General features: G+C 42.9%; 1 protein-coding gene across 1 annotated transcript; it reads right to left on the bottom strand.

Annotated features, from left to right (window-relative positions):
- Positions 1-21,344: 21,344 nt before the first annotated feature.
- On the bottom strand, positions 21,345-93,791 carry LOC135544747 (pro-neuregulin-1, membrane-bound isoform-like). Its single transcript, XM_064972610.1, has 8 exons — positions 92,284-93,791; positions 54,947-55,085; positions 50,975-51,033; positions 36,812-36,914; positions 36,450-36,576; positions 31,613-31,710; positions 29,688-29,888; positions 21,345-27,999 (listed from the first exon to the last, which is right to left on the bottom strand). Exons 1-8 carry the CDS (start codon positions 93,008-93,010, stop codon positions 27,294-27,296), a joined length of 2,160 nt encoding a protein of 719 aa, XP_064828682.1. The 5' UTR covers positions 93,011-93,791; the 3' UTR covers positions 21,345-27,293.
- Between the last annotated feature and the right edge of the window lie 43,744 nt (positions 93,792-137,535).

Here is a 137,535-nt window from a genome sequence, read left to right as displayed (position 1 = left end):
ACGGGGACATATGGAGGAGAGGAAGTCCAATTCCTCTTCGCCTCCGAGGCATCCCGGAAGTCCCTGACGCCTCCGTGGCCGAGAAGACTCAAGGTACTCATCGACTCTGGGGCCGATGAGAATTTTATGGAAGCTACCCTGCAAAACCTGGGCTGGGCATCCCCACTCAGTCCCTCTCCATTCCCATGGACGTTAGAATGCTGGACGGGCGCTCTATAGGCCCGGGTCACCCACAATACCACTCCCATCAACTTAAGAGCGCAGGGAACCACAGCGAGGAAATCCAATTCATGCTAATTAAGTCTCCTCAGGGTCCCGTGGTATTGAGAGTCTCTTGGCTCCAGCGACACAATCCCCTCATAGACTGGACTGCTGGTGCCATCATGGCCTAGAGCTCGTTCGGCCACGGCCATTGCATGAAGTTTGTGCAGCCTGCCCAGGGACTTCTTCTTTTGGGCTCGGAAGTTGCCCCGGACCTGTCTGCCATTCCTGTGGTCCAGGACCTCCGGGAGGTTTTCAGTAAGGCTCGGGTCACTTCACTTCCTCTGCACCAACCCTATGACTGAGGGATCAACCTTCTCCCAGGCAGCATACCGTCCCGGGGACGACTGTACTCTCTGTCGTGTCCGGAGACCAAGGCTATGGAAACTTACATTGAGGATTCCCTAGTTGCAAGGTGTATTTGTCCTTCTGCCTCCCCCGCTGCGCCAGGGCAATCGACTACCAGGGCCTCAATGACATCATTGTGAAGATCCGCTACCAGCTACCACTCATTTCTTCAGCCTTTGAGCTGCTCCAGGGGGCCACCGTTTTATCCAAGTTCGACCTGCGGAATGCCTACCATCTGGTGCGAATAGCGGTCACTATGAATATCTGGTCATGCCATTTGGCCTTACCAATGCCCCAGCTGTGTTCCAGGCCCTGGTTAATGATTTCCTCTGCGACATGTTGAACCAGTTTGTCCTCGCATACATTGACGATATCCAAATTTTCTCCCACTCAGCCCAAGAACACGTGCTTCATATCTGTCAGGTCCTCCAGTGCCTCCTGGAGAACAAGCTTTTTGTGAAAGCGGAGAAATGCGAATTCCATCGCTCCATCATCACATCATCATCATCTTCCTTGGATACATCATCTATGCAGGGAATGTACAGATGGATCCCGGGACGGTGAGAGCGGTGGTGGATTGGCCGCAGCCTACGTCCAGAGTGCAGTTTCCTGGTATTTGACAACTTTTATCGCCACTTTATCTGGGGTTACAGCACCCTGGCTTCTCCCCTGTATGCACTCACCTCCCCCAAGGTTCCATTAATGTGGTCCCCAGCTACTGACCGGGCATTCAAACACTGCTTCCCCATAAGTCCAATATTGGTTCATCCTGACCCATCCCATCAGTTCGTGGTAGAGGCCAACGCTTCGGGTATTGGAGTGGAGGCTGTGCTGTCCCAGCGTTCAGCCCTGGACCTCAAGTTACATCCATGCGCCTTCTCCCATCGCCTCAACACCATGGGGGAATTACAATGTGGGGAATCGTGGAGGGAGTGGAACAGGGGGGGTGGAACATCCATTAATTGTGTGGATGATTCACAAGTACCTGGAATATCTCCGCACTGCCAAGCATCTCAAATCCAGGCAAGCTAGGTGGGCCCTGCTTTTTTTACACAGTTTAACTTCTCCCTCTGCGACGGGATCCAGTAATATCAAGCCGGATGCGCTCTCACGCCGCTTTAGCCCCGTGGCTACACTCTCATACCCTGAAACCATCTTTCCCACCTTGTCCCTGGCGACAGCACTCAGTTGGATAATAGGTCTGTGAGGCGCAGCGTTCCCAGCCGAACTCCAGGGGGGCAGATAACCAGATGTTTGTTCCTGACGCTGTCAACGCTTTTGGTGGCCTACCATGATTCTGGATGTCTCCTTGTTTGTCGCCGCCTGCACGATCATTGCACAGAACAAGACTCCTCAGCAAGCTCTGGCTGGTCTCCTTCAACCACTGCCTGTCCATCACCATCCCTGATCTCACATATCCCTGGACTTCTTCACGGCCCATTTCATTCCTCTCCCCAAGCTACCCTCTGCCAAAGAGATGGCCCAGCTCATGGTGCAGCACGTCTTCCAGATCATGGACTCCCAGTGGACATGGTCTCCGACCGGGGTCCTCAGTTCTCGTCCCGGTTCTGGAAGGTGTTCTGCACACTCATTGGGTCGTCGGCCAGCCTGTGCTACGGGTTCCACCCTCAGTCCAACAGCCAGTTGGAGCGAGCCAATGAAGATCCGTAGATGACTCTTTGCTGCCTTGTCTCCGCTTAACCCCACCACATGGAGCAGGCAAATCGTGTGGGTTCAATATGCCTGCAATACCCTCCCCTGCTCTGTCACGGGTCTCTCACCCTTTGAGTGTTCCCTGGGTTATCAGCCCCCGCTCTTCCCATAGCAAGAGGAAGAGGTCGACAAACCCTCAGTCCAGATGTTTGTCCGCCGCTGTTGCCATACCTGGAAGAGAGCCCAGTTGGCTCTTCTCAAGACTACATCCAGGTATCAAAGAAAAGTGGGCTGCCACCAGACCCTGACTGCCCGGAATCGTCTTGGGCAGAGATATCCTCTGTCCACCCAAGATCTGCCCCTCCGAGTGGAATCCCATAAACATTCCCCCCATTTTATCGGCCCTTTCCCCATCTCCAAGATCATTAGCCCCTCTACTGTTCGTCTTCTGTTGCCCCATAACCTCCATATACATCCTACTTTTCATGTGTCTAGGATTAAACCTATGTCTCACAGCCCTTTGTCTCCTCTTTCCAGGTCCACCCCTCTCCCCTGTCTCATTGATGGCCAACCGGCGTACACGGTGAGGCGCCTCCCGAAGGTTATACCTTGGGGCAGGGGATTCCAGTACCTGGTTGACTGGTAGGGTTATGGTCCAGAGGAGAGGTGCTGTGTCCCTGCTAGGCACATCCCGGACCCAGACCTCATTGCTGAGTTCCAACGCTGGCACCCCGGTCAACCATGTATGGGCCCAAGTAGGATGACAAGTGGCACCCGTAGAGGTGGGGGGAGGTGGGGGGATACTGTCACACCCTGATCTGTTTCACCTGTCTTTGTGCTTGTCTCCAACAACCTCCAGGTGTCGTCCATCTTCCCCATTATCCCCAGTGTATGTTGTCTGTTGCACCAGTTTGTTTAGTGTCATCAAGCCTACCAGTGTTTTTCCTGTGCTTCTGCCTTCCTCTGGTTCCTGTTTTGACCATTCTGCCTGCCCTGACCCTGAGCCTGCCATTCTGTATCTTGCCACACCAGCCTGGATTACTGACCTCTGCCTGCCGTTCTGTATCTTTCGGACTGCTAGAAGGCCAGCATCCCGGAGTCGCCTCTTCACTGTTGACATTGAGACAGGTGTTTTGCAGGTGCTATTTAATGAAGCTGCCAGTTGAGGACTTTTGACACGTCTGTTTCTCAAACTAGACACTCTAATGTACATGTCCTCTTGCTCAGTTGTGCACTGGGGCCTCCCATACCTCTTTCTATTCTGGTTAGAGCCAGCTTGTGCTATTCTGTGAAGGGAGTAGTACACAGCATTGTATGAGATCTTCAGTTTCTTGGCAATATCTTGCATGGAATAGCCTTCATTTCTCAGAACAAGAAGTTTCAGTTTCAGACGAAATGTCATTGTTTCTGGCCATTTTGAGCCTGTAATTGAACCCACAAATGCTGATGCTCCAGATAGTCAACTAATCTAAAGGTTTATTGCTCCTTTAATTAGAACAACAGTTTTCAGCTGTGCTAACAGAATTGCAAAAGGGTTTTCTAATTATCAATTAGCCTTTTAAAATAATAAACTTGGATTAGCTAACATAACGTGCCATTGGAACACAGGAGTGATGGTTGCTGATAATAGGCCTCTGTACGCCTATGTAGATATTCCATTACAAATCTGCCGTTTTCAGCTACAATAGTAATTTACAACACTGTATTTCTGATCAACTTGATGTTTTTTAATGGACCAATTTTTTTGTTGCTTTTCTTTCAAAACCAAGGACATTGACCCCAAACTTTTGAACGGTAGTGTGTATATATATTTCTACCAAATACCTGCCCTCCAGGACACCTACACAACCCGATGGTACAGGAAGGCCATAAAGATCATCAAGGACAACACCCACCCGAGCCACTGCCTGTTCACCCAGCTATCATCCAGAAGGCGAGGTCAGTACAGGTGCATCAAAGCTGGGACCGAGAGACTGAAAAACAGCTTCTATCTCAAGGCCATCAGACTGTTAAACAGCAACCACTAACATTGAGTGGCTGCTGCCAACACACTGACTCAACTCCAGCCACTTTAATAATTGAAATTGATGGGAAATCATGTAAAATATATCACTAGCCACTTTAAACAATGCTACCTAATATGTTTACATACCCTACATTATTCATCTCATATGTATACGTATATACTGTACTCTATATCATCTACTGCATCCTTATGTAATACATGCATCACTAGCCACTTTAACTATGCCACTTTGTTTACATACTCATCTCATATGTATATACTGTACTACTGTATCTTGCCTATGCTGCTCTGCACCATCAATCATTCATATCTTTATGTACATATTCTTTATCCCCTTACACTGTGTATAAGAAATTAGTTTTGGAATTGTTAGTTAGATTACTTGTTGGTTATTACTGCATTGTCGGAACTAGAGGCACAAGCATTTCACTACACTCGCATTAACCTGTTGATGCTCTGGGGGCGCTATTGCATTTTTGGATGAAAAACGTTCCCGTTTTAAACAAGATATTTTGTCACAAAAAGATGCTCGACTATGCATATAATTGATAGCTTTCGAAAGAAAACACTCTGACGTGTCCAGAACTACCAAGATATTTTCTGTGCGTGCCCTAGAACGTGAGCTTCAGGCAAAACCAAGATGAGACGGCATCCAGGAAATGAGCAGGATTTTTGAGGCTCTGTTTTCCATTGTCTCCTTATATGGCTGTGAATGCGAGAGGAATGAGCCTGCCCTTTCTGTCGTTTCCCCAAGGTGTCTGCAGCATTGTGACGTATTTGTAGGCAGATCATTGGAAGATTGACCATAAGAGACCACATTTACCAGGTGTCCGCCCGGTGTCCTGCGCCGAAATTGGTGCGCAAAACTCAGCTGCCAGTATTTTTCCATGGGATACAGAGAGGAAAGCAAGCTTCCACGAACTGCATATCAATGAAGAGATATGTGAAAAAACACCTTGAGGATTGATTCCAAACAACGTTTGCCATGTTTCGGTCGATATTATGTAGTTAATCCGGAAAAAGTTTTACGTTGTAGGTGACTGAATTTTCGGGTCGTTTCGGTAGCCAGACGCAATGTAGAAAACGGAACGATTTCTCCTACACACAGACGCTTTCAGGAAAAACTGCGCATTTGGTATGTAACTGAGAGTCTCCTCATTGAAAACATCAGAAGCTCTTCAAAGGTAAATGATTTTATTTATTTGGTTATCTGGTTTTTGTGAAAATGTTGCGTGCTAAATGCTACTCAAAATGCTAGGCTAGCTTTGCATACTCTTACACAAATTAGTCAATTTCTATGGTTCAAAAGCATATTTTGAAAATCTGAGATGACAGTGTTGTTAAGAAAAGGCTAAGCTTGAGAGCAGACGCATTATTTTCATTTTATTTGCGATTTTCAGAAATCGTTAACGTTGCGTTATGCTAATGAGCCTGAGGCTTTAGTCACGATCCCGGATCCGGGATGGGGAGTTCCAACATCTGCTAACCATGTGTATGTGACAAATAAAATTTGATTTGGTTTGATTTATATTGTGATCACTACATCCTATGGATCTGGATGCTGCTTTAAAGCACATTTTTGCAGCATTAGTAAAGATGTGATCAATACATGTGTAACGGCGTTCTTCGTTTGTTGAATGAGAGTCGGACCGAAATGCAGCGTGGTGGTTACTCATGTCTTTAATGAAGGAAAACGGAACGATACATGAAATAACTAATAAAAACAAAAACAACAAACGGAACGTGAAACCTATTACAGCCTATCTGGTGAACACTACACAGAGACAGGAACAATCACCCACGAAATACACCGTGAAACCCAGGCTACCTAAATACGGTTCCCCATCAGAGACAACAAGAATCACCTGACTCTGATTGAGAACCGCCTCAGGCAGCCAAACCTAAACTAAACACACCCCTAATCAACCACAATCCCAATGCCTACAAAAAAAAACAATACGACAACACAATAACATAAACCCATGTCACACCCTGGCCTGACCAACTAATTAACTAAAAACATAAAATACTAAGACCAAGGCGTGACAACATGTTGATGATTTAATTCCTGTGCTGTCTTTAATTTCCCTTGTAGATTGACTGACAACCTGATCCAGGTTGCAGGCACTGGTTACAGTTAGATTATTTTCCCGTAGTGGGCAGCTTGATGAAAGCCAGTCAATATTTAAGTCGCCCAGAAAATATACTTCTCTGTTGATATGTGGTTCTGAATATAGACCGCAACACCGCCTCAGTTGGCATTTCTGTATTTTCGGTAGATGTTATAACCATGTATTGCTACCACTGTATCATCAAAAGTATTATCTAAGTGAGTTTGAGATAGTCAGAATATGAATGTCATTGTTACAAGCAAGTTATTGACTTCATGGACCTTGTTTCTCAGGCTCATATGTTAATATGGGCTATTTTTTAGCACTTTTCTGGGTTGCTTGATTGTTTTTAATGCTTTCTGGGAAGCTTATCAGAAGTAGACTTACTCATGTTATATATATTGGAACTGCTAGTGCAGGGTGAGCTGCACAAAGTGGTCTTCCTGCAAGGGCACACCTCCTCAGTGCTAACAGTGTAACTCTGGTTCATAGGCTCATGATTACTGCATTCAATAGCTGTAGGATAAACAGAAATATTCGGTGCAATTAGGGGCACATCAATTAAGTTACTAACATTGTGTTTGCCAATGCCCCTAGAATCATGTACATTTGATGCAGCATTATAATGACATTGTCACAATGGTAGGGATTAAACGAGTTGGTCTTAGATCATTAAACAGCAATTGTTTCAACGCAGCGTTGAAATGCGAGGACGGAGTCCAGGAGCCAAGATGATTTCGATGGACTCCGTAATTCCTTTAGAGTATCTTCTGTTTCCAGAAGATGTCAAAGGTATCTATAAAAGTGACGCCAGCAGGGCTACAGTAATATTTTAGCCACATGTGTAATGCCAGCAGTCTGCTGAATCTTTCACAACCGCGGCCCAACGATGATACTGGACCTGAAATTATTGCCATTTTTTTTGTCTTTTAATGCTACAATCAGTTCTTTAAAATCCATCTAAAATTCATATTCATTCATAACATCTGAATCAGGTTGTGTTGTTCTAACTCAAGATATGTTATTGAGACAATCACTACAAAAACGTTTTGCATAATATGTATGGTTTTGGACAGTGGTGGAAAAAGTACGCAATTGTCATATTTGAGTAAAAGTAAAGCTAGAAAATGACTCAAGTCAAAGTGAAAGTCACCCAGTATGTCAGGACCCGGTTGCGAACCCGGGTCTCCGGAGTGAGAAACAGTCACTTAACCAACTGAGCCACGAATAGTCGGCAGAACCCAGAAGATGAGGCAGACACAGCAGTACTTGAGACGGTGTATTTAATAAAGTAAAAAGGGAAGTCCTTCAGGAAAACATGTAACTCCACAACCTCAAAAGGAATTCCACAAGAACAAAGGTAATCCTCCAAGACAAAAAGGTAAATCCACAAGGTGGTAGGTATAGCATAAAAAGCCTCAAAAGATACTCAAAAATAAATAAACAAAAACAGAATTCCACAAGAGCGTCCACCGGGATCAACAAGAGTTCACTGAATACTAGGGCTGGGTGCTAACATACAAACACAGAGCAAAGAACTGAGGAAAACTAAGGGTATAAATACAATCAGGAGAAACGAGGCACAGGTGCAAATAATAATGGGGATCAAGGGAAAACAAAAGGTCAAAAAGCACAATGGGGGCATCTAGTGACCAAAAACCGGAACAACCCTGGCCAAATCCTGACACAGTAAAATACTTCTGTATTAAAAGTCTAAAAGTATTTAGTTTTAAATATACTTAAGTATCAAAAGTACATGTAATTGTTAAAATATACGTAGATACGATAAGTATCGAAAGTAAAGGCATACATCATTTAAATGCTCTAATATTAAGCAAACAAGATGGCGACATTGATTTATTTACAGATAGCCACGGGCACACCCCAACACTCAGACATCATTTACAAATGAATCATGTTGTCACGTTCTGATCTTTATTTCTGTTGTTTTTGTCATTATTTAGTATGGTCAGGGCGTGAGTTGGGGTGGGCAGTCTATGTTTGTTTTTCTATGATTTTGGGATTTCTATGTTTCGGCCTAGTATGGTTCTCAATCAGAGGCAGGTGTCATTAGTTGTCTCTGATTGAGAATCATATTTAGGTAGCCTGGGTTTCACTGTTTGTTTGTGGGTGATTGTCTATGTTGATTGCTTGTGTCTGCACAGTTCTCATTAGCGTCACGGTCGTTAGTTTGTTTATTGTTTTTGTATAGTGTTTCAGTGTTCAGTGTTTTCTTTATTAAAATTCATGATGAAAACATACCACGCCGCATTTTGGTCCTCCGATCCTTCTCGCCTCTCCTCTTCAGATGAAGAGGAGGACGACCGTGACACGTGTGCTTAGTGAGTGTCGTGCAAGTTCTAAAGAATCAGGAGAGACTTGGATAATTCTTCAAGCAATCATACTTTAACGTCAATTAATTATTGCAATAATGGAGCTGGTCAACGTCCACCCGTATGAGAGCCTGACAATACAGGAAGTGCTGAGGTCTTATACAGTGGATCTAGAGATGCTTAGTCATGGCTGGTTCCACCCCTCCCCAGCAGATCAGGACATCATAAGCTACCTTGTTTCCTTCTTGTGTATCGGGTCATAGCGCACAAACAACTGATAATGTTAGTTCCGTTACTCCCCTCTGTTCAAGCCAGCCTCTGTTCTCTTCATATCTCCACAGAACTGTGCCCTTGGAAAATAGTAAAAGACAGGATAGACTGAAAAACTGTGGTCACTCTCAGAGGCTCTTTTCTTGACCGTGTGACTAAGTTGAACAGAGGTAGAGTGGAAAAATGCCAGCTCCTTCTTACAAGACCTTCAAACAGACAGGGGACATCTACAGGTTTACAGTGGCTTGCGAAAGTATTCAACCCCCTTGGCATTTTTCCTATTTTGTTGCCTTAAATCCTGGAATTAAAATATATATTTTTTGGGGGGGGTTGTATCATTTGATTTACACAGCATGCCTACCACTTTGATGATGCAAAATATTTTTTATAGTGAAACAAACAAGAAATAAAACAAAAAAACTGAAACTGGAGCTTGCATAACTATTCACTCCCCCAATGTAAATACTGTGTAGAGCCACGTTTTGCAGCAATTACAGCTGCAAATCTCTTGGGGTTTGTCTCTATAAGCTTTGCACATCTAGCCACTGGGATTCTTGCCCATTATTCAAGGCAAAACTCCTCCCGCTCCTTCAAGTTGGATGGTTTCTGTTGTTGTACAGAAATCTTTAACTTCTTATGGCTGGGGGCAGTATTGAGTAGCTTGGATGAAAAAGGTGCCCAGAGTAAACTGCCTGCTACTCAGTCCCAGTTGCTAATATATGCATAGTATTAGTATATTTGGATAGAAAACACTCTGAAGTTTCTAAAACTGTTTGAATGATGTCTGTGAGTATAACATAACTCATATGGCTGTCATGCTCTGACCTTAGATATCTGTTTTCTTTATATTTTGGTTGGGTCAGGGTGTGATGAGAGTGGGTATGCTAGTTTTTGTATTGTCTGGGGGTTTGGTATGTCTAGGGGTCTGTATGTCTATGGTGGCCTGAAATGGTTCCCAATCAGAGACAGCTGTTTATCATATTTAGGTAGCCATTTTCCCTTTTGTGTTCGTGGGTTCTTGTCTATGTGTAATTCCCTGTCAGCACTCATTTGTATAGCTTCACGTGACGTTTTGTTATTTTGGTTAGTTTGTTCAGTGTTTATTCTTAATATAATAAAGTATGTACGCATACCACTCTGTGCCTTGGTCCGATTCATACGACGAACATGACAATGGCAGGCAAAAACCTGAGAAAAAATCCAACAGGAAGTGGGAAATCTGAGGTTGCTCGATTTTCAACTCATTCCCTATTGAAGATACAGTGGGATATTGGTCATGTTGCACTTCCTAAGGCTTCCACGAGATGTCAACCGTCCTTAGAAACTTGTTTGAGGCTTCTACTGTAAAGGAGGGGCTCATAAGGGCTCTTTGAGTCAGTGGTCAGGTAGCTCTCGTTCCATTGCTTTTCTACAGACAAAGGCATTCTCCAGTTGGAACATTATTGAAGATATATGTTAAACACATCCTAAAGATTGATTCTATACATCGTTGACATGTTTCTACGGACCGTAACGGAACTTTTTTACATTTCGTCTGCAACTAGTGAATGCGCTTCGTGACTTTGGATTTGTTTACAAAACTAGCTAACAAAAGTAGCTATTTGGACATAAAGGATGGTCATTATCGAACAAAATAAACATTTATTGTGGAACTGGGATTCCTGGGAGTGCATTATCAAAGGTAAGTCAATATTTATAATGTTATTTCTGACTTCTGTTGACTGCACAATATGGCGGATATATTTTTGGCTTGTTGGGTCTCTGAGCGCCGTACACAAATTATTACATGGTTTGCTTTTTCCGTAAAGCTTTTTTGAAATCTTACACAGCGGTTGCATTAAGGAGAAGTTTATCTAAAGTTCCATGTGCCACACTTGCATTTATAATGAGTATTTCTGTAAATTGATGTGGCTCTCTGCAAAATCACTGGATGTTTTTGGAACTACTGAATATAACGCACCAATGTATACTGATTTTTTTATATAAATATGAACTTTATCGAACATAACATACATGTGTCGTGTAACATGAAGTCCTATGAGTGTCATCTGATGAAGATCATCAAAGGTTAGTGATTAATTCAATCTCTATTCCTGATTTTTGTGACTCCACTCTTTGGCTGGAAAAATGGCTCTGTTTTCTGTGACTTGGCTCTGACCTAACATAATAGTTTATGGTGCTTTTGCTGTAAAGCCTATTTGAAATCTGACACTGTGGTGGAATTAACAACAAGATTACCTTTAAAATGGTATAAAATACTTGTATGGTTGAGGAATTATGGTTGAGGAATTTTTTTGTTTCTGTTGTTTGAATTTGGCGCCCTGCACTTTTCCTGGCTGTTGTCATATCGATCCCGTTAACGGGATCTCAGCCCTAAGAAGTTTTTAAGTCATACCCCAGATTCTCAATTTGATTGAGGTCTGGGCTTAGACTAGGCCATTCCAAGACATTTAAATATTTCTCCTTGATTAAACCACTGGAGTGTTGCTTCAGCAGTATGGGTTAGGGTCATTGTCCTGCTGAAAGGTGAACCTCCATCCCAGTCTCAAATCTCTGGAAGACTGAGACAGGTTTCCGTCAAGAATGTACCTGTATTCAGCTGATGAAAGGTGTTGGATGCATGCAGCACTTTTCCATTTTTTACTTTTTAGAATATTTTGTGTGACAATTTTGTGTACGTCCATTACATGAAATCCAAATAAAATTCCATTAAATTCCAGGTTGTAATGCAACAAAATAGGATAAACATTGGGCCAGTAACTGAAAGGTTGCTGGATCGAATCCTGGAGCTGACAAGGTAAAAATCTGTTGTTCTGCCTATGAGCAAGGCAGTTAACCCACTGTTTCCCAGTAGGCCGTCATTGTAAAATAAGATTTTGTTCTTAACTGACTTGCTCAGTTAAATAAAGGTTACATTTAAAATAATAAAATAAAATGTAACGAGTACTTTTGGTTGTCATTGAAAATGTGTGGAGTGAAAAGTACATTATGTTCTTTCGGAATATAGTGTATTAAAAGTAAAAAATACTCCAAAAATACTTAAGAAATGTTTTTTTTTAAATACTTTAAAGTACTACTTAAGTACTTTAAGCCACTGGTTTTGGAAAATATTTAAGACAGAGACTGTCACGCCCTGACCTTAGAGATCGTTTTTATTCTCTATGATTGGTTAGGTCAGGGTGAGACTCGGGTGGGAAAGTGTCATGTCTTATTATGTCTGTTCCTGTCCTTTCTCTTCACTCTGTCTCTCTCTGCTGGTCTTATTAGGTTACCTTCTCTTTCTCTCCTTCTCCAGCTGTTCCTCATCTCCTCTAACTAGCTCATTCACCCTTTCCCCACCTGTTCCCTTTTTTCCCTCTGATTAGGTCTCTATTTCTCTCTCTGTTCCTGCTACTTTCGGTGTCAGATTCTCGTTTGTGTTTCTCATGCCAGAAGCAAGCTATCGTCTCGTTTGCTTCCACCTAGTCCTATCCTGTCGGAGTCTGCCTGGCAGGTGCATCCTGCACTCTACTAACTATCTTTTGTTCCATTGACAACGTCGGAAGAGGATCTATGCCATTCCTGTTTTTTCATTAAAGAACTCTGTTTCTGTTAAAACCGCTTTTGGGTCTTCACTCAAGTACATAACAGAAGAATCTGACCAAGAATGGACCCAGCGGCTCCGGACCCTTTTCACTCCGCCGTCGAGATCCAGGGAGCGATGCTAGGCAGACACGAGGAGGAATTGTCTGCTGCTCGACATGCCGTTGAGACCCTGGCCGTCCAAGTCTCCGACCTCACAAGACAGGTTCACCAACTCCACCTCGATCCACCGCCCACTTCCAGGGTTTCCGAGTCTCCGGAGCCCAGGATCAATAACCCGCCGTGTTACTCTGGGGAGCCCACTGAGTGCCGCTCATTCCTCACTCAGTGTGATGTGGTGTTCTCTCTCCAGCCCAACACTTACTCCAGGAGCACAGCCCGCATCGCCTACGTCATTTCTCTCCTTACCGGACGGGCGCGTGAGTGGGGCACGGCAATCTGGGAGGCGAGGGCTGAGTGTATTAACCAGTATCAGGACTTTAAGGAGGAGATGATACGGGTTTTTGACCGTTCTGTTTTTGGGGAGGAGGCTTCCAGGGCCCTGTCTTCCCTATGTCAGGGGAATCGATCCATAACGGATTATTCTATTGAGTTTCGCACTCTCGCTGCCTCTAGTGACTGGAACGAGCCGGCTTTGCTCGCTCGTTTTCTGGAGGGTCTCCTCGCCGAGGTTAAGGATGAGATTCTCTCCCGGGAGGTTCCTTCCAGTCTGGACTCCTTAATAGCTCTCGCTATTCGCATAGAGCGACGGTTTGATCTTCGTCGCCGAGCTCGTGGAAGGGAGCTTGCGTTCTCCGTTGCCCCCTCTCCGCATCACAGCCACCTGCTGCATCACTGCCACCCTCCTCCGCCGGCTCGGGTGCTGAGCCTATGCAGCTGGGGGTATCCACATCTCGGCCAAGGAGAAGGAACGGAGAATCACCAACCGCCTCTGTCTCTACTGCGGCTCCGCTGGTCATTTTGTCACCTCATGCCCAGTAAAAGCCAGAGCTCATCAGTAAGAGGAGGGCTACTGGTGAGCGCAACTACTCAGGTCTCTCCTTCAAGATCCTGCACTACCTTTCCGGTCCATCTCCGCTGGACCGGTTCATCTGCTTCCTGCAGTGCCTTGATAGACTCTGGGGCGGAGGGCTGTTTTATGGACGAGACCTGGGCTCGGGAACATGACATTCCTCTCAGACAGTTAAGGGATCCCACGGCCTTGTTCGCTTTAGATGGTAGTTCTCTCCCCGAGATTCAGCGTGAGACGCTGCCTTTAACCCTCACTGTCTCTGGTAATCATAGCGAAACCATTTCTTTTTAAATTTTTCGTTCACCTTTTACACCTGTTGTTTTGGGTCATCCCTGGCTAGTTCACCATAACCCTTCTATTAATTGGTCTAGTAATACTATCCTATCCTGGAATGTTTCTTGTCATGTGACCTGTTTAATGTCTGCTATCCCTCCTGTTTCCTCTGTCTCTTCTTCACAGGAGGAGCCTGGTGATTTGACAGGGGTGCCGGAGGAGTATCACGATCTGCGCACGGTGTTCAGTCGTTCCAAGGCCACTTCTCTCCCTCCACACCGGTCGTATGACTGTAGTATTGATCTCCTTCCGGGAACTACTCCCCCCCGGGGTAGATTATACTCTCTGTCGGCTTCCGAACGTAAGGCTCTCGAGGATTATTTGTCTGTATCGCTCGACGCCGGTACCATAGTCTCCTCCTCCTCTCCCGCCGGAGCGGGGGTTTTTTTTGTTCAGAAGAAGGACGGGTCCCTGCGCCCATGCGTGGATTATCGAGGGCTGAATGACATAACAGTTAAGAATCGTTATCCGCTTCCTCTTATGTCTTCAGCCTTCGAGATCCTGCAGGGAGCCAGGTTTTTCACCAAATTGGACCTTCGTAACGCCTACCATCTCGTGCGCATCAGGGAGGGGGACGAATGGAAGACGGCGTTTAACACTCCGTTAGGGCACTTTGAATACCGGGTTCTTCCTTTCGGCCTCGTTAACGCTCCAGCTGTCTTTCAGGCACTAGTTAACGACGTCCTGAGAGACATGCTGAACATTTTTGTTTTCGTTTACATGGACGATATCCTGATTTTTTCACCGTCTCTCCCGATTCATGTTCAGCACGTGCGACGCGTCCTCCAGCGCCTTTTGGAGAACTGTCTTTATGTGAAGGCTGAGAAGTGCACTTTTCATGCCTCCTCTGTTCCTTTTCTCGGTTCCGTTATTTCCGCTGAGGGCATTAAGATGGATCCCGCTAAGGTCCAGGCTGTCATTGATTGGCCCGTTCCTAAGTCACGCGTCGAGCTGCAGCGCTTTCTTGGCTTCGCGAATTTCTATCGTCGTTTCATCCGTAATTTCGGACAGGTGGCAGCTCCCCTCACAGCCCTTACTTCTGTTAAGACGTGCTTTAAGTGGTCCGTTTCCGCCCAGGGAGCTTTTGATCTTCTCAAGAATCGTTTTACATCCGCACCTATTCTTGTTACACCTGACATCTCTAGACAGTTTGTTGTTGAGGTTGACACGTCAGAGGTGGGCGTGGGAGCCATTCTTTCTCAGCGCTCCCTCTCTGACGGCAAGGTCCATCCTTGCGCGTTTTTCTCTCATCGCTTATCGCCGTCAGAACGTAATTATGATGTTGGTAATCGCGAACTGCTCGCCATCCGCTTAGCCCTAGGCGAATGGCGACAGTGGTTGGAGGGGCGACCGTTCCTTTTGTCGTTTGGACTGACCATAGGAACCTTGAGTACATCCGTTCAGCCAAACGACTTAATGCGCGCCAGGCTCGTTGGGCTCTGTTTTTCGCTCGTTTCGAGTTCGTTATTTCTTATCGTCCGGGCTCAAAAACACCAAGCCTGATGCTTTATCTCGTCTCTTCAGTTCTTCTGAGGTCTCCACCGACCCCGAGGGGATTCTCCCTGAGGGGCGTGTTGTCGGGTTGACTGTCTGGGGAATTGAGAGGCAGGTAAAGCAAGCACTCGCTCACACTCCGTCGCCGCGAGCTTGTCCTAGGAACCTTCTGTTCGTTCCCGTTCCTACTCGTCCGGCCGTTCTTCAGTGGGCCCACTCTGCCAAGTTAGCCGGCCACCCCGGCGTTCGGGGTACGCTCGCTTCCATTCGCCAGCGTTTCTGGTGGCCCACTCGGGAACGTGACGCGCGTCGATTTGTCGCTGCTTGTTCGGTCTGCGCGCAGACTAAATCTGGGAACTCTCCTCCTGCCGGCCGTCTCAGACCGCTTCCCATTCCCTCTCGACCGTGGTCTCACATCGCTTTAGATTTTATCACCGGACTGCCTTCATCAGCGGGGAAGACAGTTATTCTTACGGTTGTCGATAGATTCTCTAAGGCGGCTCATTTCATTCCTCTCGCTAAGCTCCCTTCTGCTAAGGAGACGGCTCAGATCATTATCGAGAATGTTTTCCGAATTCATGGCCTTCCGTCAGACGTCGTTTCGGACAGAGGCCCGCAGAGGCCCGCACGTCTCAATTTTGGAGGGAGTTTTGCCGTTTGATTGGGGCTTCCGTCAGTCTCTCGTCCGGCTTTCATCCCCAGTCTAACGGTCAAGCCGAACGGGCCAATCAGACTGTTGGTCGCATCTTACGCAGTCTTTCTTTTCGTAACCCTGCGTCTTGGTCAGAACAGCTCCCCTGGGCAGAGTACGCCCACAACTCGCTTCCTTCGTCTGCTACCGGTCTATCTCCTTTTCAGAGTAGCCTCGGGTACCAGCCTCCGCTGTTCTCATCTCAGCTCGCCGAGTCCTGCGTCCCCTCCGCTCAGGCTTTTGTCCAGCGTTGCGAGCGCACCTGGAAGGGGGTCAGGTCGGCACTTTGCCGTAATAGGGCGCAGACTGTGAGGGCCGCTAATAGCGTAGGACCAAGAGTCCTAGATATTGTTGCGGTCAGAGAGTATGGCTCTCCACTCAGAACCTTCCCCTTAAGACAGCTTCTCGCAAGTTGACCCCGCGGTTCATTGGTCCGTTCCGTATTTCTCAAGTCATTAATCCTGTCGCTGTGCGACTTCTTCTCCCGCGCTATCTTCGTCGCGTTCACCCGGTCTTCCATGTCTCCTGTGTTAAGCCCGTTCTTCGCGCCCCCGCTCGTCCCCCCCCCCCCCATCCTTGTCGAGGGCGCACCTATCTACAGGGTTCGTAAGAATTTGGACATGCGTCCTCGGGGCCGTGGTCATCAGTACCTAGTGGATTGGGAGGGGTACGGTCCTGAGGAGAGGAGTTGGGTTCCCTCTCGGGACGTGCTGGACCGTTCGCTGATCGATGATTTCCTCCGTTGCCGCCAGGTTTCCTCCTCGATTGCGCCAGGAGGCGCTCGGTGAGTGGGGGGGGGGTACTGTCATGTCTTATTATGTCTGTTCCTGTCCTTTCTCTTCACTCTGTCTCTCTCTGCTGGTCTTATTAGGTTACCTTCTCTTTCTCTCCTTCTCCAGCTGTTCCTCATCTCCTCTAACTAGCTCATTCACCCTTTCCCCACCTGTTCCCTTTTTTCCCTCTGATTAGGTCTCTATTTCTCTCTCTGTTCCTGCTACTTTCGGTGTCAGATTCTCGTTTGTGTTTCTCATGCCAGAAGCAAGCTATCGTCTCGTTTGCTTCCACCTAGTCCTATCCTGTCGGAGTCTGCCTGGCAGGTGCATCCTGCACTCTACTAACTATCTTTTGTTCCATTGACAACGTCGGAAGAGGATCTATGCCATTCCTGTTTTTTCATTAAAGAACTCTGTTTCTGTTAAAACCGCTTTTGGGTCTTCACTCAAGTACATAACAGAAAGTCTATGTTTTCTATTTCTTTGTTTTTGGCCGTGTGTGGTTCCCAATCAATCTATTGTTGTCTCTGATTGGGGATGACATAAAAGTTGTCATTTTCCTTTTGGGTTTTGTGGGATCTTGTTTTCTGTTTAGTGTTTTTTTGCCTGACGGAACTGTTCGTGTTTGTTTTCACATTTTTTAAATTTTGTTTGAGTGTTTTTGAATATTAAAATCATGAACACTTTCCATGCCGCGCTTTGGTCTACTACTTTCGATGAGAAACGTTACAGAAGATCCCACCAAAAAAGGACCAAGCCCAGTGGCCAGGAGGAGTGGAATTGGGAGGAAATAATGAATGGAGAAGTACCCTGGACAAGGGCCAGAGAGTAGATGGAAGGGAGCAGATGGAGGCAGCGAGAGCTGAATGGCGACGATGCGAGGAGTTAGAGCAACAACGGAAGCTCGAGAGGCAGCTCCAAAAATCTTTTTTTGGGGAAGCACACAGGGAGATTGGCTGAGTTAGGGTTTAGACCTGAGCCAACTCCTAGTGCTTACCGTGGGAAGCGTGTGACAGGGCAGGCACTGTGTTAAGCGGTGATGCTCACTGTCTCCAGTGCGCATTAAATGCCGGGGGCACTCTTTGCCAGTTCCTTGCATTTGCCGTGCTAGAGTGGGCATTCAGCCAGGACAGATTGTGCCGGCTCAGCTCTCCTGGTCTCCGGTGCATCTCCTCGGTCCAGGATATCCTGTTCCAGCTTCCCGCACTTGCCGTGCTCTACGCACTATGCCTCCAGTACGCCTTCATAGCCCAGTGCGTCCTGTGCAAGCTCTTTACACTCGCCGAGCTAAAGTGGGTATCCAGCCAGGATGCGTTGTGGCAACTCCCCGCACCAGGCTTCTAGTACGTCTCCTCAGTCTAGTGAGACCTGTTCCGGCTCCACGTATGAAGCATCCAGTGATGATCCATGGCCCGAAGCCTCCAGTGATAATCCATGGCACAAAGCCTCCAGTGATAATCCATGGCCCGGAGCCTGCAGTCATGATCCATGGCCCGGAGCCTGCAGTCATGATCCATGGCCCGGAGCCTGCAGTGATGATCCATGGCACGAAGCCTCCAGTGATGATCCATGGCATGAAGCCTCCAGTGGGGATCCATGTTACGGAGCCTCCAGTGATGATCCATGGCCCGGAGCCTGCAGTCATGATCCATGGCCCGGAGCCTGCAGTGATGATCCATGTTACGGAGCCTCCAGTGATGATCCATGGCACGAAGCCTCCAGTGATGATCCATGGCACGAAGCCTCCAGTGATAATCCATGGCACGACGCCTCCAGTGATTATCCATGGCACGATGCCTCCAGGGATAATCCATGGCATGAAGCCTCCAGTCATGATCCATGGCCCAGAGCCTCCAGTGATGATCCATGGCACAAAGCCTCCAGTGATGATCCATGGTACAACGCCTCCAGTGATTATCCATGGCACGATGCCTCCAGGGATAATCCATGGCATGAAGCTTCCAGTCATGATCCATGGCCCGGAGCCTGCAGTGATGATCCATGGCACGAAGCCTCCAGTGATGATCCATGGCACGAAGCCTCCAGTGATAATCCATGTTACGGAGCCTCCAGTCATGATCCATGGCCCGGAGCCTGCAGTCATGATCTATGGCCCAGAGCCTGCAGTGATGATTCATGGCACGAAGCCTCCAGTGATAATCCATGGCACGACGCCTCCAGTGATGATCCATGGCACGACGCCATGGTTCAGGTGTGCAGCCGGAGTCCGCACCATTGGGGGGGGGGGTTTACAGAAGATTGCCCTATTTGGTAAACTAAGAAGTCCATATTTTGACAAGAAAAGCTCAAATTAGCAAGGAGAAACAATATTCCATCATTACTTTAAGACATGAAGGTCAAGGTCCGTCAATATTAAGCATAACTTTTAAAGTTTCTTCAAGCCCTGACAGTAGCCCCCTCTATTTTGGGTTAGGTCAGGGTGATACTCGGATGGGAAAGTCTGTTTTTCTTTTTATTTGTTTTTGGCCGTGTGTGGTTCCCAATCAGAGGCAGCTGTCTATCGTTGTCTCTGATTGGGGATCACATATAGGTTGTCCTTTTGGGTTTTTTGGGATCTTGTTTTCTGTTGTGTTTTTTTTTTTGCCTGACAGAACTGTCCGCTTTCGTTTTCACGTTAGTTATTTTGTTTGAGTGTTTTTGAAAATTAAATGTTCTTCGGGATAGGGGGCAGCATTTTCACTTTTGGATAAATAGCGTACCCAAATTCAACTTCCTGCTACTCATCCCCAGAATATAAGATATGCATAGTATTAGTAGATTTGGATAGGAAACACTCTGAAGTTTCTAAAACTGTTTGAATCATGTCTGTGAGTATAACAGAACTAATGTAGCAGGCAAAACCCAGAGGACAAACCATTCAGATTTTTTTGGAGGGGTCACTGACTATTTTTCATTAGGGAACCAGATTTCTAAGGGACTTGTTTGCAGTTCCTACCGCTTCCACTGGATGTCACCAGTCTTTAGAAATTGGTTGAGGTTATTCTTTTGTGTAATGAAGAAGTACGGCCATCTTGAATGAGTGTCACTTGAAGTGTACTTTCTGAGAGACGTGTCTTCTTGTACTGAACACAGATAATCCCATCTTCAATTTGATCGATTTTTAACGTTTAATAAAACTACCTTAAGTGTTTGAAATGTTTTGGCAAAGTTTACAGGTAACTTTTGAGATATTTTGTAGTGACGTTGCGCAAATTGGAAGCTGTGTTTTTCTGGATCAAACGTGCCAAATAAATGGACATTTTGGATATATATCGACGAATTAATCGAACAAAAGGACCATTTGTAATGTTTATGGGACATATTGGAGTGCCAACAATAGAAGCTCGTCAAAGGTAAGGCATGATTTATATTTTATTTCTGTGTTTTGTGTCGTGCCTGCAGGGTTGAAATATGCTACTCTCTCTCTTTGTTTACTGTTGTGCTATCATCAGATAATAGCTTCTTATGCTTTTGCCGAAAAGCCTTTTGGAAATCTGACATGTTGGCTGGATTCACAATGAGTGTAGCTTTAATTTGGTATCTTACATGTGTGATTTAATGAATGTTTGATTTTTATAGTATTTTATTTGAATTTGGCGCTCTGCATTTTCCCTGGCTATTGGCCAAGTGAGACGCAACCATCCCGCCTATCCCAGAGAGGTTAAAACCATGAACACTTTCCACGCTGCACTTTGGTCCACTCCAACCATTACAGAGACAAAGGCTTTGAGGTAGTGGTCCTCAAACACAAAACATTGGTTTAATATTTTATTTTTAAAATGTACTTAAGATTTTCATGGTGTTTACATAAATTGAAAGCAATTCATCAAGGGATATATCAAGATGTGATTGACGGGAAATTTTGTCCTGGTTTCTAGCCACACAGCTAATCATCATTGTGCATGTACACTCAAAGTATTTTAATTAATTTATGTTGAATAAAATAGCAGTATCAATGCTTAAAGGCAAACAGATGTTTGACCCCATATTGAAGACAACATATATAAATGGGGACAGAGAAACACAATGGTTCCAGAATATAACATTTCCACACTTTTCAAATATATACCAACGAAATTGTGAGGCTGTTGGTAAAATGGAATAAATGCAGAGTCAGGCGCAGGACACAGTTCTGAGTAATAATCCAAGATTTACGCAATAAATGGTAAGATTCCAACAAGGAACATGTACAATAAACTAAAGCATGAACAACGAGAACCCACATGACAAACAATAACGCAACAAAACAGAGAAGGAAATCAGAGGGTTAAATAATGAACATAATTAATGGAATGGAAACCAGGTGTGTAAATAATCAAAACAAACATGAAACATGGATCAGTGGTGTCTAGAAAGCCGGTGACGTCGAACGCCGAACACCGCCTGAAGAAGGAGAGGGACCAACTTCGGCCGAAGTCGGGACAGTACCCCCCCCCCCCCCCCCCCTTACGCGTGGATCCAGCAACGCGCCGACACCGGCCTTGGGGACGACCTGGAGGACGAGGCGCAGGACGATGCGAATGGAGGCGGTGAAATTCCTGCAGTAATGAAGGATCTAGGATGTCCTCCACCGGCACCCAGCATCTCTCCTCCGAACCATACCCCTCCCACTCCACGAGGTGCTGAAGGCCTCTCGCCCGACGTCTTGAGTCCATGATGGCTCGCACAGTATACGCCGGGGCCCCCTCGATGTCCAGAGGGGGCGGAGGAACCTCCCGCACCTCAGACTGCTGGAGCGGACCAGCCACCACCGGCCTGAAGAGAGACACATGGAACGAGGGGTTAATACGATAATCAGGGGAAGTTGTAACCTATATCAAACCTCGTCCAATCTCCTCAGGACTTCAAATGGCCCCAAGAACCACGGACCCAGCTTCCGGCAGGGAAGGTTTCGGGTCGAGAGCCAGACCCGATCCGCCTCACTGCAGTGGCGGTCGGCACTCGCCTTCTGTCGCCTGATGGCCCGTTGTAAATGCACATGAGCAGCGTCCCATGTCGCCTCCGAGTGTCGAAACAATTCATCCACCGCAGGAGCCTCGATCTGGCTCTGATGCCAAGGTACCAGGACCGGCTGATAACCTAGCACACACTGGAAAGGGGAGAGGTTAGTGGAAGAGTGGCAAAGGGAGTTTTGGGCCATCTCCGCCCAGGGGATGAAAACCGAACACTCCCCCGGCCGGTCCTGGCAATAGGACTGCAGAAACCTACCCACAACCTGGTTAATTCTCTCTACCTGCCCGTTACTCTTGGGGTGAAAACCTGAGCTGAGGCTAACCGAGACCCCCAGGCGCTCCATAAATGCCCTACTGACTTTAGATGTTAATTGGGGACCCCGATCAGAAACTATATCCTCAGGCACCCCGTAGTGTCGGAATACGTGGGTGAACAGGGCCTCCGCAGAATTTAGAGCCGTAGGGAGACCGGGCAAAGGAAGGAGAAGGCAGGACTTAGAAAACCTATCCACAATGACTAGGATCGTGGAATGCGTCACGAAATCCACCGATAGGTGTGACCACGGTCGTTGTGGAACGGGAAGAGGCTGCAATTTCCCTCTTGGCAGGTGTCTAGGTGCCTTACACTATATTGGGAAATTATAACTTTGTAATCTGAATACTTTCCTTGGTGCCCCAACTTCCTTGTTCATTATAGTGACCTCCCTGATTAGCCCTGACCCCAATGGACGACTATCTAAGGCATGTACAGGGAAGGGGACATCAACAGGAACAATAGGATTCCCTAAACTAAGTGCAAAGGTCAATAAAGTTCCCAGCTGCACCTGAATCTACTAGCGCCTTATGCTGGGAAAGCTGGGACAACTCAGGAAAGGCAACATTCAACCACGTGTGCAACAGGGAGCTCTGGGTGAGGTGTGTTCCTAATCACCTGAGATGATTCACCAGTGCTCCACTGCCACCTCGATTACCTGGAGAACCTCCCCAGCACCGACCAACTCCCTGCGAACGTCCTCACGTAAACTACAACTGTAGTGGTCGATCAGGGCCTGCTCATTCCAACAAGCGTTCCCCCACCGCTCTCCCCTCCGTTGGATGATCGAAAACCGGGCTTAATCTTCGTAATTGTCCAACGTCAGTCCTTCTTCTCTCCAGACAGCGTTGGCCCATACTAGTGCTTTTCCAGTCAGACAAGAGATGAGGGCGCTCACTCTCTCGCGTCATGAAGGGCCTGGCTGAACAGCTGCCAGGTAGAGCTCCAGCTGGAGAAGGAAACCCTGGCACCCGGGAGCCGTTCCATCATATGCTCCCAGGAGTGAGAGTCGAAACCCACTTTATTCTAATGATGTAGGAAGTGTATCTCTGGGTCGGTTGTTGTGGGAGCTGGGAGTGTGCTGAAGGGGGGAGTGGAAAACCCCCTCTCTCCCATCGGTCCATGGTTTGCAGCACGCGATCCATGGCTGTACCGAGACTCTGTAACATGGTCGCCTGCTGCTGAACACACTCCTCCATTGGGAGAGGAGGGCTGGCTGTACCCGCTGACTCCATAATATTGGTGCATTACTCTGTGAGGCCGTTGTTAAAATTAAATAAATGCAGAGTCAGGCGCAGGACACAGTTCTGAGTAATAATCCAAGATTTACTCAATAAATGTTAAAATTCCAACAAGGAACATATACAATAAACTAAAGCACGAACAACGAGAACCCACATGACAAACAATAACGCACAAAACAGAGAAGGAAATCAGAGGGTTAAATAATGAACATAATTAATGGAATGGAAACCAGGTGTGTAAATAATCAAGACAAAACTAACATGAAACATGGATCGGTGGTGTCTAGAAAGCCGGTGACGTCAACCGCCGAACACCGCCCGAAGAAGGAGAGGGACCAACTTTGGCCGAAGTCGTGACAGAAATATATAAAACGCTGATTAAAATATGTCATCTGTAAAAAAATAAATAATAATAAGGACCACAAAATAAATAAACACAAAATAAATAATATAAATACATATATATCTGTTGATACATTTCAGATTGGGCCATCATCATTACAAACGTATAATTTAGGGGGGGAAAGCCATCATAACATAGTGTCATGCTAATGCTGGCGACAAGCAGATTGAACTGTCGATTATTATGAGGAAATTACCATTTGGAAATAATTAATATTTACGGGTTGGTGATGTGATCATGTAGTAAAGAAAATCTGTCTAGTTACCTATTCATTATAGTGATACATTATCGGTGACAGTCTTCGGCAGGCCGTGAATACTCATTCAACCCATATCTCATGCGGTTCCTGTCGAGCATGACTCCTAAATGTATCCTTGGGGTATAACATACATATTATATAATAAAATATGTTAATGTTGATGATATTACACAGAGATAACACTAAGTCAGACAGCTGAAAACAAATATATACTGTATTCACACAAAATAACAGATTGGATAATGTAACATCCAAAATGTTTACATTATCCAAAATGTTTAGGAGGACAAAAATGCAGAAATTGACTAGCATACTAAAACACAATTGAAACAAATAAAAAAGCTTTCGCTATGTACCTTATTGGTGCTTTATCATTGATCCCCAGAATGCACTACCCACAGATGTGTTGTTGAAAGACTGAGTCATATATTCAATCATTCATTCAGTACATATCTCTACAATTTGGACTTGCAAGTCATGAGATGTGGCTATAGTGAGAGCAAGAATCGTACAGAGTATTGCTTAACCAGAGATTACTAAATACATCTATTATATAGAACGCAATATACAGAATAATGGCAAGGATATACATAGTGCATTCAGTAAATGTCCCAAGATACTAACCGTTACCCAATTTACCCAATTATTTTTATTTGATTTGATTAATTCTTCTAAACTCAGCAAAAAAAATAAATGTCCCTTTTTCAGGACCCTGTCTTTCAAAGATAATTCGTAAAAATCCAAATAACTTCACAGATCTTCATTGTAAAGGGTTTAAACACTGTTACCCATGCTTGTTTAATGAAACATAAACAATGAATGAACATGCACCTGCGGAACGGTCGTGAAGACACTAACAGCTTACAGCTGACACTATAAAGAGACCTTTCTACTGACTCTGAAAAACACAAAAAGAAAGATGCCCAGGGTCCCTGCTCATCTGTGTGAACATGCCTTAGGTATGCTACAAGGAGGCATGAGGACTGCAGATGTGGCCAGGGCAATAAATTGCAATGTCCGTACTGTGAGACGCCTAAGACAACGCTACAGGGAGACAGGATGACAGAATGGCAACTGAGATCCTTTATAGCACCCATCTAAACTCACATGACAAATAACATATCTTAGGAACATTTCACAAAGCAAGATTTTACTTTAGAGAGGAGTATCCCATAGCCAGACAGCATTGGCTATAAATTATCATTCAGTTTGCCCTCTTAGACGAAGTTCTTAGCTCGTTCTTAGTACCACTTAGGACCAAAACATTACCTCATCCAATGGCACAATGGCATATATCAATTGTCAATTGTAGATACTCCCATATCAAAGACACTCCCTCCTGGACAAGAGGTCATATACTAAATCAAGATATGGCAACCTCAGAGGGGACGTGCAATAGTTACAGACACATTCCCATAAGAAGACAAGCCTGACCTCTCCCTTCTCTGGGCCCCTAGTTACTAAGCCTTTGCAGAGAAGGGATAACTGCAAACTGCCAACAGTATTATCCAAAAGAAAACATTCTAATGACAAATATCTCACATAAGCATTATTATATAAATAAAACATCTTATTTATCAATGTTACCTAACTAATTCTGATTCTGCTACCACACCATGTGTAACAACACCTGCACAGGGTCGGTACATTCCAACATCACACCTGCGGGACAAGTACAGGATGGCAACAACAACTGCCCAAGTTACACCAGGAATGCACAATCTCTCCATCAGTGCTCAGACTGTCCACAATAAGCTGAGAGAGGCTGGACTGAGAGCTTGCAGGCCTGTTGTAAAGGCAGGTCTTCACCAGACATCACCGGCAACAATGTTGCCTATGGGCACAAACCCACCATCGCTGGACCAGACAGGACTGGCAAAAAGTGCTCTTTACTGGCGGGTAGCAGTTTTGTCTCACCAGGGGTGACGGTCAGATTTTCGTTTATCGTCAAAGGAAGCCTGTACACTGGAGCGGGATCGATTTGGAGGGCCAGGATCCGACATGGTCTGGGGTGGTGTGTCACAGCATCATCGGACTGAGCTTGTTGTCATTGCAGGCAATATCAACGCTGTGCGTTACAGGGAAGACATCCTCCTCCCTCATGTGGTACCCTTCCTGCAGGCTCACCCTGACATGTCCCTCCTCAATCCCATTGAGCACGTTTGGGACCTGTTGGATCGGAGGGTGAGGGCTAGGGTATTCCCCCCAGAAATGTCCGGGAACTTGCAGGTGCCTTGGTGAAAGAGTGGGGTAACATCTCACAGCAAGAACGGGCAAATCTGGTGCAGTCCATGAGGAGGAGATGCACTGCAGTACTTAATGTAGCTCGTGGCCACACCAGATACTGACTGTTACTTTTGATTTTGACCCCTCTTTGTTCAGGGACACATTAGTCACATTAGTCATTAGTCACATGTCTGTGGAACTTGTTCAGTTTGTGTCTCAGTTGTTGAATCTTGTTATGTTCATACAAATATTTAATCATGTTAATCAGATTACACATTCAATATTCTTCCCAGGTGATTGACTTGGTAATTAATGTGTTATTGGCTAACGGGCCAAGAAAGCATAAAAAAATACTAATCAAATTTTATTTTACCATTTGAGTCAACCAAAAGTGAGTGTGGAAATCTTGAAATAGTGTATAATATTTTGGTGCTGTGTTAGGTGAACACTAAATACTTTGTTGTATGCACCTCTGTAAGTAGACTATGACTGCATTCATGTAAATGGGGAGAAATGACATGCACTTGAACACATAAGCAACACCGCAGATTCAGTAGAATTCCATTGTATTGAGCTTACAGTGAGTAGTTCATACAGGTCATTATAGGTAATGCATAGTGCTGGTGGATTCTTTTGTTTTAAGGGTCAGGTTGAAACGCCAACAGCGAGAAGAAAATTATGAATATATGGACCAGAGTCATGATGCAGTTCCCTTAAGCACATCAAATGGAAATTAAAGGCACCATTAATATTTTTCTCCATTGAAATACTCTGAACCATTGGTATATAGTAGTGTATATGGCACTTTCTTTCATGACATGAGCATGTTTGTACACATTTCTATTTATTTATAAAATACTTTATTCACTACTTCGCTAAAATAAATGTTGTCTTTCTTTCTTTTTTTGTGCAAATATTTAATTTATAGAAAATAAAAGTTTAGTAGTGACTATTATTTATTTTTGAAGTGTTTTAAGTATTTTTCTAAGCGATATTTACATTTTTGACATTATACAGCAATTGGATCTTGGTTGGCGATGATGAAGGATAACCTGGCTTGCAGGTCATCCTGTGGGGAGAGTCGGAGTGCTGGGTAAGTTCTGCAGCTGTCTGTGAGTGGCTCCACACCTGCAGCCATGTAATCCTGTAAACTCAGGAAGGGCGTGTCCTCTCCCACGCGATAGTCCTCCTCCGTGTTGCTCTCCGAGATGCTCCTCGCCGTACTGCTGACTCGGTCGTTGGACTCCGTTTTGTGGCCCGCCGTGTGGCCATTGGGCTTTGTGCTATTGGCACAGCGGCCATTGTTGCTGTTTGTGAGTTTTTTAGGGAGGCTTTGCGGGGGAACGGTTGGTACCACAACCGTGGCGGCGATCGCCTCGCACTCCTGCGTTGTCTCGTAGTTGTCGTTCTCGACAATCCTCAGCGGGCTGGGCGGGGGGCTGTGGGCCTTATGGCCATAGTTGTAGTGGGCACAGTTCCTTTTGGATTGGCTGTGGTGGTGGTCGGGGCGCGGCGGCTTGTCACGGGGCCACAGCGTGGTGGTGAACAGCAGGGGGTCCTCCTCTTCGCCAGTGGGGCTGACTGCCACCGAGGGGACTGAGGTGGCCAGGCTGGACTGTGGGGCCGAGATCTCAGAAGGAGGGGAGGGCGGGGTCACGGGAGAGAGCAACTCCACAGGAGACAGGCGCGTTGGAGTGGTCATTGCTGATGCATACCTGACAGACAGGACCAAAAGAGAAGCCACTATTGATTAGGAACTTAAAAGTGAGAACACACAACTGTATGCATGGACACCACTTGAATCCATATTAGGGACACATGCTTTATAGCTAAAATAACTAAATCCATAGCATTACATTTTGTTCCCTATAGGTAGAGTCAAATCCTCAAGTGCACATCCGATGAGCGTAGGCTCCTTTACTGAAGTGCAGTGCAATTTACCAGTCTCCACTCAAATACTTCATTTTTTACATTCCTCTACTCTTGTTCAGGATACACATTCATTCCCGATCCATTTCATCAAGCAGGTGTAGAACTGTATAGGCCTTTCTCTTAGTATGTGTGGGGAGGACAGAGACACAGATGTGAAGAACACTGGAGCATTTGTCTCCGTCTGCCCCAGCCAGTCATTAGAGTTATGTGCACAGATGGGTTCTCTCTGACTCAGTGTGGCCTGTGACCTTAGCTGCACAGCTTGACTGACAACACGGTTACACCTGCACTCATCAGCACCACATTGGTTTACTAATGAGGATTTAGGAAGTCATCACTGTCCATTAGGTTTGATCTAGGAGGGACTGTTTTGTGAAGTCTCAATATAGGTGTCATGTGTGCTCCATCTCCGGCCTCTAGGTCACCAGGCTGCTCATTATGGCGCACACCTGTCACCAGCGTTACTCGCACCTGCACATCATCAGACTCAGCTGGACTCCATCACCTTCCTGATTATCTTCCCTACATATTTCACTCCCTTTGGTTCCCTCCCCAGGTGTTATTGTTTATAAAGCCCTTCATACATCAGCTGATATCTCAAAGTGCTGTACAGAAACCCAGCCTAAAACCCCAAACAGCAAGCAATGCATGTGTAGAAGCACGGTGGCTAGGAAAGACTCCCTAGAAAGGCCAAAACCTAGGAAGAAACCTAGAGAGGAACCAGGCTATGAGGGGTGGCCAGTCCTCTTCTGGCTGTGCTGGGTGGAGATTATAACAGAACATGGCCAATATGTTCAAATGTTCATAAATGACCAGCAGGGTCAAATAATAATAATCACAGTAGTTGTCGAGGGTGCAGCAAGTCAGTACCTCAGGAGTAAATTTCAGTTGGCTTTTCATAGCCGATCATTAAGAGTATCTCTACTACTCATGTTGTCTCTAGAGAGTTGAAAACTGCAGGTCTGGGACAGGTAGCACGTCCGATGAACAGGTCAGGATTCCATAGCCGCAGGCAGGCACATTAGTTTCTTGTTTTACATTATGTTGTGTTTATTTATTAAATCACTCCCTGAACTTGCTTCCGGACTCTCAGTGCACATCGTTACAATAGGACAGCTCATAGGAAACCTCTAATAATTAAAAAATAACTATTTCATTCAGAAGAAAGAAAATGATAGCATGGCAATGGAAATACCACAAATCTTGGATTAAATCTTGGTTTACTGTATATTTATAAACAAAGTGCCATGATATATAAAGTGAATGTTATTCCCTAAACATGATATCACGTATAATCTCTAAAATATACCTTATTCTTAAATGGATATCTCTATTTAACTCAGTGTCTGCCACTTCTTAATGACCTATCAGTAGTCACAAACCCTCAATTAGTTGTATGGGCTGAAGGGAGGTTATTGTGTGTAAAGCAGCACGTAGCACCATTAGCTACATTAGGGCATCTTTCTCCTACCGGTCTCTGAACGGCGAGTCCCTGGAGGAGTCTGGCGTGTCTCGGGTGTTCTTTAGGTAGACACTCAGGTCTCTGGCGCCGCCCGTGGCGTCCAAACGACCCCGGTGGATGGGCGTGGCGTGCCGGCTGTTCTCCATTGGTGACATCACCAAGACAGAGCAGCTGTGAGAGAAGGCACTCTCGCTGCGGCAGTTGCTCCAGCTGAGGGGAGACAGAGAACAGAAGAGGGGAATTAATTGCTTATCTTAAATGATGCATAACACTGGCTGCTTCAGACACTGATGTAAGCTGTAAACACATTAAAACATGTCTATTGCAAACCTGGCTTCAAATACTTTTAGAAATCATTTCAAATACTTCAGCTGGGCTTGATTGAGCTTGCCCGGCTTAATGGACCAATAGAATAGTCCCAAATCTGCTAAAACCGCCGTTCTTACACTCCAAGCAGGCTAGAACAAAACCACAAAAGTATTTAAAGGATTAAAATAGCACTTAAAGTAGTTTGCAGTATCAGTAATACATGTTGATGATTTAATTCCTGTGCTGTTTGTAACTACCCTGGTAGGTTGATTGATAACCTGAACCAGGCTAAAGGCACTGGTTCCAGTTTGAAGTGTTTCCTTGAGTGGGCAGCTTGATGAAAGCCAGTCAATATTTAAATCACCCAGAAAATATATGTCTCTGTTGATATCACATCAAGCATTCACACATCAAGCATTTCACACATGTTATCCAGATGCTGACTGTTAGCACTTGGTGATCTATAGCAGCTTCCCACCAGAATGGGCTTTAGGTGAGGCAGATGAACCTGTAGCCATATTACTTCAACAGTATTTAACATTAGATTGTCTCTACGCTTTACAGGAATGTGGTTCTGAATATAGGCCGCAACACCACCCCTGTTGGCATTTCTTTCTTTTCGGTAGATGTTATAACCATGTTTTGCTACCACTGTATCATCAAAGCTATTATCTAAGTGAGTTTCAGAGATAGTCAGAATATGAATGTAATCTGTTACAAGCAAGTTATTGACTTCATGAACCTTGTTTCTCAGGCTACATAAGTTAAAAGTTTAAATTCTGCATAATGGCACAGCATTTCATAAGCTGTACTGTGGGAAATTGATATGTTGATATCCTTCAGTTTGCTACCATATGACTGGTTTCACGTCTCCATCGATTATAAGGTAAAATATATCTAAAACAAGTGTCATTTATATATACAACTCCCTTATCGAAACGGATTACTCATTTACCTAGCTCTTATCAAGTTGTAAATTACCATGCATGGAGAATGGTGTATTTCTATCGGAAAGCATAATGTAGGTGCTATTTCCACTTGGAACCGGTAGATTGACTAGATGTTATTCATGGTTTCCTCGCGTGTAAAGGTGGTGGAATTATAAGGGCATTAAGTGAAGGTCAGAATACGGCGTATCTGTAGACACACTCTCTTTATTCAATCTCCACCCCAAATGGAGAGCAGGTGAAAAACACACTATTCTCATGCTTACGTTCAAGGTCAGAATACACACGGAGAGAAAAGATCATAAAAAGATCATTACGTTCAATTTACGTGCCTTAACTGGGGTCGGAATTCCTCCCAATGTGAATTCATTGCTTTTCAAACACCTGACATAAACGGAGAGGATAGAGAAAAGGAGGAAAAGCAGGGTTGGCTGGTGTGAAATGAGAAGGAGTTCGATTAAGATAGTGTAGAGAGGCTGTAATGAATGTTGACAGTTATGACAGATTGAAGGAGATGAAAAGAACATTATATAAAAGGACTTTATCTTTGACACATTATTACAGTATCTTCTTAGAGCAAGCGCTATTGCTCATCTCTTTTTAAAAGCTGACGACTTTCACAGATGGGAGGAGAGGAAGGAAAGGAAAAAGGAAAGCTGTCGTGTAGGATTGGGTTACCTTTGACTGGAGGTGTGGGTGACCGTTGTCGATTGATGCACTGATGATGTGTACTGGCTCGTGGAGAAAGACATTTCCGTTTCCTTCACGAGTTGATGCTGTGTGGGCAATGCATTTTTAGACACAAATTGTTATAAGAAGGGAAACGGGAAACAATCAAAAGAAGTGTCAATAGTAAGGCCATGAAATCACATTCACATTATGAAACGTGCAGATCCTGTGTACTCTGAAACAAGTCAACAAAAATATATACAGTGCCTTAAGAAAGTATTCAAACCCTTTTTAACTTTTTCCACATTTTGTTGTTTTTTAGCCTGAATTTAAAATGGAATAAATTGAGATTGTGTCACTGGCCTAAACACACACAACAGCCCATAATGTCAACGTTGAATATTTTTTTTCGAAAGGAAGGAAACCTCTCAGGGATTTCACCATGAGGCCGGTGGTCACTTTAAAACAGTTACAGAGTTAATGGCTGTGATAGGAGAAAACTGAGGATGGATCAACAACATTATAGTTACTCCAAAATACTAACCTAAATGACAGAGTGAAAAGAAAGCCTGTACAGAATAAAAATATTCCAAAACATGCATCCTGTTTGCAACAAGGTACTAAAGTTAAACTGCAATAAATGTGGCAAAGAAATTAACTTTATGTCCTGAATACAAAGTGTTATGTTCAGGGCAAATCCAACACAAAACATCATTGACTACCACTGCATCATGTTATGGGTATGCTTGTCATCGGCAATGACTCGGGAGTTTTTTAAGGATAAAACTAAACGGAATAGGGCTAAGCACAGGCACAATTCTAGTGGAAAACCTGGTTCAGTCTGCTTTCCAACAGACACTGGGAGATAAATTCACCTTTCAGCAGGATAATAACCTCAAACACAAGGCCAAATGTACACTGGAGTTGCTTTCCAAGATGACATTGAATGTTCCTGAGTGGCCTAGTTACAATTTTGACTTATGGTCTATGGCAAGACTTGAAAATGGCCGTCTAGACATAATCATAGAAGTCACCAAGCGCAGCATAGCATCAGTGTGTAAATCAGCTAGAAAGATGTGTCGACATTGAGTAATTGTCTCTGGCCCCCTCCCAGTTAGGGGGAGTGATGAGCTCTACAGCAGTCTCACAACTCAATCGCTGGTTGAAAACTGTTTTCTGCCCCTCCCAAAAGATATAATTTGTAGATAATTGGCCCTCTTTCTGGGACTCACCCACAAACAGGACCAAGCCTGGCCTGTTGAGGAGTGACGGACTCCATCCTAGCTGGAAGGGTGCTCTCATCTTATCTACCAACATAGACAGGGCTCTAACTCCCCTAGCTCCACAATGAAATAGGGTGCAGGCCAGGCAGCAGGCTGTTAGCCAGCCTGCCAGCATAGTGGAGTCTGCCACTAGCACAGTCAGCGTAGTCAGCTCAGCTATCCCCATTGAGACTGTGTCTGTGCCTCAACCTAGGTTGGGCAAAACTAAACATGGCAGTGTTCGCTGTAGCAATCTCACTGGAATAAAGACCTCCTCCATTCCTGCCATTATTGAAAGAGATTGTGAGACCTCACATCTCAAAATAGGGCTACTTAATGTTAGATCCCTCACTTCCAAGGCAGTTATAGTCAATGAACTAATCACTGATCATAATCTTGATGTGATTGGCTTGACTGAATCATGGCTTAAGCCTGATGAATATACTGTGTTAATTGAGGCCTCACCTCCTGGATACACTAGTGACCATATCCCCCGCACATCCCGCAAAGGTGGAGGTGTTGCTAACATTTACGGTAGCAAATTTCAATTTACAAAAAAATTGAGTTTATGGTCATGAAATCTATGCAGCCTACTCAAACACTTTTTATAGGTACAGCTAAGAAGCCTCCTGGGGCATATACAGCGTTCCTCACTAAGTTCCCTGAATTCCTATTGGACCTTGTAGTCATAGCACATAATATTCTAGTTTTTGGTGACTTTAATATTCACATGGAAAAGTCCACAGACCCACTCCAAATGGCTTTCAGAGTCATCATCAACTCAAAATGTCTCCGGACCTACACACTGCCACAGTCATACTCTGGACTTAGTTTTGTCCCATGGAATAAATGTTGTGGATCTTTGTTTTTATGTTTTTCCTCATAATCCTGGACTATTGGACCACTATTTTATTACGTTTGCAATCACAGCAAATAATCTGCTCAGACCCCAAACAAGGATCATCAAAAGTCATGATATAAATTCTCAGACAACCCACAGATTCTTTGATGCCCTTCCAGACACCCTAGTCACAAGAAGTTAACCACCTACCCACGGACGTCAGAGGACAAAAATCAATTAACCACCTAACTGAGGAACTCAATTTAACCTTGCGCAATACCCTAGATGCAGTCGCACCCCTAAAAACGAAAAACCTTTTATAAGAAACTAGCTTCCTGGTATACAGAAAATACCCGAACTCTGAAGCAAGCTACAGAAAATTGGAACGGAAATGGCGCCACACCAAACTGGAAGTCTTCCGACAAGCTTGGAGAGACAGTACCGTGCAGTATCGAAGAGCCCTCACTGCTGCTCGATCATCCTATTTTTCCAACTTTATCGAGGAAAATAAGAACAATCCAAAATGTATTTTTGATACTGTCGCAAAGCTAACTAAAAAGCAGCATTCCCCAAGACAGGATGGCTTTCAATTCAGCAGTAATAAATTCATGAACTTCTTTGAGGAAAAGATCATGATTATTAGAAAGCAAATTACGGACTCCTCTTTAAATCAAGACAATGCTCAGTTGTCTTGAGTCTGCAACAACTCTGCCAGGACCTAGGATCAAGGGAGACACTCAAGTGTTTTAGTACTATATCTCTTGACACACTGATGAAAATCATCATGGACTCTAAACCATCAAGCTGCATACTGGACCCTATTCCAACTAAACTACTGAAAGAGCTGCTTCCTGTGCTTGGCCCTCCTATGTTGAACATAATAAACGACTCTCTATCTACCGGATGTGTACCAAACTCACTAAAAGTGGCAGTAATAAAGCCTCTCTTGAAAAAGCCAAACCTTGACCAGGAAAATATAAAAAAAACATTGGCCTATATCAAATCTTCCATTCCTCTCCAAATGTTTTGAAAAAGCTGTTGCGCAGGAACTCACTGCCTTCCTGAAGACAAACAATGTATACGAAATGCTTCATTCTGGTTTTAGACCCGATTATAGCACTGTGACGGCACTTGTGAAGGTGGTAAATTACCTTTTAATGGCGTCAGACCGAGGCTCTGCATCTGTCCTCGTGCTCCTAGACCTTAGTGCTGCTTTTGATACCATCGATCACACACATTCTTTTGGAGAGATTGGAAACCCAAATTGGTCTCCATGGAAAAGTTATGGCCTGGTTTTGATCTTATCTGTCGGTAAGATATCAGTTTGTCTCTGTGAATGGTTTGTCCTCTGACAAATCAACTGTAAATTTCGGTGTTCCTCAAGGTTCCGTTTTAGGACCACTATTGTTCTCACTATATATTTTACCTCTTGGGGATGTCATTCGAAAACATAATGTTAACTTTCACTGCTATGCGGATGACACACAGCTGTACATTTCAATGAAACATGGTGAAGCCCAAAAATTGCCCCCCCTAGAAGCCTGTGTTTCAGACATAAGGAAGTGGATGGCTGCAAACGTTCTACTTTTAAACTTGGACAAAACAGAGATGCTTGTTTTAGGTCCCAAAAAACAAAGAGATCTTCTGTTGAATCTGACAATGAATCTTGATGGTTGTACAGTCATCTCAAATAAAACTGTGAAGGACCTCGGCATTACTTTGAACCCTGATCTCTCTTTTGACAAACATATCAAGACTGTTTCAAGGACAGCTTTTTTCCGTCTACGTAACATTGCAAAAATCAGAAACTTTCTGTCCAAAAATGATGCAGAAAAATTAATCCATGCTTTTGTCACTTCTAGGTTAGACTACTGCAATGATCTACTTTCCGGCTACCTGGATAAAGGACTAAGTAAACTTCAGTTAGTGCTAAATACGGCTGCTAGAATCCTGACTAGAACCCAAATATTTGATCATATTACTCAAGCGCTAGCCTCCCTACACTGGTTTCCTGTTAAGGCAAGGGCTGATTTCAAGGTTTTACTGCTAATCTACAAAGCATTACATGGGCTTGCTCCTACCTATCTTTCTGATTTGGTCCCGCTATACATACCTACATGTACGCTACAGTCACAAGAAGCAGGCCTACTAATTGTCCCTAGAATTTCTAAGCAAACAGCTGGAGGCTGGGCTGTCTCCTATAGACCTCCATTTTTATGGAATGGTCTGCCTACCAATGTGAGAGATGCAGACTCGGTCTCTACCTTTAAGTCTTTATTGAAGTCTCATCTCTTCAGTAGGTCCTATGATTGAGCGTAGTCTGGCCCAGGAGTGTGAAGGTGAACGGAAAGGCACTGGAGCAACAGACCGCCCTTGCTGTCTCTGCCTGGCCGGTTCCCCTCTCTCCACTGGGATACTCTGCCTCTAACCCTATTACAGGGGTTGAGTCAATGGCTTACTGGTGCTCTTCCATGCCGTCCCTAGGCGGGGTGCGTCACTTGAGTGGGTTGAGTCAATGACGTGGTCTTCCTTTCTGGGTTTTCTTCGACTTTGACAGAGTGTTTTGTATAGCTCATTGACAAGAAAAGACAATTAAATCCATTTTAATCCCAATTTGTAACACAACAAAATGTGGAAAAAGTCTTCGGCTGTGAATACTTTCTGAAATCAATGAAATGAAAGTTAGCGAGAGAGTTGCTTAGTCACCATTATAAGATGTAAGCTAGTTACGTGAGTGACTTACATTGCCAAACTGGACGTTTTCAAGTGAAGGGTTATAAATCGGAGGTCCATTAGCCATACTTGCCATGGTATTTCTCTCATTTCGTAGGCTCTGCCTCAGAAGATCATGGAGCTTTTTCCTCTGCTTTCTGTGAACGTAAAGACAAACTGCATTGTGAGACTGACCAGCCATTTAGCCAATCCAAAAACCAGAGGGATGACAGATTTTGTCAAAGGTTGACATCAGAGGTTGTGATCGACCAAAACAAATATTTAAATGTTCAAATGTGCAGGCTATTACCTCAGAGAAAACAACAAATTACATAATAAGGATACTAGTAAATAATAATTTTGAGTTTAGCATAAAAATGTGACGTGAATTACTTTGTTTTGCAGTAGGCAACCACACACATGATTCCAACCACTAGGAGTGCAATGCAGATTCCTGTTATTGTTAATACACGTTTCTGATACAGCTCCTCGGCTTCTGGAAAAGAGGACAACGCATTCTTAAAACTCCACAACATGCAGGCCTTACTGTTACACAAACCAAACTCTACTTGGAAATCCCAAGGGAAACGAACAAATGTGTTTTAGGTTATGTATTAGGGTTATACATTCACAGAAACAAACAAACGTGTTTTAGGTTATGTATTAGGGTTATACATTCACAGAAACAAACAAATGTGTTTTAGGTTATGTATTAGGGTTATACATTCACAGAAACAAACAAATGTGTTTTAGGTTATGTATTAGGGTTATACATTCACAGAAACAAACAAACGTGTTTTAGGTTATGTATTAGGGTTATACATTCACAGAAACAAACAAACGTGTTTTAGGTTATGTATTAGGGTTATACATTCACAGAAACAAACAAACCGGGGCACAATGTTTTAGAGGAATCACGTTGGCTTTATTCATGGCATTTCTTTCTGCAATGTTAAACAATGTTTGTCTACTGAACGTGGCCCAGATATAACATTGTATAGTGGCTGTCGACCGAGACGGAGGAAATGGAATACATTGATCTGAGGAGGCAGTTCTGCTGAATCCAGTCGGAAAGCGAGGAAGTGTTAGTTCAAGGTCGGGCTCAGTAATCATGACTAGACAAACCACAGAAAATGCATTTTCCACAATGCATTCGAACCAGACCAGGTGTTCCTAATACAACAGATGCGTACTGTATATAAGATATTGTTATTCATCAAGACAATTAAAATCACTCCTTTGTATAATGTTAATATTCTAATACTGCAAACAGTGCAACATTGTTTGTTCACAGGACCCAGCGCTTGGAATTGTGGAATAATTATGTTTCAAAATATTTAGAGATTACAAGTCACCAGATTAGGGGATCAAGTGAAGTGAGTAATTATATAAACTGTTCAGTAATCACACCTAGTTTGTTTCTACTCCGTTTTTGAAAAATTGTTCGGTTTGCCTCAGTATTACGCGTCCTGTGAACAAATGATGCTAGAAACAATCACTTTTTTAAAATGAAGAACAATTATTTGGTAAATTGTTCAGAGTGAACATCAAGATCCCTTAAAAGACCTACAGCAAAAACTGACATCACTGATGAGACAAGGGGAGGAAGCATGAGATGACAGGAAAACAAAGGGGACACTGTTGGACACATACAGTACATCCACACGGTACAGTAGGAAATAGGACGACAGGAAAGAAGGAGATGAAATGAATGGGTCACGAGGGAGGACGCTGTCAGCATAGTTGGCATGACATGGCAAAATATTGGTTGGAACAGAGGAGGGATCAGGGGAGATGCAAGGAAAAGGCAAAAGCAAGAGCTGAAGGGATCTGAACACACAGCATAAACACACTGCAGTCTCTCTGGGTACCTACACTATCTAATGTGTGTCTGACACAACAAGAGATAGTCTACTGTAGCTCAAACGTTTGAAGGAGTCTAATGTGAGTATATGGTGGACATTTTAGAACCTAATGTGTGTTGGTATTTTGAGGACCTGCTCGTCGTTTGTTTGTATGTGTGCAGGTTAATTTGACTATACACTAACACATTGAGGTTTTCCAGAAATGTATAATAGAAGGTGTCATTACTAAGCATTGTAGATGCTGGCTACACCATGCGGCTTCGAATTTGAGTGGAACTATATGACATTAATCACATTGCCATTTTTGGGCATGCTGCCAGAATAACAGCATCAAGGCTTGATAGATGGGCAGCATACTTGAGCTACATACAGTGGGGCAGAAAAGTATTTAGTCAGCCACCAATTGTGCAAGTTCTCCCACTTAAAAAGATGAGAGGCCTGTAATTTTCATCATAGGTACACTTCAACTATGACAGACAAAATGAGGAGAAAAAATCAAGCAAATCACATTGTAGGATTTTTAATGAATTTATTTGCAAATTATGGTGGAAAATAAGTATTTGGTCAATAACAAAAGTTTATCTCAATACTTTGTTATATACGCTTTGTTGGCAATGACAGAGGTCAAACGTTTTCTGTAAGTCTTCACAAGGTTTTCACACACTGTTGCTGGTATTTTGGCCCATTCCTCCATGCAGATCACCTCTAGAGCAGTGATGTTTTGGGGCTGTTGCTGGGCAACACGGACTTTCAACTCCCTCCAAAGATTTTCTTTGGGGTTGAGATCTGGAGACTGGCTAGGCCACTCCAGGACCTTGAAATGCCTCTTACGAAGCCACTCCTTCGTTGCCTGGGCGGTGTGTTTGGGATCATTGTCATGCTGAAAGACACAGCCACGTTTCATCTTCAATGCCCTTGCTGATGGAAGGAGGTTTTCACTCAAAATCTCACGATACATGGCCCCATTCATTCTTTCCTTTACACGGATCAATCGTCCTGGTCCCTTTGCAGAAGAACAGCCCCAAAGCATGATGTGTCCACCCCCATGCTTCACAGTAGGTATGGTGTTCTTTGGATGCAACTCAGCATTCTTTGTCCTCCAAACACGACGAGTTGAGTTTTTACCAAAAAGTTCTATTTTGGTTTCATCTGACCATATGACATTCTCCCAATCTTCTTCTGGATCATTCAAATGCTCTCTAGCAAACTTCAGACGGGCCTGGACATGTATTGGCTTAAGCAGGGGGACACGTCTGGCACTGCAGGATTTGAGACCCTGGCGGCGTAGTGTGTTACTGATGGTAGGCTTTGTTACTTTGGTCCCAGCAGGTCATTCACTAGGTCCCCCCGTGTGGTTCTGGGATTTTTGCTCACCGTTCTTGTGATAATTTTGACCCCACGAGGTGAGATATTGCGTGGAGCCCCAGATCGAGGGAGATTTTCAGTGGTCTTGTATGTCTTCCATTTCCTAATAATTGCTCCCACAGTTGATTTCTTCAAACCAAGCTGCTTACCTATTGCAGATTCAGTCTTCCTATCCTGGTGCAGGTCTACAATTTTGTTTCTGGTGTCCTTTGACAGCTCTTTGGTCTTGGCCATAGTGGAGTTTGGAGTGTGACTGTTTGAGGTTGTGGACAGGTGTCTTTTATACTGATAACAAGTTCAAACAGGTGCCATTAATACAGGTAACAAGTGGAGGACAGAGGAGCCTCTTAAAGAAAAAGTTACAGGTCGGTGAGAGCCGGAAATCTTGCTTGTTTGTAGGTGACCAAATACTTATTTTCCACCATAATTTGCAAATAAATTCATAAAAAAGCCTACAATGTGATTTTCTGGATTTTTTCCCTAATTTTGTCTGTCATAGTTGAAGTGTACCTATGATGAAAATTACAGGCCTCTCTCATCTTTTTAAGTGGGAGAACTTGCACAATTGATGGCTGACTAAATACTTTTTCCCCCACTGTATATAGCGTGAATGTATGTTTATTATACTATAACAAATATGGTATGTTATGGCTGGATGATCCCTTCATTGACACAAGGAAACTGACTGGAGATGAGGGGGGCAGGCTCAAGCCTCTAGTCCTACGTCTGCAAACTAAAGAGAAAGGAACTATCCATACCCATAAATTCAATCCCAAGATGTTCTGCCAATGCAGACACGTGACAAAAAGAAAAGAGAGGTATTTTTCAGATGAGGTGTTATTCAGAACTATAATGCTCACAAAATGTTTCTACAGAGAATAGAATAATATAACTGACTATTTCACCTTATAGAATAATTATATAATTATTCTAGAAGAGGGTTTCCCAAACTTGGTCCTGGGGCCTCCCATAGGTGCATGTTTTGTTGTTCGCCCTAGCACTACACAGCTGAACAAAACATGCACCCATGGGAGGCCCCAGGACCAAGTTTGGGAAACCCTCTTCTAGAATATCCACTCTATTATAGTCTAAGAGCTAACTAAGTAACTAAGATGATGTTACCACAATTAGGAAAAGTGATCAGACACCTAAACCCATCGAATACATGAGTTAATCAAAAATGCATTAAAATGTATCCATCTAATAATCGCTACCATGAGAGGAACGTTCTCAGTGCAGTGGCATGCACATGCAAACATCACTTTGCTTGCATTACCAATGGTAATGTCAGTACACTGTCAATCAGGCAGGTTTACGGGCACTAGTTAGGGCATTCGTCGTTCAATGTTAAACACTATGTCTTACACCTCTCATGACGTGTGATGATCATGTACTATTTCGATTCCCAACACACACTAATGCAGATCTACAAAGTCAATTTTGCCGTCATACCAAATTCTAATTTGCCATTACTCCGATCAACAGATATGTTGATCGGAGTAATATGTTTAGAGGAATACAAAAATCATATATACAGTATATATACAGTGCATTTGGAAAGTATGCAGACCCCTTCACGTTTGCCATATTTTGTTACCTTACAGCCTTATTCTAAAATGGATAAAATTCCAATGCCACTGTTATGTACTGTGATGTACTTCCTATTCTCTCTTCGACAATAGGCTACAATTATCATACTCTTATTTTGGTTAATAGCTGTGTTATCAAAGGAGCTGTGATGTGATTATAAAGTTGTGTATAAACTGACGCAATGAGGTAGTATTGGAACAGAAGGCATATTTTTCCCTGAGTAAATCTGACTAATATTCAAATATCTTGTTGGCCCTTAAAAACGATGCAAAACATAAACACATGGCTGTTCTGCACTTGTGAACACTCAGCTTAGAAGCTCCAAGGCACCTTTCATATGACTGCCCCAGTAACGCTGCTCTGAAATTCAGCCAATACTTGAGAAATGGGATTAGATTTAGTCCCATTATGCCAATGTGAACAAAAAGTGTTTTCGTACCCTATACATGTTCTCTACTCAAAATATGGTTAGTGACAAAAATAACAACCACTCTGTTCTTGGTCAAATTCTATGACTCATCTCATTGTTAACAAATATCAAAGTCCTGCTTTCACCGTGTGTAACATGACAGCTGACTGAGTTTCAAAGTGTTTGCAACTTTCCCTACTTGGTCACGGGCAACTGTGACGCTTCAGGAGAGTACAGAGTACTATCAATATCAACAACATCTTCAACTACTCTCGCTGGGTCAAACAAGGACTAGTCAAATCAGAAGAAAATGACTCCTTCCTGAATACTACTCTGAACAGACCCTAACATATACCTCCATTTTGAGTAGCGTACCCTCGACCCACAGCAGCCCTTGTCAGGAGGTCCATTTGTCAGCGAGGGGTAAATGATTGTGCTCTCAGCTCTTCTGAACTGCTGTAGGAGCCGTCTTCATGTCTGTCCCCTCCGACCTCAGCAAGCATGAAAATATATGACTATTTTGGCAACAGCCATACGGAGACATTGGCTGTCCCCCCTTTGGATAATATTTCCTGATGGTCAAGGATAGGGCTGCGTCCATCCTTTCTCGGCCTATACTACGCACACACAGCATCCGTAGCTCCTCCTCATCTATAGCAGTAGCAGTGAGTGTCTCTTGTTACATTGCTGGCAGCGTGCCCTCCTTGCAGCTCCAGGGGTTCACAGACACGGTATTTTCCCTGGCTACATAAAGGCCTCCAACTGGCCACGGGAAGAGGTTTGGGGGTGGGGTGTGCTGAGAATTTTTGGTCCGCTAATAAAGTAAAGTTCCAGTGCATTTATTTTTTCTAAATAGTACAATAATTTACATTTATATTTCTTGGGGTTCTGTTTTTTCAGGGGGTGCTGCATCATCCTCAGCATCCCTACTGCCAACTGGGAGGAGGAGTAGTGGGCCACGATGATTAGAGGAACAGATAGCGACAGCAGCATTCCTTTGATTAGCTCCTCAAATTCACTCGCTGTCATCTCAGGGAGACGTAAAATACAACTCCCTCTGTTCCTTTGCATCCTCCACACTCCGATTACATCTTAATAGGCATCTTTTTTTTGTTTCACCTCGTAGATGAAAGCATGGTTTTATTGCTGCTGTTTTGCCAGGCAATGATGTCTATTCATGGATACTCAATAAAACATTTGAAATGATCAAATAATGTATCTTCAGTCTCTCTCTGGGTTTTCATAATTTTCCATCAATTTGCAAGTGGGTGAATTTCACCAGAGAAATCATCTGAGCGAGGGAAACAGCGCCTCTCTGTCTCAGTATAAGAATGCTGTTCATTGACTACAGCTCAGCCTTCAACACCATAGTACCCTCCAAGCGCATCATTAAGCTCGGAGCCCTGGGTCTGAACCCTTCCCTGTGCAACTGGTGAAGGTAGGAAACTGAACCTCCACTACGCTGATCCTCAACACATGGGCCCCAAATGGGCGCGTGCTCATCCCCCTCCTATTCTCCTTGTTCACCCATGACTGCGTGGCCACGCACGCCTCCAACTCAATCATCAAGTTTGCGGATGTCAGGGCCTCCCGAGTGGCGCAGTGGTCTAAGCCACTGCATCGCAGTGCTAGCTGTGCCACTAGAGATTCTGGGTTCGAGTCCAGGCTCTGTCAGAGCCAGTGTCATACGGGTTAGGGGAGGGTTTGGCCTGCAGGGATGTCCTTGTCCCATTGCGCACTAGCGACTCCTATGGCGGGCCGGGTGCAATGTGTGCTGACACAGTCGCCAGGTGTACAGTGTTTCCTCCGACCCATTGGTGCGGCTGGCTTCCGGGTTAAGTGGGCATTGTGTCAAGAAGCAGGGATCTCGATCTTCGCCTTTCCCGAGTCCGTACAGGAGTTACAGCGATGAGACAAGACTAGAACTACCGATTGGAAACCATGAAATTGGGGAGAAAAAGTGGTAAAAAAAGTTTGCAGACAACACAGCAGTGGTAGGCCTGATTACCAACGTTGAGAGAGCCTACAGGGAGGAGGTGAGGGCCCTGGCAGAATGGTGCCAGGAAAATAAACTCAAAGTCAACAAAATGAAGGAGCTGATCGTGGACTTCAGGGGGTTTGGCCAGCAGGGATGCTCTTGTCCCATCGTGCTCTAGTGACTCCTGTGGTGGGCCGGGCGCACTGCATTCTAAACATGGGGGCCCTCAGGGGTGTGTGCTCAGTCTATACTCCCTGTTCACTTATGACTGCACACCCAGGCACAACACCAACAATGACGAGACAGCCTATGGGGAGGAGGTCAAAGACCTGGCCGTGTGACTACAGGAAAAGGAGGACCGAGCACACCCCCATTCTCATCGATGGGGCTGTAGTGGAGCAGGTTGAGAGCTTCAAGTTCTTTGTTGTCCACATCACCAACAAACTCACATGGTCCAAGCACACCAAGACAGTGGTCAAGAGGGCACGACAAAACCTATTCCCCCTCAGGAGACTGAAAATGTGGCATGGGTCCTCAGATCCTCAAAAGTGTTGCGATGAGCAAAGGGTGGGCACCTAAGAGCGGACTCAGAAGAGGAAGCCGGGATGAATGCACAAATAGCTTTATTGATCACAGAGAAATGGGGAGTGCAGAGGAAAAAAATGGTTTAAGGCAGGGAAACGAGCAAAGCAGAGCAACAGGATCTTGAGAATAAACAAAAGGCTAGAATGATAGTGACTGAGCAGAGATTACGATCTGGCAGAGTGGAATTGGCAGGAATGGGTATTTGTCTTGATCTTGGTCTTGATTTATGGAACGATTCGCAGCTGATAGAGATCTGCTTTGACTCCAGCACACATGTCTCCAACCACACCATCACACACAAATAGAAAGGGAGGGGTAGAGAGAGAAAGTGTACTGGAGCGAATAGCTGCAGGTAAAGCATATACTGGATGTGGCAGGAAGGGGGTGTGGCAGGAATAGATGTGACAAAAAGGTTCTACAGCTGCACCATCGAGAGCATCCTGACTGGTTGCATCACTGCATGGTATGGCAACTGCTCGGCTTCCGACCGCAAGGCACTATTGAGGGTAGTGTGTATGGCCCAGTACATCACTGGGGCCAAGCTTCCTGCCATCCAGGACCTCTATACCAGGCGGTCAGAGGAAGGCCCTAAAAATTGTCCAAGACTCCAGCCACTGGTATCGGAGTGCCAAGTCTAGGTACAAGAGGCTTCTAAGCAGCTTATACCCCCAAGCCATAAGCCTCCTGAACATCTAATCAAATGGCTACCCAGATTATTTGCATTGCCCCCCCCCATCTTTTACACTGTTGCTACTCTGTTATTATCTATGCAGTCACTTTAATAACTCTACCTACATGCACATGTTACCTCAATTACCTTGACTAACTGGTGCCCCCGCACAATGACTCTATACCGGTACCCCCTGTATATAGCCTCGCTATTGTTATTTTACTGCTGCTCTTTAATAATGTGTTACTATTATTTTTTTTATTTAAAATTTTTAAACTGCATTGTAAGTAAGCTTTTCACTGTAAGGTCAAATTTAATTTGATTTGACTGCCTGTCTTTCAGAACACCTACATCACGGCCTGTTCACCCCGCTATCATCCGGAAGGCGAGATCAGTACAGGTGCATCAAAGCTGTTTCTATCTCAAGGCCATCATAATGTTATATAGCATATATGTATATGTATATATCGCTATCCGGCTACCACACGGTTACTCAACCCGGCACCTTAGAGGCTGCTGCCCTACTGTATGTACTGTACATCGACATGGAATCACTGGTCACTTTAATAATGGAACACTACTCACTTTAATAATGTTTACATAATTTTTACACATTTCATATTCACAGTTGAATTCAGAAGTTTACATATACCTTAGCCAAATAAATTTAAACTCAGTTTTTAAAGTAAAAATTCTATGTCTTAGGTCAGTTAGGATCACCACTTTATTTTAAGAATGTGAAATGACAGAATAATGGTAGCGAGAATGATTTATTTCAGCTTTTATTTCTTTCATCACATTCCCAGAGGGTCAGAAGATAACATAATTAGCATTTGGTAGCATTGCCTTTAAATTGGTTAACTTGGGTCAAACGTTTCGGGTATCCTTCCACAAGCTTCCCACAATACGTTGGCTTAATTTTGGCCCATTCCTCCTGACAGAGCTGGTGTAACTGTGTCAGGTTTGTAGGCCTCACTCGGACACGCCTTTTCAGTTCTGCCCACAAATGTTCTATAGGATTGAGGTCAAGGCTTTGTCATGGCCACTCCAATACCTTGACTTTGTCCTTGAGCCGTTTTGTCACAACTTTGGAAGTATGCTTGGGGTCATTGTCCATTTGGAAGACCCATTTGCGACCAAGCTTTAACTTCCTGACTAATGTCTTGAGATGTTGCTTCAATATATCCACATAATTTTCTCTCCTCACGATGCCATCTATTTTGTGAAGTGCACAAGACCCTCCTGCAGCAAAGCACCCCCACAACATGATGCTGCCACCCCCGTGCTTCACGGTTGGGCTGGTGTTCTTCGGCTTGCAAGCCTCCCCCTTTTCCTCCAAAACATAACGATGGTCATTATGGCCAAACAGTTCTATTTTTGTTTCATCAGACAAGAGGACATTTCTCCAAAAAGTACGATCTTTGTCCCCATCTTTGTCCCCAAGTTACATACTGTAGTGTGGCTTTTTTATGGCGGTTTTGGAGCAGTGGCTTCTTCCTTGCTGAGCTGGAATTGTTGTTGTTCTTTTGACATTCTGTTGTTGTGGAATTGATTTGCACTTTTCGCACCGAAGTACGTTCATCTCTAGGAGACAGAACACGTCTTCCTCCTGAGAGGTATGACGGCTGCGTGGTCCCATGGTGTTTATACTTGCGTACTATTGTTTGTAAAGGTGAACGTGGTACATTCAGGCGTTTGCTTCCAAGGATGAACCAGACTTGTGGAGGTCTACAATGTTTTTTCTGAGGTCTTGGCTGATTTCTTTAGATTTTTTTGATATCAAGCAAAGAGGCACTGAGTTTGAAGGTAGGCCTTGAAATACATCCACAGGTACACCTCCAATTGACTCAAATGATGTAAAATAGCCTATCAGAAGCTTCTAAAGCCATGACATAATTGGAGTTTTCACTGGAATTTTCCAAGCTGTTTTAAGGCACAGTCAATTTAGTGTATGTAAACTTCCTACCTACTGGAATTGTGATACAGGTACTTATAAGTGAAAACAATTGTTGCAAAAGTTACTTGTGTCATGCACAAAGTACATGTCCTAACTGACTTGCCAATACTATAGTTAGCAAGAAATTTGTGGAGTGGTTGAAAAAGGAGTTTTAATGACTCCAAACTAAGTGTATGTTAACATCAGACTTCAACTGTATATACCGTATTATAATGTATTTTAGTCAATGCCACTCTGACATTGTTCATCTTAATATTTAAATTCCATTCTTTTACTTTTAGATTTCTGTGTATTGTTGTGAATTGTTAGATACTACTGCACTGTTGGACCTTGGAACACAAGCATTTTTGATACACCTGCAATAACATCTGCTAAATATGTGTATGTGATCAATAACATTTGATTTGATTTGTAGCCAAAGTATCTGATGCCTGTCATTAACAAAAGAATATAACATGTTGCCGTTGTAGCATTTGATTGATGCCAGCAAGCACTTGGCCTCCCTTCAGCTAAACTCAACTGGGGGTTGTCCTGATGCAGCAAAATGTCCCCCACGTGTGGCTAGTTTGGTTTTGGCTTCACAACAATCAAATCACTTCCTAAGAAAAAATGTAATTTCAGAAAGACATGTCTGTGATGGGGAGTCCCAAAGGGCCCAATTGTCCCAGCGTCATCCCGGGTAGGCCGTCATTGTAAATAAGAACTGACTTGCTTTGTTAAATAAAGGTAAAATAAGTAATAATAATAATTTAGAGTTATTAGCGTAACTTTAGTTATTCTACAATTGTTGGGCTATATGTTTTAATTTTTAATACTTTCAAAGACTGCTTAATGAGACAAATGATTATTTGAAAAAAGTTGCATGAAAGTCATGAGTTCTGCCTTGTTTTTTGCTGTACAGACTTCATCAGTTTCTCGTTCACAATTTGACAAGCACTTGATAATGCCTCGAATTTCCCAGCAGCATCCTTTTGTGTGGCTGTAATGCCCCCTAAAATCAGTGTCCGTTTTGCCTTTGGGCTGAATATAATAATTATAATTCCCTTCTCCCTGAGTGCTATGAGGCGCCTCTCACTCACATGGCTCTCCATCATGTGATCGGGGCTTTCTCACAGGCTACAGGTGAAGACAGACACACCGGGGAGGCAACTGCGCGCATCCATTATCATAAATGACCTCAAATGCAATTATGCATGTAGTGCTTGTATTATGAAGGGTCATTTTTATGGTGAAATTCGTCTTCCCCAAACTTGAAACTCACGCCCTGCTTATGTATGGCAGTTAGGCTCTACACCCCTTGTAAAGAGGATTAATGTGCTTAATCTTAAGAAGTAATTTTGTCCACTTTAGCTGTTATACAAACACGAGGTGTGCGACTGTGATTAGAAAATTAGAAAAAAGTAATTATGTCTTGCCTTACACTGGGCATCATTCACAAGTGATAATATATAATTCACAAGTGATAGGCTAATACTGTCACCCATCTGATTATTCTTGATTTAATCGTGTCTTTATAACTACTAAATTATGTATGTGTGAAATTAGTTTTTTCATTTAGAATGGACCGTTATCATGAGCCTGTCTCGAAACAGGGGCAGGGGTTAAAATGCATGTCAACTATGCACCTAAATAGCGAATGGAGGACGCTTTTCCCGTGATTCATTTTCATGCCAGCCAGGTAGGCTATACTCCTGTTGTAAAGAGAAGCAATGTGTTTAATATTATGAAACGTGAGAAATCAATGTAGTAGCCTAATTCTATAGAAAACTGATGGGATCTTCCTCTTTTTATTAGAAGCCATCACTCTGTTTTCTCATGCAACTGCACAGCTTATAGTAATGTTGCGCAACATGCTAACACGAATGATCATCAGCAGCAGCATCAGAGCTTGGAGAAGCCTCATTACCGTGACTAAATGGTCACATTATATTTATATATATACAAATTATATTTCATTTATACTCCGGTTGAATTTACATTTACATTTAAGTCATTTAGCAGACGCTCTTGTCTGTAGACCGTCGCTGCGACTGTCCGTTTCCTTGTTGCAGGCAGATGAAAAAAAGTTCAACTTTGACCCTGTCGCTGCGTCCATTGTCATGGTTACCTGACTAAGTCAGCAACGAGACAATGCTCGTAAAATCCTCATGTAGAATGCCCTTCTTTTATTTCATCACATCGTAAGCTATTTTCTTACCATTAACTTGTAAATAATTATATTGTTGTGAGTTTATTTTCCTGTAATAATCAATAAAAATGTGCTAAAGTTAAGATGTTGTCAGCTATGATATGGTCATTATTTGAACTAACGTAGCGAGCTAACAAGCTAGAAGCAAGCCAAGACATTGTTTAGAGAGTTGATTTCGTTGCCTGGTTTGCTAGATTGACAAAAACTAAATGCATTTTTAAATGGAAGGGTTTGTTGGTGTTAAAATACACCAGTTATGCTATTTTGGACCACCAGGGTGCTGATGTCGTGGAGCCTGTCGTTTTTGTGTTTATACTTTTTCATAATGTCAACGACAAGTTTGATGTCGGACGACAATAGAATGTTCATGATGTCACTGCGCCAACTGTCTACAGACATGTCAACAGACGAAGTATAAATCACCCTTTATAGAGCAAACAACTAAATTATCAAAACACAGGCTGTAATATGGCTTTTTAACTGGCTTGGCTTGGTTTCCTCAGTGATTTTACCCACGCACCGCAACTGTTGCCAGGTAACCTATGGTACAATTAAGGTGAGTGGGTAAGTCACAGTGATAAAGTGCACTGGGGCTGTTGCCTGGGCGGCTGCCTCTCTCCCTCTCTTGCCTTTCCATGACATCAAAGAGGTCTCTGTTAAGGTTTTTACAGTGCCTCCATAATCCACAATGACCCCCACCCACCTCCCATAAGTCTTATTGCTCTTCAGATTATAAAATACATTGCAGACTTAGGTTGTTTCCTTTCAAAGGCAGTAAGTAGCGATATAGAGCTTTTTTAGTACAGCAAACAACACTGTCCCCTGCCTCCTATTTGAAGGTTCAAGTTTGGAAAGTTGAATATGCATAAGTTTGAGTGTTCATTTCCCCATCTTTCTTCTATTATTGTTCCATTCAATCATGACATAACTAACACAATATCAGGAAACTATAATGAACTGCTTTAAATTTCATCCAACTCTACAAAACAAGGCAAAAAAAATGGACATGCGAGAAACAGGTAACAGTGACTAACCGTACACATCAGATCCGTACACATTTGCGCAACTGCAGCATTTAAACAAGGCTGCAATGAAAACTAATGGGACTGTAGCGACTGTGTTGGCATCAAAGTCCGGGGCGTGAACTAAGTCTCGATTCAGTGTCGATTGACATGGTAATGGACCCATAGCACTGGAGAAATAACTGACCCCGCTGACGCTGTACTTTAAAGTGTGACGTGTCACAACGTAACGTACTGCACACATTATTCAACTCATTCTGTGCCGTACAGCCTCTTTTCAAAACAAGAAATCATCAATGGTGAGTGTAAAGGGAATTACTCGAGAGTTCATCAATAGTTAATTCAATCCATTGTTCATTTTTGCGTAATCACTGCGAGCCATCATGACTATCAAAAACTGACATCCACAGTTGAATGGTGAAGATAAATTTAGGGCTCCCTTGAAAACCATATTCAAAATCGACACAAACCTTTACATAGGTATGTAATGACACATTATATAAACTCTTTATGGTGTTATATTTACATTTTAGAGTTAATAAGTTGGGCAAATCGGGTGAAAAATGCCGTTTCCCCATACGACATATCTCCCCTTTCACTATGACGCAGTAGCGTTTGCTTCCCCACCCACCATTTTTAAAAAGACGATCATGCAGAGATGGGCATCATCAAGGTCTCGTCATTGATTTTGCTGGAAAGTGGAGAAATTGTGCTTTACACTGGTATTCATATTACAGTTGACCTGGAAGTATTGCAATTTTGGGGCGCTAAATTAAGGTAAAATGTATGGAACATCACAACGTACAAAAGTGCGTTAGCTACCGTTATGGGATACATACAACATTTTAAAAAATGAAGCAACAGGAAGTAGCGCTGATTGAGCATGCTCCAATCACAAGCACAGACAGGAAGAGAAAATAGACGTACTGTAGAAGCTGGCCATTACGTAGTTTTGACAGCGATCACCAGTAAATTCATTTGGACACCTGAGAGGGAAACAAAAAAGTCACAAACAGAAGACAAGGAAGAGAGAAGATGAGTTTACACCAGATTTACAGAAGACTCACGTGCATTGCTGGTGTTGTCAAGGAGACTGATATGTCTTGCAACCATTGCCAGTTCTGTTTGCGAAAACATATGTACTTGAGAGAAAAGTCTCAATCAATGTCTTATTCAACAGGCCTCGAAATTCAGCAAATGTTTGGCTCATGCATTCTGATTTCAAGGATATTTAATTAAAACTTCTTCGGACTAGGCTCCTTTTTTTCTAAATTTCTGCCTGACTGACATGTCCCAAATAAACTGCCTGTTGTTCAGGCCCTGAAGCCAGGATATGCATATAATTGGTACCTTTGGAAAGAAAACACATTGAAGTTTGTAGAAATGTTAAAATAATGTAGGAGACTATAACACAATAGATATGGTAGGAAAGAACAACCAATCGGATTTTTGTTTTTTTGAGGGCCCATGCTCTTACAATGGACAGTAGAGGGGCATAATGAATTCTAGCTCCCAGGATGTGATTTCTATGGCTTCCACAGGGTGTCAGCAGTCTATGTTCAATGTTTCAGGCTTGTAACTTCCAAAACGAATGAGAAATATCAGTTTAGCAGGTGGGTTCTGTCTTCAGGTGGGCACCGTCCTCAAACAATCGCAGGGCTTTCGCTGTAAAGCCTACTGTAAATTGGACAGTGCAGTTAGATTAACAAGAATTTAAGCTTTCAACCAATAGACACTTGTATGTAACTAAATGTTTAATATCCATCATTTTTTACGATTATTTATCTGAATTGTGCACCCTCCAGTGTCACCGGAAGTTGTCCCGCTAGCGAGACGCCTTAGCTGTGGACTCCATGCCTGAATAATTGTCTGATTATCAACCTCTTTTGATCCATCTAGAAAGGAAATCGAGTCAAGATGAGTGTGTATGTCTGTCTATTAGTAATTTGTATGCCGTTCTACTCAACTCACACACACACACACACACACACACACACACACACACACACACACACACACACACACACACACACACACACACACACACACACACACACACACACACACACACACACACACACACACACACACACACACACACACACAAATTGTCTGGATGTATTGGCCGTCTGGCTCTGGGAGAGACAGTGATTGGAACTTTGGAACAGGTATGAAACACCAGAGAGGACACGAATGGCTGAGTGCACAAATATCACAGGCACAGTGGCTTGACATCGCTTCCCAATGTATCCCGCTAAGCACCTGGGGGGGCCAGGTCTACCAAGTAGCGGCACATTAACAAATTAAGCCCTTCATTAAAATCTAAATGACTAGAGGCTATTTGAAAAAGGGCAACATACTGACCAATGCTCAGTTTTTTTGAAAAATCTGCCTTTTTTGACGTTTCTTTGTTTGTAAATTGTTTGTGTACTGAAGCGGGAATTAACGTGTGGGTTAGGGGCGAAGACTGGTAGATCATCTGGTGTCTGATGATGAAGCAGGAGGCTGAGTAATGTCTTGCTAAGGAAGAGATTGTGGAGTGAGATGCAGAAACAATCCAACAAGCCAGTCCAGCTGTGATTTAGGTCTGACGGGGTCTGCTGGGCAAACCCAGAGGCAGAGAAAGAAAAGGGGGATAGAGAGAGGGGAACGTGGGAGTGGGATGGAAAATAGCAGGAAACTGATAGGTGTAGGTGTTGCTGGTATGTATGCTGGTTTACCCAGAGGTCAGTGACCATTGTCAGGTACAGTACAGTAGGACGTTTGAATGTACTGCCATTTCAAATAACCGCATGGCTAAAGAAAGACATTCGTATTGGCTATGAATATTAAAATTTAAATATGAATAGTTCAATACATATTAAATAAATAAAACATATAATTTGCTATAAATAAATTGAGGAGGAGGTCAGGATGTAAAGCGTTGCTTCCATGATGTTCTGACCCTTCCACACAGTGTGCCTGTTACAGGATCCGTGCTCCGACTGTTCAAGCTTCAGCGAATCGGGCTCCTCAGGGACCCCTGGCAGACAGGTTATTTTTGTAGATAGAGTTATTTCTGAGGGAGACCGAGAGGTTATTTTTCTCCCCTCCCTTCCAGTGACGGCATGCTGCATCATTTACTGAAAGGAAACAAAATATCCCGGAGACAGCAGCATTTTTGCGCTTAGTCACCGAAGTATTTAACACAAAACTCAATCTGTCGGTGGAGGGTAAGAGTCTGTCTTATGTATGTATTGGATGGCCCAGACCCAAAGTGTATCCTTGGCAATGTCAAGCCTTGTGTCAGGCACAAAGAGGGAGGAGCTGCAGTGATCTTTCTTGCTGCTGCAATGGAAGCAATAATACCATGAGCTATCACCACCTCACCATGTCTTTTCAAAACTACTGGATGTTCTAACCACAGATGTAATAATGTAATATACAAATTGGGAGATGCTGTAGATAATTAGGAAGAGTTTACAACCTCGGAATGTTTCCAAAGGGTCAATCCACTTTGCTATACAGATCACAGTGTACTTCAATGCCTTAGTGATCAACTGGTCTGGATAATACATGATTTTATCTCAGATGGATTTTATATGAATGACAATGATGGAGAATGTGGACAGGACAGCAGAGAGGTGATTATCCTGTCAAATATAGATGTCAGCGATGTATGCTGTTGCTTCTCATACGAAGCGTGTAAAGAGCATGCCAGCTTGTTTGCTACTCGGGATGATTCGCTACTCATGCCTTGAGCTGAGTACTCAAACTCTCAGAGACTGAAAGTCACAGAGGTTCAAGCCACAGGGGGCACTGGGAAAGCACATCAAGCCCCGTCCTGCCTCGGTCTCTCATCGGCTCTATCAGTTGGATCAGGGCTGAACACTCTTGACAACAAGAGTGCGATGCTGGAGCATAGATCAATGTCCTGCTGTAAGAACACGGCTGATCCTGACACCAGCACAATGTCAGCACAGAGTCATGTTCAGTAGGGCATGTGACGGAAAAAACTTTCAAACGTTTCACAACAACAAACTGAAATGACCCTTTCTTATTGGACAAGTCCAGGTAGTCCCTCCCTATTACAGTCTGTTTAGTTACATTTGGTGCCTAATGAACATGACCCAGCTCGAAGGATACAAATTGAACAATGAAATGGGGAAGAAGACAGAAAGAAAATCTCATAAATACAACATAGCCCCAGATTTGGGGTTTGTTTTTCTTAAATGGAGTGCGGCGGTTGGGCTGTTGCGATGAAAGGAGCCGGCATTAAAAATGTAGGGGGGCAGAGGAGCATGTGGATAGGGACCTGCACCTGCTCTGCTCTCCATGCTCTCCCTGTTGCTTAGCCCAGTTAATGTCATCCAAAGCATCCATTATCCTCCCCTACAGCTGCCCAAAAAGACATTTCAAAGTGCAGAGGCAGTACATTTGTACACTGCTATGATGTCTTGTGCATTCACTTTAATCTCTGCTCAGGTCTTTGGATTGTTTAATGATTTACTCAAAAAACATTCAGTTGACACCTTTGCTTTACTGTAAAAAAGACTTTGCACTTTCCTCTAAACTTGGCACAGTTTGGGCCTAAAAAGCTCTGGGGCCTAATTCAGCAGGCATAAATGGGGCTAGACATACCACATTGTAAAAGATCATGACTTCAAACATGATAGAGAGTAAATATTATGACTACATCTACTGTATCAGCATGTGCTACTTCTTGACTACAAAATAGCAAAGTAGTGTGCTGAAGTCGGCACCGACTCTATAATGATACATCATGTGGGAGCACAATTAAATATTTAGAAACAGCAGCTGTAAGCCATCAGGAATTGTATTAAGCATAACGTCAAACATAGTCTGCATAGTATAGTACAGTGTGTGGTGTGGATGGTGTTGTGTTTCATCATGTCCTACCTGCAGAGGAACTTGGACCTGCCAGGGGTGATGTCCAGGGTGTAGCACTCCCCTCCGTTTACGCAGTAGTTTTTCTGGCTGTCACTACAGCGCGTCATGTGGCTGGAGGTCTTCACCACAGCGGTGGTGCTGGTGGCAGCTGCAGGAAGATACGAGGGATTAGCAGGAAATGCAGGAAATGGATCCAGTCATCCCAGTAGACCCCTGGGGAGTGTTTAGCTGAACGCTGGTGCTTAGAGAAAGCTACTGTGGCCTCTCTGTATGCTCAGTGTACATCCATGATTTATACCCGTGCCCTTTTTTACAGGGGAACGCAAAATTAATGGCAAGAGATATAGTAAACCGAACCCAGAGAGCAAGGATTTGCTTATTGATTACTGCTATACTTGACAGTAAATATATCAATAAAATGCTTTATCGCACATTCGCCTTTACAACATAAAGATGTACATATATATTTACAAGAAATAAAAGACACCTCTTGCGGTAGAGCGATCATTTCAACAAATCAAATATAAATGTACCATTCCAGAAATCAATTGTGTGAGAGAAGACCTGAAACAATGATGAAAGACATTCCATCCTACTAGCATACACATGCTTTAAAATAGAAAAATGCTACAATAAAACAGCACAGAGAGACATTAAGAGCAGTGATATAACTCAAATATTAATAAAACATTTACAACTCCTTGCTGTCTAAATAATGACTTCAAACCTAAAGTCAATTCAGAATGGTTATCTTATCTTCAATGAACCAGCTTTGGAGCAGTGATGTTTCTGAAAAGTCTCAAGACGTGGAGACGCATTTCGCCTTTTCTGCCCATTGGAGCAGCTCAGGCCAGTGCCGTCCAGTGAATCAATAGGCTGGAGCTCTAAGCACTCTATCGGCTGGAGGTCTCTACAGCCTCTCCCCACAGTCTGTCCTCCCCAGTCTGCACTGTGTGAAAGCCCATAAACATTTTAAATAAGCTTTTACCCCCCCCCCCCCCTAACCCTCTATCTCATCCGGATGTCACTTCTGGCATCAGAAGCCTTTGCGCATCGGAAATACGGTGGATGCAACTGCCGGCCGAAAAGACGTCAGAGCTCGATGACTAGGGGGTTGAATGAGTTATCTTGCAAAACAAATCTACTTCCTGGCATGGATGGACGCTCTAGTCGGTTTGACAGTGTTTAGGGCAAAAAAACATCCCGTCCTGGGCCGTGAACCACCCACCGGGCCCTCTCAGGCTCAGAGCACCACAAGGGCAGGAGGAATATACTTTCACATACATCATTTTGGCTTGAAACCACATGTTGGTCCTGGCTAATTCTAGCCGGACGAGGTGAGCATTGCTGCATTTTACTCCTTTTTAAAAACCTATCATCCCCCCCCCAACCCCACCACCCTGATGTCTTTTACTCCCTCATTCTCCATTTGCAATGGTAAGAGGATCGTGACCCGGATGCCAATGTGACTGGTTTAGGCCTCATTGACGATTCCGACGTAGTGCCGTGCCTGTGTCTCCTTCCTGACAGACAATCGAGTAAACTCATAGATTGTTGTTGAGATGACGCAATGATTTCATAGGTCACAGACACCATCAGGTTACATTTTTACTGAGAGACATTACCTTTTGACTAAATGCAATTCAATCTCTAGGGGCCATACATTGTTTCCCAGTAAACAGCCAACACTGGTTGAATAATTGACAATGCAACAGATTGCTTATCTCCTACAAATCAAATTACTTGCTATGCCACCGTTAAATCAATCAAAAGTCTGCATCCTACTCTTCATTCTAAAAAACAAATGTAAGCTCCCCTCTGCATACAGATAGACTGTAGCTAATATATGGGGAACAATCTCTCCTCACAGACACCAATGCAATTACACTCAGGATTAAATAAGGGACATGTTTAAGTAATGACACACTCATCTAATCATGAATACCAACCATTCCAACGATATGAACCTCAGACAGCCTTCCTCACTTTTTCAAATCCACCAACTTCCAGGTGCTAAATTGTAGGGCAGTTTATCTATTAGAAATGTTGAGCCTTTTCAGCACTGCAACTAAAAGACTGGCAACTGGCCTACCTATGATTGCTCTGCTAGATAAGGGTAATTGCCCAGTGAGGAAAAAAGAAACACATCTGATTGCCATTACTGACGTTTTCAACTTTTGTTTGGGACCTTTCAAAATGTCAACCAGCTATTGATACAAACCCTATCACTAACATTGATTCAATCAGCAAAAGTCAGCATTGTTATCTGAAATACATCAGCACATACTGTATGCATTAGAACTGGTAAGCGATCGGTACCAAATCAGTCACGACACACCTTACTTCCTTGTACAGTCTAGTTCTTAATCCAGTATCAAAACAGGGAGAAATATGGTTTGAAATATTGTTAGTTTTACAGCAGAGGTTATAAATCCTCTTACATCTATGGGGGCGCTATTTCATTATTGGATAAAAAAACGTGCCCGTTTTAAGTGCAATATTTTGTCACAAAAAGATGCTCGACTATGCATATAATTGACAGCGTTGGAAAGAAAACACTCTGACGTTTCCAAAACTGCAAAGATACTGTCTGTGAGTGCCCCAGAACTGATGCTACAGGCGAAACCAAGATGAAACTTCAAACAGGAAATGAGCAGGATTTTTGAGGCTCTGTTTTTCATTGTCTCCTTATATGGCTGTGAATGCGCAAGGAATGAGCCTGCCCGATCTATCGTTTCCCCAAGGTGTCTGCAGCATTGTGACGTATTTGTAGGCATATCATTGGAAGATTGACCATAAGAGACTACATTTGCCAGGTGTCATGCTGACTGAGTTCGAATAACAGACTGGAAGCTTCAAAAGGAGGGTGGTGCTTGGAATCATTGTTCTTCCTCTGTCAACCAGGTTACCTGCAAGGAAACACGTGCCGTCATCATTGCTTTGCACAAAAAGGGCTTCACAGGCAAGGATATTCGGGGCAGCACCAGTGCAGCGCTTTCTCAGGAATGGCAGCAGGCAGGTGTGAGTGCAACTGCACAAACAGTGAGGCAAAGACTTTTGGAGGATGGCCTGGTGTCATAAAGAGCAGCAAAGAAGCCACTTCTCTCCAGGAAAAACACCAGGGACAGACTGATATTCTACAAAAGGTACAGGGATTGCACTGCTGAGGACTGGGGTAAAGTACATTTTCACTGATGAATCCCCTTTCCAATTGTTTGGGGCACCCGGAAAAAAAGCTTGTCCGGAGAAGAAAAGGTGAGAGCTACCATCGGTCCTATGTCATGCCAAGAGTAGAGCATCCTGAGACCATTCATGTGTGGAGTTGCTTCTCAGGCAAGGGAGTGGGCTCACTCACAATTTTGCCTAAGAACACAGCCATGAATAAAGAATGGTACCAACACATCCTCTGAGAGCAACTTCTCCCAACCATCCAGGAACAGTTTGGTGATGAACAATGTCTTTTCCAGCATGATGCAGCACCTTGCCATAAGGCAAAAGTGATAACTAAGTGGCTTGGGGAACAAAACATCAATATTTTGGGTCCATGGCCAGGAAACTCCCCAGACCTTAATCCCATTGAGAACTTGTGGTCAATCCTCAAGAGGCGGGTGGACAAACAAAACCCCACAAATTCTGACTATGCAAGAATGGACTGACATCAGTCAAGAGGTGACCCAGAAGTTAATTGCAGGTCTTGAAAAAGAAGGGTCAACACTGCAAATATTTACTCTTTCCATCAACTTCATGTAATTGTCAATGAAAGCCTTTGACAATTCTGAAATGCTTGTAATTATACTTCAGTATTCCATAGTAAAATCTCACTAAAATATCTAAAGACACTGAGGCAGCAGAGTTTGTGAAAATGTCATTATTATTATTTAATTATTATCATTATATTAGTGTCATTATCAAAACGTTTGGTCACGACTGTAGTGTTTGGATTCCGCCAGTTATAAATGGGACTCATGTCATCCAAAAGGTTATACTTTTGACTCATCTGTCCATAGAAAATTCTTCTAAGAGTCTTGATGATTATCCAGTGTTTCCAGGAGCTATTAGCAAACTTAAATCAACTTGTTGAACGAGATGGGTCCCATCATGTCTGGCAAATAACACTGCATTCCACAGTAAGAACCTCATGATCTTATTCATCGTTACTCAGAGCTATTTGCTTGGCTAGCTATAGCCTAATGTTAGCTAGCTAACATTGAACCTGGTTGGTTAGCTACCTGCAGAGCTGGCTAGCTACATGTCTTAACAAAATATGTACATAAATTCCATCTGGCCATCTACTCCGATTTCAAAGCACTCTCTTCTGAGTGTGCCAGAGATTGCAGAATAACTGACGAATTTACGAATCCTGAAACCCCTGTTAAATATGGCCGGTGGCAGTAAACTTTGACAAAAGAACGCAATTAAATTGTTTCCAGCAGCACAGTTAGTCACTAACGCTCTGGATAACATGAAAACAGCCTGACCAGCTCTGCTAGGGCAAGTAAAATGGTCAGAGTGGGGTGTTCTCCCATTACTTGTCTAGAAGTAGCTTGCAAGCTAGCCAGTTAGCTCAGGTGCTTGACTGCCGTTGTGAGGTCAGAATGTTCGGATCAACCCTACTAATCTGCCAGAGCGTCCGGTGTGCACTCTGAATTTACGACAATCTCAGAGCAGAGTTGCAGGCACCAAAGCTCTGGATAACATAACAGCCTAACCAGCTCTGATAGGGCGAGTAAAGTTGTCGGAGTGGGGTGTTCTCTCATTATGTGTATGGAAGTAGCTAGAGAGCTAGCCAATGTTAGCCAGTTAGCTTGGGTGCTTAACATAACAGCCTAACCAGCTCTGCTAGGGCGAGTAATGTTCAGTGAGCTGTTCTCTCCCACTTAGATGTCTGGAAGTAGCTCGTGTGAACAGTTTTGCTTCTGACCCTCTCCTCGCCTCTACCTGGGCTCAAACCAGAGACCCTCTGCACACATCAACAACTGACACCCACGAAGCATCATTACCTATCGCCCGACAAAAGCCGCGCCTCTTGCAGAGCAAGGGAAACAACTACTTCAAGGTCTCAGAGTGAGTGACGTCACCAGTTGAAATGCTATTAGCGCGCACCCTGCTAACTAGCTAGCCATTTCACACCTGTTACACTAGCAAGTTAGCTTGGGTGCTTGACTGCTGTTAGTACATTCAGATCAACAATTAAAGAGATGGGTGATGCTAAAGCTTAAGAGGGTGTGAACGATGCTGAATGGGTGTAGACAAGAAGGGCTCTCCAATAGTATTACCAAAACATTCAAAGGCCATTTTCTCAAAAGTGAGTTACAAGTTTATTACAACTTTCAAAGCAAAATTACTTTCCCATTGTTCCTCATCTGTTGTGTATGATATACCATTTTGTAGCTGTGAGTCTCTACTGTTTTCCAATCTAAAAAATGCAATTTCAAATTTTGCTACATTAGACCAATTTGAGCCTGTCGATCACATATGATGTGTGTAAAATACCTTTTTGATTGTACTGATTATGATGAGCTAATGCTAAGCTATTTACCAGCTATGTGTGGCATCATGTTTGTTACAATGCATTCTGGTTGTCATGTAAGCGTCTATCAGACCAAAGATTTTATAACAAAACGAAGTGAAGAGATGGTTCCCTCGACTGACTTATGGAGCTTTCAAGACAACTGGGAGCTCGTAAGAATACGAGGTCAAATCATGACATCAGTGATCTTCAGGTTGGAAAGTCTGAGCTTTAAAGAGCTGAGAGTTCCCAAGCTGTAATTCTGAGTTTGATGACCATTCAAAATCATTTTTCCCAGAAAGAGCACTGTTTTGAACGGAAGTGTATAATTTAGGTCTCCGGCTAAAATAATAGTTCCTGTCTTGAATTGATCTAATCTATATATCTAATATAGCTTCAATTCTATCTAACAACATCAGATTTCCCCCTGGTGGGATATACAATGAAATCAATGTATATTTGTCAAGATGTAAGGTAAAACATTGGAAAATGGCCTTCTTGGTCCATATGCTGGAATTTAGGGGAAAATGGTGTATTGTTATTTGTCAAGATGCCTACACCTCTGCTGTTACTACTGTAGGTGGAAGCATAGACCTCTCCAACCCAGCTCCTCAGACACAAACCGACACATATACCCACTCACACCCTCTCGCCCACACATACACATCCATAGAACAATTGACTTACATGCTATATTTCCCCTTATATTTTCCTTTCAGTGTCCATATATATCATTGGCATCGGCTAATGCTATCGTTTCTTCCTAGAGAAGAACAGGTCACTGAATGGAAAATATAGTCATTGTGGATGCTGTTTCAAAGCCAAACACAACAAAATGGACAGTGCTTTCTAAGGTGATGATTAATTCAAAGCATTTAAGATTTTGTATGTAAACACCAATACACATATTAGAGCTTATGTATACGCATATGTCTATATACCATCCCAACCAACCCCCCCCCCCCCCAAAAACAATATAATTAAAATGCTGATTGTGCCATTACATACAATACCAATAAAAGGTTTGGACACACCTACTCACTCAAGGGTTTTTCTTTATGTTTACTATTTTCTACATTGTAGAATAATAGTGAAGACATGGTAGCCATGCTGGTGAAGTGTGCCTTGAATTCTGAATAAATCCCAGACAGTTTCACCAGCAAAGCACCCCCACACCAACACACCTCCTCCTCCATGCTTCATGGTGGGAACTACACATGCAGAGATCTTCGGTTCACCTATTCTGCGTCTCACAAAGACATGATGGTTGGAATAAAAAAAATCAAATTTGAACTCAGACCAAAGGACAGATGTCCACCTGTCTAATGTCCTTTGCTCATGTTTCTTGGCCCAATTAGTCTCATCATCTTATTGGTGTCTTTTAGTAGTGGTTTCTATGCAGCAATTTGACAATAAAGGCCTGATTCATGCAGTATCCTCTGAATAGTTGATGTTGAGATGTGTCTGTTACTTGAACTCTGTGAAGCATTTATTTGGGCTGCAATTTCTGAGGATGGTAACTAATGAACTGATCTGACATTATTCCATGTGTTATTTCATAGTTTCGATGTTTTCACTGTTATTCTACAATGTAGAAAATAGTTTAAAAAATCCTTGAATGAGTAGGTGTGTCAAAACCTTTGACTGCTACTGTACATACAGTATACTGTATTTATAGATTGCATTTGGATTACTGATACGGTGCTATTTGGTTTGTTAAAATTGGATTCCTTCTGACATTTCATGATACATGTTTTATTTAAAAATGTTTATTATTCATGTACTTGTTTCACATTTTACTGTGTAACAATCAGCTCGGATTTCAAACCATGCTACAATTAAAAGTTCAAAGAACTTACAGGATCAGTCTCACCGAATTGTTGAGGAAAAGGGAAATCCAGGTTGGTGGATTTCCTTACATCATCTCAATGTTCATGGCATCCTCCAAAATAAACACAATCCACAAGAATGAGCAACAATTATCACCTTGAATGGTTTAAATCTATCCTCTGTAACAGCATTAAAATACACAAAGGTTTACCCTTTGAATGTTTTTTAAACTTTAAAGCAGACACAAGTATATGTCTATGTGCCTATCACCTCACACTTGTGGCTATGTCACAACTGCATTGTTAGGTGCTAGTAAGCATTTCGCTGCACCCATTATAACATCTGCTAAACTGTGTACACGACCAATAAACTTTGATTTGATTTGGGACCTAAAACAGAGTGAAATTTAAAGACCATTTAATATTATTCTCATGTATATCAAAATCTATTTTAAAACTGCTTTAGAGTGTAGTAAGACAGACATCTGTTCCAAGATGGCGTAGCAGTCGGACGACTGTTTTGTCCCGTCCCGTGTATACAGTTGAAGTCGGATGTTTACATAAATCTTAGACAAATACATTTAAACACAGTTTATCACAATTCCTGAAATTTAATCCAAATAAAAAATCCCTGTAGCCACTTTATTTTAAGAATATGAAATGTCAGAATAAAAGTAGAGAGAATTATTTATTTCAGCTTAAATTTCTTTCATCACATTCACAAGTTTACATACACTCAATTAGTATTTGGTAGCATTGCCTTTAAATAGTTTAACTTGGGTCAAATGTTTTGGGTAGCCTTCCACAAGCTTCCCACATTAAGTGGGTGAATTTTGGCCCATTCCTCCTTACAGAGCTGGTGTAACTGAGTCAGTTTTATAGGCCTCCTTTCTCGCACACACTTTTTCAGTTCTGCCCACAAATCTTCTACAGGATTTAGTTCAGAGCTTTGTGATGGCCAATCCGTTACCTTTGTTGTCCTTAAGGCATTTTGCCACAACTTTGGAAGTATGCTTGCGGTTATTGTCCATTTGGAAGACCCATTTGCGAGCAAGCTTTAACTTCCTGACTGATGTCTTGAGATGTTGCTTCAATATATCCACATCATTTTCCTACCTCATGATGCCATCTATTTCATCTGTCCTTTCCTTTGCTGGTTTTGCTGAGTGGCCTTTCAGGTTATGTCGATATAGGACTCCTTTTACTGTGGATATAGATACTTTTGTACCTGTTTCCTCCAGCATCTTCACTAGGTCCTTTGCTGTTGTTCTGGGATTGATTTGCACTTTTCGCACCAAAGTACGTTCATCTCTAGCAGACAGAACGCGTCTCCTTCCTGAGCGGTATGACTGCTGCGTGGTCCCATGGTGTTTATACTTGCATACTATTGTTTGTACAGATGAACGTGGTATCTTCAGGCATTTACAAATTGTTCCCAAGGATGAACCAGACTTGTGGAGGTCTACAATTTATTTTCTGAGGTCTTGGCTGATTTCTTTTGATTTTCCCATGATGTCAAGCATATAGGCACTGAGTTTGAAGGTAGGCCTTGAAATTTCTCCACAGGTACACCTCCGTTTTGACTCAAATTATGTAAATTAGCCTATCAGAAGCTTCTAAAGCCATGGCATAATTTTCTGTAATTTTCCAAGCTATTTAAAGGCACAGTCAACTTAGTGCATGTGAACTTCGATGCTAATGCAAAGCACCACAGGATGTTTTTTTGCTGGTAAAGGGCATTCAAGTCTGGGGTAAACCAAGGGCTATATCTCTTCTTAGTTGTACAGTTTTTGAATGGGGTGTGCTTATTTAAGATGGAGAGGAAAGCACTTTCGAAGAGCAACCAGGCACTATTTCCAAAATGTTTTGGGACACTGTGAAGTCCATAGAGAATAAGAGCACCTCCTCCCAGCTGCCCACTGCACTGAGGCTAAGAAACACTGTCGCCACCGATAAATCTATGATTATTGATAATTTCAATAAGTATCTTTCTACGGCTGGCCATGCTTTCCACCTGGGTACCCCTACCCTGGGCGAACATCTCAGCACCCCCTCTGCAGCTACTTGCCCAAGACCCCCCTTCTCAAATGACTGTCATGCCTGGTTCACCAACTACTTCTGAGATAGAGTTCAGTGTGTCAAATCGGAGGGCCTTTTGTCCGGACCGTTGGCAGTATCTATGGGGGTGCCACAGGGTTCAATTATCGGGCTGGGTCTTTTCTCTGTATATATCAATGATATCGCTCTTGCTGCTGGTGATTCTCTGATCCACCTCCATGCAGACCACACCATTCTGTATACATCTGGCCCTTCTTCAGACACTGTGCTAACAAACCTCCAAATGAGCTTCAATGCCATACAACACTCTTCCATGGCCTCCAACTGTTTTTAAATGCTAGTAAAACTAAGTGCATGCTCTTCAACCGATTGCTGCCCACACCCTGCCCCCGCAACTAACATCTCTACTCTGGACGGTTCAGACTTAGAATATGTCAAATAGCTAGATGTCTGGTTAGACTGTAACTCTCCTTCCAGACCCACATTCAGCATCTCCAATCCAAAATTAAGTCTAGAATCGGCATTCTATTTCGCAACAAAGCATCCTTCACTCATGCTGCCAAACATACCCTCGTAAAACTGACTATCCTACCGATCCTTGACTTTGGCAATGTCATTTACAAAATAGCCTCAAACACTCTACTCAGCAAACTGGATGTAGTCTATCACAGTGCCATCCGTTTTGTCACTAAATTCCCATATACCACCCACCACAGCAACCTGTATGCTCTCGCTGGCTGGTCCTCACTACATATTCGTCGCCAAGCCCACTGCCGCCAGGTAATCTATACATCTTTGCTAGGTAAAGCCCTGCCTTATCTCAACTCACTGGTCACCATAGCAACACCCACCCATAGCACGCGCTCCAGCAGGTATATTGCACTGGTTGTACCCAAAGCCAACACTTCCTTTGGCCACCTTTCCTTCCAGTTCTCTGCTGCCAATGACTGGAACAAATTTCAAAAATCTCTGAAGCTGGAGTCTTACATTTCCCTCTCTAACTTTAAGCACCAGCTGTCTGAGTAGCTTACCGATCACTGTAGCTGTACACAGCCAATCTGTAAATAGCAAACCCAACTACCTCATCCCCATATTATTAATTACCCTGTTGCTCATTTGCACCCAGTATCTCTACTTGCACATCATCATCTGCACATATATCACCCCAGTATTAATGCTAAATTGTAAGTATTTTGCCTCTATTTATTGCCTACCTCCCCCATACTCTTCTACATTTGCACACACTGTACATACATTTTTCTATTGTGTTATTGGCTGTACATTTGTTTATGTGTAACTCCATGTTGTTGTTTGTCACACTGCTTTGCTTTATCTTGGCCAGGTCACAGTTGTAAATGAGAGCTTGTTCTCAACTAGCCTACCTGGTTAAATAAAGGTGAAATATTTTTTTTTAAATTAAAAGACAGTGCTGAGGCAGACAGTGGTGGAGATGAGGAAGGATGCAATGCAGGAAGAGGCAGAGGAGATACAGAGAGAGGAAGCAAGCTGAGAGAGAAATTAGTACTGGTTCCCAAACTTGGGGTCAGGAACCCATGAGGGGTCCCCTGATATTTAAATGAGGTCCCCTGAGAGAATTTTTTAAACATTTTAGAGTCAACTAAGTTCATTTAACACTTGCGCACTTTTGCAGTTTACAATAAAGAAAATTGTATTTCAGTACAGCTTACATGAGATAATAAGAACATGAACGTGATTAAAAAGATAACACATTTCAATATAAACATCTCCACATCCTATTTTTCTGAACATTTCTAGTGTCCAGTCCAAATGAACTGTTTTGGGAGGCATGACCTGATGTGCGTTTTCTGTCATGTTTAACTACCTGAAAATGCAATCAAACAATACAGTTCCAAAAATGTAATATGTTTTGGTTTATATCGGTGATTGCTCGTCTTATCTAGATCGTCCACTGGTGTTTATAGTTTATCCACTTATTTTTTTTTACCTCTACATCACTGACGATGATCGATGCTACTCTACAACCTAAACATCACCAGAACCAATATTTTGATGTGGTCTTGTGTGGCTCAGCTGGTACAGCATGGTGCTAGAAATATCAGGATCATGGGTTTGATTCCCACTGGGCACACCAGTATGCACTCACTACTGTAAGTCACTTGGGATAAAAGCGTCTGCTAAATGGCATACATATGTGCAGGGACTGCAGGAATATAAGATCACCTCGTAACTGAGTTGAGAGCACCACATTGGCTTGATGGGGAGGGTAGATTCATATTATTTTAAATGGAGCATCTTCCATTTCAATGAAATACTACTAAGCGTTGTGTTTAAATCGCTGGGCTGGCTTGCATTGTTAATGTAACTGTAAATTACGGTCACTTTGAATTCCAGTGACTGTGCAGTTAGGGGCAACATTCTGATTAAGCAAAAAAATATGTTTTTTGAGATAAACTCCACCCATGCTTTCCATTTCGCACCATAACTAATGATGGTGAAAGGGAAAAAACCCTGAAAGTGTTTCTTTCCCCATTCCGAAGGTTGTTGACAGACTGCTTCCGACCACCTGGTATCTGTTTCGTCAAGAGCCCAATCTCCAACCAATGGAGCGGGTTATAATCATAACCAACCCCCTCACCCCCTTTGGTTGGCTTTACTGTCTGCTTCTAGGGCCACAACTTGAACCGATGGATAATCTCATAGACACCATGGAGATGCCGTGTCTGGGACAATTTTGTTTCGTCTCCTCCTATTCGATAAAGACTTTCAAGGGCTCCTCTTCAGAGGGCCCAATTAACGAGGGGAGAATACAGTTTGAGTAAAACATTTTAGTGAATAACTTACGAGTTTACAGACTTTTCTTCAACTTTCACCAGCTAAATGAGGTATCCTTTTGGGCAGAGCAGCCAACCATATGAGTTCCTCTATATGTTTGTTTGATTTAATTCAGAAATAGTAGATGTATGATATTAACTGTGTTTGACACCACATGCCAATGTGAATAATAAAACAGTTGTGCCATATTTTACTAGTGGTACTAGTGGTAGTGGCAGGTATAATTAATGAGACAAGTGCATGTGAAGAGGTAATGATAAGTGTATGTCATTGTTATCTGATAAACTTATCGGCATAGCTTTATAGAGTACAATTTTGTAAGTGATTAATAACTGGGCATTATAGAGACAAACACCATGTATCCCACTTCAATTGTAAAACATTAGCAGGCTCAGGAGTTAATATAGCCTGTTCATTTTTGACCTGAGAGTCAAAAACGCTGGTTTGAATGAATAAACAAGTGTGGCTAGCAGCAGCTAGGAGGTTATGTGATAACTATTTCATCTCAAGCATCGCAACAACACCTAGAAAACAGAGTATCCTATCCTCAACCCACATCCCTTGGGGGTCTGAACACCAAATGATCTGTTAAAGAGTAGAGAGGAAGCCCATTGTCGCCGACCACTTCCTGTGTGTGCGAGGCTACTCCAGGCTATAGGTTAACAGTTCCAAGGGCTACCAGACATAGGGAGCATCTATTTTAGTCAGCAGTGTCATATGATCAGCTAATTACTCTCATGGTGTCTTCTGTTAATTTTCAGGTCAGGGTTTTGTGCACAGAGATGATGTGCCTTATATCACAGCTGTTGACAAGAAATGAGTTTGTTTTCTCTTAGAAACAAATCAAATTTGATCGGTCACATACACATGGTTAACAGATGTTAATGCGAGTGTAGCGGAATGCTTGTGATTCTAGTTCCGACCGTGCAGTAATATCTAACAAGAAATCTAACAATTCTCAACAACTACCTTATACACACAAATCTAACAAATAATCGAACAATTCCCCAACAACTACCTAATACACACAAATCTAAAAGGGGTGAATGAGAATATGTACATGGATGAGCGATGGCCAAGCGGCATAGGCATGGTGCAGTAGATGGTATAAAATACAGTATATACAGTCCATGTGATATAAGTAAGTTAAGATATGTAAACATTATTAAAGTGGCATTATTTAAAGTGACATTGTTTAAAGTGACTAGTGATCTATTTATTAAAGTGTCCAGTGATTGGTTCTCAAAGTAGGCAACAGCCTCTCTGAGTTAGTGATGTTTAGCAGACTGATGGCCCTGAGATAGAAGCTGTTTTTCAATCTCTCAGTCCCAGCTTTGATGCACCTGTACTGACCTCGCCTTCTGGATGATAGCGGTGTGAACAGGCAGTGGTTCGGGTGGTTGTTGTCCTTGATGATATTTTTGGCCTTCCTGTGACATCGGGTACTGTAGGTCTCATGGAGGGCAGGTATTTTGCCCCGGGTGATGCGTTATGCAGACCGCACCACCCTCTGGAGAGCCTTGCGGTTGCGGGCAGTGCAGTTGCTGTACCAGGCTGTGATACAGCCCGACAGGATGCTCTTGATTGTGCATCTGTAAAAATTTGTCAGGGATTTGGGTGACAAGCCACATTTCTTCAGTTTGAAGGTTGAAGAGACGTTGTTGTGCCTTCTTCACAACACTGTCTGTATGGGTGGACCATTTCAGTTTGTCTGTGATGTGTATGCCCAGGAACTTAAAACGTTCCACCTTCTCCACTGCTGTCCCTTCGATGTGATTAGGGGGATGTTCCCTCTGCTGTTTCCTGAAGTCCACGATCATCTCCTTTGTTTTCTTGATGTTGAGTGAGAGTATGATTTCCTGACACCATACTCCAAGTGCCCTCACCTCCTTCTTGTAGGCTGTCTTATCATTGTTGGTGATCAGGCCCACTACTGTTGTGTCATCTGCAAACTTGATAATTGAGTTGGAGGCATGCATCGCAGTCGTTGGTGAACAGGGAGTACAGGAGAGGGCTGAGCACACACCCTTGTGGGGCCCCAGTGTTGAGGTTCTACTCTTATTTGACCAAGTAAGCTGATTGAGAACACATTATTATTTATAGCAATGACCTGGGGAAGATTTGCATGGGGGGGGGGGGGGGGACTGAGGGGCTGAATGAGCCAATCGGAAGTCAAGGATGGATGCAGTAAAAAGTTCATCAAAGTGTAAAAGAAATACAGTATATGAACTATAACACTATTGTTTCAAGGAGCTTTGATTTTAATGAACTTTTCAAGTACTTACTCTCACTTGAAAAACACAAGGGTAATCGGGGCACAACCATGAGGGGATTGCGGAAATGGAGTGACGGGACATCATTTAAGAGGCCATGTTTGATGAAAGTGATTCAGACAGTAGCAATGTACTTCTTTGCGTGTGGGTCCCTGGACACCTACAGACTTGATCAAGTAAGTGATGCACAAGGGGGAAACTGGAGGGAGAACATGACTAATAATATATCTGTAGAACATCTATTAAAAACAAATGTGCATACAGTTCATATTAAACTGTTAGAAAGTAAGACAAAACTGTAGATAAAGATTGTTGTCTGAATAGGTGCACCTAGAATTGAACTTTTTATGGACTGCTTCACCATGTAGCAATAAAACAAAACATGCTCTGTTCAAAAACCTCCCACTTAAAATCCAAACAACCAACAACTTGATGGTTCTCAAAGGGTACATATTTTAATATCACAAAACTGAAGGGTATCTACCATTATGATCAAAAGCAATTTTCTCACCATCTTAAATAAGCATGCCCCATTCAAAAAAATGTAGAACTAAGAACAGATATAGCCCTTGGTTCACTCCAGACCTGACTGCCCTCGACCAGCACAACACCATCCTGTGGCGGACTGCACTAGCATCAGATAGTCTCCGCGATATGCAACTTTTCAGGGAAGTCAGGAACCAATACACGCAGTCAGTCAGGAAAGCAAAGGTTAGCTTTTTCAAACAGAAATGTGCATCCTGTAGCTCTAACTCCAAAAGGTTTTGGGACTCTGTAAAGTCCATGGAGAATAAGAGCACCTCCTCCCAGCTGCCCACTGCACTGAGGCTAGGGAACACTGTCATCACCATTAAATTTACGATAATCGAGAATTTTAATAAATATTTCTCTACGGATGGCCATGATTTCCTCCTGGCTACCCCAACTCCGGCCAACAGCTCCGCACCCCCCGCAGCTACTTGCCCAAGCCTCCCCAGCATCTACTTCACCCAAAACCAGATAGCAGATGTTCTGAAAGAGCTGCAAAACCTGGACCCGTACAAATCAGCTGGGCTAGACAATCTGGACCCTCTTTTTCTAAAATTATCCGACACCATTGTTGCAACCCCTATTACCAGTCTGTTCAATCTATCTTTCTTATCATCCTCCTCTTCTAGACCCAAACTGTTACAGACCTATATCCATCCTGCCCTGCCTTTCTAAAGTCTTCGAAAGCCAAGTTAATAAAAAGATCACTGACCATTTCGAATCCCACCGTACCTTTTCCTCAGTGCAATCCGGTTTCCGAGCTGGTCACGGGTGTACCTCAGCCACGTTCAACGTATTTAACAATATCATAACCGCCATCGATAAAAGACAGTACTGTGCAGCCGTCTTCGTCGACCTGGCCAAAGCATTCGACTCTATCAAATCACCACATTCTTATCGGCACACTCACCAACTTGGTTTCTCAAAGACTGCCTCGCCTGGTTCACCAACTACTTCTCAGATAGAATGCAGTGTGTCCAATCGGAGGGGCTGTTGTCCAGACCTCTGGCAGTCTCTATGAGGGTGCCACAGGGTTCAATTCTCGGGCCGACTCTTTTCTCTGTATATATCAACGATGTCGCTCTTTCTTTTTTTCTCCCTCCCCCCTTTTTTTCTCCCCAATTTCGTGGTATCCATTTGTTTTAGTAGCTACTATCTTGTCTCATTGCTACCACTCCCGTACGGGCTCAGGAGAGAAGAAGGTTAAAAGGCATGCGTCCTCCGATACACAACCCAACCAAGCCGCACTGCTTCTTAACAAAGCGCCATCCAACCCAGAAGCCAGACGCACCAATGTGTCGGAGGAAGCACCGTGCACCTGGCAACCTTGGTTAGCACACACTGCGCCTGGACTGCCACACGAGTCGCTGGTGCGTGATGAGACAAGGATTTCCCTACCGGCCAAGCCCTCCCTAACCCGGAAGACGCTAGGCCAATTGTGCGTCGCCCCACAGACTTCCCAGTCGCGGCTGGTTACGACAGAGCCTGGGCATGAACCCAGATTCTCTGGTGGCACAGCTGGCGCTGCAGTACAGCGCCCTTAACCACTGCACCACCCGGGAGGCCCTTGATGTTGCTCTTTCTGCAGGTGATTCCCTGATCCACCTCTACGCAGACGACACCATTCTGTATACATCTGGGCCTTCTTTGGACACTGTGCTAACAAACCTCCAAATGAGCTTCAATGCCATACAACACTCTTCCATGGCCTTCGGCGATGTCATTTACAAAATAACCTTCAACACTCTACTCACAGGGCCATCCATTTTGTCACCAAAGCACCGTATACCACCCTCCACTGCGACCTGTATGCTTTCGCCGGCTGGCCCTCGCTACATATTCGTCGCCAGACCCACTGGCTCGAGGTCATCTATGCGTCTTTGCTAGTAAAGCTCTGCCTTATTTCAGCTCACTGGTCATGATAACAACACCCACCCGTAGCACGGGCTCCAGGAGGTATATCTCACTGGTCATCCCCATAGCCAACACTTCCTTTGGCCGCCTTTCCTTCCAGTTCTCTGCTGCCAATGAATATGAATTGCAAAATTCGCTGAAGTTGGAGACTTATATCTTCCTCACTAACTTTAAACATCAGCTATCTGAGCAGCTAACCGATTGCTGCACCTGTACACAGCCCATCTGTAAATAGCCCATCCAATCTACCTACCTCATCCTCATATTGTTTTTATTTACTTTTTTGCTCATTTGCACACCAGTATTTCAACTTGCACATCATCATCTGCACATCTAACACTCCAGTGTTCATTTGCTAAATTCGAATTAGTTCGCTACTATGGCCTATTTATTGCCTCCGAAAGCCATTTTCACATGCTGTATATAGACTTATTCTTCTATTGTATTATTGACTGTATGTTTGTTTATTCCATGTGTAACTCTGTGTTGTTGTTTGTGTCGCACTGCATTGCTTTATCTTGGCCAGGTCACAGTTGTAAATGAGAACTTGTTCTCAGCTAGCTTACCTGGTTAAATAAAGGTGAATGATTTGTCACAAATACAATGCTTTTAGTTTTAGAAAAATTTAGGACTAACTTATTCCTTTCTACCCATTCTGAAACTAACAGCAGCTCTTTTTTAAGTGTTGCAGTCATTTCAGTCGCTATAGTAGCTGATGTGTATAGCGTTGAGTCATCCGCATACATAGACACAGTGGCCTTAATCAAAGCCGGTGGCATGTCGTTAGTAAAGATTGAAAAAAGCAAGGGGCCTAAACAGCTACCATGGGGAATTCCTGCTTCTAAGCCTCTTCTATGTTTGAGAGGCTTCCATTTAAAACACCCTCTGTGTTCTTTTAGAAAAGTAAGTCTTTATCCACATTATAGCAGGAGGTGGAAAGCCATAATACATAGGTTTTTCCAGCAGCGGACTATGATCGATAATGTCAAAAGCTGCACTGAAGTCTACAACACAGACCCCATAATCATTTTATCATCAATTTCTCTTAGCCAATCACCAGTCTCTGGACAATAAAGTAGATGAGCTCAGGGCGAGGATTTCCTTCCAGAGAGACATCAGGGACTGTAACATACTGTTTCATGGAATCATGGCTCTTTTGGGATAAACTGTCCCTGTCCATACAGCCAGCTGGGTTCTCAGTACATTGCCTAGATAGGAGTAAAGAACTCTCCGGAAAGAAGAAAGGCGGTGGTGTATGTTTCATGATTAACTACTCATGGTGTGATTGTGATAACGTACAGAAACTCAAGTCCTCTTCTTCACCCGACCTAGAATACCTCACAATCAAATGCCGACCGTATTACCTCCCAAGAGAATTCTCTTCGGTTATAGACACACGACCCTCAAGAAACCACATATCCTGAGGCCGCATTTATTGTAGCTGGGGATTTTAGGAAAGCAAATTTGAGGAAAGCGCTACCGAATTTCTATCAACACATTGAATAAAGTACTCGCACTGCAAAAATGCTTGACCACTGTTACTCCCCTCTTCGGGATGCCTACAAGGCCCTTTGCCTTCACTTCGGCAAATCAGATCATGATTATATTTTACTCCCCCCATCCTATAGGCAGAAACTCAAACGGGAAGTACCCGTGCTAAGGTCTATTCAACACTAGTCTAACCAATTTGGAATCCATGCTCCAAGATTTGTTTTGATCATGCTGGGATATGTTCCATGTAGCCTCTGAGAATAACATTGACGTATACACGGACACAGTGACTGAGTTCATCAGGAAGTGTATAGGGGATTTTTACATACCAACAATGAGGAGAGAGCCTACAGGGAGGAGGTGAAGGCCCTGGCAGAGTGGTGCCAACAAAATGAAGGAGCTGATCGTGGACTTCAGGAAACAGCAGGGGGAGCACGCCACTATCCACATCAACGGGACCGCAGTGGAGAAGGTGAAAAGCTTCAAGTTCCTCGGCGTAAACATCACTGACAATCTGAAATGGTCCACCCACACAGACAGTGTTGTGAAGAAGGCGCAACAGTGACTCTTCAACCTCAGGAGGCTGAAGAAATTCAGCTTGCCTCTAAGACCCTCCCAAATTTTTACAGATGCACAATTAATAGCATCCTTTCAGGTTGTGTCACTGCCTGGTATGGCAACTGCACAGCCCGCAACATCAGAGCTCTCCAGAAGGTGGTGCGGTCTGCCCAACGCATCACCAGGGGCACACTGCCTGCACTCCAGGACACCTTCAACACCCGATGTCACAAGAAGGCCAAAAAAAATCATCAAGGACATCAACCACCTAGGCCTCGGCCTGTTCACCCCCCTACAAACCAGATGGCGAGATAAGTACAGGTACATCAAAGCTGGGACCGAGAGACTGAAAAACAGCTTCTATCTCAAGGCCATCAGACTGTTAAATATTCATCACTAGCTGGCAACCACCTCAATCACCGCTACACCGCTATCAACTCTGCACCTTAGAGGATGCTGTCCTAAATAAATAGCTATGGAATCACTGGTCACTTTAATAATGGAACACAAGTCACTTTAATAATATTTACATAATGCCTTAATAATTTTATATGTATATACTGTATTATATTCTGCTGTATTTTAGTCAATATCACTATGACATTGCTCATTAAATATTTCTTACTTCCATATTTCAACTTTTTGATTGTGTGTACTGTTGTGAATTGTTAGATACTACTGTTGTGAATTGTTTAATACTACTGTTGTGAATTGTTAGTTACTACTGTTGTGAATTGTTAGTTACTACTGTTGTGAATTGTTAGATAATGCTGTTGTGAATTGATAGATACTACTGTTGTGAATTGTTAGATACTACTGTTGTGAATTGTTAAATGCTACTGTTGTGAATTGTTAGATACTACTGTTGTGAATTGTTAGATACTACTGTTGTGAATTGTTAGATACTACTGTTGTTAATTGTTAGATACTTCTGTTGTGAATTGTTAGATACTACTGTTGTGAATTGTTAGATACTACTGTTGTGAATTGTTAGATACTACTGTTGTGAATTGTTAGATACTACTGTTGTGAATTGTTAGATACTACTGCACTCTTTCCTCTACACCCGCAATAACATCTGCTAAATATGTGACCAATAAAATGAGATATTATTTGATTTGAATGAAGTATATGGATAAATTGTAAAAACACAACCATACTAATTTAACAAGTGCTCTTGCTATTTCCTCATGTAGAATAATGAGAATCCTATTCCAGTCAGCACCCCGGTGTAATGACTTGGTTATTGGGATAGTTCACCCAAATTACAAATCCCTGTAAGCAGTCTATGGACAAGGTATGACAGAAATCCATGCTTTGCATGGGCTCCTTGATAAAGTGTATTCATCTGCCAATTGATTTTTCCAACAGGATAATGCCACAAGGCTAGGATTGCCCAGGAATGATTCCACGAGCATGACAGTAAACTCAATTTACTGCAGAGGCCTGCCTCGTCACCAGATCTCAATCCAATTGAGCATCTGTGCAATGAGATGGAACGAGCTCGTCAGAAAGCCAACTTGACACAACTGTGGGAAGCATTGGACTCTACATGGGCCAGCATTCCTGTGGAACGCAGTTCGACACATTGTAGAGTCCTTCCCCCAGACAAATTGAGGCTGTTCTGAGGGCAAAGGGGGTTGCAACTGAATGTTAGTTTTGTACACTCAGTGTACATGGCATCCACACTTCAAAACAAGGACTTCAAGGATCTTTGAAGAGTTAAGAAGAAAGGTGCACCTTTTTTATTTTCATTTTATTTTACCAGGTAAGTTAACTGAGAACACATTTCCAGTAATGACCTGGGGAATAGTTACAGGAGAGGGATGAATGAGCCAACTGGAAGCCTGTAAACAAAGAGAATAGAGAGAGTCCTCCAGGGGAGTGTTCAGATGGTTACTAATGGCATCGGGGAGACTTTTAATTGCAATGTCTGCTCCACAGGTGTTGTGGGCACAGAGGCGACTCGTATGGGGAATTAGCGAGGAGCTAATCAACAAGGTGGGAAAGAGCCTAGCAGAGCACAGTAGAAGTAGGAAGACTGGGCGTCACACACAATAATAACCTTGATTGTTTGTCCTGCTCTGTCTACACAGCTATCCTGTAATGACAAATAAGAGGACACACCAACCATTATGGTGAGCAGGGGGCTATTCCACAGAAGGGGCCTGTTGTTGAATGCCACTTACAGGTGTGTCAGAATTCCCGGAGAAACATCACTTCTCGACAGGTTCTGCCAAGCGTATCTAATGATAGTTTAAATTTGATCATAGTTATAAACCTTGAATCTATGTTTCAAACAAGCAGACTGAGTGATTCAGGCTTGCGGGTGGCACTGCATCTCAGTGCAAGATGCGTCACTACAGTCCCTGGTTCAAATCCAGGCTGAATCACATCCGGCTGTGAGTTAACTTCCTTGTTTAGGAGCAGAACGACAGATTTTTACCCTGTCAGCTCGGGGATTCGATCTAGCAACCTTTCGGTTACAAGCCCAACGCTCTAACAACTAGGCTACCTGCTGCCAGGTTCACAGGCCACTGTGGACAAGAATCTCCTTTACATTAAAATCTTTGCATGAATCTACCATTGTATTTGCAGGTCCAGAAAAAATTGCCTTTTCATTTCATGCAATTCGACATCATTTTACATATTAGCAAAATATTTTTTAATACCACACAAATGACCTAAATTACCTAAATTACAGGCTAAGACTGGACAGAGACATAGGCCTGTGTTCATCTTATCATATTTATTCAATGCCAAACCACTGTCCCTGTTAACAAATAATTAATTCTGAGCCGTCATTAGGAATCTGAGCATGGTATTTTCAAAAGATAGACCTACCTTTCCACCCCAGACAGAGAGTAGGCCTACAGACACAGAAAAATGTGAGCTTTAACTCCTGGCTTCTCTTCTTCCATAGCTTAACCCAATGATGGAAGGTCACAAGTATTTCCCTGAATGCTGTCTGGGTTTAAACATCTTCTATTGTACATAAAGTGAACAACTTAATGAACTGATAGTGACATAATTCGATGAGTTCCCAAGCAAAGTCCATTCTTTGTATAATCGGCAATAGAAGGTTGTTGCTCAGCCTATGAATGTCAAAGAAAATAAACAATTATATCCCACTATGCATCGGAGTCACATCTTTCCCCGGTATTTTACTTCATGTTTTGAGCATAATATACTGTTAAGGCTCGGGACAATACTGCCCCCTTTTGATGAATTGAGTGCCCATAGTAAACTGAAAAACAATCTGTCCAAAATTGCTAATATATGCATATAATAATAATTATTGAATAGAAAACACTCTAACACTCTTCTAAAACCGTTTGAATTATGTCTGTATGTATAGCAGAACTCACAGTGCAGCCAATCTCCCAAACTAGTTTTGTCATACAGAAAGTTGGGCCAACTTTGACGTCATCGCCCCCACCCTTCCCAACCAGCTATGGATCTGGGAACAGTTTCTATGTCTTCTGCGAGATGTCCTCTTTCAGTAGAGCGTTTAATTGTGCAAATCCCGCGAGTTTTGACCCTTTGTCAGGCAAAATTGTGAGTGTCGCGAGAAAATACATGCGCTTTCAGGCGCGCGTTGGGCACAGAGCTTCCTTTGTTCCAACTTGTATGAGAAGAAGTCAGTTTGTCCGGTCGAATTGAGAATTGTTTTGTAGGTTAATAACATCCTAACGCTTGATTCTGCACTTAGTTTGACCAGTTTAGTCGACATATAATATGTAATTTTGAAGTTTTGATGCGCAACTGTTCGGGACCAGAAGTCATTTTGGGTGCATTTCAGCTGAAACTGTTAGTATATGCTAATACAAAGACACACGACTTGAAACCAAACAATGTATTGGGTAAGTATGACTCCTTCCACTACATTCTGATCGAAGACCATCAAAGGTAAGGGAATATTTATGTTGTAATTTTGTGTTTCTGTTGACTCCAACATAGCGGAGAAATATTGCTTATGTCTGAGCGCCGTCTCAGATTATTGAATAGTGAACGATTTCTGTAACGTTAAAAATAAATGTGACAAAGCGATTGCATTAAGAAGCAGTGTATCTTTCTAACTATATGTAGAACATGTATATTTAGTCAAAGTTTATGATGTGTATTGCTGTTATCTGGCGTTATCTGGCGGAGCTATCAATAATTTCTCCAGACATTTTTTAGCATTTTCTGAACATGGCGTCAATGTAAACGGAGATTTATGGATATAAATGGCATATTATTGAAAAAAACATAAAAAAAACATAAATGTACTGTGTAACATGTCCTATTACTGTCATCTGATGAAGGTTAGTGAATTATTTTTCTTTTAATCCTGCGTTTGTGATTGCATCTTTTGTTCGACAAAATGGCTACATATCGTCTGTGTCTTTGTGGTGGTTTGACATACATATGTGCTATGTTTTCGCCGTAAAACATTTTAGAAATCTGACTCGCTGGGTAGATGAACATGGTGTTTATCTTTCATTTGAGCTATTGAACTTGTTATTGTGTGGAGGTTAAATATTTCTAAGAATATTTTTGCATTCTGTGCGCCACGGTTTGAGTTGAGCGGGGGGGTGTGGTACCCCTTGGGGAACCTGTAGCGTGAACACGATAAAACATGATTGACCAAAGCGCTGTTAATAAAAGACAATACTGTGCAGCCGTATTCATCGACCTGGCCAAGGCTTTTGACTCTGTCAATCACCACATTCTTATCGGCAGACTCAACAGCCAAAGTTTCTCAAAAGACTGCCTCGCCTGGTTCACCAACTACTTCTCAGACAGTTCAGTGAGTTCAGTGTGTCAAATCGGAGGGCCTGTTGTCCGGACCTCTGGCAGTCTCTATGGGGGTGCCACAGGGTTCAATCCTTGGGCCGACTCTTTTGTCTGTATATACTGTATTAATGATTTCGCTCTTGCTGCTCTTGATTCTCTGATCCACCTCTAAGCAGACCACACCATTCTGTATACGTTTGGCCCTTCTTTGGACACTGTGCGTAAGTGGTCACCTGATAGCTCCCAGGGTGACTCTCGCGTAAAATACAGAGGTAGCCATTACTCCAATCGGTCCTACTGAAAAACTAATTGTCCCGACGGATATATTATCGAATAGATATTTGAAAACTCCTTGAGGAGTGGTTATAAACAACGTTTGCCATATTTCTGTCGATATTATGGAGCTAATTTGGAATATTTTTCGCCGTTTTCGTGACTGCAATTTCCGGGCGATTACTCAACCAAACGTGAAGAACAAACAGAGCTATTTCACCTACGAAAATAATATTTGGGGAAAAAATGAACATGGCTATCTACCTGGGAGTCTCGTGAGTGAAAACATCCGAAGTTCATTAAAGGTAAACGTTTTAATTTGATTGCTTTTCTGATTGTCATGACAAGGTTGCCTGCTGCTAGCAAGGCACAATGCTATTCTAGTCTATGATAAACTTACACAAATGCTTGTCTAGCTTTGGCTGTAAAGCATATTTTGAAAATCTGAGATGACAGGGTGATTAACAAAAGGCTAAGCTGTGTTCCAATATATTTCACTTATGATTTTCATAAATAGGAAGATTTTCTAGGAAGATTTATGTCCGTTGCGTTATGCTAATTAGTGTCAGGTGATGATTACGCTCCCTGACCCGGGATGGGGAGTCACAAGAAGTTATTAACTAACCTCCAAACGAGCTTCAATGCCATACAACTCCGTGGTCTCCAACTGCTCTAAATGCAAGTAAAACCAAATGCATGTTCTTCAACCGCTCACTGCCCGCACCTGCCCGCCTGACTAGCATCACTGGAGAGTACATCCGGCACCGGCAGAGGTGGCCGCCTCGCTTCGCGTTCCTAGGAAACTATGCAGTTTTTTTTTTTTTTTTTTTTTTTTTTACGTGTTATTTCTTACATTGGTACCCCAGGTCATCTTAGGTTTCATTACATACAGTCGAGAAGAACTACTGAATATAAGAGCAGCGTCAACTCACTGTCAGTACGACCAAGAATATGACTTTCGCGAAGCGGATCCTGTGTTCTGCCTTTCACCCAGGACAACGGAATGGATCCCAGCCGACGACCCAAAAAAACGACTTCGTAAAAGGGGGAAACGAAGCGGTCTTCTGGTCAGATTCCGGAGACGGGCACATTGTGCACCAATCCCTAGCATTCTTCTCGCCAATGTCCAGTCTCTTGACAACAAGGTTGATGAAATCCGAGCAAGGGTAGCATTCCAGAGGGACATCAGAGACTGTAACGTTCTTTGCTTCACGGAAACATGGCTCACTGGAGAGACGCTATCGGAGTCGGTGCAGCCAGCTGGTTTCTCCACGCATCACGCCGACAGAAACAAACATATTTCTGGTAAGAAGAGGGGCGGGGGTGTATGCTTCATGGTTAACGAGAAGTGGTGTGGCCACAACAACATGCAGGAACTCAAGTCCTTCTGTTCACCTGATTTAGAATTCCTCACAATCAAATGTCTAACCAAGGGAATTCTCTTTGATTATAATCACAGCCGTATATATTCCCCCCCAGGCAGACACATCAATAGCTCTGAACGAACTTTATTTGACTCTTTGCAAACTGGAATCCATATATCCTGATGCTGCATTCATTGTAGCTGGGGATTTTAACAAGGCTAATCTGAAAACAAGACTCCCAAAATTGTATCAGCATATCGATTGCGCAACCAGGGCTGGAAAAATCTTGGACCATTGCTACTCTAACTTCCGCTACGCATATAAGGCCCTGCCCCGCTCTCCTTTCGGAAAAGCTGACCACGACTCCATTTTGTTGATCCCTGCCTACAGACAGAAACTAAAACAAGAAGCTCCCGCGCTGAGGTCCACGCTGGTCCGACCAAGCTGATTCCACACTCCAAGACTGCTTCCATCACGTGGACTGGGATATGTTTTGTATTGCATCAAACAACATTGACGAATACGCTGATTCGGTGAGCGAGTTCATTAGAACGTGTGTTGAAGATGTCGTTCCCATAGCAACGATTAAAACGTTCCCAAACCAGAAACTGTGGATTGATGGCAGAATTCGCGGGAAACTGAAAGCGCGAACCACTGCTTTTAATCAGGGCAAGGTGACCGGAAACATGACCGAATACAAAAAGTGTAGCTATTCCCTCCGCAAGGCAATCAAACAAGCTAAGCGTCAGTATAGAGGCAAAGTAGAATCTCAATTCAACGGCTCAGACACAAGAGGTATGTGGCAGGGTCTACAGTAAATCACGGATTACAAAAATAATACCAGCCCAGTCACGGACCAGGATGTTTTGCACCCAGGCAGACTAAATAACTTTTTTGCCCGCTTTGAGGACAATACAGTGCCACTGACACGGCCTGCAACGAAAACATGCGGACTCTCCTTCACTGCCGGCGCACTGTATTCGGCGCATGTGACAAATAAAATTTGATTTAATGTAATGCAGCCCAGTTTTATTTACACCATCCCAGCAGCGCAAAAGACTAGGAAGTACATTTTCGTAGATATATGACTTGTGCTTGCACTTTGCAGCGTCTCAGAGATGAGGGGCGGCATCGGGCACACATCGATATAGCTTAATAAGCAACTAATTATAAAACACTGAGAAATATTGACATTTCATCAATTACAAATTGCATGACACTCCCCTGGACTACATAAAAAAATATTAAACCCTCCCCTTGACTGAAATTGAAAAAGCATGACAATCCAGGTCCCATTTCTGTCAATTTCAATCCATCTCTTACAGTGGCACTCCACAACTGAGCCATTGTCTCTTACTGGCAACACTGAAGGCAGAAATACAAGTACTGAAATCTGAATCAAAGTTTATGAAAGGGTATGACAAAGGTACAGTGATGTAGCTTTTCCATTTCCCTTTTGTTGAATCGCTGATAGAGCCTATATCTTCTGGCCAAGGCTTTGGTGTTACATATCAGGACCATGTTCCACTGTGTGACAATCAAAATTCCTTCAGAAGCTATGACTTTGAGCACATTGGAAGACAATTGATTTAGGATGCCGATCCAAGCCCTTGTTTTACCATTGGTTCATATAATGATTGACAGGTGAGATAAGTAGTAAGGATTGGCTAAGGGTCTCAAATTCTTACCCATTTAATTAGCTTCAACAGCTTCTTTATCATGAACTTCACCTCAGAGAGAGAAAAGGGTTTGGTGAAAGCCCAGAATCTACTATTTACAGTTACATGACAGGTGAACCCTAAAAATATCCAGCGGAGAACTTTGAAAAGATCTGTCCTAAATACAATCTCTTCCTGCCAGACACAGTTGGTTTTAAAACCGCTTCTAGCTGTTCTCTGTATTGTTTATTTAGGGGAGACACCGCATGTTTTTCAAACCGGAGATTCTGACAACACCTCAGAGCGAGAAAGTCTTTCCTATCTGTGAGATAAAAAGTCACTCAGGGTTGAGAATAGGTATTTATGGGGTTACCTAGGGTTCAGCACTGGGGCCAACCTGATGGCTCATCATTAGGTAATGGACCTTGTTTGATAAACAGCACAATGGATACACTTTCATCAGCAATTAAGTGTATTAATCACCAAAAGAAACCAATGTTTTAAGTGGATTATTCTCAAATTCTGCACTGTACTCTGGCATCTGTTCACATATAAATGATCTTAAATATGTTAGGTAAAAAATAATCTACACATTTTCTGAAGTAGAATTTTGTAATTCAGAAATGGGAGTGCTCATTTGATTTGTACTGACGTCAGCCAAACCTGAGGGTTTCTAAATGGCCAGACACAGAATAGGTGAGGCTTTTCAATGAGAAGGACTTGGAAGACATACTGTTTTTGAATTTGCTGAGTCACTAAATGGGGACAAAGGAACACACACAGAGCCATTACAGAATAGTGGAGGTACCTCAATCAATGGCAAAACATTTTAGCGTAATGAAATTAGAGACTGTCGCCTTCGTCATAATGATAATGAACCCCTTGGCCCCATTCAAATGCTCCTTATCGCTAACCGGTTGAATTGTAAAGATTATGGTCCTTGTTTCATTGAAATAAAACTTCCTTAATTGATTTCCAAATTAAATGATGGCCTTCTGTCTTGGAACGTTTGTCAAAATCAACCATTGGACCATCAAACACAATAGATAAAACCCAGCTGACCTTGCGGTCGTAGGCCGAGCAGTTGCCATACCAGACAGTGATGATAAAGCTGTAAAACCTTTCGAGGAACTAAGGACCCATGCCAAATCTTTTCAGTCTCCTGAGGGGGAATAGGTTTTGTCGTGCCCTCTTGATGATTGTCTTGTTGGGCTTGAAACATGTTAGTTTGTTGGGGATGTGGACGCCAAGGAACTTGAAACTCTCAACCTGCTCCACAAAAGCCCCGTCGAGGAGAATAGGGGCGTTCTGTTATGGATTTGATGAATAATGGTTAAACAATGTATACATTTAACTAGAACTATATCTAATTGAATTCTACCCTGTTTTACTATATCTGATTTATAATGTTAGTTCATAAGAAAGAGGTGATGTAGCATGAACAAGGAGTAATTAAAACATAATAAACACCATTCCAACTAGGTTGAAGAGGAATGCATGTGTGTGTCTGAAGTAATCAAAGAGGAATAAGAGAGAATAAATACTATTGATTCATTGACAAATTTTTAATAGACTGGTCTCTGTCTATTTTATGCAAATAAGGATCTTACAAATTCTTAGAAACCGATTAGAGTGATTTTAATTGAATTGGTTAATGAACACATATAGGAATTATAAAATTTCCTTGACACATTCTCAGTCCTCCTTATCCTGTAGTCCACAATCATCTCCTTTGTTTTGATCACGTTCAGGGAGTGTTTGTCCTTGCACCACACGATCAGGTCTCTGATCTCCTCCCTATAGGCTGTCTCGTCGTTTTTGGTGATCAGGTCTACCACTGTTGTGTCGTCTGCAAACTTAATGATGGTGTTGGAGTCGTGCCTGGCCATGCAGTCATGAGTGAACAGGGAGTAGAGGAGGGGACAGAGCACGCACCCATGAGGGGACCCGTGTTGATGATCAGTGTGGCGGACGTGTTGTTACCTATCGTTACCACCTGGGTGCAACCAGTCAGGAAGTCCAGGATCATGTTGCAGAGGGAGGTGTTTAGGCCCAAGGTCCTTAGCTTAGTGATACGCTTTGAAGGCACTACGGTGTTGAAAACTGAGCTGTAATCAATGAATAGCATTCTCACATAGGTGTTCCTTTTGTCAAATTGTGAAAGGGCCGTGTGGAGCGCAATAGCGATTGCATCATTTGTGGATCTGTTGGGGTGGTATGCAAATTGAAGTGGGTCTAGGGTTTCTGAGATAATGGTGTTGATTTGAGCCATGACCAGCATTTCAAAGCACTTCATGGCTACAGACGTGAGTGCTATGGGTCGTCAGTCATTTAGTTAGGTTACCTTAGTGTTCTTGGGCACAGGGACAATGGTGGTCTGCTTCAAACATGTTCATATTACAGACTCAGACAGGGAGAGATTGAAAATGTCAGTGAGGACACTTGCCAGTTGGTCAGCGCATGCTCGGAGTACACGTCCTGGTAATCTGTCTGGCCCTGCGGCCTTGTGAATGTTGACCTGTTTAAAGGTCTTACTCACATCGGCTGTGGAGAGCGTGATCACACATTCATCCGGAACAGCTGACATCATGTATCATTGTTACTTGCCTCAAAGCAAGCATATACAGTGCCTTGCGAAAGTATTCGGCCCCCTTGAACTTTGCGACCTTTTGCCACATTTCAGGCTTCTGTTCTGATGTCCAGAAGCCCTTTTCGATCATGAGAGATGGTAGCAGCAGCACTATGTACAAAATGAGTTACAAACAATATGAAAAAACAAACAAAATAGCATGGTTGGTTCAGAGGCTGTAAAACAGCAGCCATCCCCTGCGGCACCATCATCATACTCCTGTTAAAGCAAAAACCAAAACGTGCATCCCTTGGGTTCCCAAGGACCGAGTTTGGGAAATGCTGCATTATTTGGTAAAGCTGTATACTTACGCAAAATGAAACCACAAAGGCAAAAATGTGTGTACTGATTTATGGTGCTGTCAGGTGGTATCTACGTTTATCACTGATCTTTACAAGACAATGTGAAAGAAAATATTCAACTAAGTTTTGTTATTGATATCTAATTTTAAGTCAATGGGAAGGTAAAATTAAATCACAGCCTAGATTAAGGAAGAAGGATACTTCCAATTCAAGACAAACAATAATTTCGCAGGATCATAGAGAACACAGTTATTTGACATTTTAAATCGAGAGAAACTTGATCTAGGTAAAAAAAATTCAATGCAGTCAAAATAATTTTCAAGTGAAATTATGAAGCTTCTTTCTTGTTATAGAGCTAGGCTTATGCCAACTTATGAACTAGCTCAGTTGAAACAAACTAATGTCCTGGTGCATTGTCAAGGAAAGTTCACTGAAGGAAAATAAATCCCATGTCACAGTGGTCATTTTATTAGACTCACGTATTCTCAGCCTTCCCTCTTCCAGTTCTTTCATTTCAGCAACTACTGCTTCTTGTCATTACAATATGTTGTATTATTAATGTTAATGTAACCATGCCTTTTAGCATCAGTGGGATACAACAACCCAAAGGACAGTGTGTATATCAAACTGCCCAGCAGTCATGACCCCAATGGCATCATGTGAGTATTCTGTGGGCAAGGTGGGCAGGGGCTAGCCCACACCGGCCCAACACGGGCGAGCCCAGCACAGGCTAGCCCACACCAAGCCCACATCAGCCCAACACGGGCTAGCCTACAACGGCCCAATACAGGCTAGCCCACACCAATCCCACATGAACCCAACACGGGCTAGCCTACACGAGTGCAATACAGGCTAGCCCACATCAATCCAACACAGACTAGTCTACACCAGCCCAACACGGGCAACGCCCACACCAAGCCCAGCTATTACATAATATAGGAGGCGGCAATTCATTAAAATAATTAGGCTTTTCCCACCTCCCTTTTGTGTAACTGTTACTGAGAAGTGTCATTCCAATTTAAGGCATAGATTGAATAAGATCAAGCATAACCTGTGATAGCAGACACCTGTGATAGCAGACACCCGCATAGCGGATATTTTGGCAGTGTCGGAGGTGGAACTAAGGTGAGCAGCATTGTCATGAAGTGTTATAAGTTCAAAACGAGAAAGTGTAGGCTAAATATCAATAATTACGCTCAAAATGAAAAATAATTCAACTAAATAAGGAGTATTTCTATAATCCTAACTGAGGTGTAGATTGCATTCAAACTTGTAAACAAGGCTGTGTGGAATTTCTGTCCATGCGCCTCCCACTTTGCCAATGTCTGCTTTATGCTGGGAGTCTCTTGTGGATTTGACAGCTCTAACACAGTTCCACTTTCGGCCAAAACAGCAACTACTCGGATGTTGGCTAAAGCGGATCTGATTGAATCAAGCCCTAAGTGTTCTGTTGTGTGATGCCAATTCTTTTGACTCTTGAATCTTGCCAATGAGGAAGTCTTAAACAAGTGCATGTGACATATGAAAAACTGAACAGTTTATTTAAAAAAAAAAATTCTGTATGTATGATAGCAACAACTTGGTTGTCTTTCTGATACAATATAACGCATTCACTGAATATCTTTCAAGTGTAAAGTGATACAATTTATGCATTGTAATGAAAAAATTATAAAAATCTACGGAAAGGTTCATTGGCCCAATGCGGGCAGCCAATATTTTAGCCCACGTTGAGTCCACATCGTGCCATTGTGGGCATGTTTGCTGGGTGAACACTATAGAAGCCTGTTAATCTCTAAGCATTGTGATCATGGAGGGGCGCATTGTGCTATATCAGGTATTTTCTATGAGCCACTGTGATTAATATTTGTAAATGGCTCTATCACAACAAGATGGCGTCCTATACCTACTGCCTTTATTGAGTTCCGGCCTTTATGGGGAATAGCTCATTAGCTTGGCTTGAAATAAATGTTCTACTGTGCTGCTGTAAATGCTCTGTTTCCTGAAGAGAATGTGTTGAGAAGATAGCTGAAGGGGTTATTTACCCAAGTAATGGCTTTATAAACAGGTAATATTTAATAGGAACATCGAACTCTAAATTATACAGAACTCGAGTGAAGAAGTTAAATCAACTTAATGCGGCTACCCACATGAAAAAATGCTATAGTATACTACGGTGATACCACGGTATCTTTGACATAGAAGTGGAGGCTTTTTCTGGAGAAATACTAAAAGCGCACATTTTCCATAACCTGTAGGTACTGTAGGACTGGGGTCTGACCGGATAGTTCAGAACTTCTGCTGTTTTCTATAAACTGTATGGAACACAATATGGTCCAAACTTGGAATGTAGGTTTCTCACTTATCCCAATTTGTGCCACCCATATGGAGGAGGGGAATGGGCAGGGTATATGTAAATTTGATACTATAGAATTTACCATAGCTAAAAAAGTGTAGTGTTTTTGCAGACCTGTAGTGTTTTTGCAGACACAGTATTCTACAGTCTACTACAACGTTCTACAGTAGGTACAACACATGCTCGAGGGATACTACAGTGTGTAGTATAGTATTCTACAGTCTTTTTTTGTATATATAATTTTATATTCACAATGAATTAAAGATAAAGAGACTGTAATTTCTCCCTTTTTGTTCCCCTTCGACCTCCTTCCTCCCGCCCCCCCTCATAATGCCTCCAAACACATTTAAAAAGGGAAAGTCTTTGAGTTACATGTTATAAAACAAAAGTATACAACAATGTTACTTCAATACAAGCCAAAATGTAATAGCCTAACAATCAGGTGATCTTATAGGTCTATATAGCAGTAACCTCAAGGGGTGGGGGTGGGGCCAAGAATACTAATCTGGAGGAAGTGTTTGGAGCTGTTCAAAATAGGATATCATCAAGTCCCAGGTGGAATACAATTAGGTGGTTGACCCTCGAATGGTATACATAATTTTTTCAAATTTTAGAAACAGCATCAGATCTTTGAGCCAAAGAGAGGCTAAGGGAGGACTGATAGATTTTCAACCCTTTAAAATCCTTCTGCTGGCTAACAGGGAGGCAAAGACCAGAGAAGGATTGTTTTTTGCTACTCCAAAAATAGCCATTTCTGCACTAGGCTGCAACTTTCAATCAAATGCTTCAGAAAGGCTTTTAAATATAGTGAACCAATAGTCTGCCAGATGAGGAAAAGACCAGAACATGTGGGTCAAATCCACCAAGAAGCTTTTACACCTGTCACCTGTCACACCATACATATTACCTTAAACTGTATAAGGCTGAGCCGGGCACAAGAGCAGCTTCCATTAAAACTAAGTAAGGCCCTATTCCAGACCTCACCAGTGATCTCTCCATTCAAGTTCCTTTTCCCATTCAGATCGGATTTTAACAGAATTATTTACAACGCCAGGTTTAAATAATTTGAACTCAAATATTTAACAGTGGCACTCAATAGTCAATCAGTTACATCCCAAATGGGCTTTAATAAACAAAAATAGCCAAATAAAATACTTCTGTTAGCCAAGACTTTCGAGCCATGCTCCAACAGTCACATTGTCCACGACTACAGGGAGTAAAATATGATACTCAGGCACAGCATGACCACAAAGAGAGAACGCACTCCACAAACACGCAGGCCAAAATATTCCAACATCAGTGAGTCTCGGTTGAGGCGAAAGCTAAATATATCCAAACACCCACTCAATCAAACAAATGCATTACAGTCACATGAAAGCAAATGCAAATAAGAAATGAACACAAGTCAAACCCTGAGATTGTAGCATTACTAAATAGTCTATACAGACTAGCTAATGCCAACATAACAAACCCACGTTGGCTATTTATGTGTTACTAGTGCCAGCTAAGCTAGTCAGCTAGCCAATTTTACTTACACGGATACAGGTCTTTGTTCAGTCGATTCTAGATGTAGCTAAGCTAGGTCTCCACATGTCAAGCTATATGTCAGCAAGATAGCCACTAGAAATGGTAGAGAAGAAATGCTCAGATAAATCCCATCGCCACATTCAAATAACCCAGTCAGTGCTTGAGCACTCCGGTTTTTGGTGTGCATGCTAGCAAGTCAGCCAAATATCTCTGTTGTCTGAAATCTTCTCAGCCAAGTATAGACATAATAAAGTTTTCCCTGGTTTTCACTGGGTGCTCCAGTTATGCATTAGGGGGTGCTATAAAAACTTTTTGGATGAAAAACTGAAACTTTATCCCCTTCTTATAGAGACAGGTTTTTAGGTTCTGGAATTCAGCTCTTTTCTTCATGATTTTGAAACTCAGGTCCGGGTAGAATCATATATCTTGGCCATAGAATTTTGGTTGATGCTCCTTTGCCCAGCACATTGCCCGTTCCTTGTTTTGGTAATGATAAAAGTAGGCTATGATCGCCCTAGGCCGCTCCCCTGAGTTGGGTTTGGGGGTAAGGGATCTGTGCTCTCGGTCGAGCTCTGGCAGTTTGTCCTGTTACTCACCAGCATGTCAGAGACAAATTGACTCCAGGCTCAATTCCTTCCATGATGCCAATGATCCAGATGTATTCCCTTTTGGCATAATTCTCCAACGAATGTACCTTGGAAAGTAGAGCTGTGTTGGCCGTTTTCATATGAGAGACAGCTGCTTATAGCTCAGCAATCCGCTCGGTGTTGTCAGTGGAGAAACCTTCTAGTGTAGTGAGGCATCGCCCAAACGTGTTGACCGTTTCTCGAAAGGCATCAATGGAAGTTTGGAGAGGTGCCAGTGAAGTGATGAGGAGACAAGCCATATCCTCTTTTAGGCTTCTTTGTTTAGCTCGCTCAGCTACAAGTGTGGTCATAGTAAAGGCCTCCAACTCTGCATCAGGATTGGCCACGGCAGCCATTTTAGGCATTCGAGTAGTTGGTTCGACCTTCAACAATATGTTGGTTTTTTAAGAATATAACCAACTGATACATCTACATAAAAACAGTGGCATGTAAAATTAAAGTTAAATGGGGACCTCTCTCAAACACGTCTTTTTAGATCGAACGACCGGAGGTCTCCCAGTATACTACAGCCTATTACAGAATTGTATAGTAAGTACTATAATATTCTATAGCAAACTGTAGTATTTTTTCATGTGGGTAAACCAAATTGGCAAGGGAATTGTGACAATGGAATTAGACATTTCTCAGTTCAACACAAACTGTAATGAAATGCAAATTTGACTACTATAAGGAAATACCAATTAGGGAAAAGGAAGCGCATTAGAGGGTGATTAAGAGGGTGCACCAATTGTATTAATGTATGTTACAGTCAACTAGCCCGAGCATGCCATGTACTTGCAACATTGAGTTATTGTTGTATATATTTATTTTTTTGCAGAACATTTACAGGTGTGTTGTAGGTCGCCGACAATACCAACTGTCTCATACACACATGCAGTCATAGGAATGTCGGACACAACTTTGATACACCTCTCCACAGATTGATATGGCATCCATACTGGCTTATTCGTTAGCTTCCTTCACATTTTCTAAATGTGTCAAATAAATCACTATCACGACAAATCACTATCACGTTCACTGTGCTTCCTGTTGGACAGCTGACCTGCTCTCTGGGTATTGATTTGGTCTGGGATTACCAAAGCAGCAGATCACATTTCCAATTTAAATCCCCAAATTGATCATGCAGCTTAAAAAAGGGATGAGTGTCTTGCCTCACAGCAGCCCTCAATTTGACTAATGAATGCAGACACACCACCTGTGTCTTTCAATTTCTAAAATGTGCCTCTGCTGTGGTGGAACACGCCAATAAATTCTATAAACATCATCAATGCATGAGTTATGAAAAACTTCAATCGATGCGAGGCATTCATAGTTTCTGAGCGAAGCTGCACATACAGTATTAAACTTTCATCTGTGCTGATGATTGGCAGATTTCAATGCCAATGCTTTTGTTTCATCAGGGGTGTGTCAAAAACACAAGGAAACCTTCCCATCTCTCGGCTCACTAAACCAAGCACACACGTCAGCTATCAGAGTGCAGGCGTTATTAACCAAATATCCTGCCTTTCGAACAGATGTCCATCTATAATCTACTCATCACATCTCCAACAGGCAATTGTCAAGTGTGAATTAATTACACTGAAAATCTCATTTGCATGAGGAAATGCATCAAGGGCAGGCAGCCACAAAAACCCACAGCTAAACCACAAGAGTCAAATACAGATGTAGGATTTTGATTTGATCACTCTTTTGTTGCTAAGAACATTTTGGACTAAAAGTTAAAATCCTGTTGCTGCAAGATTATTTTGCTGAGACAATACTAGTCAAATTAAGATGAGGACAGGTGAGAAAAACATATGAAATCTCGTAGGGAATGGGGAATAACGCTGCAAGAGGACAGAAGTGCTGGTAGTCAGCAGCTTCCCAGCAATTCTAACTCTGGCGGCTCTCAAAGTCATGGTAGAAAGCATTACTGCGATTGTATTTCTCTGTGGCTCAGAGGTGGAGGGGGAATCAATTAGCCTCCAGCAGGCTCTGACATTGAAATGGAGCATCGGCCTGGCGGGAGGAAGTCTCTCCGTCACCACATCATTTAGTTTTAGGAAGTCGTGCATCATCACCTCATGATTTGTCATATGAAATGGAAATAATGCACGGCTAGCATTGGGGGCCCTTGTGCTTATTTCAAATATGCAGATGAGAACATGTTTTGGTGAAATTGACATGACAGCATAGTATTAAAATGCTTGTGACTAACTGTATCGAATGTGGTGTGTGGGACTGCAAGGGGCGTGTTTATGCAGTAGTAGTAGTTTTTTAGTTTATAGTTGGTTGTTTAGTACTAATAGCCTGTGGTGGTTTTGAAAGGGATTTTGTTTCTTGCGCACACCCAGGTAGGTTGGTAATTCTTCTGAGGCTTAGTCATGCCCACTTGCACTACACAGCAAGTCACAGCATGTCTGCTTTCAGACAGAGTGCTCAGCAACAGGCATTATCATTCTCCGCATAGAGTTGCATAATAGGAAAAAAAGAATGTTTTAAAAACAACATGTAGAAGTAATTGTACACTGGAGGATGGTATGCAAACTATTTCTCTGAATGGTATCACATGAATATCTCCTTTCTGTCTGTACCCAGTTTGCTGATGTTTGATTTCAACATCAACTGACAGTATATTTCCTTCATCTGACTACAATATCTGGTTCCCTTAAAAGAAACATGCTTACCCTAGTGAATATTTGTGAGTTTGTCTTCATCCGACATTAAACTTCAGAATCCTTTCTTGTCTTCCAAGGCTAATATAACTGAACATATTTACTGAAGATGAGCGTAAACTAAAACTGAGAGGAAATGAAAATACCACATGGTGTCATTGGAAATACAAAGTGTGGCGTACTTACAGAATTTAGGGAGAACAACGTCATTAGATTCCACAGTAGTTTGGGTGTGGGGGGTTGGTGTTCCCTTTTTCACTGGTTTTGGGGTGTTAGGGGGTCCAGGTTGCGTGGGTGGGTCTGTGGGGTACACCAATGCAGTAGTAGGGCTGTACTGAGTCACTCTGGGGGACTGGGGCATAACAGGTCCTCCAGTGGGTTTCCCCTCTACTATGACCTCAGGCTGTCCTGAGGTGGTGGTCGTCGGCATGGGGACAGGGGAGGGGTAGGGAAATGACACTGGCAGATCCCGTGTGGGGTCAGAAATGATGATGAAGGGGTTTTGTTCCATGCGATCAGGGTCCAGGTGGGTGGGCGGCTCATACTCAAAGATTTTGTCCACAAAGACCCACTTGAGGCCAGCGGTGCACAGGGCCAGGCTGAGCAGGCAGGCCAGGATGGGGAGGATGCAGATCTTCTCCGAGCGCAGGCAACTGCGCACCTGTTCCATCTCTATGCACACACAGCAGGTCCCTGCCAAGCCCAATAATCCCAGGGGCCCAGCTCGACCGCCATCGCAATTGTCCCCGCCTCCCTCGGTGCCCTCTTCCCCGCACTCTCCACCTGCCGCAGCCCCCTCCAGCGCCTCCTCGGAGGCTCGTCTAGGATCGGTGCAGGAGTGGGTAAGGGACGCTGATCCGAGAGGGACAACCAGCCCGGCGGAGGAGTCCTCCGCCTCCACACTCTCAGCCATCCTCCCTCTCTCTCTCTTAGACAGAAGGATCTCTGGACTCAACTCAAAGCACACAGCAGCTGGCTGCGGCGGGTACTGTAAAGTGTGTTGTCCATTATCAGATCGCCATGGTGGGGGTTGGGTGAGAGATGAAGAAGGAGGATGCTTTTCAGAGCCGTGCGGGGTTTACCTTTTTAACGTCTGGTAAATAAACCGATAAGACTTGCGTGACAGGGAGAAAGATTTCTTCACAGGTTCACTCTCTCAGCATTCTCATGGGAAATTCACAAAACAAGTCCCAAAATAGAAGCATCAGATTCAGCTCAGCTTAGATGCACAACAAAAGAACCCCAGAAGACATGATCCAGTTGAGTTCAGTGCATTTCGCTGGGTGGAATCAGTAGACGCTCACTCAACTGAGGACAGCTGCTGTGTAAACGCTACGGGCAGGATGCGGCTCTAGCGGCTGGGACAGATCAAGCAGGCACTGCGGTGGCAGGAGTGACATGCTGTCTGTCTGTCTGTGGTGTTCAAGCAGCAGCCGAGAGGGGATGAATCATCTCAGCAGGTCCAGAGAAACAGATCATTAGTGGAGAGAGAGAGACGCACAATGCGGAAGGATTGCCAAGTCAGGATATTCCTGTTTTCTTCCTCTCCACACCCCTCCTCTCCCCTTTAGCCACTCTCTCTCTCTTGTTCTCTCTCTCCCACTCACTCGGTCTCTCTCTGTTTGATATGTCCACTCGCTCTTCCCAGGCTGCTCCTAGTCTGAATACAAAGCATACAGCTAAACAAGTTTGTACTTGATCCAATTATGAGGAATGGCAACGAATCACAGGCAAGCAGACGGCTCAGGCCTCTCTCTCTTCCTCGCTCTCTCTCTCAACCTCTCAGACTAGAACATTGATTATGCTAATACAAAAATGGGTATTTTTTTTGTCAAGGGTGGGAGCCATTGAAATAGACATATGTTCCGTCCCAATGGGATTGAGCTATTGTTTTATGGCTCTTCTCAGATATCGTCATTCATTTGGCGTGAATGACGATTAAAGGAAAAAATCAGTGAAGTAATATTTTCATTAAATTAACCAAATAGGGAATTTTCCATTAAAATAACCCAATAGGGAGTTGCTCATTATCAAAACACAACTCAATTTTGTCATAGTTTACCATGCTTAATTGTTCATACTAAAGAGGCAAATTTCAGCACTAGCATGATGTTCTTCTTTTCTCAAAATTCAATATGACACATATGCATGTTTTGAGCGTGTCTGTGTGGAAATAAAAGCTTAGACTTCTGACATTTGGGCAATTCAGTCAAAACAAAAAAGGGATTGGGAAATAAATGAGCTAAATCTGTCTTAAAATCTTAAATCAAAATGTATTAGCACTAAAAGAGTCTCTTCCCACAGGGAATCCTTACCTTCAGATGGGTAAAACTAATTTCCATAATACTATTCTTTAGGGAACTACTTTACTTCATACATGTATTACTACACCAAGTTATTCAAAGGCCATATCTTCATACATGTTACTTTAAGTTAAGAAACCGTATTGGACGGGCTGAATAGTAATAGCGAGTACAATAGCGAGTACAATTTCTTGCTAATCCATGGGACACAGAACCAGCTCAACTTCTCATCATTCAGAAGCAAAGCTCAGATATGCACAGCACGATGAATGCTCTATTTATCACAGGAGGTTGGTGGCACTTTAATTGGGGAGGACTGGCTCGTGGAAATGGCAAGTGGAATCAGTGAAACGGTATCAAATGGTTTCCATGGGTTTGTCGCCATTCCTTTTGCTCCGTTCCAGAAATGCTTATGAGCCGTGCTCCCCTCAGTAGCCTCCACTACTATTTACTACACCTCTGTAGAAAACCCCTGTCTTGTTTGTCACACAGCCCATGCCTATTTGCTTTGGCCCTCAAATCCCATCTGCCACAATGCAAGAGGAGCCGGAATTATTACTGGTCACAAAATCCACACTTTTCATGGCTGGTTTTAAGCACAATATCCTAATGATCCTGAGCAGCACGACAAAGATGTCCCCCTGGTGAGCTGTTAAGCTCTTCCCCCCGGTGCAAATAGGCTGGGAGGACAATCCAAAGACTGCGGTCTGAGTGAGCAAACGAGGGGGAGTTTAACCAGGAGGAGGACCACAGTCAGAAAGGTCCAGTCAATGCCACACTTCCCGTTGACACACAAATTACTCTTTTCAATCATCAAGAGGAATTAATACCGGTAATGGTATCTTTGGGTCAGTACAGTGGCCTCCTGTCAAGTGACTGTTCTCATCCTCTGGATCTGGGTGTCTGTATATTAAACTTTACAGTACATTTATGCCATTTAAAACAGAGGTTTGATCAAAAGAGGTATACTTTATTTGATAGCACCTCATGCCTAGGATCAAACACATTGGCGTAAAGGCCCAGTAATTTGAATTATGCATGATGAGTCACTGCAAGTAATGGAGAGATTTGGCATGGAGACGGCTCTGCAAACCAATGGATGTCTATGGGATCATATCACAGGTGCTGTTATGAAATACATTTCATTTGGCAGGCAGGGATACCTCATCTAATACCACAAATTGTCTAGGGGCTCAATAGCTTTCAAGATGATACAGATCTTACGATGGAGGAAGGAAGGGGGAAGCTAATGTGTGTGACACTGAACAAGCATTAAAGCGTGCGAGATGAAAGACGCCAGACTTTATCTGACATCAAACAAGTACATTTTCTAGGGTAGTAGTGAACTGTAGTCACATAAATTGAGGACATGGTAAAACTTCAGGAATATCTAAAGAGACGAAAATTCCAGGAAATGACTTTGACATACTGAATCCTAAGAACAGACTGGCAGCAGTTGCAGTAAGGTGAAATCAATGAATTGAATGGAGTCACGTTACCCTAAACGTAGTCAACGTCTAATGGTGAAGCCAAACGGGTGTTGCCAAATGTGCTTGGATTGCCAGATACTACACTTATTAAGGTACAACCAATGGTGTACTGTATATGCTGTAAACCCTGGATTGCTGATGCCATGTATTGGCCAATGAGACGCTTTAAAGCCACCAGTCAGCCATATTGGCCCTCCTCAGAAAGCAGTCCTCCATAGGAATGAATAGAATTCTACAATATTTCATTTCATTTAAAGGACTTAATTACATGTATTTAAGTATTTAGTTGTAGTGGGGGTGTAATATTAGTACTTTCAAAAAATGATACTTTAAGGAAAATGTTTATTTATTTATTATTTGTATGTTTAGTTTACATAATATAATGTTAAAGTGTGCATTAAGGTGTCTGTAATAGAATAGACGTGGCAAAAACAAATGTAGACATTAATTAATGCCTTCAAATAGTTTCCTAAATATTTTTTTACAATGTGGAGGAGGGCCAAGATGGAGGCGTGGTGTCTTCAAAACAGCACCCCCTGTCAGTCATCTAGGGTATGTATAAATTATTGGGTGCAACAATGTTTGGTCATGGTCGATGTATCCAACAATGTTACGGGCAACAAATGTTTTAATAATCCGCTGTTGATCAGAAAGTAATAAACATGAAAATGCTGTTTCTGAACTTGATCAAAGGCCAAAGGTACACTGAACAAAAATCTTAAACGCAACATGTGAAGTGTGAGCTCAAATAAAATATTATTTCATATGCACAAAAATAGTATTTCTCTCAAATGGTCTGCACAAATTTGTTCACATCCCTGCTAGTGAGCATTTATCCTTTGCCAAGATAATCCATCCACCTGACAGGTGTGGCAGATCAAGAAGCTGATTAAACAATGTTGTTTTAGATAATTTGGTAGTACATCTAACCGGCCTCAGAACCGCAGACCGCATGTGACCACGCCAGCCCAGGACTTCCACATCTGGCTTCTTCACCTGCGGGATTGTCTGAGACCAGCCACCTGGACAGCTGATGAAACAGTATAATTGTAATTATACTTCAGTATTCCATAGTAACATCTGACAAAAAATTCTAGAGACACTGAAGCAGCAAACTTTGTGGAAATTAATATTTGTGTCATTCTCAAAACTTTTGGCCACGACTGTATGTAGGGGGCTTAAAAATGTAAAGAATGACCACTGGATAGTCCCAGCCTCAGCTCCTTGCCCTGGCTTTGATGTGACAAAAAAGTAGCAGTTGAGTCAATTACAGGGGAAAGAATTAAGGAGAGGCTGGGTGTGTGTTAGTGCTGTGGCTCTCTGTCCTCGCCTCCCCCTGTCCACCAGCCTGGTGCCTCTGGTAAAGCCTCATTTGTTTCTCAGTTAAAAGACCTCGGTGTGCAACCATCAGACACATGCACACACTCCGCCCCATCCCACTAGTGCCTGTAATGGAGCTATGGGCAGGAAGTCAGTCATTCAATGGAGGAGAGAGAGAAGGAGGGAGCTCCATTATCATTAGTGCTACGTGCACTGCGTATCATTATTTACCGTGGGAGAGTACATTGAGAGCAACAACTGAAGCAAACAAAGAGATAAAACCTTCGTGGCTTTCGAGTGTTTATCTCTCGCTTACAGTTTCTTGACTGATCTGTGAGAAAATAGCAAAAATGCTTTCTGATCCTCAAACATCAGAATTATCATCTAAATTATCTAAGAACATCTAAATTATACAAAAGACAACCCAGAGGCAACGCGTCAAATTAAATTGGCATTTTTCTGAAATAAAATGCAATTTTTATTTATTTTTATATTTCACCCTTATTTAACCAGGTAGGCAAGTTGAGAAGAAGTTCTCATTTACAACTGCGACCTGGCCAAGATAAAACAAAGCAGGTCGACACGTATAACAACACAGAGTTAAACAAACATACAGTCAATAATACAGTAGAAAAATAAGTCTATATACAATGTAAGCAAATGAGGTGAGATAAGGGAGGTAAAGGCAATAAATAGGCCATGGTGGCAAAGTAAATACAATATAGCAATTAAAACACTGGAGTGGTACATTAGACAGTAGATGAGTGTGCAAAGTAGAAATACTGGGGTGCAAAGGAGCCAAATGAATAAATAAATGCAGTAATGGTAGAGGGAGTTGTTTGGGCTATTTATAAATGGGCAATGTACAGGTACAGTGAACTGTGAGCTGCTCTGACAGCTGGTGCTTAAAGCTAGTGAGGGAGATAAGTGTTTCCAGTTTCAGAGATTTTTGTAGCTCGTTCCAGTCAATGACAGCGGAGAATTGTAAGGAAAGGCGGCCAAAGGAGGAATTGGCTTTGGGGGTGACAAGTGAGATATACCTGCTGGAACGTGTGCTATGGGTGGGTGCTGCTATGGTGACCAGCGAGCAGAGATAAAGCAGGACTTTACCTAGCAGGGTCTTGTAGATGACCTGGAGCCAGTGGGTTTGGCGACGAGTATGAAGTGAGGGCCAGCCAATGAGACCGTACAGGTCGCAGTAGTGGGTAGTATATGGGAATTTGGTGACAAAACGGATGGCACTGTGATAGACTGCATCCAATTTGTTGAGTAGGGTGTTGGAGGTAATTTGTAAATGACATCGCCGAAGTCGAGGATCGGAAAGATGGTCAGTTTTACGAGGGTATGTTTGGCAGCATGGGTGAAGGATGCTTTGTTGCGAATAGGAAGCCAATTCTAGATTTATCTTTGGATTGGAGATGTTTAATGTGAGTCTGGAAGGAAAGTTTACAGTCTAACCAGACACCTAGGTATTTGTAGTTGTCCACAGATTTTAAGTCAGAACCATCCAGAGGAGTGATGCTGGACGGGCGGGCAGGTGCAGGCAGCGATCGGTTGAAGAGCATGCATTTAGTTTTACTTGTATTTAATAGCAGTTGGAGGCCACGGAAGGAGTGTTGTATGGCATTGAAGCTCGACTGGAGGGTTGTTTACACAGTATCCAAAGAAGGGCCAGAAGTATACAGAATGGTGTCGTCTGCGTAGAGGTGGATCAGAGACTCACCAGCAGCAAGAGCGACATCATTGATGTATACAGAGAAGAGAGTCGGCCTGAAAATTGAACCCTGTGGCATGCCCATGGAGACTGCCAGAGGCCCGGACAACAGGCCTTCAGATTTGACACACTGAACTCTGTCGGAGAAGTAGTTGGTGAACCAGGCGAGGCAATCATTTGAGAAACCAAGGCTGTTGAGTCTGCCAATAAGAATGTGGTGATTGACAGAGTCGAAATCCTTGACCAGGTCAATGAAGACGGCTGCTCAGTAATGTTTCTTATTTGTGGCGGTTAGATATCGTTTAGGACATTGAGCGTGACACCAGATTGCATAGCGGAGAAGGTACGGTGGGATTCGAAATGGTCGGTGATCTGCTTGTTAACTTGGCTTTCAAAGACCTTAGAAAAGCAGGGTAGGATAAATATTGGTCTGTAGCAGTTTGGGTCAAGAGTGTCCGCCCCTTTGAAGAGGGGGATGAACGCAGCTGCTTTCCAATCTTTGGGAACTTCAGACGACACAAGAGGTTGAACAGGCTAGTAATAGGGGTTGCAACAATTTCGGCAGATTATTTTTGGAAAGAAAGGGTCCAAATTGTCTAGCCCGGCTGATTTGTGGAGGTCCAGATTTTGCAGCTCTTTCAGAACATCAACTGACTGGATTTGGGAGAAGGAGAAATGGGGAAGGCTTGGGCGAGTTGCTGTGGGAGTGCAGTGCTGTTGACCCGGGTAGGGGTAGCCAGGTGGAAAGCATGGCCAGCGATAGAAAAATGCTCATTGAAACTCTCAATTAAAGTGGATTTATCAGTGGTGACAGAGTTTCCTATCCTCAGTGCAGTGGGCAGCTGGGAGGAGGTGCTTTCATTCTCCATGGACTTTACAATGTCCCAGATCTTTTTTGAGTTTGTGTTGCAGGAAGAAAATTTCTGCTTGAAAAAGCTATCCTTGGCTTTTCTAACTGCCTGTGTATATTGGTTTCTAACTTCCCTGAAAAGGTGTATATCACAGGGGCTGTTCGATGCTATTGCAGAACGCAATAATTGCAGACATAGCCATCTCTACTCCCAGAAACAAGATAGGAATTACTTTGCATTATACAGTTTGAGAGAAAGTAAACCTATCGAGAGAAAAAAAATGACTAGAGAGAATTTAGGAGTGAGCTGCCGTTTTGTGGAAGTGAAAAGCAATAGTGCCATCAATAACGATCATTTCATGAAAGACAAACTTTGAGAAAATGCTGTGAGGAAATGCAATTTTGTTTAAAATGTTTGCCATTCTTACAAATGTCACCTTTTGCGAAATGAGATAAGTAGAGAGAAGTGTGCAGACGAGAACTGCAGGACTGAAGCAGCAGTCTTTCATTCATTATGCAGTGTTGGGAGGTACAGTAAAGTAATTCTCGTTCAGAGCCCCTTTCCCAAATTGAGTGGGAGATACTTGAGGAGTTGATGTGACTGAGACTGCAGCAAGCAGTGCTCCAATAGTATAGGACAGTCATAGCCCATGCAGATGCTGGGTGATTATGCCTGCTCTAAAGCCATGGTTGGTGACAGCAGGGCCAACGGTGCTAATACTGTTAATCTCTGTGGCTTTGTCATTTTGTCACATTCTCAAAATGGGGCTGCGATTGGTCATCTTGGTCTGTCAAACGGGAGTATGTCAACAGCCAAAGAGAGGAAAACAAATGCTATAGCAGGGATGTGTAGGCCTACTCTGTTCACCCTGACAGTTGTGACTACTCTGTAAGTATAAGTAAAATTGTTCAATTATGAGCCCAGTTGGGTTGTGTGTCCTGTGTGGCTCAGTCGGTAGAGCATGGCGCTTGCAACGCCAAGCGTCGTGGGTTCGATTCCCGCTGGGGCCACCCATATGTAAAAGTAGTGGCCCCAGCCGACTTGTAAGTCGCTTTGGACAAAAGCGTCTGCTAAATGGGATATATTATTATTATTATTAGCCAAAATAAAAGACAGGAACCTTCCCACTAGCCTTGATTGGCTGAGATAATGGAAGGGCTGGACAAGCCGAGAGATGAGTTCGGATTGGTCTGACATGTAGCACACTTCTGTCTACAACATATAGCTGCTCAGTATGTGTAGGCAATCCTTTCTAACACAGCTTTTTTGAAAGATAACATGAATAAGTGCAAAAGTGTTGCTCTCCACTTTCTGGAGGACAGAGTATTGAAATGAGTGGAATGCCCAGAGAAAGCAGAGTATGATAGCTAAGGAGACAGAGAAAATTCTGGTGTTTGATTACAAATATGTGGAGGGTGTTGAGAAGAGAACACACAGAAGGCTTTTTGCAAAATACATCTTCAAACCATGGCATCCGTGACAGAGTGGGAGAAGCATTCATCATGGTATACGTGTAAGAGAGTCTGGCTAGCTACATTTTCAGATATTATTCAAATTTTGTCAGAAAGTAGTTTTCATCAAGTTAAAATGTATTGTTAGCTAGCTAGCTAATGTTAGCTGGCTGGCTTGCTAACTAACGTTACGTGTATGATCTGTGTAGTAATATTATTTGCATCTCAGAGCCATTTGCATTTCTAGTTATAGCCTAATCTTAGCTAGTTAGCTAACACTGAATCTAGTTGGTTAGTTACCTGCAGATTCGTGCATAGTAGTAATGTTATGAGTTGGGATTATGGTTCATTGTTTAGCTAGCTAGCTACATGTCTAAACAAAAGACTCCACTTTGCAAGGTACAGTGGTTATTCTTTTAAAGGTTTTGAGCTTATGCTGCGACCGTTAGTGGTAGATGGTGGCATTCTGTCATAGCACCACACAATCACAAGGGGGAGTTTGAACGCTGATCTATCCGTAGTCTAAACTGTGGCACAAATTGACTGTTCGTAAAATTGACAGCTGTGCCATATAGACCGCTGTAACAGTTGTCTATAGGTGAAGGAGAGTCGGACCAAAATGCGGCGTGGCTATTGCGATTCATGTTTCATGAAATAAAGTAAACACAAATACAAAAAAAAACAATAAACGTAACGTGAAAACCGAAAACAGCCTATACTGGTGTAAACTAACACAGAACAAGGACAAGGACAATCACCCACGAAACACTCAAAGAATATGGCTGCCTAAATATGGTTCCCAACCAGAGACAACGATAAACACCTGCCTCTGATTGAGAACCACTTCAGACAGCCATAGACTAACCTAGAAAACCCCACAAAGCTACAATCCCAATACCTGTGAAAAAACCCCAAGACAAAACACACCACATACAAAAACCCATGTCACACCTTGGCCTGACCAAATAGATAAAGAAAACACAAAATACTAAGACCAGGGCGTGACAACCGCAACGTAGTTGGGAATGTTTCAGTATCATGTCTGCGTTATTCGTGTTTCATTTATTGATTAAATCACTCACGACCTGAACTTGCTTCCAGACTCTCAGTGCACATCGTTACAGAATGATACCTCACCTAAGGGAAGCATCAGGGAGTGTTTTTTTTGTTTTTTTGTTTCGGTGGGAATGACGTCAGGTCCGGGATCCGCTACAGGCTCTCATGCCTCAGCCGGATCACCAGGCTCCCCTGCCTCCACCGATCTGTCAGGTTCCCGCGCCCCAGCCGGCAACAGGTTCCTGCGCATCAGCAGAGGTGACCGGTCCGCTCCTGACCCCCAGTATCATCATTTTGGTCAGTGTCCTGCAGGTGGAGCCGCACATCTGAGAGGGGGTACTGTCATGTGTGCTCCCTCTCCGGCCTCTAGGTCACCATGCTACTCGTTATGGAGCACACCTGTCACCATCGTTACGGGCACCTGCGCATCATCAGACTCACCTGGACTCCATCACCTCCCTGATTACCTTCCCTATATATGTCTCTCCCTTGGGTTCCTTCCCCAGGCGTCATTGTTTCTGTTAAAGTTTCCTGTCTGTGCTTTATTCGTGTTTCATTTATTGATTAAATCACTCACTCCCTGAACTTGCTTCCAGACTCTCAGCGCACATCGTTACACCAATGGTTATTATTATTAGTATTATTATTAACCCTGCATTATAATTATATAAAAGCCCTTTAAATATTCTCACAGACCAGAAATAAATCCTATTCATAATTAATTATCAGATGCGTGTTGCAAGCTTGATTTTTTTTAACTTACTATATTACATATTGGATCACAAAAAAAATATTTTACATTAACATGTAGTTTACCAATAAAATGGATTGACTGGTATGTGGACATACTCATTATACATATCCCGCAATAAAGAAATTCTCACTCCAATACATTTTAATAGAAAGTTAGCAAAAAAAGTCCTGCTGCCATGAAAAGGAAAATACCTGTCTATTTGTGGAAAAATCACCCTGATTAACTCTTTAGTCATATTACAGTTGATCTATTTGCTTATGGTTTTGTCTTCACCTAGCGACCTATTTAAATTATATGAGCAAAAAAACATTACGTTTGATTTCACTGTACCGTTTACACCTTCTGTATCCTTGGCACATGACAAATAAACGGACAAGCTAGAAACAAAAAACATTGTTTAGAAAGTAGCTTTTAGCTAACTGGTTTAACTAGATTGACATATACTACATTCATTTTCAAATGGATGGGTTTATTGGTGTTCAAATATATCATTTATGCTATTCTGGACCACCAGGCTACATGAACCTACACATGATTAAAATATTCCACCCTGAAACCATATAATTGTATGGAATTGATTAGAGTGTTTCCAATTATAATCAATAAATGTGTAGTTCTAGTCAGAATTAGGGTAAAACAATATAGCTAATGTTTATGTCTTTGTAGTATCTTAAAAACAGACTGTCTGAGCAGAATTCGGTGCCGACCTAGGCTAGGGGCCAATGAGAGATTTGGGAATGGACAGGGAGTGATTCTCACGGTCCCTAATCTTTGTCGGCTGGGTAGCAGGACAGTGTGTGCATACGTACTGTTTGTGTGCAAATGTGTGTGCGTATGTTAGTGTGAATGTGTGTGCGTATGTTAGTGTGAATGTGTGTGAGTATGTTAGTGTGAATGTGTGCGAGTATGTTAGTGTGAATGTGTGCGTATGTTAGTGTGAATATGGGTGCGTATATTAGTGTGAATGTGTGTGCGTATGTTAGTGTGAATGTGTGTTCTCCGATTGAGCTCCATTTTAATGGAATGGTCTGCCTATCCATGTGAGAGACGTAGACTCGGTCTCAACCTTTATAACGTCTTTATTGAAGATTCATCTCTTCAGTAGGTCCTTGATTGAGCGTAGTCTGGCCCAGGAGTGTGAAGGTGAACAGAAAGGCACTGGAGCAACGAACCGCCCTTGCTGTCTCTGCCTGGGCAGTACATTTTACAAATACTTCTGATTCAGTGAGTAATGCAGAGAAAGAGAACTTCACCGAGCAATAGTGCGTGAATGGAAGAAAAGGGGTCGTCGTCACGTTAAAAGTGAGAAAGATAAATTAAAATGAAAGATAGCTGGAAGAAAAGCAGCTATATATAACTCTTCAGATCAAATTAACATAGGATGAGATGCAGAGGAGTGCTAGTGGGATTGTAAAGCGTCAAAGCCTTCTTACCCATGGTGAATATGCAGGCACTGATGGAGAAAATAGATCAAAGCAAGAAAGCCAAACACATTCTACTCAGCGCATTTGTTCCATCTACATCTATGGGCTTAAAGAAGCAATCTCCCTCTTCAGCTCCCATGCTGCACAACCGAGCACCAGCAGAGAGACATAACATTCCCAAGAGCAGACAAACCCCTCTGACAACCCTGAACAGGGACTTGGCACAAGGAAAAAACACGAGGCTAATGGTGTGCTTATGTAGAGATCCCACTAGAGCCTCCTTTCCCTGACCAAGTTAACCTCCGTTCATTTGGGCCTATTCAAACCATACTCGGAATCATAGACATTAGTTTTCCCTTTGTAATCGAATGGATTACAAATTTAAGAGATGAACCTTATATATCCTGTCAAACATAATGCACCGAGGAATATTTACAATGATCCTAGCAAGGCGGAATTACAGAAAATTAATTCTGCCACCAGGAAGTTCCCCTGACCTCACCCGGCCAATGGGATGAACTCAATATCCACCAGCCAACAGTCATGGATGTCTAGATGTTTTTAGCAGCTTATGAAAACATGACATGTCTATGTTTTTTTTCATTAATGGAGTAATGTCTAAATGCCATTGATATGACATTGTCTGTTTGCTTCACAGAAATGCCTTATCGTAGTGCGACTGATGTGGGATTATTTATGACCAACCACCCTGATTCGGTCTTATTTAGCAAAATTTGAAATTTTGTTTTTTACATTGGATAAAATCAGAGACATACAATTACAAAATGTGACCCGATTCAAGAAACCAGGCGTATGTCGCAAGTCACGACTTCACAGGAGAGCCGTTTGAACATACAAATATTTTTTATCAAAATGCGTTTTTGGGGTCAGAAATGTCTTCTCGAACATGTGAACTTTCATGTGTCTTAATAACAAACGTTTATGACATCTGTAAATACAGATGCAATTGTTAAATTAAGAGCCTAGTCGATTTAGCCAAAGAAAGACAGGAACCTTACCGCTAGCCATGATTGGTTGAGATAATGAGTGGGCTGGACATGCCGAGAGATGAGTTTCAGATTATTCTGCGGTGTAGCATCTTGTGTCTATAAAATGAGCTGCTCTTTATGCGTAGATAATCCTTTCTACTGCAGTTTTTTAAAGATATAGCGTTAGCCATGGAGAACTGCAAATATGTTGCTACTGCCCTCAATAGCATCACTGCCCTGAATTTATCAGGTCTTTGGGAAAAAGTTGTGATGAACTCCTTTCTGGAGGACGATTGTGCCATGCTGACTCTCTCCGACTCTGAAAATGAATCAGACGACGAGGAAATCCCAGATTTAGGTCAAAACATTGTAGAGTCGTCTGATGACGGTGATGGGAAAGAAACGGCGATCAACAGTGTTGTTGTCACGGAAGAAGTTTACAGAGTTTTGAAATCAGTGGAACACAACGGGCCAAACAAGCTGTGCAAACTAAACAGGATGTCTAATGAAAGGGGTTGCAGTTGCCATGAAGCTTTCATCCATGTATACGGGGAAGAATCTAGCTAGAGATTCAGTTATTATACGTTTCTAATTTGATCAGAAAGTTGTTTTCATTGCAAGCTAAGGCTTGCTGGTAGCTAGCCGGCTGGAGTTCGATGGCTGGCTTGTTAGCTAATGTTATCGTTCAACCTAACTTATTTGGTTAACTTTAGCTATGACAATCGGTTTGTATTGCTAGTATTGTTACTCTATGGATTGGGATTATAGTTCATTTTTTATCTAGCAAACTTTAACGTGTCTAAACAAAATACCCCAAGTTAATGCTTGCTGTTAGCTAGCTAACGTTAGCTGAGGTTAGATGGCTGGCTTGCTAGCTAACATTAATGAAGTGTATGATGTGTGTGTAATGTTAGTGATGTTTTCTCAGAATGCCATTTCGCATTGCTAGTTATAGCCTAATGTTAGCTAGCTAACATTGAACCTATTTGGTTAACTTTAGGTAGCATGAAAATCAGTTTGTATTGCTAGTTTAAGTTTGCTGTTAGCTAGCCAGCTGATGTTAGATGTCTGGCTAGCTAGCTAACATTATGTGCATGAAGTGTGTGTAGTGAAAGACCAGAGTGAACACTTTGTCTGAGATTGCTGGTGTTGTGAAGGGCAGCACTGTGACAGGGGTCAACTTCCCACAGCTGGTTGGACTGGAGGATGGTACGGTGTTGGTGGAAAGCTATGGCTGGTAACAACACCTGAGTCTGTACTTCAGGCCGCTGCCACAGATCAAGCAATACCAGCACTACAGGTGAAAATAAGTTTCATTAACTTATGTATGGAATACTATGTGATAAGTGCGTGTGTAACAGTATATAGAGTATGCTAATGTACTGGTGTGAAGGCATTTGGGTAGTGGTCAAAAGTACTTAAGTAAAAATACTTTAACATACCACTTAAGTAATTTTGGAGAGTATCTGTACATTACTTTACAATTTATATTTTTAGCAACTTTTACTTTTACTTTTACTTTTAAAATATGTACTTTTTCCTCTATACATTTTCCCTGACACCCAAAAGTACATTTGTCCAATTCACACACTTTTCAAGAGAACATCCCTACTGCATCTGATCTGGCAGACTCACTAAACAGAGAACATCCCTACTGCATCTGATCTGGCAGACTCACGAAACACACACGCAATGTTTTTAAATGATGTCTGGGTGTTGGAGTGTGTCCCTGGCTATCCGTCAAATGTATTTTTTTTGGTTTAATTAGGAATTTGAAATGATTTATACTTTCTTTCAGCGTTTCTTTCACAGGACCCATCAATTCAGACAAATGTGTCTGGGTAAATATTTATATCTGGACACTTTCTGTTTACCTGGATTTTTTCCTTATTGTGGACTTCTACCAAACGTTCAAATGGCTCTCCTGTGATGTATTGATCTGCGACATAGTTTCCTGAAATGAGTCACATTTGACATACTATCACACAGTCCAACATCTGGTTAGTGGAGGACCATGTGCGCCAGACTTGTCTTGTAGCATTAACGGAGCAAAGCTTAGATTATGAAGCCCTGATCTCAAAAACAATAATCCCTCACCATATTGAGATGAGTTTAAAAGAGTAGCAAGTGTTGTCAATGATGCTGGAATGGAGATGTGTGAAAAAGGCTTTGGAAACACTCTTTATGAACAATGGGTGTGTATCAATCACTATGCAGTAATGTCAATGTTGCAGACAGCATGTTGTCTGACATGACAGAGTGACACAGTCTGCTCTCCCCAAATATTTCAAGATGTCCACCATTGATCCTGTACCCAAGAAAAAGAAGGTAACTGAACTAAATGATTATCAACCCATAGCACTCATTCTGTCATCATGAAGTAATTTGAGGATCAAATCACCTCCATCTTACCTGACACCCGAGACCCACTGCAATCTGCCAACCGCCCCAATAGATCCACGGATGACACAACCGCCATCGCACTGCACACTTCCCTATCCCATCTGGACAAGAGGAATACCTATATAAGAATGCTGTTCATTGACTACAGCTCAGCATTCAACACCACAGTACCCTCCAAGAGCATCATTAAGCTCGGAGCCTGAACCCTGCCCTGTGCAACTGGGTTGGGGACATTCTCACGGGCTGCCCCCAGGTGGTGAAGGTAGACATCGACACCTCCACTAGCTCCACTACACGGATCCTCAACACAGAGGCCCCACAAGGATGCGTTCTCAGCCTCGTCCTGTACTACCTGTTCACCCATGACTGCATGGCCACGCACACTTCCAACTCAATCATCAAGATTGCAGACGACACAAATGGTAGGCATGATTACCAACAACGACGAGACAGCCTACTGGGAGGAGGTGAGGGCCACAGTGTCTCCTGAACCCTCCTGTCTCAGCCTCCAGTATTTATGCTGCAGTAGTTTATGTGTCAGGGGGCTAGGGTCAATTTGTTATATCTGGAGTACTTCTCCTGTCCTATCCAGTGTCCTTTGTGAATTTAAGTATGCCCTCTCTAATTCTCTCTTTCTCTCGGAGGACATGAGCCCTAGGACCATGCCTCAGGACTACCTGACATGATGACTCCTTGCTGTCCCCAGTCCACCTGGCCGTACTGCTGCTCCAGTTTCAACTGTTCTGCCTGTGATTATTATTATTTGACCATGCTGGTCATTTATGAACATTTGAACATCTTGGCCATGTTCTGTTATAATCTCCACCCGGCACAGCCAGAAGAGGACTGGCCACCCCACATAGCCTGGTTCCTCTCTAGGTTTCTTCCTAGGTTTTGGCCTTTCTAGGGAGTTTTTCCTAGCCACGTGCTTCTACACCTGCATTGCCTGCTGTTTTTTTTGTGTTTTTTTTAAATTTTACCTTTATTTTACTAGGCAAGTCAGTTAAGAACAAATTCTTATTTTCAATGACGGCCTAGGAACAGTGGGTTAACTGCCTGTTCAGGGGTAGAACGACAGATTCGTACCTTGTCAGCTCAGGGATTTGAACTTGCAAACTTTCGGTTACTAGTCTAACGCTCTAACCACTAGGCTACCCTGCCGTTTGGGGTTTAGGCTGGGTTTCTGTACAGCACTTTGAGATATCAGCTGATGTACAAAGGGCTATATAAAATAAATTTGATTTGATTTGATCCACATCGAAGGGGAAGCAGTGGAGAAGGTGAAAAGCTTCAAGTTCCACAGCGTACACATCACTGACAATCTGAAAAGCTTCACCAACACAGACAGTGTGGTGAAGAAGGCGCGCCTCTTCAAACTCAGGAAGCTGAAGAAATTTATCTTGGCCCCTAAGACCCTCACAAACTTTTACAGATGCACCGTTGAGAGCATCCTGTCGGCTGTGTACCCCCTGGTATGGCATCTGCACCGTCTGCAACCACAGGGCTCTCCAGAGGGTGGTGCCATCTGCCAAATGCATCACCGGGAGCACACGGCCTGCCTTCCAGGACAACTACAGCACCCGGTGTCACAGGAAGGCCAAGAAGATCATCAAGGACCGGTTCACCCCACTATCATCCAGTAGGTCAGTGTAGGTTCATCAAAGCTGGGACTGAGAGACTGAAAAAAGCTTATGTATCTCGAGGCCATTTGACTGGTAAATAGTCATCACTCGCTCACCTCCACCAAACAACCTAGTTGTCATTGTCACCAGACGGCTACCACCCGGTTACTCTACTCTGCACCTTAGAGGCTGCTTCCCTATGTACATCAATTTAATAATGTTTACTTACTGTTTTACCCATTTTATACACACACACACACACACACACACACACACACACACACACACACACACAGTACCAGTCAAAAGTTGACACACTCATTCAAGGTTTTTTTCCTTTATTTTGACAATTTTCTACATTGTAGAATAATAGTGAAGACATCAAAACTTTTGAAATAACACATATGGAATTATGTAGTAAACAAAAAAAGTGTTTTAGATTTTTCAAAGTAGCCACACTTTGCCCTGATGACAGCTTTGCACACTCTTGGCATTCTCTCAAACAGCTTCATGAGGTATGGAATGTATTTCAATTAACAGGTGTGCTTTCTTAAAAGTTAAATAGTGGAATTTCTTTCCTTCTTAATGCATTTGAACCAATCAGTTGTGTTGTGACAAGGTAGCCCTTTTTGGTAAATGACCAAGTCCATGTTAAGGAAAGAACATCTCAAATAAGCAAAGAGAAAAGTCAGTCTATCATTACTTTAAGACATGAAGGTCAGTCAATATGGAAAATGTCAAGAACTTTGAAAGCTGTAACTTAGAATAGAGATAATTCTCGAATGATACAACCTAATCTTATGAAATATTTTGGTGAACATGACAGATTTGATTACAATGTCTAAAAGATTTGAGGAAATGACCAACATGCATTATACATACTGTGTGGCCTTCCAATGCTATGCCGACATCTATAATCAAGCCTCATCAATTCCCAGCTACAATTGGCTAATGCAGGTCATTATGTCCCAGGAAATACTGAGAAATGACTTCCTTTCAAGGTAAACAAATGAAAAGCCCCGGCGAACACAGAGGAGGGTCTGCATGGACGGGCTAATGATGGCCTGTGGTTTCAAGTTGCAAGAAAAGGGCTACTTAAATGGAAAACCTTGAGGGGAAACTACTCAGACATAAGTACCACAAATCAATGGAGTGTTGAATCAAGGCCTGCATATTCATTATGAAGTAATAGAGGAGAACATATGATGAAGTTTATTCATTGGAGGGAGATGACAGCTCTAGCTGATCCAATCCATGGAGTATCTAGTTGACTGCATTATTTGGTTCCTTAAGACATCAGCTGACATTTTGTTCTTGGCATTGTTGTACCTTTGTAACGATGGTAACGGTTTGTGATTACCACACCACACACTGCACAGTATGGAGATCACCACTCATGGTGCAAATGGAGGTATTCAGGTAACAATACAGTGAAGGTGAGCTTAGAATAATAGAGGAGTTAGTTTATGAAATAGTCTATGCAAAAAAAACATGTACTGTACTTAGAGTTTCCTGATGCAACGTGATGGATCATTCCCTTTGCCTTGCTAATTTAGAACAGTATACTCTTCCTGCCTGTACATCTTCTCTCTCATTCTGTACATGAAGATGGCGCTGCAGTGGATAGAAGCCATCGAATGGGCTCCTGACCAATTCTGCTATTTTTTCTACGCTGATCATAATGTCTCCGCCATCATGTCCTATGACAGTAAACAGTTTCTGGACATGAGGACATAAACCTTGATTTGGATGAACATTTCTACTTCAACGAGTCGACGGCATTAGACATTACTCCGGACAAGGCCCTAATCCCCGGGACTCGAAAGAGGAAACGGCGAAAGCGAGGCAGGCGAGGCACCATCCTGACGAGACTACATCGGCGAGAAAATATAACTTCCTTGAAAATCTGTAATATCTTATGTTTCTCAGAGTCATGGCTGAACGAAGACATGACTATACACTGAGCTTACAAAACATTAGCAGCAAAGCATTTCCATGACATATACTGACCAGGTGAAAGCTATGATCCTTTACTGATGTCACCTGTTAAATCCACTTAAAATCAGGGGAGATGAACAATAGGAGAAAGGTTAAAGAAGGATTTTTAAGCCTTGAGACAACAGACATGGATTGGGAATGTGTGCCATTCAGAGGGTGAATGGACAACACAAAATATTTAAGTGCCTTTGAACGGGGTATAGTAGTAGGTACCAGGAGCACCGGTTTGGGTGTGTCAAGAACTGCAACACTGCTGACTTTTTCAGGCTAAGCTGTTTCCCGTGTGTATCAAGAATGGTCCACCACCCAAAGGACATCCAGCCAACTTGACACAACTGTGGGAAGCATTGGAGTCAACAACATGGGCCAGCATCCCTGTGGAACGCGTATGGCACCTTGTAGAGTCCATACCCTGACGAAATGAGGCTGTACTGAGATGAAAATGGGGTGCAACTCAATATTAGGAATATGTTCCTAATGTTTTGTACACTCAGTGTACATCTCACGGGTTCCTCTAATCTTTGCCAAGACTGGATGGCAGACTTGGGTAAGAGGAAAGGAGGAGGGGTGTGTTTCTATGTTAACAACAGCTGGTGCTCAATCTCTAATGTTAAAGTCCAGCATTTCTGCCTGTGTTGGAATACCTCATGATAAGCTGCAGACTATTCTATTTACCAAGAGAGCTTTCATCTATATTTTGTATAGCTGTCTATTTACCACCACACACCGATGCTGGCACTAAAACATGCTGTATAGGGCCAGAGGCAAACAAGAAAATGCACTTTCAGAGGCAGCGTTTCTTGTGGCTGGTGATTTTTATGCAGGAAATCTGAAATCTGTTTTACCTCATTTTTACCCGCATGTCACCTGTGCAACTATGGCCTCAAAACTCTAGATAACTTTTACTCCACACACAAAATGCATATAAGGCACTCCCCTTTTGCAAGTCATACCATAACTCTATCTTCCTGCTTCAAATAGAAAGTACAGTGATGCGCTCAATATGGAATTGTTCCCGTGAAGTGGATGCTAACTACAGGACTGTTTCACTAGCACAGTCTGGAATATGTTCCTCAATTCATGCGATAACAATGAGGAGTTTACCACATTAGTCATCTGCTTAATTAATAAGTGCAATGACGACGTCATCCCCACAGTGACCGTATGTACTGTACATATCCCAACCAGAAGCCATAGATTACAGACATCATCCGCATTTAGCTAAAAGCTAGAGTTGCTGCTTTCAAGGATCGGGACACTAATCCAGACTCTTATAAGAAATCCTGCTCTGACGAGCCATGAAAACAGGCAAAGCATCAACACAGGACTAAGATCGAATCCTACTATGCTGGCTCTGACACTCAACAGATGTGGCAGGGCTTGCAAACTATCGCAGATTACAAAGAGAAACCCAGCCATGAGTTGACATGCAACACAAGCCTACCAGAGAAGCTAAATGCCTTCTATGCTCATGTCGAGGCAAGAAACACTGTATGAGAGCACCATCTGTTCAAGACAACTGTGTAATCTTGCTCTCCGAAAGCCGATGTGAGTAAGACCTATAAACAGGTTAAAATTCACAAGACTGCAGGGCCAGGCGCATCCTCAGAGCATGCGCTGACCAGCTGACAAATCTCTTCACTGACATTTTTAACATATCCCTGACCTGGTCTGTAATACGAACTTGGTTAATAAAGCAAACCAACATAGTCCCCATGCCCAAGAACGCCAAGGTAACCTGCCTAAATTACTTGCCTATCAACCCCGGTCAACTGCCCAACTCGCCCAAGCCTCCCCCATTTCTCCTTCACCCAAATCCAGATAGCTGATGTTCTGAAAGAGCTACAAAATCTGGACCCCTACAAATAAGCCGTGCTAGACAATCTGGACCCTTTCTTTCTAAAATTATCTTCCGAAATTATTGCAACCCCTATTACTAGCCTGTTCAACCTCTCTTTTGTATCGTCTGAGATTCCCAAAGATTGGAAAGCTGCCGCGATCATCCCCCTCTTCAAAGACCCAAACTGCTACAGACCTATATCTATCCTACCCTGCCTTTCTAAGGTCTTCGAAAGCCAAGTTAACAGATTACCGGCCATTTCGAATCCCACCGTACCTTCTCCACGATGCAATCTGGTTTCAGAGCTGGTCATGGGTGTACCTCAGTCACGCTCAAGGTACTACATGATATCATAACCGCCATCGATAAAATACAGTACTGTGCAGCTGTCTTCATCGACCTGGCCAAGGCTTTCAACTCTGTCAATCACTGCATTCTTATCAGCAGACTCAAAAGCCTTGGTTTCTCAAATGATTGCCTCGCCTGATTCACCAACTACTTCTCAGACAGAGTTCAGTGTGTCAAATTGGAGGGCCTGTTGTCGGGAACTCTGGCAGTCTCTATGGGGGTACCACAGGGTTAAATTCTCGGGCCGTATATATCAACGATGCCGCTCTTGCTGCGGGTGATTCTCTGATCCACCTCTACGCAGACAACACCATTCTGTATACATCTGGCCCTTCTTTGGACACCGTGTTATCTAACCTCCAGATGAGCTTCAATGCCATACAACACTACGTCCGTGGCCTAAAACTGCTCTTAAATGCTAGTAAAACCAAATGCATGCTCTTCAACCGTTCGCTGCCCGAAACCCGCCCGTTCGACGAGCATCACTACTCTGGACGGTTCTGACTGAGAATATGTGGACAACTACAGATACCTAGGTGTCTGGCTAGACTGTAAACTCTCCTCCAGACTCATATTAAACATCTCCAATCCAAAAGTAAATCTAGAATCAGCTTCCTACTACGCAACAAAGCCCCCTTCCCTCACGCCACCCAACATACCCTCATAAAACTGACTCTCCTACTGGTCCTCTACTTCAGCGATGTCATTTACAAAATAGCCTCCAAGCAAACAAAATAGCCTCCAAAATAGCCTCCAAGCAAACTGGATGCAGTCTATCATAGTGCCATCCGTTTTGTCACCAAAGCCACTTTTACCACCCACCACTGCGACCTGTATGCACTAGTCGGCTGGCCCTCGCTACATATTCGTCGCCAGACCCACTGGCTCCAGGTTATCTATAAGTCTATGCTAGGTAAAGCTCCGCCTTAGCTCACTGGTCACGATAAAAGCACCCACCCATAGCACGCGCTGCAGCAGGTATATCTCACTGGTCATCCCCAAAGCCAACACCTCCACCTGGTCACCTTTCCTTCCACTTGTCTGCTGCCAATGACTGGAACAAATTGCAAAAATCGCTGAAGCTAGAGACATATTGTCCTCACTAACACTACACATAAGCTCTCTGAGCAGCTGACTGATCGCTGCAGCTGTACATAGCCCACCCAATCTACCTATCTAATACCCATATTATTTGTATTTACTTTTCTGCTCTTTTGCATAAAAGTATGTATGCATACCAGTATGTACCAGTTCTACTTGCACATCACCATCTGCTCATCTATCACTCCAGTGTTCATTTGCTAAATTGTAATTTCTTCTCTACTATGGCCTATTTATTGCCTAACCTCCTCACGCCATTTGCACACACTGTATATAGACTTTCTTTTTTTCTATTGTGTTCTTGACTGTACACTTGTTTATTCCATGTGTAACTGTGTTGTTGTTTGTGTCGCACTCCTTTGCTCTATCTTGGCCATGTCACAGTTGTAATGGTGAACTAGTTGTGTTCTCAACTAGCTTACATGGTTAAATAAAGGTGAAATATATATATATTTTTTAAAACAACACAGTCTGGGAAGGCTTGTTGACATTGTATGACGTTTTTGGAATTATCCTGGGGGGTAATTCCATCTATCCTAGTGTTCTTGGTAGGCGGAGTAGGCATAGGATACCCCACCTCAAGTCTGGTGGCAGTGAGTCTGATCGCCTCGAAGAAGGGGAGATCAGTCATTGCCTACTACCCTACCTCCGCAGTTTGGCTGGGCAACACAAGTTGAGGAGAACAGAGAAGAGCAACTCTTCCTCAGGGGTATAATCCCCCTCTTGGTCAGAGAAGGAGTTGCCTGATACGGCAAGAGACATGCTATCGTCCTCAATTCCGGATTTGTCTGTAAGGTCCACCCCCTGTGAATAATTTTGCCGGGGGCTCAAGCAGCAGGAAAGCCTGGGACTTTGTTGTAAACTAAATCTACCTCAAGCAAGAACGAAATGTAATGTATATCAAAATATCATTTTTGCTATCTAAAATGAGAAAAAGACATGTATGTAAAATGTGTGTATAATGTACATGCATCAACAAAAGAAAAAGCTGTAAAAAAATAAGTTTATTTTTTACCTCCAAAGAGGGGGATGATTGATGGGCCCCCCAAAATCGTATAAACAAAAAAACAATAAAAGATAATGAGGCCTGGACAATACTTTCCATGTACTTTGTTTATGTTCAATGACAGTTTGAAACAAGGTAATCAGAAACAGGAAGCTTTATTTACCAGGGGAGTGGGAAATAAGTGCTAAATACGTTCAGGGTAGTGATAGTAGAGCTAACAGGAATGCTAGCTAATCATCAGGCTATTATCACAATAGTGACAATAGCTAGCCAAGCATATGTTAATACGAAGTGCCAACTCGGTGTGTAAACCAAGCCACTCGAGGTAAAAACGCACAGCTAGCTTTATCTTTTAGCACAATGGTTGCTAGCTAAAAAAACATGTGTGACGATGTTAGCCAACTAGCTAGCTAAGACACTCTGCAGTTCAGCTAGTTGAACTGGCGAGTGTTAATACCAAGTAATGACTCGTGAACGAAGTGATGACTCGTACCAAGTGATGACTCATAAACTAAGCAGCTTGAGGTAAAAAGCACAGTTAGGTTTATCTTTTACAGGGGAATATAAAGAATGGTGCTTCATGGTGGGGTAACACACTTGAATAAACAGCACCGCTCGAGTTTAGCCAAGAAAACCGAGTGGGGTTAGCCCATTGGTTGCTAGACAGAACTGTGTGTGGTGCGGTTAGCCAACTAGCTAGCTAGTTAAGACACTGCAAGTTCAGCTAGCGAACTCAATGGTGGGGAGGTGGGGAAGTTACTGAGGTAACTTCACTTGTCAAAGCGAAGCATAAGTTATGAGAATTTCTGTTGATAGAAAAGAAGCAACTCAACGCCCCATGGTGGAGTGGTAACCGATACCGAATGGAACAATTAAGTTGAGAGCTAAGTTTTCTGAAGAAACCTGTTAATAAAACAGTTTCATAAGCAAATTTCTAGATTTGTGAAGAGGAGTTGAATGAGGAAACCAGAGCATTGCAGGTGCTATACGCGAGGCTCACGCCCATAAAGCTCTGAATGGCCTGTTAGGCGTGATTGAAAGGGTTTCAGCAAATAGGACACGAGGGGGCATGTCCCATAGTGTGATGTCGAACCGAGTTTACTGAAAGAGAAGTGGCACAGTAAAGAGCTCGGGTATATACAACAAGGGAAAATGGCCATCAGAGAGGAAGCATATAACAGCTCAGTGGTTCCCAAAACTTTTTACAGTCTCTTACCCCTTCAAACATTCAACCTCCAGCTGGTACCCCCTCTAGCACCAGGGCCAGCGCACTCACAAATGTTGTTTTTTGCCATCATTGTAAGCCTGCCACACACACACACTATACGATACATTTATTAAACATAAGAATAAGTGGGAGTTTGTCACAACTCGTCTCATGGGAAGTGACAAAGAGCTCTTATGGGACCAGGGCACAAGTAATAATATAATAATAATCAATCATTTAGCTCTTTATTTAGCCATCTTACATATAAAGCCATATTTGTTCATCAAAAATTGTGAATAACTCACCACAGATTAATGAGAAGGGTGCGCTTGAAAGGATCCACATAACTCTGCAATGCTGGATTGTATTGGAGAGTCTCAGTCTTAAATAATTTTCCACACAGTCTGTGCCTGTATTCAATTTTCATGCTTGTGAGGGCCGAGAATTCACTCTCACATAGGTACATGGTTGCAAAGGGCGTCAGTGTCTTAACAGTGTGATTTGTCAAGGCAGGATACTCTGAATGCAGCCAAATCCAGAAATATGGTAGTGGCTTCTGATTAAATTCAATTTTCACAGAACCGCTTGTTGCAATTTCGATGAGGCTCTCTTGTTTAGATATTGGTAAGTGGACTGAAGGCAGGGCATGAAAGGTATAACGAATACAGTTGTTTGTGTCATCTGTTTCTGGAATGTACCTGCATAATTGCGCACCAAACTCACTCAGGTGCTTTGCTATATCACATTTGACAATGTTTGTAAGCTTGAGTTCATTTTCACACAAAACATAATACAATGATGGAAGACCTGTGTTGTCCTTGTTAACTTCTTTGGGATAGGGGGCAGCATTTTCACTTTTGGATAAGTAGCATGCCCAGAATCCCAGTTGCTAATATATGCATATTATTAGTAGTATTGGACAGACAACACTCTGAAGATTCTAAAACTGTTTGAATGATGTCTGTGAGTATAACAGAACTCATATGGCAGGCAAAAACCTGAGAAAAAATCCCAACAGGAACTGGGAAATCTGAGGTTTGTAATTTTTGAACTCAACCAATATCCCACTGTGCATTCAATAGGGGTATGTTGCACTTCCTAGGGCTTCCACTAGATGTCAACCGTCTTTAGAAACTTGAATGAGGATTCTACTGTGATGTGGAGCTGGATGGGAGCTCTTTGAGTCAGTGGTCTGCCTACAGCCTCGTTCTCAGTCAAGCACTTTCACTTGAGACGTAGCTGTCATTCCATTGCTTCTCTACAGACATAGGAATTCTCCGGTTGGAACATTATTGAACTTTTATGATAAAAACATCCTAAACATTGATTCTATACTTAGTTTGACAAGTTTTTTCGACCTGTAAATATAACTTTTTGAATGTTTTGTCCGAATGGACCAGATCGCGCATTTGCATTTGTTTACCATTGGACATAAATGGACATAAATGTTGGACATTATCGAACAAAACAAGCATTTATTGTCAAACTGCGATTCCTGGGAGTGAATTCTGATGAAGATCATCAAAGATAAGTGAATATTTCTAATGCTATTTATGAATAATGTTGACTACCCAACATGGGGGATATTTCTCTGGATGTTTTGGACTCTGAGCGCCGTTCTCAGATTATGCTTTTTCCGTAAAAAAAATTTGAAATCTGACACAGCGGTTGCATTAAGGAGAAGTGTGTCTATATTTCCATGTCTAAAATTTTTATTTTCATCGACATTTATAATGAGTATTTCTGTGATTTCATGTGGCTCTGTGTAATATCACTCCATGTTTTGGAACGACTGAACGTAACACGCTAATGTAAAATAAGATTTTTGGATATAAATATGAACTTTACCGAACAAAACATACATGTATTGTGTAATATGAATTCCTATGAGTGATATCTGATGAAGATCAAAGGTTAGTGATTAATCTTATCTCTATTTGTGCTTTTCCAGACTCCTCTCTTTGGCTGGACAGATGGCAGGGTTTTCTGTGAGTTGGTGGTGACCTAACGTAATTTCTTGTGGAGCTTTCGCTGTAAAGCATTTTTGAAATCACTGTGGCTGGATTAACGATAATTCTATCTTTAAAATGGTGCCTAATACTTGTATGTTTGAGAAATTTGATTTATGAGATTTCTGTTGATTTGTATTTGGCGCCCTGCAATTTCATTGGCTGTTGGCTGTTGACTCCAGCAGAATACACCAGCTGTAATGCATAGAATTCACTGGCTTGTATGCAAAGCAGTAATTGTTTCAAAACATTTCCTGCCATGCCACTAATGCGTTGGGAAACAGTGTTGTTTGATAAAGACGTTGTTGTTAAAAGGAATTAAATTGCTCTATGTTGTAATACCCAATTAAAATTAAACACTGTCAATTCATAAGGATTTGTAATTCCCTTATTCTATAATAATAGACAGAGCCCAGTCTTAAAGTCAAACAGCAGAGTTTATTCATGAGAGTACTGAATACAATACAGTTTTACCAAAGGTTATAAACTGAAAATGACATCCTTAGTTCCAGCCCCAACCCGTGCCATCTCCGTTCCAGTACAAAGGCTGTATCTCAAGCCTTCCCACATCCGTCTTCCTACCAATTTAATACAATTTACGAGTCAAGGTTTTCTCGTGTAGATAAGCATTCTAGCCAGTCTGATTCATTTGTACCAAGGAACAGACAGTCATTGTTCTAACTCTTGACCACATTCACACACATTATATTTAGTACTGTGATCAAGATAGAAAACTCATACATTTACAGCAACATAATAGTATTCTGATTAGTACATATACAGTAACATAATAGTATTCTGATTAGTCAGTCCTGATTGAAATGTATACAAAATTAGTCATCATTGATAAAAAATTCTCTTTACAGTTGTCTGTATAGTTTTTTGCATTGTCCCAGCCATATTTAAGCATTGTCCCAGCCATATCCGTGGCAGCAGGAATAATGAAGTCCTCCACAATAGCATGGGGCTTGCCTGTCCTAGCCGCTCAGTAGCTCACCATATGACATGCTTCTAGCCCCTTCTTATTAATGGTATCTGTTGCTTTTATACATGTCTTACTACTCGAAAGTCGTCTTAATTCTCACTCAAAAACTCCTGTGGCTTATTTTAAAATGGGTATGTTCTGTTTCTAAATGTCTGCGCAAGAGTTCTGAGATAGTACTTTTGCACATATAACACACTGTGGCTGAGGAAAGGCACTCCTCTAAATATAAGTGAACCCCAAATCAATGTAATTCTCATCATATTTGCACCTCATCGATGGTCCAACGTCCCTGTCTGTTGTTCGGTGCTTTCCCGGGTAAGGGGGCAGTAGCACTTCGGCTGCATCAGATTCACAACTGTCAGTGTCCATGCTAGCAGGCCGAACAACAAATGTAGAATTACTGATGCTAGCATTGGATGTGCTCGTGGAAGCAGAACAACTTGTGTCGTCAACAGGTGCAGGTATAGTACTGCTGGTCGTATCAGTACTACCAGTAGAGCTGGTATGTGTCTCTATGGATGCGGGCCTTTCTTTTTTTAACCATTAATTTTAGAGCAAACGGAATGAGCAGCAGCTATGTTTGGCTCCATAAGGACCGTTAGTGGAATTCCTGCGAGAGAGTAACGGTTAATGTTCATTGTTTGACTAGGCTACCTGTATTTGACATTGTGTTGTTATTTCACTGAACACTAGATGTAATTTTATTTTTGGCAGTGAAACAAGGCTTCTCAGGTGAGAATCACATTTCTATTTGGCTTACCCCCGACGGCATTGCGCGTACCCCAGTACCCCAGTTTGGGAATACCTGTAATAGCTGATGATACAGTATGTGACACAGTATGTTCTCACTGATGTGCTCATGTGTTGCCAGCCCTTAGCCTGCCAGTCAAATCTGTGTGTCAATAGGCACAATGTGAGTAGAGAACGAGACGTCCCTCCAAAACCTGACATGACAAAATACTGCAGTCCAGGGTAATATCACATGCCACTGCCAGCAACATAATAAAGAAAGACACAATGAGTGCTGAATGCTGAGTCAGTCTTCCAGCTGTCCACATTGAGCAGGGCTAGCCTAGCCGTGTTTGGCATCGGCTGCTTCCTGGAGCTCCTGCCACTTGACCTTGCTGTGCTTATGCCTCAGACAAGAGGTGGATGAAATAGCTTTTTTCTCTCCCTTGGCAGCTGTTCAGAGAAGTACTACTGGCTAATTGAAAAAAAGTGATTAAGTGGCAGCTTTAAACTGGCCCGCAAACTGATCACTGTTGCAATGTTGCAAAATTGCGGGAAGTAAAGAGGAGAGGATGTAGACTTGGAGCCAGCGTGGGCCGAGCATTACTCAGCTGCAATATTAAAGGCCCCAGGGTTTTTCTCTATCAGCCAGAAGTTGATCAACATCAGAGTTTTTTGGCGAGAAGGCAGAGCACATAATGAATAAGTGCTCCAGGGCAGAACAAAAGATCTGACTCTGCATGCTTTTGGAAAGTTTCATTGTTGGCACAGTCAGCGTTTATACCTGTATCCCTAGTGATGCTGCAGTATTTATCTGGACACCACAACTCATAAAACTTGTTGTGAAATCAAACTCTTGCATGTTCAGACTTACCTGTGGTAATGAAGCAGTTAACAACAGCTTACAATAAAGGCCCTTTTATCTTGGATTGGTAAGGGATGTGCCATAGAGAGTGGTGTCTATTACCACCAAGCAGCAAAGTCAGGCTAGAAACTGTAAAACAGCTGTCCACTATTGATAAAAAAACACAGGGTGAAGAGTTCTTTCCCTCAGAGCAACCATAGCCTCGAAGTCATAGCCTTTTAATATGTCGCTTTATGAGGAGTGGACAAAGCCACTTACAGGTCATTAACCCTAACCCTCACACACATCATTTCTACTCTGGTTCTGATGAGGGAGACCTCAATGCCACTAATTCAGTTACAAAGCCCCCATGACCACAACACATCCATTCTCACATACTACCTCTTCAGTTAGTTGTCATGACATTTTTAAGGTTAAAACATTGTATATGAATGGTCTTATCATGGAGGACTGTCATGTTACCGATGGTGCTGGTTTTTCCCAAGTTATTGAAGGCTTCGCATGTGTAGGAGCCAGCATGTGTAATGGTGGCTTTCCTGAAGTGGAGCTTGGAGACTTTCCCTCTGTAGGAGACATTTTTCAATGAGCATGACCAGAGCCTTCCATCTACATACAGCACAGAGGGACCGGAGCAAGCCAATTCTATTATGTGTTCTTTTAAAATAGCACAGATGATATAAAATCAGTTTAAATTTGAAAACATTCCTGGGTTTAATTTGTTGATACTGGAGTGGCAGGGTAGCCTAGTGGTTAGTGTTGGACTAGTAAATAAATGTAGGCTATTTTTGCAGTCGATTCTGGAAATGGATCATTTAAGTTTCAATTATATTATTTGATTATCTAAACAATATTTAATGTAAACATTGTTTTGTTATGTCGGCTACAGGCTTTCAGCTTGTAAGAAAAGGCTAATTAGAAGGTTCTTTTTCAAAGCGATTTGAGTTGTCTCTAGGTATGTTGCCACGTGTGTAATGAAAACTGACCATATACGATACTGTCACGCCCTGACCATAGTAAGCTGTTTATTCTCTATGTTGGTTGGGGCGTGATAGTGACTAGGGTAGGTCATCTAGGTTTTTTGTATGTCTATGTTGGCCTGATATGGTTCCCAATCAGAGACCGCTGTTTATAGTTGTCTGATTGCGGATCATTGGTAGCCATGTCCTCATTTGTGTTTGTGGGATCTTGTCTACATTGAGTTGCCTGAGTGCACACCAGTAGCTTCACGTTTCGTTTATGCTTTATTGTTTTGTTTTGGTGAGTTTCAGTTTATTAAAAAATATGGAACTCTATTCACGCTGCGCCTTGGTCTCACTCATACGACAATCGTGACAGAAGATCCCACCAAAAATGGACCAATCAGCATGTACAGGAGGAGTGGACTTGGGAGGAGATCCTGGATGGAAAAGGACCCCGGACGCAGGCCGGGGAGCATCAGATCTCCTGTGCGCCTCTTCAGCCTGGTATGTCATGTGCCGGTTCCTCGCTCTCGCCATGAGGAGCGTGTAGTCAGTCCGCTGCCAAAGAAACCCCAAGATACTTTGGGGGGGGTCACATGGAGCTGGCGGTTGAGCAGCGGAGAGTGCCAGAGCCTGTGTAGGAGTCGGAGGAGGAATTCGATGAAAGATTCCGGAGAGAGGTGGTAGCGATGAGAATGCTGCAGCACACTCGTCCTGAAGTGAGTGTCCCCTGTCCGGTACGTCCTGTGCCAGCTCCCCGCACTCTCCCTGAAGAGGCAGAGACCGTCAGGGAGGCGATGGAGAAGTTGGGAGAGAGAGAGAGGAGAGAGCTGATGTGCAAGTATATTCTGCTAACATTCGACCAGAGGATCCAGTTAGCAGTCCGGTGCCACCTGTACCGGCTCCACACACTAGGCCTCCAGTGCGCATTCACAGTACAGAGCGTCGGGCGACGGTTCCCAGTCCAGAGCTTCTAGCGACGGATCCCAGTCCGGAACCTCCTGCGACGGTCCATGATCCGGAACCTCCTGCGACGGTCCACGGTCCGGAACCTCCTGCAATGGTCCGGAACCTCCTGCGACGGTCCACGGTCCGGAACCTCCTGCAACGGTCCACGGTCCGGAACCTCCTGCAACGGTCCGGAACCTCCAGCGACAGTCCACGGTCCGGAACCTCCAGCGACAGTCCACGGTCCAGAGCTTCCAGGAAAGACGGCCAGTCCAGCTCCAGGGCAGGAGCCTTCCTCTGCACTGGTGGCCAGTCCTGGAACGGTGTCCAGTCCAGCCCCAGGGCAGGAGCCTTCCTCTGCACTGGTGGCCGGTCCTGGAACGGTGTCCAGTCCAGCCCCAGGGCAGGAGCCTTCCTCTGCACTGGTGGCCAGTCCTGGAACGGTGTCCAGTCCAGCCCCAGGGCAGGAGCCTTCCTCTGCGCTGATGGCCAGTCCAGGCACGGTGTCAAGTCCAGCTCCAAGGCCGGAGCCTTCCTCTGCTCCGGTGCCCAGTCCAGCTCCATGGCAGGAGCCTTCCTCTGCGCCGGTTCCCAGTCCAGGCACGGCGGCCAGCCCAGCTCCATGTCCGGAGCCTTCTTCTGCGCCGATGCCCAGTCCAGGCACGGTGTCCACCCAGCTCCAGGGCCAGAGCCCTCCACTGCGCCGGTGCCCAGTCCAGGCACGGCTTTCAGCCCGGCGCCATGGTCAGATCTGGGTCTTGGGGGGGGGGGCTACGACCCGCACCGGAGCCGCCACCGCCACTAGTCACCCCCCCATTTGGTTTCAGGTTTTGCGGCCGGAGTCCGCACCTTTTGGGGGTACTGTCACGCCCTGAACATAGAGAGCCCTTGTTTCTCTATGGTGTAGTAGGTCAGGGAGTGACTAGGGGGTAATCTAGTTTAAAATTTCTATGTTGTGTTCGATTCCCAATTAGAGGCAGCTGGTAATCGTTGTCTCTAATTAGGGATCATATTTAAGTAGCTATTTTCCCACCTGTGTTTGTGGGATATTGTTTTGTGTTTGTGCACCACGTAGTCACGTTTAGTTGTTCGTTTATTTTGTTTTGTTTAAGTTTTTCTTTGTATTAAATATGTGGAACTCAACATCCGCTGCGTTTTGGTCCCGTTCTTACGACAACCGTGACAGCAAGTCATTACTCTATTCTTTAGAACCGCATTGTGTCAATTGCATTCATTTGTTTTCTAAAGTATGTCATTTTGAGACGATTTGAAAATAGGACACTGCCCCTTTAAGACAAACGTTCCAAAACAGATATTAGCACGGCTGTACTAGGCTCGTCAAGACACATTTTGTAGCTTTCTTTTTGCAGACTTTCAACAGTAGCCAGGGTATTGCTAGTATGTTCACAATTGAAGGTTTTCTTTAGTATTGAATTGTGTACAACCTGAATCCAACATGAATTAAATCTATTTTTTCTCACCCATCTACACACTAATGAAATACAGAAATCTCATTTAGGACTGTATTCGGTCCCGCTTTAAATGACATGCAGCTTATAAAGGCTTCATGAACACTACATGAATGTGCTCTAAATAGCCATATGTCATGCTTTATAAAGAGTTCATAAAGGTGGCATAACTGTGTGAAATAACCACCTATATCAAATGACATGCAGTTAATTCTGAAAAGTATTCAGACACCTTGACTTCTTCCACATTTTGTTATGTTACAGCCTTACTCTAAATTGTATTAAATTGTTTTTTCCCCCTCATCAACCTACACACAATAGCCCATAATGTCAAAGCAAAAACAGGTTTATTTTTCAAAACTGAAATCACATTTACATAAGTATTCATACCCTTGACTCAGTACTTTGATGACGCACCTTTGGCTGTGATTACAGCCTCGAGTCTTCTTGTGTATGACGCTACAAGCTTGGCATGCCTGTATTTTGGGAGTTTCTCACATTCTTATCTGCAGATCCTCTCAAGCTATGTAAGGTTTGAAGGGAGCGTCACTGCACAGCTATTTTCAGGTCCCCACAGATGTTTGATTGGGTTCAAGTCCTGGCTCTGGCTAGGCCACTGAAGGACATTCGAGGCTTGTCCCAAAGTCACTCCTGTATTGTCTTGGTTGTGTGCTTAGGGTCGTTGTCCTGTTGGAAGGTGAACCTTCAACCCAGTCTGTGGTCACTGAGCGCTGTGGAGCAGGATCTCTCTGTACTTTGATCCGTTCATCTCTACCTCATTCCTGACAAGTCTCCCTCATTCCCTCATTCCTAACGAGTCTCCCTCATTCCTGCTGCTGAAATACATCCCCACAGCCACCACCATGCTTTACCGTAGGGATGGTGTCAGGTTTCCTCCAGACGTGAAGCTTGGCGTTCAGGCCAAAGAGTTCAATCTTGGTTTCATCAGACCAGAGAATCTTGTTGATCAATTTCTTGACAACCATTTCCAGGTCTTGCCATAGATTTTCAAGCAGATTCCAATCAAAACTAACTCTAACTCGGCCACTCCCATGTAGATTTGGCCTTGTGTTTTAGGTTATTGTCGTGCTGTAAGGTGAATTCATCTCCCAGTGTCTGGTGGAAAGCAGATAGAGCCAGGTTTTCCTCCAGAATTGTGCCTGTGCCTCATTACGTTTCTTTTCTATCCTGAAAAACTCCCAGACCTTAACGATTACAAGCATACTCATAAAATGATACAGCCACCAATATGCTTGAAAATATGGAGAGTGGTACTCAGTAATGTTTTGTATTGGATTTGCCCCAAACATAACATTACAAGTGGACTCCAATCAAGTTGTCGAAACATCTCAAGGATGATCAATGGAAACAGGATGCACCTCAGCTCAATTTCGAGTCTCTTACCAAATGGTCTGAATACTCATGTAAATAAGGTATTTGTTTTTTATTTGTAATACATTTTTTTTGTAAAATATATTTATTTTTATTTTTTATTTTTATTTTATTTTACAATTTAACAATCATCAAAATATGACACAGATAATGCCCCATTATTCCTTCCACCTACACAAAACACCATGCTACTTGGTAGCACATCGTGCAAAACACTTCCCCCCCAACACATGAACACCCTCTACTGGTATTAGCTTCACTGATTAACAACAAAAAAGAAAAAGAGTGCCCTTCACATTCAATGCTAGAAAATAAATTATTCAACGCAAAAACAAATAATAATAATAATAATATATTAATGAAGAAAGTAGTAATGAGGCAACTAAGGTGACATCTCTAGAAACTGCTGAAAGTCCACCCAGAGATCAGTAAATGCTAAGGGTTTATTAACTGGTTATGGCTGCAATCCCAATACCGGGATCGATATGACAACTACCAGTGAAAATAGAGGGCGCCAAATTCAAACCACAGAAATCTCATAATTACAATTCCTAAAACATACATGTGTTTTATATCAATTTAAAGGTAATCTTGTTGTTAATCCCACCAAAGTGTCCGATTTCAAGTAGGCTTTTCAGCGAAAGCACTACAAACGATTATGTTAGGTCTCCACCAAACCACAATAAGCACAGCTATTTTCCAGCAAAACATAGCATTCACAAAAAACAGAAATAAAGATCAAAATAATCACTAACCTTGAATTATCTTCATCAGATGACACTCATAGGACTTCATGTTACACAATACATGGATGTTTTGTTTGATAAAGTTCATATTTATATCAAAAATCTTAGTTTACATTGGCTCGTTACTTTCAATAGTTCCAAAACATCCAGTGATTTTGCAGAGAGCCACATCAATTTACAGAAATACTCATAATAAACATTGCTAAAAGATACAAGTGTTATGCATGGATTTTTAGATCCATTTCTCCTTAATGCAACCACTGTGTCAGATTTCAAAAAAGCTTTACGGAAAAAGCACACCATGCAATAATCTGAGTACAGCGCTCAGACAACAAAACAAGCCATACAGATATCCGCCATGTTGTTGAGTCAACAAAGTCAGAAATAGCATTATAAATATTCACTTACCTTTGATGATCTTCATCAGAATTCACTCCCAGGAATCCCAGTTCCATAAATGGTTTGATTTGTTCGATAAAGTCCATCATTTATGTACAAATACCTCCTTTTTGTTCGCGCATTTAGTACACAATCCAAACTCACGACGCGCGGGCAAGTTCAGGCGAAAGTTCAGCCGAAAAGTGATATTACAGTTCGTAGAAACATGTCAAACAAAGTATAGAATCAATCTTTGGGATGTTTTTATTATAAGTCTTCAATGTTTCAACCGGAGAATTCCTTTGTCTGTAGAAATGCGATGGAACGGAGCTGTCTCTCATGTGAGAGCGCGTGATCAGCTCATGCCACTCTGGCAGACCTCTGACTCGTTCAGCTCCCATTCCCCCCTCCTTCACAGTAGAAGAATCAAACAGGGTTCTAAATACTGTTGACATCTAGTGGAAGCCGTAGGAAGTGCAATATGACCCCATAGACATAGTATATTCGATAGGCAATGATTTGAAAAACTACAAACCTCAGATATCCCACTTCCTGGTTGGATTTTTTCTCAGGTTTTTGCCTGCTATATGAGTTCCGTTATACACAGACATCATTCAAACAGTTTTAGAAACTTCAGAGTGGTTTCTATCCAAATCTACTAAAAATATGCATATATTAGCAACTGGGCCTGAGTAGCAGGCAGTTCTCTAGGCACCTTATTCATCCGAGCTACTCAATACTGCCCCCCAGTCCCAAATAAGTTAAACCACACCCTCTCCACTGACTAGAAGGCTAGTGAATTGCTTTGCAACGCTTGCAGTTAGCCACTGATTCCTTCCAAACAACTTATTGTTGAATTTGCGATCTCTTGTATTATGTTGATGCCGATGAGCACCGATACGTTTTATCTATAAGTTCTCTTCATCTGACTAGGATTGAAACGGATTTGCCAGTAGATTGTTGACTTCATTCATGAAGATGACTGCTTGCTAGCTAAGATTTTGAAAGTACAGTGCCTTGCGAAAGTATTCGGCCCCCTTGAACTTTGCGACCTTTTGCCACATTTCAGGCTTCAAACATAAAGATATAAAACTGTATTTTTTTGTGAAGAATCAACAACAAGTGGGACACAATCATGAAGTGGAACGACATTTATTGGATATTTCAAACTTTTTTAACAAATCAAAAACTGAAAAATTGGGCATGCAAAATTATTCAGCCCCATTACTTTCAGTGCAGCAAACTCTCTCCAGAAGTTCAGTGAGGATCTCTGAATGATCCAATGTTGACCTAAATGACTAATGATGATAAATACAATCCACCTGTGTGTAATCAAATCTCCGTATAAATGCACCTGCACTGTGATAGTCTCAGAGGTCCGTTAAAAGCGCAGAGAGCATCATGAAGAACAAGGAACACACCAGGCAGGTCCGAGATACTGTTGTGAAGAAGTTTAAAGCCGGATTTGGATACACAAGCACGTGCACATATAGGAGGTTGAGTACCGGGAACAATTCATTCATGAATGTATTATACTTTCACCCCTGGTCATTTTCTCATGTGATCATGGTCATGCAGTGAGATGCTGCACAGATAATAGGGTTTGCCTTAACACAGCCCTGCCTTTCCACTGCTGCAAAATTTCGGAGAGGGGAAGCAGTTGCAAATGTTGAATCCGAAGAGAGAGCCATATGCCTTGCACACTATCCTCCTCAGCCTCCAGGGCTGTGCCTTAGGTTAACCGACGCTTCTTACCACTCTTAGGAGGGATAGAAGGGTGGATCCTTGCTGCTGTAGTGTAAGACTGCTTCCCTACAGGTTTGGCCTGGTTCAGGAGCCTGAGTCTTAGGGGACTGAGCGCACCGGGGGCTTGTTGCCCCCTCCCAACTGTGAGGCTGTGGCTAGATGCAGGAACAATAGGGGCTGCCATGGTGCCCCGGTCTGCGGGGCAGGCAGAAGTTAACGGCTTCAACTTCATTTTTGCGCATGTCACACTTCTACCGCATGGCAGTGACAATGGGAGCAAACAACTTCTTGGGTGTCACTGGGGCATCCAGAAGGTCCACTTTCTCTTTGTCTGTTAAGCTGGATAAGCTCAGCCAGAGTGCCCTTCCTCCCACCACTGATAGGCTTTCAATGGAGTTAAGCGCTGGTGTTGTTAGTGACATGGTGCGAGGGGCTGAGGTGGTGAGCCAGTGACGGTTGCCAAAACCAAATTCCATAATATTGTGCATGTCCAGGCTTGGGGTACCCTTAGAAAACATCTGGGGAGCAGTTCCCTTAGCAGGGTTGTGGGGGACTGGAGTCTTTTCCCGTCATACAGGTCATTTGACTGGTCCTGATCCCCTACAGAAGACAGCCACTCGACATCAAGTCTGGCAGTGGCCCGCTTGCAGACATGAAGGAGCCAGAACTCAACTGCTCTCAGAGCAGTCAGGTCTGCGGACCTGAGAGGATGGAAGAATGGGGTCGTCAGTCCTCTCAATTTCTGTCAGATTGATCCCATCGTCATCCCCAACTTCGCCTCAGTGAGGGAAGGGAGTCGAGGCCATCCATGACCTCACTCCAACTCGGCTCGTTCGTGGTGAGCTGATCCTCTGCAAGGGGGCTAGTGAGATTTTGGCAAATTGTGGCCTCTTCAGACCTGTTCTAGTACGTAGTGTTCACAGAACCCGGGGTCCTCGAGCGCCTCCTGGACATGTTCCCTACCCAAGCAATTAAAAGAGAGTAGGAATCTTTCCCCGCTATTATGGAGCTGCAAGCACAAGAACGTGGATGTTTAAGTGCTGGGCTAGGTTTGTCCTAGGATGGGATAGCAGTGGACATTGCGAGGTACACAGCTTACTAAGGGGAATGAGCAACGCCTGTTGTAAGAACAACATACAGATGGCGTTAGCTAGCTAGTTAGAAGCCCTGCGGCTGGTGGCTAGCAAAAGAGAAGCTAGTGTAAACGGCTCATCAAGCTAGCTAGTTAGGAGACCTGCGGCTAACAGCTATCAATATTAAGCACAATATAAAGCTACAGCCCCGAGTCTAGTGGGGTGTTAGCTAGCTAGCAGCTACCTTGTGGTGAAGGTGTGCCATGGCTAGTTCAGTGCTGGCTGAAGGAAACTAAGTGAACGAGTTCGTTTTCAGAGAAAATGCACAAGCGACCAACGGTGCCGTGAAGGCAGAGGGTTAGGGTTAGGGTTACTTGTACTTGTTTATTGTTTTCTCCATGTGTAACTCTGTGTTGCTGTCTGTTCATACTGCTATATTTTATCTTGGCCAGATCGCAGTTGTAAATGAGAACTTGCTCTCAACTAGCCTACCTGGTTAAATAAAGGTGAAATAAAAAATAACACAAAGGGTGAACATATGTTAATAAATCTTCTTAGGGATAGGCGTCCAGTCAACAGTACAGTTGAAAATCACACAGTGCCTTGTCAAGATTGCAGATTTTAGAGAAACAACAAATGTCGGTACATATGTGTCTTATATCGGCTGAAAGATTACATTCTTGTTAATATAACTGCACTGTCCAATTTACAGTAGCTATTACTGCATAAAATGCCATGCTATTGTTTGAGGAGAGATCTTAACAACAAAACACTTTGTTCACCACGATAGGTTTGATAAATTCACCTCTGAAGGTGAAATGTGTACTTACATTCTGAAATCTTGCTCTGATTTATCATCCTAAGGGTCCCAGAGATAACATGAAGTGTTGTTTTGTTAGATAAAATCATTTTTCATATCCTAAAAAGGTCCATATTGCATGCATGGCCGATTTTGTATTTCCACTCATTCAATTTGCAAAGAAAGGAATCTGTGAAAATCTAACCCTAAACGTTGTTTCAAGCAGTCAAATCATGTTTTTATGTATTCCTCCGAGATCCTAGAACGTAACCAGACTTCACAATATCATTAGGGGTTTAGTATATCCTATAGGACACCAAATTTGGTCAGAGAGCAACGCCTTCATGGCACGCCGATGACGCGGGCCGTCTTCACTTGATCGACTGTAACTTTGTCAAATAAGCTAAATCAAAGTCCAAATATACAGATTTGACGATATTCTTGAAGAAAAATGTCATGTGAATGTAAATGTCTCCGTCACAATTTGCCCAAATGTACCTGGGTGGCTTCACACTAAATGTTGTTTGCTCATACTTCAAGTTATCCTTCTGAAGCTTTGCACATACACTGCTGCCATCTCGTGGACACCATCGGAATTACAACCTGAGTGATGGCTAGATGTGGGACCTTTCTGTTGCACTTCAAAGATGGTGGTTGAAAAAAAGGTTGTTTTTTTAAATGTCTTTGTATTTTCTTCTACCAGATCTATTGTGTTATATTCTCCTACACTCAATTCACATTTCCACAAATTCAGTGTTTCCTTTCAAATGGTACCACGAATAGGCATATCCTTGCTTCAGGGCCTGTGCTCCAGGCAGTTCGATTTGGGTCATTTTAGGTGAAAATTGGAAAAAAGCGGACTATCCTTTAAAGATATTATCAAACGCATGAATAACTTCTAATGTTGTTTCTCTTCAAATGGATATAGAATACAAGTTATTCATTTGTTTGATAAGATTAAAGATTCTCTCAGGGGACCCTATTAAAACCCAGTTTGGGAACCTCTGTACTAATAACCTGTCTCCCTGCTTGCTTCAAAGCTTCTGGTTTCTGTGTATCTCATTTGTCTCCATCATTACAGCCCACTGTAGGTCTCACTACCCTCTGTAAAGAAAGATTATTTTTTTATGAGAACTTATAGTCCATCTTTTGTTTATAGCTAGCTTAATTTCAGTCAACTGCTCCTGCTGAGGTCAGGCTCCGTTCAACGTTAGCTTCTAGCGTCATACTTCTAGCTGGCTAGACATCTGACTGAAATATCAGTGACTATTTTACCAATTTTACACTCATTCATTCTGAGAGTCAGGTTTTTTTTGTTTGTGGAGAGATTTCTTGACACAGCAGGAGGGATGAAAAAGAATTCCCACTGTCAGCAGCGTTTCTCTGCCACTTGCTACTGTAGGTCTGGGCTGAGATACACTACCGGTCAAATGTTTTAGAACACCTACTCACTCAAGGGTTTTTTCTTTATTTTTTTACTTTTTTATAAATTGTAGAATAATAATGAAGACATCAAAACTATGAATTAACACATATGGAGTCATGTAGTAACCAAAAAAGTGTTAAACGAATCAAAATATATTTTATATTTTTTTATTTTGGGAATTATTACGTGTTACATCAGTTTGCAAACAATGTAAAAAATAATAATCATTGACTTAATAAAGCAGCATAAAAAACATGGTCTCTTTTTTTTGCTTTCTTAAGGCACCCCAAAATGCAGATGCTGTCAATCCAGCATGATTTCTGCCACGCTCAAAACAACTTAACTCGGAAATGGGAAAATCTGTTGAAGACAATTGGGGAAAAAAATGATCTCCAACAGGAAAAATACATTTTGAACCGTCATCCAACTCGAAATTGTAACTAGGGCCTCTTTCTAGAGTTACGACCTGAAGATCACCGTCATCATGATTCGACCTGGTCTTTTTGTGAAAAACTGAGCTTAAATGTATTTGGCTAAGGTGTATGTAAACTTCTGACTTCAACTGTATGTCTGGTTCCCCACTCTGTTTGATGACAAAATTTTCCCACGAAGGACGCGCCACCTTCCTGTTCAGGTGAGTACTGCACAACAAGGTGAGTTAAAATGTAATGTACACTGCTGCATAAATTATATAATATGCCAGGCAGATATGTACACTTAGTATTACTTTCTTACTTACAGTATATGGAGTGTAGTAAACTGTTAGTAGCCCATGTGCCTCACCCTAATTTGGTCTATTTTCCCCTCTTAATTTCGCCTACTGTTCTGACTTGGTGGTGCACATGTAGCCTATAACCTGTTTTAGATAAATGTAATCATTGAATATTGTAAGAGCTTTCATTGTCTGCTTATAACCCCTTTATTTATCCTATGGATCTGACTTGGTGTACAGGGAGAACACTGTAAGAATGGCCCATATTCTGTCACTGTACATTTCACAAGTGCTGAACAAATAGTTATACTGACTACGTTCTTCCTAGGTCGCTCATTAATGTCTTAATCGAAATTACTGATTGCCTCGTATCCGCTTGTCATCCGCTTATGTCATAGTTTGTACATCTCAATTGTCAGTATAATCCTGTTAAGGCTCGGGACAATACTGCCCCATTTGGATGAATTGCGTGCCCATAGTAAACTGAAAAAAAATCTGTCCAAAATTGCTAATATATGCATATAATAATTATTATTGGATAGAAAACTCTAAAGCATCTAAAACTGTTTGAATTATGTCTGTAAGTATAGCAGAACTCACAGGGCAGCCAATCTCCCAAACTAGTTTTGGAAACATGAAAGTTGGGCCAAATTTGACGTCATCGCCCCCAACCTTCCCAACCAGCTATGGATCTGGAAACACTTTCTATGTCTTCCACTAGATGTCCTCATTCCGTAGAGCTTTAATTGTGCAAATCCCGCGAGCTTTGACCCTTTGGGAGGCAAAATAGTGGGTGTTGCGAGAAAATACATGCGTGTTAGAGCGCGAATTGTACACAGTCATTCCTCTGTTCCAGATTGTCTGAGAAGAATTGCTTTTGTCCGGTTGAATCGCCAATTGTTTTGTACGTTTATAACACCCTAAACCTTGATTCTGCACTTAGTTTGACCAGTTTAGTCGACATATATGTAATTTTGAAGTTTTGATGCGCAACTGTTCGGGACCAGAAGTCATTTTGGATGCATTTCAGCTGAAAGTGGTAGCATATGCTAATACAAAGACATACGACTTGAAACAAAACGATGTATTGGGTAAGTATGACTCCTTCCACTACATTCTGAACGAAGACCATCAAAGGTAAGGGAATATTTATGTTGTAATTTCGTATTTCTGTTGACTCCAACATAGCGGAGAAATATTGCTTACGTCTGAGCGCCGCCTTAGATTATTGAATAGTGAGCGATTTCTTTAACGTTAAAAATAAATGTGACAAAGCGGTTGCATTAAGAAGCAGTGTATATTTCTAACTATATGTAGAACATGTATATTTATTTCTGTTGTTATCTGGCGGAGCTATCTATAATTTCTCCGGACATTTTTGAGGATTTTCTGAACATGGCGTCAATGTAAACTGAGATTTATGGATATAAATTGCATATTATTGAAAAAAAACATAAATGTACTGTATAACATGTCCTATTACTGTCATCTGATGAAGATTTTCAAAGGGTTAGTGAATGATTTTTCTTTTAATCCTGCATTTGTGATTGCATCTTTTGTTTGACAAAATGGCTGTATATCGTCTGTGTCTTTGTGGTGGTTTGACATAAATATGTGCTATGTTTTCGCCGTAAAGAAATCTGACTCGCTGGGTAGATGAACAAGGTGTTTATCTTTCATTTGAGCTATTGGACTTGTTAATGTGTGGAGGATAAATATTTCTACGAATATTTTTGCATTCTGTGCGCCACCTTTTGAGTTGAGCGTGGGAGGGTGTGGTGCCCTTGGGGAACCTATACCGTGAACACGATAACCACATTTGTTTAAGCAAGTCATCCATATCAGATATGTTTCAATGAAAGGCAGTAAATGAGGCTGAATGAACTGTTTCACTGCCAGACAAGGCTCCGCTGATAGTCAGGTGTAGCAGTTGTAAAGTTGTAAGGACCGAAGCCGGAGATGAAAAGCAGGTACAGGGAGTCAACATATAATCAGTAACAAACAGGTAACAAGACAAGCACAGCGTTGGCACATGGGTAAACAAGGACATATGGCAGGGAACAGAGCGGGGAACCAGACATACAGTTGAAGTCAGAAGTTTACATACACCTTAGCCAACTACATTTAAGCTCAGTTTTTCACAATTCCTGATATTTAATCCTAGTAAAAATTCCCTGTCTTTCGGAAAAGCTGACCACGACTCCATTTTGTTGATCCCTGCCTACAGACAGAAACTAAAACAAGAAGCTCCCACGCTGAGGTCTGTCCAATGCTGGTCTGACCAATCTGATTCCACACTCCAAGACTGCTTCCATCACGTGAACTGGGATATGTTTCGTATTGCGTCAGACAACAACATTGACGAATACGCTGATTCGGTGTGCGAGTTCATTAGAACGTGCGTTGAAGATGTCGTTCCCATAACAACGATTAAAACATGGATTGAAACCGTGGATTGATGGCAGCATCCGCATGAAACTGAAAGCGTAAACCACTGCTTTTAATCAGGGCAAGGTGACCGGAAACATGACCGAATACAAACAGTGCAGCTATTCCCACCGCAAGGTAAATCAAACAAGCTAAGTGTCAGTATAGAGACAAAGTAGAATCTCAATTCAACGGCCCAGACACAAGAGGTATGTGGCAGGGTCGACAGTCAATCACGGATTACAAAAAGAAAACCAGCCCCGTCACGGACCGGGATGTCTTGCTCCCAGGCAGACTAAATCACTTTTTTGCCCGCTTTGAGGACAATACAGTGCCACTGACACGGCCTGCAACGAAAACATGCGGACTCTCCGTCACTGCAGCCGAGGTGAGTAAAACATTTAAACATGTTAACCCTCGCAAGGCTGCAGGCCCAGACGGCATCCCCAGCCGCATCCTCAAAGCATGCGCAGACCAGCTGGCTGGTGTGTATGCGGACATATTCAATCAATCCCTATCCCAGTCTGCTGTTCACACATGCTTCAAGAGGGCCACCATTGTTCCTGTTCCCAAGAAAGCTAAGGTAACTGAGCTAAACGACTACCGCCCCATAGCACTCACTTCAGTCATCATGAAGTGCTTTGAGAGACTAATCAAGGACCATATCACCTCCACCCTACCTGACACCCTAGACCCACTCCAATTTGCTTACCGCCCAAATAGGTCCACAGACGATGCAATCTCAACCACACTGCACACTGCCCTAACCCATCTGGACAAGAGGAATACCTATGTGAAAATGCTGTTCATCGACTACAGCTCGGCATTCAACACCATAGTACCCTCCAAGCTCGTCATCAAGCTCGAGACCCTGGGTCTCGACCCCGCCCTGTGCAACTGGGTACTGGACTTCCTGACGGGCCGCCCCCAGGTGGTGAGTGTAGGCAACATCTCCACCCCGCTGATCCTCAACACTGGGGCCCCACAAGGGTGCGTTCTGAGCCCTCTCCTGTACTCCCTGTTTACCCACGACTGCGTGGCCACACACACCTCCAACTCAATCATCAAGTTTGCGGACGACACAGTGGTAGGCTTGATTACCAACAATGACGAGACGGCCTACAGGGAGGAGGTGAGGGCCCTCGGAGTGTGGTGTCAGGAAAATAACCTCACACTCAACGTCAACAAAACTAAGGAGATGATTGTGGACTTCAGGAAACAGCAGAGGGAACACCCCCTATCCACATCGATGGAACAGTAGTGGAGAAGGTAGTAAGTTTTAAATTCCTCGGCATACACATCACAGACAAACTGAATTGGTCCACCCACACAGACAGCATCGTGAAGAAGGCGCAGCAGCGCCTCTTCAACCTCAGGAGGCTGAAGAAATTCGGCTTGTCACCAAAAGCACTCACAAACTTCTACAGATGCCTGTCAGTACAGGTGCATCAAAGCTGGGACCGAGAGACTGAAAAACAGCTTCTATCTCAAGGCCATCAGACTGTTAACCAGCCACCACTAACATTGAGTGGCTGCTGCCAACACACTGACTCAACTCCAGCCACTTTAATAATGGGAATTGATGGGAAATGATGTAAAATATATCACTAGCCACTTTAAACAATGCTACCTAATATAATGTTTACATACCCTACATTATTCAACTCATATGTTTACATATATACTGTACTCTATATCATCGACTGCATCTTTATGTAATACATGTATCACTAGCCACTTTAACTATGCCACTTTGTTTACATACTCATCTCATATGTATATACTGTACTCGATACCATCTACTGTATCTTGCCTATGCTGCTCTGTACCATCACTCATTCATATATCTTTATGTACATATTCTTTATCCCCTTACACTTGTGTGTATAAGACAGTAG

Source organism: Oncorhynchus masou, chromosome 8 (assembly GCF_036934945.1).
Source record: "Oncorhynchus masou masou isolate Uvic2021 chromosome 8, UVic_Omas_1.1, whole genome shotgun sequence".
NCBI classification, from domain to species: Eukaryota; Metazoa; Chordata; class Actinopteri; order Salmoniformes; family Salmonidae; genus Oncorhynchus; species Oncorhynchus masou.
This window is presented reverse-complemented; position numbering and strand designations above follow the sequence as displayed.

Excerpts from the sequence above, each read along its gene's own strand:
- LOC135544747 (XM_064972610.1), bottom strand. The coding sequence starts at position 93,010 with ATGGCTGAGAGTGTGGAGGCGGAGGACTCCTCCGCCGGGCTGGTTGTC. Across the intron at positions 55,086-92,283 it reads CGTTGTTCTCCCTAAATTCT|CTGCCACCAGCACCACCGCT; the intron begins GTAAGTACGCCA and ends ATCTTCCTGCAG. Across the intron at positions 36,915-50,974 it reads CGTAATGGCCAGCTTCTACA|AAGCCGAGGAGCTGTATCAG; the intron begins GTACGTCTATTT and ends CCTCTTTTCCAG.